The following is a 144,179-nucleotide window of genomic DNA, read 5'->3' as shown; positions in this document are numbered from 1 at the left end:
ATAGGCAATAAAAACATTTGTGACCACCCACTATGTGGTAGGCCCTGCACTAGATGCTGGAAACACAACAGAAGACAGTGGCATGGGCTTTACACCGGAGGAATATAAAGAAGGTGATTTTTAAACAGTGTTTTGAGGATGAGGAGGGACACAGTTTAGTAGAGGGTGTGAGAAGGATGACGGCGCTAGCTAGGTATCGCAGCATCCCCATGGCAGGATTTCAGTCCGGAGACGAAACTTACTCTGAGGGACGGGGAGAGAGTTGACAAGGAAAGGAAAGAAGGCAGGTGAGCTGAAATTTTACAAAAATGTGCTTCATAGACCCATGTTAGAAGAGAGTCAAGAGCCCTAGCTCATCTAGGACCTCTGCCTCTATGATTGCTGTCGAACACTAAACACCACTAAGGAGGACTCAGCGTTTTGGAGGGCAAACAACAGCTTGAGAATCTAATAAACGATACGTGCCTTCTAATAAAAGAAAATGCACGTGCAGACACATGTATGTTCACACAAAATGATGTGAGTCGCTACGGAGGCATACGAGTATCAGTCCTTAGTTACAAACGTCTTGGGAAAAGGCTAAGTTGGAAAGCTCTTTTATTACATTCTCCATGCATAATGTAGTAAGGAATGCTGGAAGACCTGAAGGAATTGGAGTCTCAGGTTCTGGGGGGTTGGCTCAGCAGTACACCCCCTAAAATGTAACCCCATCTATGACTCCCACTGGAGAGTGTTGGCCAGGAGTAAACAATAACAAACCAATTTAGTCCTTATGACAGCCAGAATGAGATTATTACCCCAATTTTAATGATGAAGAACTAACCTTCCCAAGGCTATAGAACTAGAAATTGACAAACTGAGTACACGAGGTCCCCACGTCTCCAGAAGCTGTCTTCACACTAACTAAACTCCATTGTCTCCCAGGCAAAGAGGATTCCAGGCAAGTGAAAATTTATACGGAGAAGACAGGACAGGAATCTTACTCAGAAAACATCTGCATTCCTCCATCTTTGCTTCTCCATGGAATAGACATGCTAAGGGCATTTTCATCTTCAGTTGCTCTCGTCTTCATTACCACAAAGCAGCCCTCTGGTAAGATAAATCATGCCAGAATGCTACCTTACCCTGGACTACTTTTATTGTCCTGCTGAATGTTCTTTCTTTTTCTTTACAAGAAATGCTTATCATTAATGCAAAAAATTCAATTACTGTTTGGATTTATTTATTCATTAGCTTGATGCACAGCAAACACAATTCAACATTACACTCATAATGAAATCACCATATCTGACAGAGGGAGACAGTTTACATGTTCAGGCTAGACATAAACCAAGCTGACTCTAGCCCCACACTCGTGAATTATGGCCTCCAGCACACCGTGCTAATCATATGACCTGTTTGTTCTCCATGCATATGTGGTGATCAATGGTGACAGTAAATACTATGGCTGCATGAGCGGAGGCTGGAGCAGGAAATGCCCTTCCTGAGGCTGCCTTTCACATTCAGCAAATGAAACAGCAATGCCCTTGCCGGGCCCCTGACCTGGAGAACGTTCAGGAGAAAGTGAGTCTCTGCCCAGTGAGGCTTGTGTGAAGTAGCTTGTCTTACTTCCAAATAATAGGCTGACACAGCCATAATATCACAAGTTAGGCCAAAAATAAGGGAATTCTGATTTTGTCCAAGTTGCCTTCATATTGATGCAGGGGCTTGTATATCTGACTCCCTCTGCGGTTCTTGTTGGAGCATATGGTGCATCCCTGCCTGAGTTCCTGCCACAAGCAGACTCCGGGATATACTCAGTCATCAACAAGAATGTGCAGCTAATTAGGTGTCAGACACAGCAGCCTGGAGCAGGCAGAGGTGGCACTGAGAGTCACTTATGTAGAAGTAGTACTGTGAGGAGGAAGAAAAAGATCCATAAATTTTACATGTACCCAGGTTCAAATATCTGCTCAGCCCCTTACTGTAAGACTTTGAGCAAGTCACTTAATTTTTTTTTCTTTTATAAACTGGTGATAAAACCTACTCTGGATGGAGTGTGTGAGGATTAGAGATGTGAGGGCAGGCCTTCAAGAGTTCATTGGGATGATGATGATTCCACAAGGAGCCATCAAGAGCCACTACGGAAAGGAGATATAAATCTGAAGTCTAAGAGATGAACCAGAAATGTGAGCCAAAGACCATAAATCAATGAGTAAAAAGTAATAACCAACAACAATACACAGAAAGAAAAGGAAGGGCAGTTCATTTTATTCACCATTCACTGGGTAGCTCATTGTAAAGGAACCCAGTTGCCTTCTGGAGCCGATGGTGTTCCATCTCTCGCCTAAGATGCTCTCAATGAATTCTGACCACTCTGGCCCCTGAAAGCTCACCATGACCCTGGTGGTAGCACATAGTTTTCTCCTTCTCTTGAAAGCAGAAGCCCTTTATTACACTGAAATAAAGAAAAACGAAGAGACACAATAAGGACATTTCTAGTCTCAAAGAGTTTTCCTGCTGTTTCTGAGGTTTTAGCCATGGTTTTAAATGATGCCTACTTTAATTAGATTTGATATTTTCCAAAATCCTTTCTGGGTCAAAATATATAATTTTATGCTCCTATAACATAACTTTTAGTTGTGTCTAAGTCAAACCTTGTTTTTCCTTCTTCCTATTTGTATCTGTACAAGACTTGATTGTAGTCTGTCTCCTGCTACATGACAATCTTTATTAGTACCTCTGTCCACAAGACTGTAAATTCCTTGAGGGCAGAGAAACGATTTTATTTCCCTAAGACCTAGCCCGCTTTTGAGGATAGAATATCTGTATAGTAATACGATTATTATTACCTAAGTGGGTGCTCTGAACCACCACACAGCAATGTTGTGAATAGAATAGCTTATTCCCTAGTTTACTTTTCAAGCCAAATAGCTAAAATTATCTGAGGAAAGAGGCACTTTCCAGATTAGATTAGTGTGAAAATGTTACCAACTTGGTCATTACTGTCAAGTTTACCAAGTTAAGCTCTGAGAGTTAAAACTGTGCTTTCAAGAAGATAAAAGCTACAGTTTTTACAAAGTAGAGCTTTAAAATATGTTTACAATGGAATAGCCCATATGAATTACTCAGAAATATCTGGACAAGCTAGCATTTCCTTCTAAAATGATTTTTTTGGGGGGTGCAATTTCTCTTACTAGTCCCACCAGTAAGGATCAACTCAATCTCCAGCTAAACTGTGTAATTCCAATCTGCTGTAAGGCTACACACTGCATCTCTAACTAAAGCCAATGACCTTTCAATTATGTATCAATCAACCATAAGTTGAATTGACAGTGAAACTGAGCAATGGGTTCACTTTTCTCCCCATAATCTGAGTCAATTAATTACAACAAGTTAGGAATGGAGAAAGGAAGTTTTAATTTTATGAGCCAGCATAATCAGGAAGATGGTAGACTAATGTCTCAAAAAAACCATCTTCAAGGATTACAGAATCTTGAAGCAATTATATAGGGAAAGTGGACAGTAAGGAGAGGGTTTAGAAATGTCAGCCTTCAGGCATGACGGATTCCAGGGTCTTTCATTGTTCTTTTCTTCTGTCAGTGATGATGAATATCTTGTAGGTGTGTCTCCCACCTGTGGTCAGTCTGTTCCTAGAGAGAAATTCATAGAAGAAAGTTTTAAATTATCAAGCTATAAGGGAGTACATATGTAAGCGGAGACCATAAATCAGGAGAGCATGTGAATTTTTTATATGTGCAGAGCAGCGAGTAGTCACACAGAGGAGGGGCTGGGGTCATTTAGTGTAACAAGATGGCCTCACTTATGTTCACTGACAATAGTAGTAATAATACCTATCATTTATCAGGGGAGTATTACCTGTATGTCATTACTTGACATAGATTATCTCATTTTCTCTTCAAAACTACCCTCTGAAAGAGCACTACTAATATCCTTATTTTGTAGATAAAGAAACTGAAACCCCGAAGAAGCTATGTCACTATTCAACAGGCACGTGGATGTGTTCAGCCCAAGTCATTCACCAAAACTGAGGTTGAGGAGCAGGACTTAGAGAACATGCCTGAATGACAATGGGCTAGTGAGAACCTTCATTTGTTTTATAGGAACTCTCTCAGCTGTGGCATTTGACAAAATTTTATTATGATTATCTGTCTTGGAATTAGCATATCCTACAAGAAACACCCCTCGGTTAAAAGCAAAGAAATGATGCATTTTAATATAAAGCAGTGACACATCCTTAGTTACCATTGCATTTGTCTATGAACATCATACGGAACCAAATTTCATTATTTCCCAAATTCCCAGAAGTCCTGCAAGAGAAATACACCAGAGAGAAACACAGTGTAAAAAATGAATAAATCCCCAGACCGTGCTGCAGAGGCACAACTCTTAGAAAATCAGGGAAGGAATGTTATAGTTGAAGTGGAAATAAAACTATGTTTTCTACCTAATCCATCTATTTTTACATGTATGAGCTTCATCGTTATTTCAGCACAGTAATGCACAGTTCCAAAACCTTGAAGTGATCATCTTTGATCCTGAGGGAAGTTTGTTGTTGCTCTGAGAATGATGATGGGTTGACCCGGTTATACGAATCGTATCTTTTTGTAGAAAGGTGACACTGTTGGCCCACAATGAATCTCACTGGTACCTTGCTTTCTTGGTTGTGAACAGGACTCTTTCTTCATCTATCAACAACTCCTCAGAGACTGCCTGGCACCTACAACTAAAAGAAGAAAATTGGAGTTAATGGGATTGAACCTGAAAACAAGCTCTGATAATCCAGTTTCAAAAGAGATAATGTGGCAGAGTGGAAGAGAAGGAGGGAAGGAAATCAAATCAACTGTATAGAAAAGCCTATTTCTTTGTATTATCATGGCCTGAGAAGCCCCGTATCCTAACTTGCCTTTTTTTTTTAATTATCATAATCAACTTGAAAAAAGCAGAGAAAATAATCTTTCAAATCCCTGAACACAAAGTAAACCAAACTTCTGTCCCTAATTTAAGAGCCCATGTCTGACTTAACCTAGTTCACAGTATAAAACACTTAGAGAAAATGTTTCTTAGTCCTTTTAGAAAAGCACTCATTCCACATTGCCAGTTAATATCTCACTCTCTGCCCCCCTGCCCTTGTTGACCCACTCCTTGTCTTCCTGACAGCATCTCTCAACCTTAGACGACCCCTTAGGACTCATTGATTTCTCTGACCTCTTGTCCACTCTCAGGGATAGGGCATAATGAAATGAAAACCTTGAACAAGCGAGTAAAAATGATGCAGATGCCCAATGTCAAAGTCAGCCCAGGAGGTGATCAATGAGTTGTGTGATGTCCCAGTCATTAGTTGGATATCAGAAGGGCAGATGTCAAAAGCTCTGTGGAGTGCATAAAAGAAGTGAAAGATCAAACCAGGGCATACGAGGCAAGAGAAAATGGTAACCCAAGAAGGAGATTCTGGCAATACAAAAATGTTGGCAGATGGTGTTTCATTAAAAACAATAATAACAGTAACACATAGCATTTTTTAAGTGCTTATCAGGTGCCAGACCCTGTTAAGCTCTTTCACATTTACGTGACTTAGTCCTTTCATTAGCTCTATCAGAGAGGAATTATTATCCTAATTTTATAAATGAAGAAACTGAAACTCAGAGGGATGGAGAAACTTGTCCAAGGTCACACAGCAGTGAAATGAGAAAGACAGAAATCAAACCCAGTTCTGTCAGACTTAAAAGCCTATTATTCTTAACACCAAAAATAACCCCTCCCTTATATTTCATACCACTAAGTATAAAGTGCCTCCTTTTAAAGCTACATCAGTGAATTTTTCCGACAATGTTATAGTCCATCATAAAGGTTCAAACCCTTCGGCTTAGCTGGATTCTGGGTCCAGCTCCCTCCAAACCAGCCTAGTCCCATTAGCAGTTGTATTTTTTGGCTTTTAGTTCTTTATTCAGAGGCTGAACTCAAGTTCATATCCATATTAGCTAGTGCCATTTGCTCAGTGCCATGGATTGTTCTCATTTCTCATTCTTGGCTCCCTTCGGAATCTTTATAGTCTGTTTTTTCTGGACCAGTTGTTCACTATGACAGCATGTAAAGACTCAGAGCGTCCACCAGCTTCCTGCCAGATGGCTGAACTCTAGTGAATGGCCACCAACCTATGGACGGCTGAGCAGTGACTGAATACTTCTCTGCTTAATGCAGAAACTCTTGCAGAATTTCACATGGGGCAAGCCTGGGATTTGACTGACCTCCAGAAAATTCTAAAATCTCAATAATAATAATAATAATAATGATGATAATGATAATGACAGTAATATATAATATTTACCAAGTACTTCTGAATGCTTACTGCGTATCAAGCATAGCTCCGAGCCCTTTAGATGTGTGTCATTTGATAATGTTAGTAACAACTGAGGGAGGCAAGTATTATTATTAGCCCCATTTTATAAGTGAAGAAACTGAGGCCTGGAAAAATTAAGTTATCCAAGTTCACAAAGCTGGAAAATAGTATATCAGGGATTTGAACTGACTATCCAATTTCAGAGTTCCTGACTTAACTGCACCATGTTCTGGTAAGGCAATATTTTTGGATTTATTTGTTGCACAAAAGGGAGCTCAGACCCAAAGCATCAGTCAGGAAGAGCAAAAGGCCTCTGACAGAAGCCTTGTTGACAGTGGTTCATTCACAGTGGGGAAGAAAATAATAGTAACAACTAGCTCATAATGAGCTCCTCCTCTGTGCACTTACATACATCCCGTCACGTCATCTCACAATAATCCTATGAGATATGTCTTAATATTAACTTCAATTAAAAGAGGAAGAAACCTAGATTTTGAGAGCAGTGTGTTGTGCAAGGACGCAGTTGGTAAGTGACAAAGACTGTATCAGATAGTTACTAACATAGTAACAATGCATAACAAACCACATCGAAACTTACTAGCTTAAAACAATCATCATTTACTTAGCTCCCATTCTTCAGATTGACTCTGGTTTGCTTTGACTGGGCAGTTCCTCTGTTCTTTTAGGGATTCCTCATGCATCTCAAGTCAGCTGTGGGTCAAGTAGGCAGCCTTGCTGATCTCGGCTGGTCTGTCTCATCTCTGGGACTCAGCTGGAACAACTGAGCTGACTCAGCTCCATTTACATGAGACAGAGTCTCTGTAGGCAGTCTGTAGAGAGCCCACAGATATGTGCAAGACCTCTTGAGGGCTCTGCTTGGAACTGACTCCATGCTTTCTACCACTCTCTGTTAGTAAAAGCAAGTCAGTAGGCCAGCTCAGCTTCAAGGGTTGGAAAATAGATAGGAAGGGCTGCAAAGGGCACAGGTCTACAAAAGCAAGAACAACTGTGGTCATTTTTGTAATCATCTACTGCAAAGGCGGAATTCAAACCCAGTTCTGACTAACTCCATGGTCCTTATTGCAAATTCAAGTTTGCATACTCCTAAATAGAACATTCAGGAAGTACAATTATAGCTCTTTTCTCTCAGCATTTTAAGTATTTCATTCCTACTTCTTCTTGCTTCCATGATTTCTAAAGAGAAGTCACATGAGTTTCTTATCTTTGCTTCTCTATAAGTAAGGCATGTTTTTTTCCCTCTCTGGATTCTTTCAAAATGTTTTCTCCATCTTTGATCTTCTGCAGCTTGAATACGATATGCCTGTGTGTCGTTTTCTTGGTATTCATCCTGCTTAGTGTTCTCTGAATTTCCTGGATCTGTGGCTTGATGTCTGAGATTAATTTTGGGAAATTCTCAGTCATTTTTGCTTCAACTATTTCTTCTCTTCCTTTCTGTCTCTCTTCTCCTTTTGGTATTCCCGTTACACATATGTTACACCTTTTGTAATTGCCCCGCACTTCTTGGATATTCTGTTCTATATTTTTTCCAATCATTTTTCTGTTTGTTTTTCAGTTTTAGAAGTTTCTATTGACATCTTGAACTTCAGAGATTCTTTCCTCAGCCATGTTTGGTCTATTACTGAGCCTGTAAAAGACATTTTCATTTCTATTATGGTGTTTTTTATCTCTAGCATTTCTTTTTGAGTCTTTCTTAAGATTTCCATCTCTTTTTTAAATTATCTATCTGTTCTTGTATTCTATCTACCTTTCACATTAAAGACCTTAGCATACTAACCAAAGTTGTTTTAAATTCTTGGTCTGATAATCCCAACATCCCTCTGATTTCTGAGTCTGGTTCGGATGCTCTCTCTGTCTCTACAAAGTGTGTTTGTTTTTTGCCGTTTATTATGCCTTCTAACTTCTTGTTGAAAGCAGGACGTGACAGAATGGATAAGAAGAACCCCAGTAAATAGGGCTTTAGTGACGTGGTGGCAAGGTACGAGGGGAAGGGAAGCGTTTCTTAGTCCTGTAAGCAGGTCTTAGTCTTTTAGTGAGCCTGTGCTGTTGGGCTGTGAACTTCACAAGTGCTTCTTAATTCTACCTCCCCCTTAGGGGGGACAAGATGGCAAAAGAGGGCTGGGAAATCCCTTCCCCAGGTAGTTAGACTCTGATAGAACCTCAATAGGTTAGGATTCTGGTAAAGTAGTTTCTCTTAAGCACAAGCTTTTTTAAGACGAACAAAATGCCCTAACATATTTCAAAATGGTTCCTTTTCCTGTCTCCTTACCAGAAACATGAGAGAATTTTCCTCCAATATTCACTGTGAAATCCTGCCAGAGCTCCTAGAGGTAAAACTCACATAAGCGTAGGGACCTTCCTTGTCCCTCATGGAGTTCTTAATTCTCAGACTTTTCCACACTGAGCTTCCAGCAATTTTTCAATTATAGTTTAGGTTTTCCTGCCCTGTACTTGTTCCCAAAGAGTTTTCTGCTCGAGAGTTTCTTCTCTGGTAAGTTAACAATTTTCTGAATTGCCTCTCTATCTCTCCAATTTTGGAGGGGGGCAATGCCTTGTCCTGTGACCTCACTTCTCTGGAAGAGCTAAGAAGAGTTGTTGATTTTCTTCAGTTTATTCATCTTCTTACTTGTTGTTAGACCAGAAAGAAAACTTCCAAGCTCTTTACATGTAGGGTCACAAATCAGAAGTTCCAGATCAGAAACCCAAAGGTATCTTTTCAATAAATATTTATCATGTTTCTATATGTACAAGTACCTAGTGAGCTGGATTTATCTTTCAATCGACTTGTTAGAGGACCCAAAGGAAAAGAGAAAGTAAGGGGTATGAAGATGATGGCAGCTTCAAAGAGGAAAGATTTCAAGTTTGCAGCAATGAATCTGAAATTCCTATAAACTTTGCATACTTTCTGGAGTCAACATCTGGCTCTAGAGAGAGAGTGAGTAATGAGACTAAGGGCAACTTTTACTAATGGGGACTTTACTTATGTGACAGGATGTATGTAAATGGCACCCAAGAAAGCCCAAATTCTTTGAGGCCAACACCAAGAAGCAGTAAAATTCCCATAGGGTTTCCAGTTCCCTGCCCCTCTCTCAGCCTTCATGTGTGCAAAGCATTGCACTAGGCGTTTCGCATCTGTACTCTTCGTTTTAAGCTATATTTCATTTCATAAAGAGCCACACTCAGACAGGAGACAACCCAAGAACCCAACTGACTGACTGATATTTGTGTTTCCATACGGTAGATCCTCTTATCTCCCTGTGGTTGAGAAGCCTCGCCTTGGACCATCCATTGCTTGAGTATCATCAAGAATTATTTCCTTGACCTTCTCATAAAAATGAAAAGTAAAGCAGCAAGCTAATTTTGTTTGGTTCATTTCCATTTTACTATTATTATTATTATTAGTTATGGTTTCACTGCAGAATTCTTCAAAAGAGAATTCAGGCTACGAGAAAACAATCTCTTAAAACTCAAAAATTAAAAAAGTGAAAGGAATGTAAAAATCACATAGCTGAGAAAATAGCTTATTTCACGTCTAAGTTTGCTTTTGTCCTAAGTTGATGCAAAATCTCCTTTAGCTGATAAATACTTTCATTCAAGGCAAGGAACATTTATTTCAGATAATGTCCTTATTCCTGGAGGAAAAGAAGAGGTAAATTCTGAAGTGAAGAATATCCTGGGGAAACAGTTTGGCAAATGAAATGACATTTTCCTGTTCTAATTTAATATCATAAAGGAATAAATATGGGTAACATGGAATCAAATAAAAGAAAAGACTTTTGGAATAATAGAATGTGAAATCAGAGAAGTTCCTGAGAGATCAGTGGCTCCAATATCTTTATTTTCCTGATAAGATCTGAGAAGAGAATTTCTTTGCCCAAAGTCTCCCTGATGGTTAATGGCAGAATTGAAACTAGAACCAAAACCTAAAACTCCCTATTCACTGTCCTTTCTAATCAGTTTTGCAGGACTCACAGTATCTTTTTCCAAAGTCTGCCCCTATTTATCAATGAACTTATATTCTCTTCTTCCAAGCTACCATATAGGGGACACAGTCCATCCTCTAGTAGAAGATGACATGTCAAGTTTTGGTACATAGATGTCACCTAAGGAAGTCCATGATAGAATTCAGGGTGTGTTGAACTTCAGTGGAAAAATATTTTCTTCTTATCTTCAGGTGTCTGTAAGTGAGACTGAGCATCTTCTTCAATCACAAATGTAGGCAACAAACCACAGTAAAAGTAGTAGTTTCTCTGACTTGATCACCATAGAAATCAGATGTTTTCATATCCTTCTGCGGTTTTTGTACATTTTGGAACATCATTTATGTTCGTAATGAGTTTGAAATTATGATACTTATCAGATTTGCTCCTAGATATTAATATTTAATGTTTTCATAAAAAGGCACATACATTGTCGTTTCATGAATGTGCTTTTTAATATTTGGTCATTGGTTTCCTTAGTAACTGGATATAACTTATTTTATGGCAGGCAATCATATGAAGTTGTACAATCCTCCCCCGAAAGTCTTGTGAATCCCAAGATACTTAAGAACACTTCTGGGTCTAGCTACATCTCTGATTTCAAATTGGCTCCATAGTCCCATGGCAGGGGAGAACACCTTAAAATGTGTCCACACTTGGGGAATAAACAAATGTGTGATCTCCCAAGATAAAATCAGTACAAGTAATTAAGCAATTGGCTTGAATTAACCAGATTCGGCAACAAGGCTTGAATGTTAGGGTGTGCTAACACATGGGGTCTGTGCTTCCAGGTTCAAATTAGGGTCGCGCTTGTCAACTCCTCCTGTGCAGCCTTTCCTACTACCCTGTCCCTTCTCCCCTACCCTGTGATGCAACGCATCGGCGAAATTACTGAATCTCTGGGACAAGGCTGGTCCAAGAGGAAAAAAGGGTTTACCTATGGTAAACAGCATGCCGGCAGCAGGGTGAGCTGCAGCCTTGAACAACTCAGAGATGGGCAAGCCAAACAGGGGTAAGGACAGTGTGGACCACAATTCAGTGGAACATCAAGTAACAATTCAGCAGAAGGAAAGCAGCAGCATCAAACCTCACAGCAGGCCCCACGTCACACATTGCAGAGTACCTAGTTAAGAAGTCAGGTCCAGGTCACAGAATGTCTAGATTTGAATTGATTCAGCCTCTTCCAAGATAAGTGATCCAGGCAAGTTACTTCAGCTTCCTGTACCTCAATTTCCCTGTCTGTAAAATATAATAATAGTTGGATCTACTTCATAGGGTTTTGTGGGAAGAAAATGAATAAATATTAGGCTAGTGTATCTAATAGGGCCTGGTACATTGTAAGCACTCAGTAAATGTTAGGTATTAGTGGTATCACTCTCTCTGAATACATGCATAGGACAGCTATGCTCTCTGGCCCATTGTGGAACTCTTCCTGAATGTAAAAACTGCCGTTGGCTTTAACAGCATATTCAAGTTACCCGTGCAAGACCCCTTGGAATCCTCAGAAAATTCTGAGGGATGTATTTCCTGGAAATCACTTGACTCTCTGTTAGTCAACTTGATGAGGCCTCAAGATATCAGATTTGAAGGTATGATTGGAAAGGTGAGGCATGAGACATGGCCATTAGTCCTTCAAAATGATCCTGTTATTTTTGTAACCCTTTAAGATCAAGAGCAATGGCAATTATGTGTGCAATAAGAATATTTAGTAAGTACCCGAATTACCTTCAATTTTAAGACTAAATTTTAGTATCCTAAGTCGTGTATTTTTTTTAACAACTTTTGCCAACTTTTTTTTTTTTCTGCTTTATTTCCCAAACCCACCCCCCGTACATAGCTGTATATCTTAGTTGCAGGTCTAAGTCGTATATTAATCCCAGTTCCTCACGCCTACAAGCAAGCGCCAAGTACCGTGTCTGCTCCATTGTAAGAATGCAATAAATGCCATTAGTTGCAGAATGAGTCCGTGAGAGGACTCTCTGCTTGAATGGTAAGTCTCACAGAATTCACAATGCCTGTGAAGTCTATATTATATTTCATTTTTAATGCAATTGATGACCTAGTATAATATACGTTCTAAAAATATGTTGAAAATATATGCATTTGCCTGAGGTGTAAATAAGTGTCAGTTATTAATTTGCTAATCTTTTTTCCCTGCTACAGATGTTATCTATGGTGTAGTGATCTGGGCCAGGTTATCATTTCTGGCTTTTTATTCTAACCTGGCACTGTCACATTACTTTGGTGACAATATTTTATGGTTCAGTTTCTCTGGAAATAATGGCCTACTTATTACATGTGACAGGGACACGTACTCACCCTCCTTCCTCCCACCAATTCGTATGGTAACTTCAGTTCCCTGTCCACGCAAAGTGACAGTAGCAAGTCTAAACCAATTGCTACTCACTTCTTGACTAGATATCCAGGGAGACCCTAGTGTTTATAAATGTCCAGGGTTGTAAATGGGATGCTTAATCTCCTTGGCCGCTGGGATGCCTGATTGACTGGAAGACTAGTGGCTTTTGTTTTGAAAACACCTACGCGGTCAAAGCAAAGTTGCAACATCCCTGGGAGTGTTATCTCCTGCACTGTGCAGTCTGGAATGATCCTCTAGTCTGCTCCGTGGCTCTAGGTTTGCCCATGTCTACCCTTTCCATTTTCTATTGGTTCCAGTATCCTACATGCTGCTAAAGATCCCCATATGTAGATTCTAACAGGCCCCAGTATCTAACCACTCACAAACTCAGAATCAGAACACCTTCCTTCCCCATTTCCTCTCAGGATTCTGCCATACCTTCTTTTAAGCTCTGAAATACACAATTCTGATTTCTAATAAATAACAGAATTTGAACACTATGTTTGATGTTCTCAATGCCAGCAGAGAACCAACATCTTTCTAGCTAAAGAAGACAGAAAAATGCAAGTTTGAATTTTGATAACATTTTGACTATAAATGGGATATTATGAAATATTCTAAAATTAATTCAAGAAAACATTTATTGAGAACCAGCTCCGTGCTGGATAAGATCGAGGCTATCATGAATGTACCTGACATCTTTGAGGGCCTTCCTTTGAGTGATAAAACTAACACTCTTGAAACACTCAGATCTTCTTAGTTAAGAGTAAGTTTGTTGGTACTGGCACAAAGCAAAGAAAGATACATGTGTTTGTCTGGATGTGGATGAGTGAGCATCATGGAGATGAACTTGGGTTGGATCTTTACATGAATCATCAAATTTGAATCTGCATAAAGTCTGGAGAAATCAAGAATTTGAAATCCTCAGTCACAAGATGCACGCACACACACACACACACACACACACAGGTATCTTAACAAACCTTCTGAAGACAACATGTTTCCTTAATTGCATTTCTGTGCTTTGATAATCTATTAAGCTGCCTCAGTGTTCCTGATAGATCGCGTGGTCTGGCGATATTTAAGTAAGCATATCTTTGTTCAGCTATCTTTCGGTATGGAGATGTATAGCTATACAAACCTCCCGTTTCCCCAGCACAGTCATCATCCCTGGAAGACAGCCTTAACTACATTGTGATCACATTCTTTCATATGGAAAATTAGCTATCAGGAATGCAAATAAATAATAACCACTTGGCTAGGTCTATGGTATTTTTCTTTTGGGATTCCTTTTAGGATGCCTAAAATTTTAAGCACAAAGATCCTACTAACTTCTTACAACTGCAAACAACGGAAGCACTCTTCTGTGTCCTCACTATGCATTCGAACCAAAAAGTTAGGCGCTAATGTCCCCATTTTATAGATGAGGAAACTAAGGCTCAAAGTGGTTAAGTCACTTGACCCAAGACGCATGCCCATTAAGTTGCCAAGTTGGGATTTGAAACAAATTCTCCCTGAACAGCTTCTCTTAATTCTTACTCAGTGGAAGAGGAGGATGCCTTTAACACAGTTCTCTGGTTTTCATGAGGAGGATTTATCCCCAAATACTACTGAACTCTCAGAACACCCTTATTTCTCTGTACAACTGTGGAGTGAATTATCTGATTGGTGGTGATAGTCATTGATCTAAGTTTCTCCAGTGAGTGAATCTGATCTATCAAATGGCTGGAGCATGGAGGATTTAGTATCTTTCTCCTCCTTTCTTTCCCTGAAACAGTGGGAGGCAGTAACCTGCATCCACAGAATTCAACTTTGCTTCAGGTGGGAAAATTCAGAAACTCAAGATTCTTCTCAGCAAACTAACTTTAGTGCTAAAACGAAGACAAATCTTCTAACCTAACCACTACCGAAAATCAGAAACTATTTTAGTTTTCCATTCTCTTGATTCTTTTGTCTTATTTTTCTATTGATTCAGAAATCAGTCCAGGAGATGCAGGCTGTTTTGTAATCTATTGCTCTATAACAAATCATTCCAGAATTTGATGGCTTAAAATAAAAACAGTCATGTTTTTGGCTCACAAATTTACAATTTGGGCAGAGTTTGGCAGGGCGGGCTCATCATGATCCCATGAAGCATCAGCAGCCCAACTGGTGTGAAGGATAGGTTTCCAAGATGGCTCACTTACGTGACTGTCGAGCTGGTGGGAGCTGTCAGCTGGGAGTTCATCTGGGGCTGTTGGCTAGCCCACTCCCTGGGGCTTGTTGGGCTTCCTCACAGCATCATGGCTCAGTTTCAAGGGCAAGTGTTCCAGGAGGCCCAGATGGAAGCTGCAAGTGTTCTTATGAACCAGTCTTAGAAGTCCCAGAATATTCCTCTGCAACATTCTGTGATCAAGCAAATCTCTAAGGCAAACTCAGATTCAAGAGGAGACTTGCCATCTTTCAATGGAAGGAGAAACACAAAATACTGTACCCATTGTTAATCTGTCATAGATGCTATTGATTGAATTTCCTCTAGAAACTCACTGTGCTGAAAGATAAAACTATATACAGAGTAAAATATGAAGCATATAATAAAACAAATCATATCCCAGCTTGCTAGTTTTTCTGGAAAGTTTAAGAACAGTACCAAAAATATAAAAAGTCTATTCACAAATCTTTATAGTCCTCAGCTTTTTGGATAATGACTAATTCACGGAAGAATTCAGCAACTAAGAATAATTAAATGTTCCAGATCTCATCAGACATCAATATAAAACAGATTTTCTATCATTAAAGCATTTATTTCCTGATTTCCAATTTCTAAATTGTTCCTGAGCGGAACTTTAACCAGAATGACTTTTTAAAAGTTGTTTTTCATCTACTAGGATTTTTCTATTCCCTTACCGTTCTTTCTAAAATCCATTAGGGAGAAGAAAAAAATGACACTGTAAGCCTGAAGATGCCATTACAATTACCTAAACCAAAGAGGCTGAACCAGGTAATCAAAAGATTCTCTGAACTCCTATTTTCTTACAATTTCAATTAACTCTAGCATGATTACCGAAAATTTTCACCAAGACCAGCCCCGCGGCTGAGTGGTTAAGTACGCTCACTCGGCTTCAGCGGCCCAGGGTTTTGCTGGTTCGGATCCTGGGCACGGACATGGCGCCGCTCATCAGGTCACACTGAGGGGGCGTGCGACATAGCACAACCAGAAGGGCCTACAACTAGAAGACACAACTATGTACCAGGGGGCTTTGGGGAGAAGAAGAAGAAAAAAAATTTCAGCAGACACAAACAGAATTAGAAGGAATATGTCATGCCCTTCCAATGTGAGATAGGTGGGTGCTACTAATATCTGTCTATTTTGTCATGAAAGACTTTCACTACCATTGGCCATAAAAGTTCAAGGTGCGTGTGTATGGTTTATAAAGATTATGAGCAGTTTAATATCTACAGGTTTTATATACCAGCTTAAAATCTATTAAGATTTTAATAGATTTCTGAGAGATTCAAAGTGAGATTATTATCTCAAAGGTCTCTTCTGAAGTGGGAAAGAAAAACTTATGGGTTCTTACTCTTTAATTTTATCAAGTCCAGGAACACAAAAATTTGCCATGTGGAGGTCACGTGGACACTAGAGGAAGATTCTGTTCAATGCCAGCTTTTTCATAGCAGAAGGGAAGGATTCTTCCAGGGAGGCCACAGATCTGTCTGGGAGATCCAAAGCCGTCTCCCTTTTCCTACATTTATTATGAATGCAAGTTTCTTTTTGTTTTTTTGTTTCTTTAAAGATTGGCCCTGAGCTAACATCTGTTGCCAATCTTCCTCTTATTTTTTCTTCTTCTTCCCAAAGCCTCCAAGGTGCCATGAAAGAAGTTCAGGCTTGTCTGCTGGAGACAGAGGCCACTTAGAGGAGCACTGAGGCTCCCCATACGTGAGTCAAGAAGCCTTCTTGGATGTCCAGGCCAGTCAAGCCTGCAGATGATTCCAGGCCTGGCTGTTCTCTGACTGTAATCCCATGAGGGATGATAAGCAAGAACCACCCAGCTTAGACTACTCAATCCATAGCACCCTGAGAGACAATAACAAATTATTGTTGAAGCATCTAAAATTTAGGGTACTTTGTTATACAGTAATAGATAAGCAGAACAAAGCATATGGTGGGGAAAGAAAGGACCTTGTGTTGAGAAGAAACAAAAAAGGAAGATGCAGGTTATGCTTGCCAAAATGTAGCATCAAGTTCATCTGGAGCCCTTAACTTTGGAGCTTTCTTCTAACTAGAGGATTCTAGTCTCAGATGCTTTGAGTAGATTTTCTTTATTGCGTAGTGCAGAGAGAGGACCCATCCACCGACAGCCCACAAGAGACCGTGACCACCAACAGTGAATCACAGTTTCCCACTCTCATTTTGTGAGACCACAATGATTGGGAGATTGCTTTTCTCCTTGATATTTCCCTATAAAAGTCTAGTGTGCTACTACAAATACATTTATTAAAGTCTCAGGATTCAATTTACATAATTGAGGCCGTCCAGCTAATTTTAGGAAAATCACAACTTTGTGAAAAACAACTGTTTTACAGTAATTATGGCAAAGATGCTCTGCTTTGTGTCAGGCACAGTAAAATCAATAGGTTTAAACATTAAGAACAAACACCTCTAAGCTCTCAATGTCATTTTAAAAGTGAAAGAGAGCTGTTAAGAAGCAGCTTTGCATGTTAATCACAGAGCTCGGGAACATTCTGTGTTAAGATATATGATTTTCAACCTTGTTAAAAGAAATATTGAAAGAGGGAAATTGATTTTTTTCCCCAGAAAATTTGCCTGTCACCCTCCAAGATAAGTTACTGTTATGTGTGTCCATTAAATAAGTTTATTATATGAAAAGTCACACTCTAAGAAAAAAAAGTTCAGTCAGCATCGACTTCCAGGATTCATGCAGTCGTTTAATTCAAAGAATCAAGGTTAACTGAGCCGATTCTCATTAATGTGCAATCGAACTAGCTATGGAATGGGTAGCATAGAGAATAGGAACAAGTTATACCCTCATTAGGGAAAGTGTGTTGGTCACCTCAGAGATGGATTCTTGGGAATACTGTAATCACAGAAAGAGTAAATAAAAGTAGTGTTATATAAATCTGGCAGTAGTAAGCATATGTGCTAAATGTCTGGTAAAAGAGCATGCAATATTTGGTAGAAGAGATCAGTGAGAGAACGAGGTCATATTTTAAAGTGGAAGAAAACATCTAATCCAAAGATTTTCAAACTGTTTCCACAAAGCCGTGTGTGCCACGGAGATATCTGGGGACGGAGGAAGAGGGGAAGGGAGGCTGAGTGGATGGCTTGTTCTCCCTACCCAGCTGCATCCTCTTTCAACCACAGGAGCTCTGCTTTCACGTGTGTTCTGTACTGAGATGATCACGAGTGCATTTGAAAAAACAAGGAACTCAGAGCCTAAATAATGTGTCTTAGGTGAGTTCTCTCAGAAGATGACCCAGAAAGTGATTCCTAAAAAGGACCAAGGTAAGAGGGTGAGGGAAAGAAAACCAGGGCAGGTGTGAAAAGGTACAAGTTAACACTGCACAATTGGGATTCAGTCTTACTGGGGATCCCCGGGAGATGATGGAGAATACATCTCTGAGAGATTTACTTCACAGGGGTGAAGAAATTGAGGTATTTATTTACCAACTTTCTCCCATTATTGATCGAGGGCTGCTCTCAGGGACATTCATTTCCCAAAAATTCTAGCTCGCAATGTTCACAGGCCGAGATTTTACTTTTCTGCTTTCTACTCCCTTTGTCACATCAAAAGGAGCATCCTCACACACAGGCTCATTTTTAAAAAAGCCATTATCTATAATACATGCTCAATACCCTCAAAGATCCAGCATTCCACAAGGAATGATTTTAGAGTTTAAAAGTTTCCAGCTATTTTTTGTGATTTCTGTTTAAAAATAAAAAATGAGGTGAAAAGACAAAGAATATATTTAGTGGTGACCTTTTCCATGATTTATAATCCCAATATATTTTCAGAAAACTAGAATATTTTAATTTATTGATGGACACAACCAATTAGCACTTACTAGGACCCATTCATTATTAATACTTGGATATTTGGGGATACATGGCTGAGTAAGTTATTTTATGTAACAATTGGGATAGCTGGTATAATATTACTCAGCCAAATGCTCAGTTTTTAAAGATTGATAAATTTCTAAGGGTTATTAATCATCCTCCTTTTGAGTCCCATTTGTTTGATTTTCATTAGCATGGATGGTTTATACCTATATTTAAATACAGTGTATTTTTCAGATAAATTCAACAATAAATTTGAGAAAGAAGGAGCTGATAAACTACCCAGATAATTGCTTTTTCTTTTCATCTCTCGGCGTCATAGACATAGACATATTTCTTGTTGATGATCACATGGGTAGAGATGAAGTGGTCAATTTCATCACCAGTGGAAACATTTATGAAATCCTAATTCACTGGTATAACCTGGCTGCCATCCAGCTAACGGGTTAAATTGGGTCCAAAGTTGATAACTTGCCAAAACGCAAGGAAATTTAACTTTTTTTCCAAGTTTATTCTCTCATAATGAAACAAATATAATGACATAATGAAAAAGCTCCCTTTTCTTCTTAGAAAATCAATCAGTTAATGTTGCCATACGATATAATATTCAATTGAATCACTTGCATTAGAATTGGAGGAAAAGTGTGTAGCCTCTTAGCATGGATATTACCATTAGAACTCAACTCAGTGTTACGTTTCAAATCTTCTAAAATAGAAGTTCTCAGAATTTTGAATGTGACAAAGAGAGAAGGGACCAAAAGAGTGTCACTCAGCCATTTTTTCCAGTGAGGACATATATGTATATCTAACAAAATAAGCTTACTCCCATTCATCATCATCATCATCATCATCTCACGAAAGAAAGACCATTCTAACACCAACAAAGTAGTAAAGATAATCTCAAAATGAAGAATTGCTATCTCACAAAAGGATGTTTGAAAGAATTTAGCCGCAACTGATAAGCTTCCAAATGCAAAATCTTGAGTGTAGAGGAAACACTTGATTCGAGGTTTCATACCATTTTCCCCTTCAAGACAGCAAATACATTGAGATATATATATATATATAAAATACCATTTTTGCTTGACAACAATGAATTTTAGTTCAATGATGTACTTATTTAGAATCTTAAGTAATTAGAGAAGCCAAACTGAGATCGAAACTGAGTATATATATTTTTAAAAAATACATCTACACATTTCCAACTTCTCTGGGCCTCTAATCTCATCTTTAAAATAGTGACAATAGTACCTCCTTTATAGGATATTTGCAAAGATTAGATAAGATAATGCATGCGAAGCATTTAGCACAGTACTTAGATGTAAGTGTTCAATATATGATAGATATACTATTATTATTATTAATCATCATTATTAAAAAAGAGTAGAATTGTAGAAAACTGAGCATTAAACGTTATTGAAATTTACTCACAAGCACCCCTCAATGGTAAAGAATTAATACTCTTCTTGATAAAAAATAGTTCATAAAATACTATGTTACAGAAATGTAGACATTTAGCTTCCATTTAATTACATTAGATTTACATTTTCCTTATTCTTTGACACTTTACCTAACCCACGACCACTACCACCTCTTATCTCTCCAAAAATCGAAGAAGGTGAAAAGTCTAAAGCAGCAGCCCTCGCCAATGAACAATGGAAAGACTATCCAATCCGGAGACGCTCAGCCTGACCCAAATTTCAGGAAGTCCATAAGAATGTGAAATTATGGGCAAAATTTTGTATGAAAGTTCACTTAGGTGGGGAAAAAGGGTCATTATTGGAAGGTCTATGCCTCTCAAAACAGTTAAGAACCACTGATCCTGTCCCACTCTGATTTTACAGTCGAAGGAATACTACAAAAGAATTGGAGTGACTTGCTCAAAGTCACACACTTCCTAGTGATAGAATTGTGAGTAGAACTAAAGATGTCCTGGTTCCTGGTCCTTGATGATCTGAGCAGAGATTCTGGTGACATTAGACAAAGGATGGTCGAGGGAAGCATGGCGGATCCCAAATGAGATGGACCTTATCAAAGTGGCAAGTTGCTAGACAGCGTGGAGCTTCGTTGTCCATGTCTGAGTGGTCAACCCCAGTCCAGATGTCAATTCCACCACTCATTTGTTGACTAAATTTGGACACGTTACTTAATTTATACGGGCCCTTGTTGCCTCATCTATAATATAAGAATTGCTTATAGCCAGGATTTGGAGAGGATTAAACTAGATCATATATACCAAGCAACTAGAACAATGCTTGGTAAATAAGAAGTAGAAGTTATTATTGGGAGTCTTCCCTTTTCTACAAAGTCTCCTTTGCCCTAGCCAGCTCAGTTCCTCCATAATCTTTCTGTTCTTTCCTCCTATTAACATCTAATTTTGGAATATAATTAAATAAATGTTTGCACAACAATGTTTAAAAGACTGATACCATCTCCTTGAATGTCACCTGTTAACTCTGAAGCAAAGCCCAAGACACGGTGTGTAGTCCGGTGATGGAACTTCAGCTTCAGCAATCAGATGGGCCAGAAATCCATTTCTTTATTTTGCAATGGATGAGGGGAATTCCTAAGCTTTCTTTCCAGGAATCACATTTGTAGGTGGATACCTTGTTCCACTACTTGCTGTGGGACAGACCACGTCCACCCAGTGACAAGTGAAAAGAAGCAGAGTATCCTCAGTCAAAAGCCTTTTCCTGAAAGCCCCCAGGAAAGCAGGAAGCATCTGAGCCAGGCTGATGAAGTCCACGAGGCAGCAAATGTGACTCAGGTGCCTGAATCCTTCGCCTAAATGATTCATTACCGCCATAAAAGAGCAATTCCCTCCGTCGACACTGAATACCATAGCTCTCTGCTCACTGGAAAATATTACCATCTCTAAGAAATAGCAGGTGATTTGTCCTCCATCTGCTTGACATCCCTGCCCAGTTTGTCTACACATTGAGATCTCTGCTGGTTTTATGATTCTAACCATATTTATTTTCATCCTTTTTTGCAAATTAATTTTACCTGCTTTTTATAAGTCAAATAAAACTTCTGGTATTGGCACAAAAGTGAAAAATTCATTTTTTACCCTCTCTTTGGTTTCAGTGTGTAGCTGATGTACAGGTATTCTTTACTTGGTAATTCAGTGAACAATATGCAAAAGCCGCATGAATGACACATGGTTCCTAAAAATGAATTAGTAGCGAATTATCAGCTCCTTTTTACAAAAATTATGATTATGTATGCAGTGTGTTCTTGCTGACATTAATCTTCAATTCATGGGGCACAAGTTGGTCCAGCCTTGTAATAAATGGTTTTAGGCCTTTATTCATAATTCACCTCTTGCTGATGTCTTTTAAATATAGCTAGAGCCGGGAGATAAGGGGCGGAAGGAGGAGATGGTGTTGCTAAGAACTCATTGTGGATAAAGTACGAACAGAACTAAAGTACTGTAGTGGGATCCCAATCCTCATGTTTACCCCTCAAGCACTAAATGGTTTGATTGCCTGTGTATTTAGGGCTGATTAGTGTTCGCAGACTTATTCAGGGATAATTCAATTGCCAGCTTCAAATGCCTGGGTTACCTCCACTTGGTTAGCCCTAGGACTGCTGTCCTCATGAAAAAAAATAATAGTAATAAATAAACCTTATCCTCCTCCTCAGGGTAGAAATGTTCAAAAAGCACTTGGAAGAGGAAAACACAGAATTGGCATTTTTCAAGGTGTTTTCTACCTCTAAAAGGGATTATGGATTGCACTTCTTAATGACCTTCAAAATGAATATCTGCTGCTTATCATTTTTTATGAATCTGATGTATTGGGTATTTTAAGTAACAGGCACATTCACATAATGATCCCTCAGGCAGATAATATACACGAGAGCTAATTTTCTCGCTCAGGTGCCATCACAAGAAAAGCAAAACATGGTCTATTGGAACAAACACAAAGGCCCTGATCTCTGGCGCTCTCTGGCACGTCCACATCTGTGGACGTGACAAGCAATACTCATAGCTCACAATCCTGAGTCACTGCAAGATTCCACTACATTTTAAAGTTTAGAAGGTGGTCAGTCAGCACTTTATAAGGTTTAAAAAGAAAATAAAGTATGTCTGATGGGCGTTTTCTCAGCCTGTCTATAGCTGACCTCAATCTAGTGCAAGTCTCTTGCAGCAGAAGAGGCGTCCTTAATGCCAAGGCATAGGTGCGTGTCTCCAAACGCTCCCATGTTATCCTGGGTCCCCATTGTTGCACCATCAACAGCTCCTTCTAGGCTCATTCCTACAACTCAACTCTATAAGCTATTTGCATTTCCCGTGCCCCTTAGCTAAAACCCTTTACCCTTCTCCTCCTCCCTCCCCTTCACTGCGACACTTCAGTGATTCACCTCTACATCCAAATGGTTGCGCCATTTTGTGCCTCAGTGCCCTTGCATGTGTTTCCTGCTCCTCGATTGACTTTCCCAGTAACATCCACACATTTTTAAAGCTGGAGTTGAAGTATCCCCTCCCCTGTGAGCTCTTCACTTCCTGCCCCACACTCACCTTCTGGATCAGCAGATCCAGGTCCAACCCCCAAGGGTGTCAACAAGGGTGCTTGGGGTAGTGTCTCTATTTTGGCATCACATGCCACATCATAAGCACTGTGACAGAAACTATTGTCTCCCAATATCCATTTCTTCTTTTTTCCTCCTTTTTTTCTGCAGAAGTATAACTTGTGGAACTCAGAAGAGAAGAAAGTAATATGTCATGAAGTGAATAAGTGAAGAGAAATAGACCTAAGAGTATCCTTTAGTAAGTCTGAGGCGAAAAGAACAAGTTCTCCATCTTTGGAATTAAGGAGCGAGGAGTTATTCCCAGAAGGCCAAGAGAATGAGAAGAAGGTGAAATGGAGAATGACTTAGAGATTCAGGAAATATTTTTCACACTTGCAGTGAAATTAGTTATAGTAATAAATTCCATGATATTTAATTTCCTCGTGTTCCCAGATGTGGCTTACTTCATTGTAATGGGTTGTTCTTTTAGTAAATGTATTCTTTTAAAATATAACTGGATGAATTTGTGCCAATTCTTTTCTTTGGAATTTTTGCTGCAGCATCCTCAGTGACATTATTCTTTGCTTTGCTATTTTGGGTAGGTTTTAGTTTAAGTGTCGGGCTTCTTTCATAAAATACAATCTTGAAGTCTTCCTCATTTGTCTATGCTCTGGAATGGTTTAAATATTTTTCCTTTAATAACAATTAATTTGTCTATGAAATTGTTTGAGATTGTCATCTTTTGGGAGTTTTAAAAATTTCCTCCTCTTTCTTTTAGCGTTATTGGTCTATTCAAGATTTTTCACCCTTCCTTGAGCCAAGTTTGAGAAATTTTACTGTCCTAGAAATTCATCAAATGTGTGGAGACTTTCGAACTTATTAAAAAATAGTGAGTATGTATATAAATAAAATCAGTCTTACAATTTTTTAATTTCCTGGCTGCTTACAGCTCTCGCCCAGGATGATGCTTCGTGGTGACCATTCTTATTTTTTCCTTCACCGTATCTCCTTTCCATTCTGGCCACAGTGATAAGATTTCAGCCCAGGGCTTTTGCACTTGCTGCTCCAGCTTTCTTCGTTAGCTAGTGAATTCTTTCACCTCCTTCAGAGTTTAGCTCAGTAATCCCTTCCTCACTAATTAGTTAAATTCCTGCTGTTTTGCATGCTAATATCACAAATCAGTTAAAATATCATTTTTAGTTGTAATTTTTTGATTAATTATGTCTTCGCTATGAGTTGGTACTGTATCTAGTTTCTCAACTCTATATCCCAGTGCCCAAACTGGTTTTTGTTCCTTTCTAGGTAACATTTTTTTTTCTAGATGGCTGCTTATATCAATATTCTTTATCATTATAAATTTAAATTTTTAGTAATATGCAATTAAAGGTTGATTTCTTTTCACAAATTTGAGTGGAAGATGGTGAGACATTTTACCTTCACATGTACAGATTTTTTTTCTTTCAAATTATAAATATTTTCTTTTGATATATTTTTAAATATTTTTCTATTCATTTGTTCTTTCCCCTATATATGAAACACCAGTTAGCTGTTTATAGCATTTCCGTTCTCTACCACAGCTATTCTAGTTTCCTTCATTGATTTCCACATAGTTGGAATGCTTCTTAATTTTATCGTCTGAATCACTAATCAGGTTTTCCGTCGCATCGCCTCTACTTTTTGCTACCTTCGGGTGGATTCTCTCTCTGCCATTTTATTAATATTTCTTTTACAATCCTTGCTTATATAATCCATATTCTTTTCTCAGCTCAACTTATTGCCTTTTATCTTATATCATTTACTTTTTCTAGATGATCATGTCATCTGGCCATGAAGCAGTTTTTAAGTATTCTTCTGGATCTTAGGTAATGTACAAAGGCAAGATTTTACTCTGAGTCTTCTGAAATATACACTTTTCCTTGATTCCCAAGGGCTATGCACCAAAACCTAACTCATTCTTTGTAAAAGCCTCGTAATATTCTATGGTATGGATGTGCCATATTTTCTCTCTCTTTTAAATTCCTTACTAGTACATTTCAGGTTATTTATAGGGTTGGTTGGTTTGGGTGGTTTGGTTTGGGCTTTGTGCCCTTCAAACAATGCTGCAGTAACAATCCTTGGGATATGTTCTTACCCTTACGATTTTTCCTGAGGCTCCATTCGCAAAGTGGGAAATACCACTAACATTGTATAACACCATCTGTGCCCTACACCATTGCCAGCATTCAATCCTATTGATCCTTTTCATTTGGTGATTTTGATAGTTTAAAAGTGGCTTCTCATGGTTTGGTTCTGGTTTGCAAAGGTCTAAGCATCTTTTCATATGCTTATTTGGCATTTTTCATTTTATTTTTTATGAATTGTATCTTTATTATTTTTTTCTTAGTTATGTGTAGAAATTATCTGGACATTAGAAATCTTAACTCCTGTCTGTTATAAATATTGCAAATAATTTCTCCAGCCTACAAATTGTCTCACTTCCTTGTTTATTACGTTATTTCCCATTAAGACAAATTTTATTAATATGTAATCAAATCTGCCAATCCTTTTCTGAGTAGTTTTGGGCTTCCCATCTCATTCAGAATCTCTCTCCCACCCCAAGGTTACATAATAGTTTCCTAAAGCGTTCGAATGTTTTTATTGTTTTACTTTTTACACTTTGTTCTTTAATCAATCTGGAACATAAGCTATGAGGTAGAAATCCAACATTGTTCTTCCAGATAGGTAGCTAATTATGCCAGTACCACTTATTATGTCAACTATTATTTTACCACTGAATTTAAAAGGCATCCTCATCACATATAAAGGCCTCATCGTGCTTAGATCTGTTCCCAGACCCCCTTTTCTGTGCCAATGATCCATTCTCCCATTCTTATCCCCCGTCACACTATTTAGGAAATTATGCAAAGAATTAACATATATTTTACACATTTATTCTTTCTTGTGAATTTAAAATGGTGTTTTCCAACTTGAAAAATATGAGATTCTGAATGAAATTGCATTAACTACGTGTAATTTGAGAATAGCTTACGGTTTTATGATATTTAGTTTTCCTATTTGAGAATGCGTCCCTGAGATTTCTTTTTAAAGTCAAATATTATTTTTTAAATATATGATTACACGAAACATATTGTTTTGCAACTTGCTTTTTTTATTAAGCAATATAATGTGACTACTTTCCACATCATTGAATATTTTTAAATAATTATTCCAGCTTCACGGTATTAAATTATCAGGATATGTTCTCACTGAACATATAAAATATAAAAGACTTTGTTGAGTTGCTAGGTTTTCATTTTTTTTATTATAACTAGCATTATGTTTTCTTCTTATTACAGCTAGCATTGTACATTGAACTACTCTACAGATAAATCTCTGATTTATTTTCATAACAAAAAGCAGCTCGCATTCAACAGAGAAGCCACGAAAAGCACAGAAAATCCCAATGGAAAAAAATCTCCAAAGTTCACTTGTGAATCTACTGTCTAAAGACAATTGCATAATGAGGATTTGTTGTGTGTCTTTTTAGTCTTCTTTCTCTCTCCATTTGTATACATGGAGAGTTATAAAAACAGTATCAGATTGTGTAAACATGTTAGCTGCTGGTTTTCTCACCATTATGTTGTGAATGTGTCAACTTTTTTTCCATTTGCTTTTTATTTTTGTTTGAATGTTCGTATCTTCTGTGCCTCTCCACATTCTGTCAACCCCACTGGCTCCTGACACTTCTTTCCCTGCTCAGCCTCAGCCGCTGCCTTGGTAAGTGACTCTGTGGGCACCAACTTGCCGCACACCCAGAGCCTCTGGCTCCTTTCACCATTTCCAGACTTGGACGAGGCATACCCAGTACATGGAATCTGGCTTCCTTCTTGGCTGAAGAAAAAGCGAGAGACACCACCCAGATGTTTGAAGGAAGTAAATCCCTGAAGGATGAATTTTGGTCACGGGTAAACAGGAGATTGAATGAGGGTCAAGATATAAATTCTTTTTCAAGTCTTTCCTCAGAGGATCTATTCCAAGGCACAGTTTTCCAGTACGGTCTGTCAGAAGGCAAGCCATGGCTAGTGCGTGACATCAATTTGCATTTACTTCTCACCCTTCTTTGCCTCATTTTTTTCCTCATGCTTGCTGCTCTGGAAGTACAACTTCCAATAAGGATTAACACTTAAACTTGTTCTCAGGATCTCTTTTCTATGGACCACAGGCTAAGCACCTGCATTGTATTGTATTGTAAGGATATTATAACTCACTAATTAATCTCCCATTGATAAACATTCAAATATTGCTTATTACAAATAATTCTGTTATAACTATACTTATCCAAATATATTTGCACATGTCTCTGATTATTTTCTTAGGATGAATTCATAGACACAGAACTTTTGGAAAGTGGTAGAAACAGTTTTAAGGGTATAGAAGCTTTGTAACAAATTACATTGAAGTTCTTTAACTCCACACTGCACGAGTCAACAAAGAAATTAGTTGGGAATTGCTGAATCCACACTTGAAGTGGGAATCTTTTTAGGCTTAATATATCAAACTTTAGAAACTATGTGGGATAAATAGTCAGTTCTGAGATCAGCCTCTAGCTCCTGCCTCATTAAGAAATGGGTAGTGAGTTGTAATGTCTGTAAGAGTCACCAATATGTTCAGTGGGGTTTCTTCATTTTCCAGATAGCCCATTTTCTATTTGTACAGGAACACTTTCTTCTTTCTTCAGGAATCCTGGGTTTTAAGCACATAGTTTTTGTTTAAGCACTTGTTTCATTTCTACCTCTGACTGCTTTTTGAATTGTTCAGAAAACAACAACAGCAAATAGGTTTTGTTTCTTTCCAATACACTCAGAAAAATTCTAGATGCTACCCTACCCAGTTAATAGGAATATCTGTGTGATATGGTAGTTCATTATTTCTCCGTAACTCCATTCTAAGAGGGCACTAAGTGATTAAAAAGTTCCAAGAATTTCCATGTGCTCCCGGCACTGTCCATGACAGATTGAATAACACATGCGGGCTATTTGGTGCTATTCTGCTATGTATTTTCTCATAGGATAGTTACCAAAGGATCACCATGCCAGGAGGGTGTGTGAAGTGTGGGAAGTTTGAGTGTCCTCATAGTTGAAAACAAGAAACCACTGCTCTAACTCCAGCCCTGTGTTCTGTGTTTGCAAGATTCCCAATTCTACCTGTGATCAGCATCCTGCATGTAGTGGCAATGGGGAAGAAAATTTTTTAAACCGTTTTGATGAGAATATTTGCTTTCTTTTTGATTCAAAACTGAAAAACACATGCTCTAAAGTATTGTACTACTGCGTATATGTCCTGTATACCCCAAGTGACATTTAGTGATTATAAGTTGGGCTCCAAAGTCAAAATCCTGTGTTCAAATACTGGCTCCACCGCTATGTGGCTTTGACAAATTGCCTAGCATTGCTATTTTTTCATCTTACCTCAACAGAATTGGGGTAATAGCCATATCTATTTCGTCGGATTGTTATGAGAATTGAGTGTGTTAATATATGTGACAGAGAAGAGCACCTGGCATGTGGCATGCATACAGTAAAATAAAATAATAGGAAAAATAAAAGCAAATTATTATTTAATCCCCTCTTTCCCCATATCACAGGTGGATAACACCTGATTAAATTATGTGACCTTGGACTTCCTCCAATATTTCCATAGATTTCCAGGGGAGGAAATGAAAGAGAAAAACAATTAATACTAATTCAGTACCTACTATGTTCCAAACCCCCTGCTGTTACACAGGGCTCTTCCTGAGCCTGTTAATTTTGGATGTTCCACATGGGTGTACACTAAAATATATCCATATTCTACATTATACCATTTTTGACATTGAAAAGATGGAGAGGATTTTTATAATTGTGGTATTAAAATCACTATCAACTTCAACTTTCTGGTTTTCAATTAATAACTTGAGGAGAAAAAATATTTTATGCCTCAAACATCTAAAAAGGCCCTTACAAATCTTATGGGTTGCAGGCATTATACCTACAGTAGCTAAGGGATAGTTTGGCCCTCTTTTACGCATCACATTTCTATCACCAAAATAAAATTTCTATTCTGTTGATGAGGAAACTGAGACTTAGAGAGCTTAGCATTCTTTACCAACGTCACCTTAGGAAAGCCTTAAATCCAGAGCTGGCCAAGATCAAAAGCACTTTGCTCCACATTACGTGGCCTCCAGAGTTCCCATCTCTTTCAGCTCCCAGTGGGACTGAGAAGCCTGTTTAGCCCCTTGAAGTAAACACATTCCCCAGGGTTCCTCCTCCCCAAGAAAGCAGCACTGAATCAGAGCTCTCCAGTTCTGAATCCATTTCAGCAGAAAGCCCAGATTTCTGGAACCTCATCTACTCTGGTCAGGTTTCCCATCAAGATTCAAAGCTCTGTGACTTCATGTCGCTGAAGCCCAGAACTCAACATTTCATTTTATCTTTAAACACCCTTTTGTTTCTGTTCTTATCCGTTAGATGTGTGTTTTATGTCCTGTCCGTTAAGCTTTAAATCCCTTTTCCTTCCTGGTATCTTGCCCAGCTATTGGTCAACGTGGCAGTGAGAAATAACCACTTCTCTGAATTGTTTGAAACGAATTGTGAAATTCAGGTCTATAGCCTGGAACTTGTAAAGATAAAAGTCTCGTGTTATCAGTATCAAAATACATCCTGGTGAAATGTGTGGCACCTACGTTTTGTTTCTCTGACAAATTTTTCTAATGTATTAAAAATATTTCTCTTAACTTCATAAATTTTTGCTTGGAAAGAATATTTATCTTATATGCATATAAAGGCTATAGGTGATCCATAAATTCATAGATGGGACCTGATCTTAGCCATCAGAGATGTCAGATAGGTCTAGGCATATAATGACAACTAATTTCTACCAAGAACTTTATAATACGAAACATAATTGAAAGTTCTTTGCATGTCTAACTCATTTGATCCTCTCAGCAAACCCAGGGATTCTAATCCCCATTTTAGAGAGGAAACTGAGGCATAGACGGATGAAGCAAGTTCCTAAAGTCACAAAGCTGGTAAGCGGTAAAGCAGAAATGTGAACCCAGAATCATGGCACCAGTAGCCACAGCCTTAACCACTAGCAATAGCACCTCTCTCATCCAGGGGAAAGCAATTTTAAGGGAGGAAGGACCATGTGAAAGAGATGCTGATGTGATCATGGAGGCAAAAATAAAGAAGAAAGCATTTCTTCTGTTGCCACCCAACTCGGCAGACTCATTTCTGAGCCTATAGCAAAAACTGCAGGAACCTTTTGCTGGGGGATTCAACGTGACTTCCGAGACAAATTATTATGTTTGAAGGTGGAAGAAGAGATAAAGGAGATATTCCTCCACTTAGAGCTAGGAAATAAATAATGACATTTGGTATCAGATGGAGCACTAAGACGCAGAATCCTTTGTAAAGATGTTGGTATTTTCATAAATATACCATGAGCAAAGGCAGCGTTAGGCATGATCAAATGACTTCCCAGAGAGAGTGGATCAAATTTGGGGATCACAGCAAGAGTAGAAGTAAGTATCCTATGCCAACTGGAGGCCAAAGCTGTCAGACTGATATGACAATGTAACCCATCTCCTGATCAGGAGATGCCACATAAGCAGTTGTGGGCTGAAGCCAGTGGATTTTAGATTATTATCCCTACATAATCCATATGTAAACAGAGGCTTGGGAAAATTACAAATATTAATGAATAGATTTAATTCTATCACACAACTAAGAACAATTTTACCAGGATGAAATCCAAAGTTATAACCATGAACACACAGTATAAAAAAATAGCCAAAATCAAGATTTAGAAATGACGATCATATGTTGATTTCACATTTCCATTTCTTTGCTGTTGTTTGATTCTTAATAAGCGTTTTGTCATTGACTAGGGCTTCTTAGAAGACACCAAAGACTTAAGAAATTTGTGAGTATAAAAACATTAAAGGAGAAAGGATGGACCAGTTCCTAGAATGACAAGATGACCCAGTCCGTCAATTGAAAACCGCTACTTTAGAACATCCAACATTAGGGAAGGCAAAGATTTTATTAGTTTTCTGGTTCAGGTCTTAGAACAGTTTTTATACCAACTTAGATTCCTGCAAGGAATACATGAAAGAAGAGTTAAGAAATGGTGTTGGAAAATGTGAATATGGCACACACGCTAAGCATTAACTTATACTCTGAGAGAAGAATTGGAAAGGAAGGAAAAGAACGAGAGCATCCACGCATCCCAATAACTGCGCACATTTGAAAGACATGAACAGAGAAGTGAGACCAGCGATTAGACCTCCATTTTTCCTGGACATGTAACACAGTTCACTGTCTTATAGACAGAACCCAAAACAAGGTGAATCATTAGAGTTACGGTTTCACCACAAGAAATTAGAGTAGGTTCATCTGCCAAATCAATACAGAAAGATCAAAACAAACGCACGATATAATATATCTTTTCTTTTGTAAAATCTTCAGTAATTGGAGTCCTGGTAAATGTCTCATTTTCACCTTGCAGGATATTTTATCTGGAGGTATCAATGATAAAGGCAAAAGCTCTTCTCTTCCTTCGCCCACTATGAGCATAATTCAACAAGAGCAACCTAATTTTGTCATATTATATACTAGTCTTTACTTGAAAGAATATTTTGATAAAAGAATTGAATATACTAAAAATTATAACTGTTTACATACATACAGCCACATAAAAGGGAGGAATTAGATCTAAGGATGAAAATAAGCGTATGTTTAACTAATGAAAGCAAAAGATGGTTTAAAGACTAAAAAAAATAGAATGCCTTTGAAAATTTGATCAAAAACAAAAAAGAAAAGAAATATTACTAACATTAAGAACAAAGGAGAGCACAGATACATACAGAAATATTTTAATTAGAAGTAAACGCTCTGTAAAACTTTATAGCAATAAATTTGAAAATCTAGCTAAAAAGGATACCTTCAAGAAAAATTTAACAACGTTTACTCAAAACGCAACAGAAAGTCATAAGGAAAAATAACCATTGTAGAAATTTAAAATACAATCAAAAGATATTTACTTTAATAAGACAGAAGATAATGATAATTTTATACCAATTTTGACTAAATCTTCAAGGAAGAAGTAAAACTTTTGTCATAAAAACTATGCTAAGAGCAAATACAGTGATGTGAAATTTCCATATTCCTTTTCTATTGATATGTCACAGATTGCCATAAACTCAGCAACTGAAAACAATACTAATATATTATCTCGAAGTTTTCCTGGGTCAAGAGTCTGGGCATGGATTAGCTAGGTCTTCCGCGCAAGGAATCACCAGGCTAAAATGAACATGTCAGTTGGGACACAAGAATCTTATCTGAACTTCAGTTGTTCTTCAAATCTCACTGTTGACAGAATTCAACTCTTTGCCACTGTAGGACTTACGTCCCCACTTCCCTGCTGGCTGTCAGCTTGGAACTTTTCTCAGTCCCAGTGGCCACTAGCCCATTGTCTGCAATGCTTGGCCCCTCCTTCCACAACACAGTACTTTGCTCCTTAAAGATAATAAAAGACTCTCTCTCACTTGATATCACCATTCAGGGAAGGTTTTGACTCTCTTTCAAAAGGTTCATTGGATTAAGTCAATGCCAACCAGAGTATTCTCTCTTTTGATAAACTCAAAGTCAAATGATTAGACTGTTCTTGCATCTGAAAAATCCCTTCCCCATGGCATATAACGTAAGTTAACGACAGAAATGGCATGCATTTCTTTAAGTCCTTCCCCTGATGCTGACGGATTCAGATGAGGATGATGTCCTAGAGCTGGAAAAATCACATGGTGGAAGAACTAGGGGTTTCTGAAGGACCACATGAAAGACTGGATCTCTCCAAGCTGAACACCCACCCAGCACCGGTATCTGGGAAAAGATAGAGTGACATGCTCCTGAAATTTGGGCAGTCATTCAGCAGCTCATCATATACAACAAAAAGTCTAAGTCACAGGACTAACTTCAATACATATCAACGTAGCACATTCCAAATGATGGGAGTCTATTTGGCTCTAATGACTCAGCAGGTAAGTGGGGGGATGGAACCTCAATCAACATCTGTACCGTGAAAAGACTCATTAGTGTCAGGGCTAAAAAGAAAACAAGGTCCTTTCTCTAGGGGCTCACAGTCTTCAGGGGAAGATGGACAAAACAAGGAGACTAAAACCATGTGAATGAAAGGTGCATACCCCACATGGAAGGCAAGCAGGTGCTGTGATAGAGCATGGGGTCCACTGGGAGAGGGGACTGGAAAGGCTGCCATGAGGTGACATTCATATTTGCAGCAGTATGACAAGAAGGAGCCAGCCCTGCATAAATAAAGGGCTCGGTAGCCTTTAGGAAAGCCCAGCAGTGCAGAATCTTGGAGGCACAAGTGAGGTTGGCCAGAGAGGAGGTTAGAGAGCAGGGCAGTGTGGTGAGAAGGAACTTGGCAGGAGAGTCAGGGAGGGAGGGAGGAGAGGGGAGGGCAAGACCAGGGCCAGGGGCAGGGCAACAGCGTTAGGCAGCTATCATTATTGCTGTGTGACAACCTTTCCCCATCTTTACTCTCTTAACCAACGAACCTTGATTATGTCATGGTTGCACTGGACCAGGAATCCAGCAGCGCTCAGCTGGGAGCTTCTGCCAGAGGCTCTCAGGGGGTCGGGCTGTGCTCGGAACTGAGGCAGGATCTGCATCCCTCCTGCTCTGAGCGCACTCTGGGGTCCTGGAGGGCGCCATGCGACTGAAGGCCTGCAGGCCCCTCTGTCGGTGAGTCTCCTTCAAGGCCAGGCCACGTCGGCCTCTCTAGGGTGCAACCTAGAACACACAGTCTTGTTCCCCAGAGTGAGGGATATGAGGGAGAGAGAGAACACAGGTCAGAGCCAGAAGGAGGGGAGCCCCGGACTGTTTGGGACCCAGTCTCAGAACTGCCTGCGCATCACTGTGCCCTCTTCCACAGAGTAACAGGCAATGACAAACTTCAGACCACAGTCAAGGGGAGTGGATTCCAGCAGGATGTGTAGACTGAGGGGAGGGGATCACAGGAGGCCATTGAGGGAGAAGGAGAAGACCTCAGAGGCTCAATGCTCTGCCCAGAATCACAGTCTAGTTCAAGGTGCAGCCAGGAGTGAACCCAGCTCCGCATCCTCAAGGATGGGGCCCTGGCTGCTCCCGGGCTTCCTCAGGGGGCTCTGAAAAGGCGGTGTTGCTGTAACTGCAGACACACATGGAGAGGGCAGGGGGCTGAGACTGAGAAGTCTGCAGCCTTGACGGGCATTTGGCAAGTTCTTGCCTGAGGAGGAGCCCAGGACAGGGGAACACTTGAGTCTCCCCCTGTCCAGGTCACGCCCAGGGTGGAGGGAGCAGGGGCCACCTTTGCTGAGCTCATGCTTATGCACTTCTGAACTCAATCCCTCACTGGAGAATTGGGAAACTGAGGCCTGTAGCGAGGTAGACACTGGCCCATGGCACACAGCAGGCAAGAGTCCAAGCGGAAGGAAGTATTCTGAACTTCTAGGGCAAGACTCGAACCCTTCCCAAAGGCTTTGCGGTGGACAACAGAAACCGTCAGTTCTTGGGAAGCTCTTGCCCATCCCTTCCTCTGTGGAAGCTGTTTCCTCCTGGGTATCCACAACGTCAGCAGTGACACACACATACACACAGAGACCTTAGACAGAAGGGCGGACCACGGGGTCGGTGCAGAAGAGAGGCAGACACAGGGGAGGTGAGGAGAGGAAGAAAAAAGCCATTAGAGGCATTCCCTACATGGGACACTGCTCCTCCAATTTCACAGCTATTTTCCCACTCGGGCCTGAGGGCATCTCCAAGAACTATGGGCTAGGATAATCGACCCCCCCACCCCCACCCCATGCAGACTGGAGGCAGAAAGGCCCCGCGAGGCACCATGCCTTCTCCAGGATGAGGAACAGGGAAGAAGGAGCACTTGTGTCTGCGTCTGTCTCAAAGCTGGGACCCTGGCTGCACCCAGACCTTCTCGGAGGCCTGTGGAGACAGGTGGTTTGGGGATCCTGGGGACACATATGATACTGCATGGAAAAGGGGGTGAGCAGTGCCCCGCCCAGAGGACTGCTTGCATGGTTGGTATCCAAGGAGGGGGCTCAGATCACCGTGGTTTCCAGGCAATGATGTAACCTCTTTCACAACAATGCCCACAGTGCAGGGGCCTCCTGTAAACAGGCACCCAGATCCTCACACTCAGCTCACTTGGCTGGAGACAGCTGCTTCGGAAAGATGTTTTCCTGCTGTATCCTGCCTCACAGCGTCTATGGTCCCCAGACGACCCGGAGCCAAAACCTTTTTACTCGTTTTAAAGGGTGGCTCACCTCTCATACGCCACTCCTATGGCCGTTTGCCAGGAGGTCATCAAAGGTAACACGAGGGGGCCTACATCGGGCTATCCAGCTCAGGCCACCTCTGTGAGCCCCCACTGAACGGCCCCCACCCTCTCCCTTCCGTGGGGGGGATCCTCACTTGGCGGGAACTGCTGGGTGTACAGCTGATCACCTGGTGCTGCTGCCATCTTCACATCCCAGGACAGGGCTGGCACCATGGAAAGGGGATTCCCAAGTTGCCTCTTAACTGGGCCAAGTTTCCTTCAATTCTTTTTCTGGTGGGAGTCACCGTCGTTTATAGCATTACGTAGTTTCAGGGGTTCATCATTATATTGCGATTTCTGTGTAGATGACGTCGTGTTCACCACATAACGACTAATGACAATCCATCACCACACACATGTGCCTAATCACCCCTTTTCACCCTCTTCCCTCCCCACTTCCCCTCTGGAACCCCCAATCCAATGCCTATCTCCTGTGATTGTTTGCTGCCGTCATCCCTGATTTATGAGAGTAGTCACAAGGCTATTGGACTTTCTCCCTCTGAATTATTTCACTTAGCATAATACCAAGGGAATCGCCTGTGTGGGCCACAAGGATCCCTCTGTTGAGGCATGGTTGCCGTTGCCACAGGTGACCAGGGAGGCAACGCTGTGCCCCGGGCCGACTGGTTGTTGGACTCAACTGCCTGTGGCTGTGATGGTCCTTTCAGTCACTTTATCGGCATGGGGCACCCCAGCACAGTTGCCTGCCAGGTCTACTGGCTCATTCCTGTTGCAGATTTTCTGCTGAGTGAGTTGGCGCCCATCGTGGCTGGCTCCTAGTCTCAGGTGCAGGGGCTAGCTGCAGGCTTCAGGCCTGCAAGGCTGTTGTCAGAATTCTCAGGGTTGCAGCTGTTTGGGGCTGGCCCCAGGCATGGAAGCACGCAATATTTTCAGGCTTTGGAAGGTGGGGCCTATGCCCTATGTGGCTGTTGTAGAAGCTGCTTATTGCAGTAATGCTCCCCCACCCAGCTCAGATCCCACAATCCATCAGGAAAGGCTGCACACCTTAAGGGAGCTCCCAACTGGCCCTGAAGCATCACGGCTCGAAGATGGCTTTGTTCCTCTCCAGAGAGGAACTCTGCCTCTTCCAGCTCAGTCAGCACCATCCCGTTTGGCGAGGGTGCTTTCATCCAGCTTTCAGTTCTTTATGAGCCGTAATTGTGCCAAGAGCAGCCGTAAATTCATTGCATCCATGGGTGGAGAGGAGTTCAGCGTCCACCAAGAACAACATCTTGACAGCTTCCTGGGCAAATGTTAAGCCAAGGCCCTCAGGCTGTCACCTGATTACCTCCTTGATGGAGATCTGTGCAGATGGTGGGGGCCGTGTGTCGGGAGTGGAGAGAGTCACCGAGTGTCAGAGCCCCCAAAGTGACTCAGCCAGTGCTCTGAGGCTTCCTGCCTGACTGCCGGGCACTGTCTTTACAGATCGCTCCTGAGGAGGTCGGAAAGGACAAGACAGATCCGCCCTTCCTTTCCGTGATTCTACAGGAAGGGATGATGCGGCACCCGGCCGACACAAGCCAGCGCTGGGCCTGGGTGAGTGCACGTGCTCAGCACACCCAGAACCCAGGGCCCCAGGACACCAAAGACAACCTCAGGTCCTACAAGGCCCTGGTACCACTCCTGCTCCAGAAGGAATCTGTCTCCCCATCTCTGCCCCCAACCTGCTCGCACTGCCCAGCTCCTGTCTTGGCCACATTCAAAGTCACTGTCACCGTAACTCTATGAATCCCAGCAAAGAGACTTTTCTCCCATTTCACCTCATGTTTGCTCAAGGGGATCGTTACATTTTTCTGTACATTTTCCTCTTTCACCCCATCCCCAAGTGTCCATGATGACCTCACAATCCTTCCACACTTTCTTCACGTCTCACACTGCCTCATAATGGATAAGGATGCTTTTCCCCAAAAGGATGTGGGGCTCATTGGGACATGTGTGTTGCTCTTTTGCCCTCCTGAGGAACATGTGCCCATGGCCCCTCCAGATCAGGGGCTGGGGCCTCACTGAGCTGCACAACATTTAGGATGGCAGACCGTGGACGAGACTGATTCAGCCCTTCACTGCTGTGGGACCTCCTGTTGTCTTTTCATCAGTGCTGCACTGAACGTCCTGCCTGTCCTCCTGTCCCAATGCATCCCCCCGCAGGGAAAGCCCCCGTCTTCTCCTCTCTACAATGGGCCCTTTAGTCAGAAACCTCAGGGCTGATGCTCTTAACACACACAGGTGCTGTCAATTCTCCGGTAACACCTTGATCTGCTACTGATACTGATACTAACACGTTCGTTCATTCCCCCATCTGATTCTACCTGTAAGACCAGAAGTTTTTCGTACTCTGGGAACTCCTGTCCCACCCCTTGCCAGAAGTCACTGGGGGCTTGAGGCATTGCTCTGACCGCCAGCCCCAACCCTCCTGGTGCCCACAGTGCTGCCTCCTAAGCTGCGCCTCTCCTCTGTACCACCCCAGGCTCTCGATGCATCCACAGTGGTCAAGAGTCCGTTTCCCAGGCTGTGGATGGTTCACGACACTGCGCTCAATAGTCTCGTGGATCACCTTGTGCCCGCTTTCCTGCTGGGCGACACCACTTTTATCCGCAGCTTCCTGTTGACGTACATAGCTGTGGCCTCCACACAACAAGTGCTGGATGAGTTCTTTAACAGGTGAGTGCCCTTCTCCTCCAGGACTCTGGGGCTCCAGCTATCTGCACACTGGGAGTCTTGGGGAGGTCCGCGTACCTCTCTGAGCCTCAGTTTGCTCCTTTGAATACTGGCGAGAAGACGGGAACAACCACCAAGGGCTATTGTAGCGACTCAATGAGCTCCTGCCTGAATGGCCCTTTCGAGAAGCTGAGCCCTATGAAAGGTCAGCTGGATCGGCCCTCCAGGGCTCCATTCTAGACAGGAGTCAGACAGTCACATAAGACTCCTCAGGCAGCTGCCGTCCAGTACAGTCAATGTGATGCCCTCCTGTCTCCTCTAGTTACAGATTCATCCTCTCTTGTAGAGTGGACGACGCGCCCACCCGCCTATGGAAAAAGTGAGTGGGCACTGGATCAAGTGGGAGGGCCTCTCCTCTCCACACTGTAAGGGGAGTGTAGGGCCTATGATCGAGCGGCTGGCAGGACCCGCCATCCCAACGTCTTCTGATTCCTCCGGGACGGCAGAGTTCTGAGGGCTTCTCAAATTAGAGAAGAAAACAGACCAGGAGAGCTCTGGAGGGGGCTGTGGGTGCTGTGGGAGTCCAAGGCAGAGTGGAGTAAGCCACTACAGCACCCAGATGCACCCCTCCCCATCCCAGTCCCACCTCCACTCCCCATCGTGGGACACAGAACAGGAGGTGTCTGAGCATCCTGCTCACTCATCTGGTAGAACCTCCACGGTGGGGGCTCCTCTGCTGCCCAGTGGCCCACTCAGTGCTCAGGGACCAAATGACACCCTCCGTGTCAGCCACTAGCAGGAGGGGAAGGTCACCCACGTGGGGCACCTGGTGAATCAGGCAGCACACAGGCACAGGACCTAAAGTCTGAGGTATGTGGAGGGCAGTGGAAAGCACAGGCAGGAGACAAAGACCGTTGTTCCTGGATCAGTCAGATATTCACTGCACCCTACTGTGTGCCAGTGCGTGCAAGAACAGGGCAGACTGCACCACGCCCTTCCGTCCTGGACTGGCATTCCATTGGGATGTGCCAGGAGACACTCGAGGACTGTGTCAGGCTTCCCTGAGGAAAAGGAGGGGCCATCACTCCAGGGACCGAGTGCTCTCACTTCCCAAGGTGTTTTCCCAGCCTCTCCTTGGAGACGTGGCCTGTTCTGCCAAGCTGGCCAGGTAGAAGGCGCACGGAAAGTGGGACTGGCCCCTGGACAGGCAGGAGCAGGAGGCACAGGAGCCCAGACCCCCACGACGTACCCTGGGAGGGCAGTATGGAAGGAGAGGCCGGTTCTCTGACTCCGCTGCCCACCTGTCTCTCCTCAGGGCCTTGGCCTTCATTCTTGGCACGTGGATGGAATCCTATCCCCAGGACTTTTTCCAGCCCCCAGACTTTCCCAGCTTGAGGAGAGTATTGGCCTTCCTTGCATTCAGCATGCCAGGCTCGCAGGTGGAGCATCAAGCTCGCCTTCTGCTTTCACAGTCGCTGCACTCTGAGCCCAGCGAGGCAGAGAGTCAGGGTGAGCAGGACTTGGGCTGTGTGACACGGGCGTGTGTGGAGGCAATGTGGCCGGGCCACTCAGCACAGAGCCTTCAGAGGCTGGGGTTAGGCTGAGAGCCATGAGCTGGAGCAGATCACAATTCCCACGGACTCCAGGCATGGCAGAGCTTCTGGAGGGCGGTTCATGTACTGAGTCTCCCTGATTGGTGAGACATTTCCCTTGCTTGGGAGGAACATGGAAAGACAGTCACGTTTGGTTTCTCTGTGTGTTTTTGTACGTGTGTGTGTGTGTGTGTGTGTGTGAGGCATCTTTACTTTGGGTTTTTCTTTATTTTTTTTCACCATTCTCTTTTTTTAATTCTTGGTTGCATTGACAGTACTTTATAAACTTCCTCAAATTTCAGGTGTACGGTGTTATATATTTCAATTTCTGTGTAGATTACAGCAGGTCCCCCACCCAAAGACTAATTGCAATCCATCACCACACACATGTGCCTAGTCATGGGGATGTGATTTTCTCTTCTTGGATCTGCAGCACCTGCTCCTGAGAAAGATCCCAAGCCAGCTGAATATCGACCCCCTGCTCCAACTCTAGTGCCCACCGCACCTCAGAGCCACAGACCGATCTCCAGCACTGGAGCCGCCTCGAGCCTCAGCCCGGATTGCACTTCAAGCGATGGAAAGACCGTTAACGTTCTCCCAGCGACGAGCCTCAGCCCCTGGAATGCCGCACCACGGCCGATTTCTGCCCCTCCCCATTTACCTCCTGTTCAATAAAGTTGTTTTTGTCTTGCACGTACTTAACGCTTTCCTTTAATATCTCTTGAGATGTTCACTTCAACAGGATGTCATTCCTTTATCCTTTCAAAATGTCCATTTCGAATGACGTCACCAAGATGGTGGAGTCAGTAGTCTTCTCTGTCTCTCTCCCTTCGAATCTACAACTAATTGGACATTCATCGGTTAACAAAGGACATCCATATAACATCTCAGGATGCCTGAGAGTCCCGTGCTGCTATGCATCGGAAGGCGGATGGACTTCCCCCCAGGAGGAGGTGGAGATAGGTGAAATCTCTCCGACCCCCAACCCCCGACCACCGGACAGCCTAGTACCTGCAAGTGGCTTTCTTCCAGCGGACGCACCCATAGCATCTCCATGCACCAAGGGCAGGAGTGTGTGCACACCAGCGTAGCGACGGTGGAAACAGGTGACTACAGCCCTACCTAAGCCCCTTGCGATTACACCTAAGCACAGGGGCAAACCCCAGGGTCTCGCACCAGCGGCAGGGAAAGCCTCTACTCACCATTAGCAGAGAGGCCCTGCCCATCATTCAAACCGCCCGGAAGGTCCTGAAGAGGAGGATGCCAGGCAGTGCAGCAGCCAGCCAGCTGCCACTGGACTCACGGACTCCGGCTGTCTCCCAGACAGGGCATAGGCTCCCAGAGATCCTGTGGGAAAAGATTGGGGTTGGGTGGAGTTCCAGCGGCCCGGCTCCGTGGCCCAGGGGGGATCTCCAGGCTCCTGCACTGGCGGCAGGGAAAGCCTCTACTCACCATTAGTGTAGAGGCACCACCCAGCATTCAGAACACTGGGAGGGTCCCAGAAAGGAGAATCCCGGGCAGGGAAGCAGACAGCCAGCCACCACTGGACTCACGGACTCCGGCTGTCCCCCAGACAGGGCATGGGCTCCCAAAGATCCTGTAGAAGAGGACTGGGGTTGGGTGGAGTTCCAGTGGCTCAGCTTCATGGCCCAGGGGGAGACTCTACAGTCCCACAGCAGCCTCAGGAAAAGCCTCTGCACAGCACTAGTAGAGAGGCCCCACCCAGCAATCACAAGGCTGGAAGGCCCTAGGGCAAAAGTAGCATAGCTAGGTGAGCTAACCACAGACTGCAGAAGATACCCATGGCTCTGCTGTGACCTATAGTGGACAAGTGAGATTTTGTGGGCTCCGACAGTGACAGAGCTGCGAAGATAGGTGATCCTGCTCCCCACCTCTTGGAAAGCCCTTAACACTGCTGCAGACCCTAAGGAGGGAGCACATCTAGGTGGTCTGCAACAGTAGGCACTAGCAGCCTGAAGCCCTCTTGTGATTGCCCCCACACCTGATGAGGGACCCCACAGGACCACTGTGACTACAAGGAGGGGCGCACGTCCAGTTAGCAACAGCTGACAGGGTTCCTGGTCGGTGCAGTCTAAACAGCTGCTCCCCTACACACACCAGTAGAAACAAGTGGAAGCAGTAACTAAACTCTCTCTCTATGTGGAGGCACAAATCTATGCCATCAAGCAGTAAGAAAAAATATATTAAATCTCCAGAACAGAAGGAAAATGACAGGAAACAATCACAAAGACAATGAAATCTATAACCTAAATCACGATGACTTCAAAACAGCCATTATTCAAAAACTCAACTAGTTAAAAGAGAATACAGATAGACAACTCAACGAGTTCAGGAGCTATGTCACAAAAGAGCTTGATGCTATAAAGAAGAACCAATCAGAAATACTGGAGATGAAGAACGCAATGGAGGAGATTAAGAAAAATGTGGACTTTCTGAACTGTAGGGTTGATACTATGGAGGACAGAATTAGCAATTTGGAGGAGAGGAATACAGAAATGCTGCAGGCAGAGGAGGAGAGAGAACTAGGACTAAAAAGAAATGAAGAAACCCTCCAAGAATTATCCAACTCTATCAGGAGATGCAACATAAGGATTATAGGTACACCAGAGGGAGAAGAAAAGGAGAAGCGGGCAGAAAGCCCACTCAAAGAAATAATGGCTGAGAACTTTCCAAACCTTGGGAGAGAGATGGAACTTCGTGTGACAGAAGCCAACAGATCTCCAAACTTTATCAATGTAAGAAGACCAACCCCAAGGCATATAGTAGTGAAGCTAGCAAAAGTCAACGACAAAGAGAAAATACTAAGGGCAGCCAGGTAGAAGAAAATAACCTACAAAAGAAACCCCATAAGGCTATCAGCAGATTTCTCAGCAGCTACCTTCCAGGTTAGAAGAGAGCGGACTGATATATTCAAAACTCTGAAGGATAAAAACCTGCAGCCAAGAATACTCTACCCAGTGAAAATAGCCTTCAAATACGATGGAGAAATAAAATCTTTCCCAGATAAACAAAAGTTAAGGGAATTCATTGTCCCAAGACCTCCTCTTCAAGAAATGCTCAGGAAGACCCTCATACCCGAAAAATAAAAAAAAGGAAAGGGGTTACAAAACCAAGAGCAAAGGAGATAAGTAGAAGGACAATAACAAAAAGTAGCAGCTCTCCATCAGAACAGGTTAGCAAATGTTAAATAAAACATTAAAGATAAAAGGAAGGGAAACACCAAGAATAAATATAATCCTGTCGTTTTAACCACAAACTCACAACACAAGAAGGAAGAGGAAAAAAAATCTGACGACAACAACCTAGAAGGGGAAGAGAAAAGGGATGGGATGTTTTAATTCAAGGAAATAAGAGGCTATCAGAAAATGGACTATCTCATCTATGAGATGTTTCAGACAAGCCACCTGGTAACCACTAAACAAATAACAAGAATAAAGACACAAATTACAAATAAGAAGAAAGCCAATACAGAAATTTACATACCTGAATGAGTAATCTAAAAATCATGGGACGAGAAACAAAGAAAATGCAAGAGAACAGGAAAACAAGTGATAAAATGGCAGCGATAGGCCCTCCCATTTCAATAATCACTCTAAATGTAAATGGATTGAACTCTCCAATCAAAAGACACAGAGTGGCAGGATGGATCAAAGAACAAGACCCAACAATATCCTGCCTCCAGGAAACACACCTCAGCCCCAAAGACAAACACAGACTCAGAGTGAAGGGATGGAAGACGATACTCCAAGCTAAGAATGAACAAAAGAAAGCAGGTGTCGCTATATCAAAGTAGAATTCAAAGCAAAACAGATAAAGAAAGACAAAGACGGGCAGTATATGATCATAAAAGGGACACTACACCAAGATGACATAACACATAAATATATATGCATCCGACACAGGAGCACGAGTTTGTAAAGCAACTCTTAACAAAACTAAAAGGAGACATCAACAACAATACAATAATAGTAGGGGACCTCAACACCCCATTAACATCAATGGATAGATCATCCAGACAGAAAATCAACAAGGACATTATAGAATTAAATGAAAAATTAGACCGGATGGACTTAATAGATATATATATATAGAACACTTCATCCAAAACTAGCAGGTTACACATTCTTCTCAAGTGCGCAGGGAACATTCTCAAGGATAGACCATATCTTGGGAAACAAAGCAACCATCAATACATTCAGAGGGTTGAAATAATATCGAGCATATTTTCTGATCATAATGCTATGAAACTAGAAATCAACTACAAGAATAAATCTGGGAAAGGGGCAAAAATGTGGAGACAAAACAACATGCTACTGAACGAAAAATGGATTATTGAAGAAACTGAAGAAATCAAATGTTATCTGGAGACAAATCAAAATGAAAACATGCCATACCAACTCATTTGGGACACAGCAAAAGCAGTCCTAAGAGGGAAATTCATCGCAATACAGGCTCACCTCAATAAACAAGAAAAATCTCACATAAGCAACCTCAAACGACACCTAACAGAATTAGAAAAAGAAGAACAAACAAAGCCCGAAGTCAGTAGAAGGAGGTAAATAATGAAAATTAGAGCAGAAATAAACAACATTGAAACAAAAAAGACAGGAGAAAGGATCAATGAAACAAAGAGTTGGTTCTTTGACAAAATTAACAAAATCGACAAACCCTTAGTCAGACTCACTAAGAAAAAAAGAGAGAAGTCTCAAATAAAGAAAATTAGAAAGGAGAGAGGAGAAATCACAACAGATACCAAAGAAATACAAGGGATGATAAGAGAATACTATGAAAAACTATATGCCAACAAATTGAACAGCCTAGAAGAAATGGATAAATTCCTAGAGTCTTACAACCTCTGCAAACTGAATCAGGAAGAAATAGAGAATCAGAATAGACCAATCACAAGTAAGTCAATAGAAACGGTAATCCAAAACCTCCCCAAAAATAAGAGTCCAGGACCAGACGGCTTCTCTGGAGAATTCTACCAAACATTCAAAGAAGATTTAATACCTATCCTTCTCAAACTATTCCAGAAAATAGAGGAAGATGGAGCACTCCCTAATACATTCTATGAAGTCAAAATCACCCTGAGCCCCAAACCTGACAAGGACAACACAAAGAAGGAAAACTGCAGGCCAATATCACTGATGAACAAAGACGCAAATATCCTCAACAAAATTTTGGCAAACCGAATACAGCAATATATCAAAAAGATTATACACCATGATCAAGTGGGATTTATACCAGGGACACAGGGATGGTTCAACGTCCTCAAGTCAATCAACGTGATACACTACGTTAACAAAATGAGAAAGAGAAACCACATGATCATCTCAATAGATGCAGAGAAAGCATTTGACTAGATCCAACATCCATTTATGATAAAAACCCTCAATAAAATGGGTATAGAAGGAAACTACCTCAACATAATAAAGGCCATATATGACAAACCCACAGCCAACATCATACTTAAGGGGCAAAAACTGAAAGCCATCCCTCTGAGAGCAGGAACGAGACAAGGGTGTCCACTTTCACCACTCTTTTTCAACATAGTACTGGCGGTGTTGGCCACAGCAATTTGGCAGAAAAAAGAAATAAAAGGAATCCAAATAGGCAATGAAGAAGTAAAACTCTTGCTGTTTGCAGACGATGTGATCATATACATAGAAAACCCCAAAGAATCCATAGGAAAACTATTAGAAACAATCAACAGCTGCAGCAAAGTTGCAGGGTATAAAATCAGCATACATAAATCAGTAGCATTTCTATATGCTAACAATGAACTAACAGAAAAAGAACTCAAGAACTCAATCCCATTCACAATCGCAACAAAAAGAATAAAATACCTTGGCATAAATTTAACCAAGGAAGTGAAAGATCTATACAACGAAAACTACAAGACTTTCTTGAACGAAATTGATGATGACATCAAGAGATGGAAAGACATTCCATCCACATGGATTGGAAGAATAAATAGTTAAAATGTCCATATTACCTAAAGCAATCTACAGAATCAATGCTATCCCAATCAGAATCCCAATGACATTCTTTACAGAAAATGAACAAAGAATCCTAAAATTCATATGGGGCAACAAAAGACCCCGATTTGCTAAAGCAATCCTGAGTAAGAAGAACAAAGCCGGAGGCATCACAATCCCTGACTTCAAAACATACTACAAAGCTACAGTAATCAAAACAGCATGGTACTGGTACAAAAACAGGTGCACAGAACAATGGAACAGAATTGAAAGCCCAGAAATGAAATCACACATCTATGGACAGCTAATCTTCGACAAAGGTGCTGAGAGCCTACAATGGAGAAAATAAAGTCTCTTCAACAAACGGTGCTCGGAAAACTGGACGGCCGCATGTAAAAGAAAGAAAATTGACCATTGTTTTTCACCATTCACCAAAATAAACTCAAAATGGATCAAAAACCTAAAGATTAGGCCTGAAACAATAAGTCTGCTAGAAGAGAATATAGGCAGTACACTCTTTGACATCAGTTTCAAAAGAATCTTTTCGGACACCATAACTCCTCAGACATGGGAAATAATAGAAAGAATAAACAATGGGACTTCATCAGACTAAAGAGCTTCTTCAAGGCAAGGGAAAACAGGATTGAAACAAAAAAACAGCCCACTAATTGGGAAAAAATATTTACAAGTTACTTATCCGACAAAGGGTTAATCTCCATAATATACAAAGAGCTCACACAGCTCAACAACAAAAAAATCAAACAACCCCATCAAAAAATGGGCAGGAGACTTGAACAGACATTTCTCCAAAGAAGATATTCGGATGGCCAATAGACACATGAAAAGATCCTCATCATCACTAATCATCAGGGAAATGCAAATCAAAACTACACTAAGATATCACCTTACACCAGTTAGAATGGCAAAAATATCCAAAACCAAGAGTGACAAATGGTGGAGAGGTTGTGGAGAAAAAGCAACCCTCATACATTGTTGGTGGGAATGCAAACTGGTGCAGCCACTATGGAAAACACTATGGAGATTTCTCAAAAACTTAAAAATAGAAATACCTTATGACCCAGCCATCCAACTACCGGGTATCTATCCAAAGAACGTGATATCAGCAATTCCAAAAGTCCCATGCACCCCTATGTTCAGCGCAGCATTATTTACAATAGCCAAGTCATGGAAGCAACCTAAGTGCCCAGCAACTGACGATTGGATAAAGACAATATGCTATGTATATGCAACGGAATACTACTCAGCCATAAAAAGTACAAAATCGTCCCTTTCACAACAACATGGATGAACCTTGAGGGTATTACGTTAAGTGAAATAAGCCAGACAGAGAAAGATGAACTCTGTATGACTCCACTCATAGGTGGAAGTTAACATATAGACAAGGAGAACTGATCGGTGGTTACCAGGGCAAAGGGGAGGTGGGGAGAGGGCACAAAGGGTGAAGTGGTGTACCTACAACGTGACTAAAAATAATGTACAACTGAAATTTCACAAGGTTGTGAACTATCCTAATCTTAATTAAAAAAAACAAACGTCCATTTCCCTGGCCAGGAGGACGCTCACAGTGTTGCCCAACCGTCATCCTGACCTCATTCAAGAACACTGTCGTGGAAGGGAAGCCCTCTCCCTGTTCGTCTCTCAGCCCTCCTCCCTCCCACCCCGTCCCTGGGGCCTGCTGAGCTTTCTGGCTCTATGGACTTACCTCTGCTGGGCTGTTCAGCTGAGCGGATGCATCCAAGACGTGGCCTTTTGTGTCCGGCTACATAATATCAGAGGAGTATGGTTAATCACATTTTAAATTAAAAATACAGTTTTTATTAGGGAGAAAAATCCCTGCTCCATCAAAGCTTATGTATGAAAAATGAAGCCCCCATGTTGACTATTGTCTTTTTCTGGGGATAGGCACCACATTTAAAGGGTGACATGAGAGCTGGAAACCAAGAGGAGAATGTGTGGGGCCGGGAGACACCTTTCACATCGTTTTCCTTCCTGGATGGGCCACGGTTGAGTTGATGCAACGTGCAAATTACAGAACATGTTTACCGCATATTACACGCTTTGATTGGTTACAACTATCTTAAGGAATAAAATACCTTACCTACGTTTCTCAGGATTTGGATTGATGATTTCTTTTTCATTTCGTAAAATAATGTTTTAATGTGAGTAAGGAAAGAGGGTCCACTCCTCCGACTGGGACATAAGTGCCCACAACAAGTGCCATCCATCTTTTCACTCTTCGCTCTACAGGGCAATGATCTTTGAGGACCCATGTGCCTGCACGTATATAGGTGTGTGTGTTAAGCAGTGTGAGTGGGTTTGGTGGGCAGGAGCCCAGGGCTTTCCTATCCTAGGACCTGATGTCCCACAGGGGAACAGGGACACTCAGTCCTGTCCCCCTGTGCGTTCTCAGTGGCCACACATCGCCTTCTACCAAGCAGCCCCGGCTTTGAAGGATTGGCCCATCTCCATATGTTCACTCCATAATCATACTGAAAGGTCCATGTGCGTCCATGCATCTCTGTTTTTGTAGAACAGAGACCTAAAAGCAGACATTCTGCCACCATGGATCTACTCATTTCAGGGTTTGGCTGCTATTTCTGAGATCTACGCTTGCTTCATCGAGTTTGAGTCTTTGTTAATTCTCCCCAAATCGCCCCAAGACATAGCTGTATAGTTTTTAATTGTGACTCCTTCTAGTTGGGGCATGTGGGACACAGAGTCAACATGGCCTAATGAGCGGTGCGACGTCCAAGCCCAGAATCCGAACCCTGGGCCACAAAGCGGACGGCAGGAACTTAACCCCACGGCCATGGGTCCAGCTCCCACGTTTGAGGCTTGTTTGGGAAAGCAGGGACTCCAGAGACATTGGAGGTGGCACCTGAAGGGGGAGGCTGACAAGACAGGAGTCAGGCCATCAGGGTCTCTGGGAGTGGCCCATGGAGCCGAGAAGGGCCGGCCGAACACCCTCCCTCAGGTATCCCCCCCTACAGCATCTTCTGCCCCAAGTCCCGGAACACTCTTCTGCCAAGCCCCTTCCCACGACACACCCCCGGCCCAGGGCCCCTCAGCCAGCCCGGCACACATCCTCCACGATTCAGCTTCTAGGTAGGGCAGCCAGGCCCTGCTTCCCAGCCAAAGGAGACTGTAGGCCAGGCCACTCCTTTCTGCACCAATCTCTCCCCTGTCTTAGTCCCCTTCTCAGGAAGAAACCTCTATGGGCAGGTCAGGGCCACATCGATGTGCCCTTGAAGGTGTCCATCCAGATAAAGCTTTGAGTTGCATCACCAACAACACTTGAGCTTGTGTGAGCAAAGGAGACCTTTAGGAAGCAGAGCAGGGGCTGCTGGAGCTGCGGGCTGGGGAGAGCCTCGGTCAGGGCCTTTTGCCCTGGGCAGAGCCCGAGAAACACCCCTCAGCCTCCTCCACCAGCAACGCCCTGTCCCCCTGCCGCGACAGCCCACCTTGGGGTCCCTCACATTCAGTATGTGCAAGGGAGGGGACTCTGCTTCCTGCTAAACAGTCTAAAGGAAGGGAAGTGGGGAGCCCTCCCCTCCTTCCAAGTCAGCTTATGCGGGGTCCACTTCCTCCGAGGCTGTGGGGCAGGCCATGGGCAGCAATCTCTCTCTTCTCTGACACAGGATGGAGCCCCCCAGTCAGAGACCATAGGTCGTCACAGAGAGGAAACAGCACCTTCCCTGGAGGGAGGGAGAGGAGCTCCTCTGGACAGGGAATAAGCAAGGCTGGAGAGCAGGGGGACCACGCAGAAGGGCTGCCATGGGCTGGGGCAGTGCCACAGCGGTTTCACTACACACACACACACACACACACACACACACAGTTTTTACCCTCTGAGGTAATGGAAGTGTTACCTATCTTTATTACAGAAATACAGTCCCAGTATTGATGTATCCTAAAGTATGACATTGTACTCCACAAGCTTAGACAATGTTATGTGTCCATTAAATCACAATTGAGCTGGAACAATTTCTTAGAAAGGAGGAAAAGGCCACTTACAGAATGACAGAAGATATTTGCAAGTCACATTTCTGCTAAGGGGTGAACATCTAGAATATGTGAGAAACTCATACAACCCAAAACCCAAAGAAATAAATTTACCTCACTGAAAAATGGGCAAAGCAACTTGAACAGAGGTTTCTCCAAAGAAGACAGGTCAGTGGCCAAAGTCTAGGAAAAGATGTTGAACATCCATCACCCACCATAAACAAGTGCAAATCAAAACGAGATGTCACGTCACACCTGTTACCATGGCTCTCATCACACACTCGTGCAAAAGATAGTGTTGGCAAGCATGTGAAGACATTGGAACCCTGGTGTATCCTGTCGTGCTAAAGGTAACATTGTGCAGCTGCTATAGGAAACTCTATGGAGATTCCCCAGAAGGATTCAACCTGGAAATCACATACACTCCACTAATTCCATTCTTAGGTATATATCCTCCAAATTCCAAACAGGAACCTGAAGGGACACAGGCACTCCCATGTTCTTGGCAGTGTCGTTCACAAGAGCCAAGCTGTAGAAACGACCTAAGTGTCTGTCCACGGATGAAGGGGTACAGAAACTGGGGCACAGACTTAGAAGGTGTAGCCGCCCCTGACGTAGGAAGCGTTAATAATCACTGGAAAAGGCTTGCCAACAAACTGTGACCCGGAGGTGAGAAGGCCAGTTAGACAATGATGGGTAAGACCTCCAGGGGGAGGCAACCCAAGCCAGGCACCAGTCGCCCGGGGGCACAGACAGAGACACAATATCAGGCGCAAGAGGGGCCGTTGCCTAGGAGGCCTTGCATGCTCCGAGATAAAATATAGGAGCACAGCAATAACATGATAATATCAAAACAGAGGCCGAGGGAGGGCTCCTTGAGAAATCACTAAGAATTCTTGGCATTCACAAATTACATTGTTCAGAACACCTGTGTATGTTTAACAGCTGTAAGCTATGTATACGTTGAAACACTGGTTATAATAAACTCAGAGTGGCCATCAGCCCTCTCTGCATCTATCCTGATGTGTACATTGGATTGCAACACCGGCACAAGGCAATATTATTTTGCCTTTGTAAAGAAGGAAATTCTGCCATAGGACACGACGTGGATGAATCCAGATGACATTATGTTAATGGAAGAAGACAGTGACAGAGGGATAAAGAATGCATGGTTCCACTCCTGAGGGCTATCTAAAACAATCAAACTCACAGAGGCAGAGACTACGACGGTGCTTGTCTGGGAGTGGCGGAGGAGAAAACGGTGAGCCGCGTTTCCACGGCTCATACAGTACACAAAGTGTATTGAGGGAATCCTTTCATGACACGAACAACAGAACATTTTATGAAGTAGAAAGCTGCCTAACACTGTTGCCCTGCCCTGGCCCTGGTCCTGCCCTCCACTCTCCTCATATTTGTATACTCAACATATTTATACTTGAATCCAAATTTGCGAGTTATTCTAAAGACAGGATCACCCTAACTGGGCAGTTACTTTGGACTGAACATGAATAATTCTCCCTGCCCTTTCCAATGTTTGAGGGGATGATTTCAATGGCTGCCTAGTGTTCCTTATCATGTCTCGTACATAACTAGCTGTTTCCATTGTCCCTGTCATCATCTTCCTCTATCAAACATCTCTGGATGGTGTCTGGAAGTGGAGTTTAATTGATCGCAGCTCTAGACAGCTTCCAAATCTAGAATGCTTCACGGAGCTTCCGGAGCACTTTCACTTTCTCCTTTGCACTTCGGGTGGCAGGCGTTGACACCAAAACTCATCTCCCCCTCTACATTGGGAGCTCCTTCCAGGGCAAGATGCCTCTCCGTCACTTCTGCCACCAACTCTGCACAGTGCCTGACATATGGGAAAACCTCAACAAAGATTCAAAACACACAACAAATCTAGACAAGAGACTCATTGTTGCAGAGAACTTCAACTGTCCATCAAAATCCATCCTCCACTTCTTGGGGCACGGGGCTGCATGCCGTGGTCCAGCCTCCGTGGTGGCCGATGACTACTTCTTTGCCGAGGGAAGAGAAAAGGAACTGACTGGTGCCGCTCTGGACCCGGCTGATAACATCCTCCTGCGTGAATTTCCTTCTGTTCTTTCCAATCATGCTGATGGATGCAGATGAGGATCATGTCCTAGGGAGGGAGAAGGCACACGATGGAAGAACGATGTGTTCCTGAAGGCCATGTGAAAGATTGTGGTCCCTCCATTCTGAACACCCACCATGCACTGGTATCTGGGAAAATAGATAGTGCTATGCTCCTGTAATTTGGGCTGAGTTTCGATAACTCATCACATGCCAGCAAAAGTCTCAGTCACAGGACTAACTTTAGTCGTGATCCACCTAGCACAATCCAAATGATGGAAGTCTATTTGGCTCTAAGGACAGAGCCAGTCAGTGGTGGGATGGATCTTCATTCCACACCTGTGCCACGAGCATGCAAGAGTGCTGCTGCTGAAAAGACCCGACAAGCTCGTGCCCCCAGATAAAGATCTGGAAGGGAAGCTGGCCAAAACCACGAAATGAAAACCACAGGAATGAAAGGAGCAGACGCCACCAGGAAAACAAGCCCATGCTGCTATGGAGCGCCAGGTCCAGAAGGAGAGGGGCCTGGAAGGGCTGCCACGAGGTGACATTCATATTTGCAGCAGCATGACAAGGAGCCAGCCCTGCCTCAATCCAGGGCTCCATAGCCTGTAGGAACGCCCAGCAGTGCAGACTCTTGGAGGCACAAGTGAGGTTGGTCAGAGAGGAGGTTAGAGAGCAGGGCAGCGTGGCTAGAAGGAGCTTGGCTGGAGAGTCAGGGAGGGAGGAGAGCGGAGGCCAAGGCCAGGGCCAGGGGCAGGGCAACAGCGTTAGGCAGCTATTGTTATTGCTGTGTGACAACCTTTCCCCATCTTTATGGGCTCAACCAACGAACGTTGATTATGTCACAGTGGCACTGGACCAGGACTCCAGCAGCACTCAGCTGGGAGCCTCTGCCAGATGCTCTCAGGGAGTCAGGCTGTGCTCTGAACTGAGGCAGGATCTGCTTCCCTCCCCCTCTGAGCGCACTCTGGGTCCTAGAGGGACCCCTTGCAACTGGAGGCCTGCGTGCCCCTCTGTCGGTGGGTCTCCTTCAGGGCCAGGCCTCAGCAGCCTCTCTAGAGCACAACCCAGAACACACAGGCCTGTTCCCCAGAGTGAGGGATCAGAGAGAGATAGAGAAACAGCTGAGAGTGAGCAGGAGGAGAGCCCTGGACTGTTTGGGACCCAGTCTCAGAACTGGCTTCGCATCACTCTGCCCTGTTCCACCGAGTAGAAGGGAATCACGAACTTCAGGCCACACTCAAGGGAAGTGGATTCCAGCAGCATGTGTAGACCGAGCAGAGGGGATCACAGGAGGCCATTGAGGGAGAAGGAGAAGACCTCACAGGCTCAATGCCCTGGGCAGAATCACAGTCTAGTTCAAGGTGGAGCCAGGTGTAAACCCAGCTCGGCATCCTCAAGGATGGGGCCCTGGCTGCTCCCAGGCTTCTTCAGGGCGCTGTGAAAATGCGGTGCTGCTCTAACTGCAGTCAGACATGGAGAGGGCAGGGGGCTGAGACTGAGAAGTCGGCAGCCTGGTCGTGCATTTGGCAAGTTTCTGCCTGAGGATGAGCCCAGGGCAGGCGAACACTTGAGTGTTCCCCATCCATGTCACGCCTAGGGTGGAGGGAGCAGGGGCCACCTTTGCTGAGCTCATGCTTATGCACTTCTGAACTCAATCCCACACTGGAGAATTGGGAAACTGAGGCCCATAAACAGGTAAACACTGGCCCACGGCACATGACAGACAAGAGTCCCAGCAGAAGGAAGTATTCTGATATTCTAGGGCAAGACTGGAACCCTTCCAATAGGCTTTGCGGTGGACAACAGAAACCGTCAGTTCTTGGGAAGCTCTTGCCCATCCCTTCCTCTGTGGAAGCTGTTTCCTCCTGGGCATCCAGGACTTGAGCCGTGACACACACGTACACACAGAGACTTTAGATGGAAGGACGGACTATGGGGTGGGCTCAGAAGAGAGGCAGACACAGGGGAGGAGAGGAGAGGAAGAAAAAAGCGGTTAGAGGTATTCCCTACATGGGACACCGCTCCTCCAATTTCACAGGTATTTTCCCACTCGGGCCTGAGGGCATCTCCAAGGAGTATGGGCTAGGATAATCCCCCCCATGCAGACTGGAGGCAGAATGGCCCCACGAGGCACGATGGCTTCTCCAGGATGAGGAACAGGGAAGAAGGAGCACTTGTGTCTGCGTCTGTCTCAAAGCTGGGACCCTGGCTGCACCCAGACCTTCTCGGAGGCCTGTGGAGACAGGTGGTTTGGGGATCCTGGGGACACATATGATACTGCATGGAAAAGTGGGCGAGCAGTGCCCTGCCCAGAGGACTGCTTGAATGGGTGGTATGAGGGGAAGTGGCTCAGATCACCGTGGTCTCCAGGCAATGATGTAACCTCTTTCACAACAATGCCCACAGTGCAGGGGCCTCCTGTAAACAGGCACCCAGATCCCCACACTCAGCTCACTTGGCTGGAGACAGCTGCTACGGAAAGATGTTTTCCTGCTGTATCCTGCCTTACCACGTCTATGGTCCCCAGAAGACCTGGAGCCATAACCTTTTTACTCGTTTTAAAGGGTGGCTCACCTCTCATACGCCACACCTATGGCCGTTTGCCAGGAGGTCATCAAAGGTAACACGAGGGGGCCTACATCGGGCTATCCAGCTCAGGCCACCTCTGTGAGCCCCCACTGAACGGCCCCCACCCTCTCCCTTCCGTGGGGGGGATCCTCACTTGGCGGGAACTGCTGGGTGTACAGCTGATCACCTGGTGCTGCTGCCATCTTCACATCCCAGGACAGGGCTGGCACCATGGAAAGGGGATTCCCAAGTTACCTCTTAACTGGGCCAAGTTTCCTTCAATTCTTTTTCTGATGGGAGTCACCTTCGTTTATAGCATTACGTAGTTTCAGGGGTTCATCATTATATTGCGATTTCTGTGTAGATGACATCGTGTTCACCACATAACGACTAATGACAATCCATCACCACACACATGTGCCTAATCACCCCTGTCACCCTCCTCCCTCCCCACTTCCTCTCTGGAACCCCCAATCCAAAGCCTATCTCCTGTGATTGTTTGCTGCCGTCATCCCTGATTTATGAGAGTAGTCACAAGGCTATTGGACTTTCTCCCCCTGAATTATTTCACTTAGCATAATACCCTCCACGCCCATCCATGCTGTCACAGAAGGCCAGATCTCCTCCTTTCGGATGACTGAGTAGTATTGCACGGTGTATATATGCCACATTTTCCTCATGGGTAACTAGGTTGCTTCCAAGTCTTGGCTATTGTCAAATATGCTGCAAGTTACACAGGCATGCTGACATCTTTATGCATTCGTGTTTTCACATTCTTGAACACATACCCTGTGGTGGAATAGCTGGGTCATACTGTAGTTCCATTCTTAATTTTCAGAGGAATCTCCATCCTGTTTTTCGTACTGGCTGCATGGGTATGCACTCCAACCAGCAGCGTAGGCAGGGTCCCTGGTCTCCACATCCTCTGCAACACATGTTTTGTCCTGTCTTGTTCATTAGAGCCATTCTGATGACTGTGACATGAGATCTTGTGGTAGTTTTGATTTCAACTTCCCTAAGAAGTGGTGAGATTGAACATCTTTTCATGCGCCTGTTGGCCATCTGTCTATGTGGGTCTGGAGTGGAGAGAGTCACCGAGGTGTGAGTGCCCCCGAAGTCAGCCAGCCAGTGCTCTGAGGCTTCCTGCCTGGCTGCCGGGCACTGTCTTTACAGGTTGTTCCTCAGGAGGTCGGAAAGGACAAGACACATCAGTCCTTCCTCTCCCTGACTATACAGGAAGGGATGATGCGGCACCCGGCCGACACAAGCCAGCGCTGGTCCTGGGTGAGTGCAGGTGCTCAGCACACCCAGAACCCAGGGCCCCAGGACACCAAAGTCAACCCTAGGTCCTACAAGGCCCTGGTACCAGTCCTGCTCCAGAAGGAATCTGTCTCCCCATCTCTGACCCCAACCTGCCCGCACTGCCCAGCTCCTGTCTTGGCCACGTTCAAAGTCACTGTCACCATAACTCTACGAATCCCAGAAAAGAGACTTTTCTCCCATTTCACCTCATGTTTGCTCAAGGGGATCGTTGCATTTTTCTACACATTTTCCTCTTTCACCCCATCCCCAAGTGTCCATGATGACCTCACAATCCTTCCACACTTTCTCCATGTCTCACACAGCCTCATGATGGACAAGGATGCCTTTCCCCAAAAGGATGTGTGGCTCTTGGGACATATGCATTGCTCTGTCTTTTGCCCTCCTGAGGAACACTTGCCCATGGCCCCTCCAGGTCAGGGGCTGGGGCCTCACTGAGCTGCACGACATTTTGGATGGCAGACCATGGACGAGACTGATTCAGCCCTTCACAGCTGTGGGACCTCCTGTTGTCTTTTCATCAGTGCTGCACTGAACGTCCTGCCTGTCCTCCTGTCCCAATGCATCCCCCCGCAGGGAAAGCCCCCGTCTTCTCCTCTCTGCAGTGGGCTCTTCTGTCAGAAACCCCAGGGCTGATGCTCTTAACACACACAGGTGCTGTCAATTCTCCGGTAACACCTTGATCTGCTACTGGTACTGATACTAACACATTCGTTCATTCCCCTGTCTGATTCTACCCACAAGACCAGAAGTGTTTCCTACTCTGGACACTCCTGTCCCACCTCTTGCTAGAAGTCACTGGGAGCTTGAGGCATTGCTCTGACGGCCAGCCCCAAACCTCCTGGTACCTAGGATGCTGTCTCTGACGCTGAGCCTCTCCTCTGTGCCACCCCAGGCTCTCGACACATCCACAATGGAGAAGAGATCGTTTCCCCGGCTGTGGACGGTTCACAACACTCCACTCGAGCGTCTGGTGGCTCACCTTGTGCCCGCCTTCCTGCTGTGCGACACCACTTTTATCCACAGCTTCCTGTTGACATACACAGATGTGGCCACCACACAAGAGGTGCTAGATGAGTTCTTTAATAGGTGAGTGCCCTGCCCTCCCCAGGACTCTGCGGCTCCAGCTACCTGCATGCTGGGAGTCTTGGGGAGGTCCGCGTACCTCTCTGAGCCTCAGTTTGCTCCTCTGAATAATGGGGAGAACAGAGGAACAACCACCAAGGGCTATTGTAGGGACTCAATGAGCTCCTGCCTGGACGGCCCTTTGGAGAAGCTGAGCCCTATGAAAGGTCAGCTGGATCGGCCCTCCAGGGCTCCGTGCTAGGTAGGAGTTAGACAGTCACAAAAGACTCCTCAGGCAGCTGCCATCCAGTACAGTCAATGTGATGCCCTCCTGTCTCCTCTAGTTACAGATTCATCCTCTTTTGTAGAGTGGAAGACGCGCCCACCCGCCTATGGAAAAAGTGAGTGGGCACTGGATCAAGTGGGAGGGCCTCCCCTCTCCACACTGTGAGGGGAGTGTGGGGCCTGTGATCGGGTTGCTGGCAGCACCCGCCATCCCAACATCTTGTGATTCCTTCGGGCCGGCAGAGTTCTGACGGCTTCTCAAAGAAGAGAAGACAGCAGTCCAGGAGAGCTCTGGAGGGGGCTGTGGGCGCTGTGGGAGCCCAGGGGGGAGTGGAGGATGCTCCTACAGCACCCAGATGCATCCAATGCCCATCCCAGTCCCGCCTCCACTCCCCATCGTGGGACACAGAACAGGAGGTGTCTGAGCATCCTGCTCACTCATATCATAGAACCTCCACGGTGGGGGCTCCGCTGCGTCCCAGCGAGCCCACTCCCTGCTCAGGGGCCAAATGATACCCTCCGTGTCAGCCCCTAGCAGGAGGGGAATGTCACCCACATGGGTCACCTAGTGAATCAGGCAGCACAGAGGCACAGGAGCTAAAGGCTGAGGTGTTTGGAGGGCAGTAGGAAGCATGGGCGGGAGACAAAGGCCATTGTTCCCTCATCGGCCAGATATTCACTGCACCCTACTGTGAACCAATGTGTGCAAGAACAGAGCAGATGGCCCCATGCCCTTCCCTCCTGGACTGGCATCCCAGTGGGATGTGCCAGGAGACACTCGAGGACTGTGTCAGGCTTCCCTGAGGAAAAGGATGGGTGATCACACCAGGGACCGAGTGCTCTCACTTTCCAAGGTGTTATCCCAGCCTCTCCTTGGAGACGCGACCTGTTCTGCCAAACTGGCCAGGTCGCACGCGCACGGAAAGTGGGACTGGCCCCTGGACAGGCAGGAGCAGGAGACACTGGAGCCCAGGCCCCCACGGAGGTACCCTGGGAGGGCAGTGTGGAAGGAGAGGCCGGTTCTCTGACTCCGCTGCCCACCTGTCTCTCCTCAGGGCCTTGGCCTTCATTCTCAGCATGTGGATGGAATCCTATCCCCAGTACTTTTTCCAGCCCCCAGACTTTCCGAGCTTGAGAAGGGTATTGGCCTTCCTTGCGTTCAGCATGCCAGGCTCGCAGGTGGAGCATCAAGCTCGCCTTCTGCTTTCACAGTTGCTGCACCCTGAGCCCAGCGAGGCAGAGAGTCAGGGTGAGCAGGACACGGGCTGTGTGACACAGGCGTGTGTGGAGGCAATGTGGCCGGGCCGTTCAGCACAGAGCCTTCAGAGGCTGGGGTTAGGCTGGGAGCAATGAGCTGGCTCCCATCACAATTCCCACGGACTCCAGATACGGGAGACCTTCTGGAGGGTGGTTCGTGTACTGAGTCTCCCTGATTGGTGAGCCGTTTCCCTTCCGTGGGAGGAACATGGAAAGACAGTCACGTTTGGTTTCCCTGTGTGTGTTTGTCCGTGTGTGTGTGTGTCTGTGTCTGTGTCTGTGTGTGTATGTGTGTGTGTGGCATGGTTACTTTGGGGTATCTTTTTTTTTCACCATTCACCCATGTTAATTCTTGATTGCAGTGACAGTACTTTATAACCTTACATAAATATCAAGTGTACAGCCTTATATATTTCGATTTCTGCGTAGATTACAGCAGGTCCCCCACCCAAAGACTAATTACAATCCGTCACCACACACATGTGCCTTGTCATGTGGATGTGGTTTTCTCTTCTTGGATCTGCAGCACCAGCTCCTGAGAAAGATCCCAACCCAGATGAACATCGCCGCCCTTCTCCAACTCTAGTGCCCACCACACCTCAGAGCCACAGATCGACGTCCAGCGCCGCAGCCGCCTCGAGTCTCAGCCTGGATTGCACTTCAAGCAATGGAAAGACCATTCACGTCCTCCCAGCAACGAGCCTCAGCCCCTGCACCGTGGTCCCACCACTGATTTCCGCCCCTTCCCCTTTACCACCAGTTCATTAAAGTTCTGTTTTGTCTTGCACATGCTTAATGCTTGCCTTTAATTTTTCTTGTGATGTTCACTTCAACAGGATGTCATTCCTGGATCCTTTCCAAATGTCCATTTCCCTGGCCAGGAGGACGCTCACAGTGTTGCCCGACCGTCATCCTGACCTCATTCAAGAACACTGTCGTGGAAGGGATGGCCTCTCCCTGTTCTTCTCTCAGTCCTCCTCCCTCCCACCCCGTCCCTGGGGCCCGCTGAGCTTTCTGACTCTATGGACTTACCTCTGCTGGGCTGTTTAGCTGAGCAGACGCATCCAAGACGTGGCCTTTTGTGTCCGGCTACGTAATATCAGAGGAGTATGATTAATCACTTTTTAAATTCAAGAAAACAGTTTTTATTAGGGAGAAAAATCCCTGCTCCATCAAAGCTTATGTATGAAAAATGAAGCCCCCATGTTGACTATTGTCTTTATCTGGGGATAGGCACCACATTTAAAGGGTGACACGAGAGGTGGAAACCAAGAGGGGAATGTGTGAGGCCGGGAGACACCTTTCGCATCGTTTCCCTTCCTGGATGGGCCACGGATCAGGTTATGCAATGAGCAAATTACAAAATATGATTATCGCATATTACACGCTTAGATTGATTACAAATATCTTAAGGAATAAAATACCTTATCTACGTTTTTCAGAATTTGGATTGACAATTGTTTTTCATTTACTAAAATAATGTTTTAATGTGAGTAAGGAAAGAGGGTCCACTCCTCCGACTGGGAAATAAGTGCCCACAACAAGTGCCATCCATCTTTTCACTCTTCGCTCTACAGGGCAATGATCTTTGAGGACCCATGTGCCTGCACGTATATAGGTGTGTGTGTTAAGCAGTGTGAGTGGGTTTGGTGGGCAGGAGCCCAGGGCTTTCCTATCCTTGGACCTGATGTCCCACAGAGGAACAGGGACACTCAGTCCTGTCCCCTTGTGCGTTCTCAGTGACCACACATCACCTTCTACCAAGCAGCCCTGGCTTTGAAGGACTGCACCATCTCCAATTGTTCACTCCATAATTGTACTGGAATGTACATCTGTTTTTGTAGAACAGAGCCCTAGAAGCAGACGTTCTGCCAACAACTGATACACCCATCTGGTGGGTTGGCTGCCATTTCCGACGTCTAGGCTTGCTTAACAAAATGAGAAACAAAAACCACATGATCATCTCAATAGATGCAGAGAAAGTATTCAACAAGATCCAACATCCATTTATGATAAAAACACTCAATAAAATAGATATAGAAGGAAAGTACCTCAACATAATAAAGGCCATATATGACAAACCAACAGCCAACATCATACTCAATGGACAAAAACTGAAACCCATCCCTCTCAGAACAGAAACAAGACAACGGTGCCCACTTTCACCACTCTTATTCAACATAGTAGTGGAGGTTTTGGCCAGAGCAATTCGGCAGGAAAAAGAAATAAAAGGAATCCAAATAGGCAACAAAAAAGTAAAACTCTCACTGTTTGCAGATGACATGATCTTATATATAGAAAACCCCAAAGAATCCATAGAAAAACTATTAGAAACAATCAACAACTACAGCAAAGTTGCAGGGTATAAAATCAACATACATAAATCAGTATCATTTCTGTATGCTAACAATGAACTAACAGAAAAAGATCTCAAGAACTCAATCCCATTCATGATCGCAACAAACAGAATAAAATACCTTGGGAGAAATTTAACCAAAGAAGTGAAAGATCTATACAATGAAAACTACAAGACCTTCTTGAAAGAAATCGACGACAACATAAAGAGATAGAAAGACATTCCATGCACATGGATTGGAAGAATAAACATAGTTAAAATGTCCGTACTACCTAAAGCAATCTACAGATTCAACGCTATCCCAATCAGAATTCCAATGTCATTCTTTACAGAAATTGAACAAAGAATGCTAAAATTCATATGGGGCAACAAAAGACCCAGAATTGCTAAAGCAATCCTGAGAAAGAAGAACAAAGCGGAGGCATCACAATCCCTGACTTCAAAACATACTACAAAGCTACAGTAATCAAAACAGCATGGTACTGGTACAAAAACAGATGCACAGATCAATGGAACAGAATTGAAAACCAAGAGATAAAACCACACATCTATGGACAGCTAATCTTTGACAAAGGAGCTGAGGGCCTACAATGGAGGAAAGAAAGTCTCTTCAGCAAATGGTGCTAGGTAAACTGGACAGCCACATGTAAAAGAATGAAAATCAACCATTCTTTTTCACCATTTACTAAAATAAACTCAAAATGGAGCAAAGACCTAAAGATTAGGCCTGAAACAATAAGTCTTCTAGAAGAGAATATCGGCAGTACACTCTTTGACATCAGCTTCAAAAGAATCTTTTCGGACACCATAACTCCTCACATGAGGGAAACAATAGAAAGAATAAACAAATGGGACTTCATCAGACTAAAGAGCTTATTCAAGGCAAGGGAAAACAGGATTGAAACAAAAAAACAGCTCACTAATTGGGAAAAAATATTCACAAGTTATTTATCCGACAAAGGGTTAATCTCCATAATATACAAAGAACTCACACAACTCAATAATAAAAAATCTAACAACTCAATTACAAAATGGGCAGGGGGCATGGACAGATATTTCTCCAAAGAAGATATACGGATGGCCAATAGACACATGAAAAGATGCTCATCATCACTAATCATCAGGGAAATGCAAATCAAAACTACACTAAGATATCACCTTACACCTGTTAGAATGGCAAAAATATCCAAAACCAAGAGTGACAAATGGTGGAGAGGCTGTGGAGAAAAGGGAACCCTCATACACTGTTCGTGGGAATGCAAACTGGTACAGCCACTATGGAAAACAGTATGGAGATTCCTCAAAAAGTTAAGAATATAAATACCTTATGACCCAGCCATCCCACTACTGGGTATCTACCCTAAGAACCTGAAATCAGCAATTCCAAAAGTTCCATGCACCCCTATGTTCATCACAGCATTATTCACAATAGGCAAGTCATGGAACCATCCTAAGTGCCCAGCAACTGATGATTGGATAAAGAAGATGTGGAAGATATATACAATGGAATACTACTCAGCCAAAAAAAGGACAAAATCGTCCCATTCACAACAAAATGGATAGACCTTGAGGGTATTATGTTGAGTGAAAGAAGCCAGACAGAGAAAGATGAACTCTGTATGACTCCCCTCATAGGTGGTAGCTAACATATAGACAAGGAGAATTGATCGGTGGTTGCCAGGGGAAAGGGGGGTGGGGGGAGGGCAATAGGGGTGAAGTGGTGTACCTACAACATGACTAATAATGATGTACAACTGTAATTTCACAAGGATGTTAACTTTCATAACCTTAATGAAAAAAAAAACAAAAAATGTGGCAACAATGAACAGAAACAACTGATTGAGCTAACAATCAGAGATAGAGAGGGAAATCAGGGAGGACAGCTCACAGAAGAAGTGATTGATTATATTGAAACCCTGAAAAGAATGTTTAATAGCAGAACATGTGAGTAGCAAAGAACGTGCTGCTCCCCATGCACATGCTACAACTAGTAGCATGGCACAGAGTTCCTGTGACACAGCAACTGTGTAGAGCAGAGGGTTGCAATGGGCCACAAAGCGGTCATTGGGCATCACAGCAAATAGAATTGATTTAGTCACTACAAATGTGCAAAAGAAAAAGGATTGCACCATACATCTTGAAAATGGAATACTTTTGTCTTCTGCAAGTAGCTTCAGAGCATTGTGGGAACAATGATAGAAGAATAGTAGAAATCCACATAGAGGTGGCTGAGAAAAAAGTACACGGGGGTGTGTAGTTAGTGTTAATTTTGATGATCACAATCATTCCAAGATTCCCTATCACACTGAAGCTGTAAATGGCCAGAAATACCAAGAAGAGGAGAATTTGCAGTGCCGGGTAGTCTGAGAAGCCAAAGAGAGTAAGTCTGACCCCATCAGTTATATTTATCTCTGCCAGAAACATGTTTCCTGATGGTAAGATCTGAAAGTCAGTCTTGGAAATAATACATTATGGAAAGCAATTGACACATGAAGCATACTTCACTCTCCCCTGTGTATAGCATAAGGTGAAACAAAATAGATCTGTGTTATAATCCTGTTAGGTGTTATGTATCCAAGATAGGAATATCTAATGTTTCAGAAAAGAATTACTAGTTAATTTTACTTCCTCAAAACTTATAAAACTTAATTCTGTTCATGTTCTGAAATATGACTTTAAAGACTTACAAATGGAATAATATGAACTCAGGAAAATTAGGTGGTAACATGTAATCAAATCCTCATGTAAGACATTCTTATCTCACTGATTTTGTGCATTGCACAAAGAAAGGCCTAGAAAAATGAAAAGAAAATGTTTTTTATGTCCTACAATTACTAATGACAGGCAAAGCATCTAAAATAACTTCTATAGTTGGAATGAATTTTTATAAAAAGATGTGCATATATTGTGATATAAAGAAAGAATTGTCTGTATACTTAATCATATCCATATTTTAAATATCAGTTTAGCACTTTAATGGCCATTCCTATTTTGACTACATAAGTCAAATATCAAAGTAAATAATTACTTATGTTTTTCAACGAAGAATTTCTATTGAACTGCCTTTTTCTACAGGTAAGCACACAGAAGCCTGAATAAGTCATGACTTCTTCAGTGACAGATAGATATCAGATGATCAACCTACAGGTAGAACTCAGATTCTTAAATTCACAGCCATGTACCCATCACTCTATTCCAGGCTCTGACGTACATGATAAATTGAGATATTCACATTTTTATTTTGTAAAGACCACATTTTCACAATTTTTTGCTAATTCTTTTGACCATTTTAAAGACAATCTTCATACTATAAAACTGTGAAAACCAGTCCAATGAATGTGTTGAGGGCCACAGAGCTGTTCTGAAGATCAACGTCAAGATGAAATGTAGAGAATGGGAGTTAGAGAAACATCCTTGTTCAGGAATAAGTATGATAAGTACCCTTAAACATTGAGAAAGACTCTTCCCTTTTCCAGACCCTTCTTTCCTCTCTCTGTAAGATTCTAAGAATACTCGTTCTGTCTCCCATTACCTGCCAAGAATGTAGATGAGTGTTAAGATATCTCCACACTCTAAAGACATTTATGATAAAGGAATTCTTAAGACAGAGAGAATGGTGGGGTTTATCAAATTGGTTACGAGGTAAAACCGCCAGTTAAATTTTAATCTCATATAGATAACGAATTTTTGCTATAAGTATGGACAGACTCATACTAAAAATTCATTCATTGTTTATCTGAAGTTCAAGCTAAATTTAGCATTCTGTATGTTTGTTGGCTAGATCTGGCAATCCTATATCCAGAACAACTCAGAATGTTATGGTCAGGAACACATCCCAGTTCTTCTGGAACTTTCCTCTTTTTGATACTGTAAATCAAGCATGCAAGGAATCCCTTCAACTATAATTCTTTATAATGAAGATTTTTCTCAGACTATCATTTCTGGTAAGGTCATCTCTGTTTCTGCAACTCTAGAACCAGACGGTTCCAGATATTCCATCACTAAAGGTGAGAGGCCCCAGATAACACAGAATTCTCAATGGCCCTGTTTGTTCAGATATCCAAGGATTTAAAAATCAATCAGAAGGCAACGTTTTCATGTCAATGATCAATATTATAAAATTATTTCTTAATTCCCTTTTTCAAGGTTTCTCAGCTAAGCACTATTGACATTTTTCCCTGGACTATTTTTTTGTGATGGGGAGCTACCCTCTGCATTGCACCATGTATAGCAGCATTTCTGGCTTCTATCCACTAGATGACAGTATCACCCTAATCCCCAGTCCCTCCGTTGTGACAATCCAAAATGTTTCCAGACATTCTCAAATGTCCCCTCGGGAACCGAGGAGGATACATAATTGCCTGTAGTTGAGAACTACTGCTTTATTTTCTTGACTCTGGTAAATTTTCACATTTCTTCTGTTTGAATTCAACTTAAAACTAATATGCAAATTAAATATCATGGTTCCTTATCGGCCAAATGATGTTATTTTATGGATTAAACAATTTGCTTTATTTTTGAATCTGTGAAGTGTGGTATTTAAAACCTTCTTCCTTATCCTTTCTTCCCTTTTTTTCTCTTTTTTCCCTTGTGAGCCAGTATTCTTTTTTCACCGTCTACAATCTTATTTAGAGTAAGTCCTGTTTATTATAGTTCTCCAGAAGGTTCATTTTATTTCTTTCAATTCTATTTTATTTAAATACCTCTTATTCTCCCATGCACAGCATTTCCAAAAAAATCACAAAAGCTCATGGACATATAACTGAAAACCTTCAGGGCCCTTCTATTCCCCCACTTTCAGGAAACAGTTATTCCAGACACTGCTATGGAGGAGCTCAGCTAAGCCAGGTTCTCCAGACAAAGCTCTGTAAACAGAGGTACTTCCTGTTCCAGATACTTAATGTTTACAGTTGGCTGAAAAGTTTCTCCAAATGATTTTTCCTATGAGGAACTGACTGAATCTAAGGCATCTTCTACATATCTCACATGAAAAAAGAATGTCCGTATTTTCTCTGAGCTACAAACCACCTGCTGGTGGAAAAGGCAGGCCCTCTCCTGCCTCTGGAGAGCTAGTCTATGGGAGTTGCCGACTCTTATATCTCCTTCCACTCCCTGTCCCACCAGGACTGTAGAGAAAATTACTTGCCTTATTCTCCAGAGGACTTAAGCAATTAAAATTAACGATTATTTTCTGATGTATTTCTGGTTTCCTGGAAAACCTGAAGAAAAACAACTTAAGCTTAAGAATCATTTTATATAAAAGTTCATTGAAAGTTTAAATGTCTTCTCTTCCTGTTGCATGATAATTCGCATAGTCTCCCCAAATTTTTGTATAACAAATCATAGTAGAAGTTATCTTTTTTATTTACTTGACAAATATTTTTCTCTTTTTTAGTACATTGTTTATTCTCTTCAATTTTTCTAGCTTTTTGAGGTATAATTGACAAATAAAAATTATATGTATTTAAGGAGTACAACCTGATGTTCTGATATACATATACATTGTGAAATAATCACCACATTCAAGCTAATTAACATATCCTTTACTTCAAATTACTATTTTCTTCCTTTTTTGGTGAGAATACCTGGATTCTATCCTCTTAGCAAGTTTCAAGTATACAGTAAAATATTGTTAACTTTAATCACCGTGCTATCCATTAGATCTTCAGAATTTTTTCAGCTTGCATAACTGAAACTTTGTACCCCTTGACCAATATGTCTCCATTTCTCCCTCCTTAGTTGCTGACAACCACCATTCTACTTTCTGCTTCTACAAGTTTGTTTTAGATTGCACATACAAGTGAGATCTTGCAGTATTTGTCTTTCGAGAAATATTTCTTAAGTATCTACCGTGTCCCTGGTCTATGTAAGGCTTAACTGCTCCCAGTTACACTAAGTACACTGAAGGAGTGGGACCTGCTCAGGTCCCTCAATTATAATAAGAATAATTGTTATGATCCTGCTAATGGTATTAGGAGCAGAGGATCACCTCATATATATTGCTGATAGGACTAGAAATGGAAATTTGGTTTCTCACTGTCCCAAGACGTAGCTACATCTGGCTAGAACCAGCAGATTAGGGTTTCTAAAGTTATTGCAAACATCCTGGATACTGGATAAACAAATGTATTGTGTACTGTTCACAGTATGATAACATCTTTTCTTCTAATTTGTCATAAAGCTTTTATCCAGAAATCTGCAGTCCTTTAAAATACCACATTGCTGCAAAATTCTTTATCTGCCTTCTCTATCATTGGCATTTCTCTAGATCCTAGTTTTATCATTTCACACTTGTACTGTTCAATAGTCTCCAAGTTGGTCTTTAAGCCTATAGATTCACTCTCTTATATCTGTCTGCCACACTGCCACTAAAACAACTCTTTTCAAAGGAAGTCAACTTACATTTAGATATTTGTTTGAATATGCATAAAATATCTGTGGAGTATGTATTAGGCATTTTTCACATGGTAGAGAGAAAAGAAGTGGACCATGGAAATATATCACTTATTCTAAAAATAGATACATTAAATAAGCGTAAACGAAATTAAAATAAGTAACTGAAAGTTATAATGGCAAATCGTTCCCTGGATTGTAAATTTGAGTGACTCATAGTCACTTATAGGTGCATATCCAAGTTCCTAAAATTTCTTCCCAGATTTTCTCTACTAGACTTATCCTTGTCCACTTTCTGTACAAATTTGTCTGCATATGTAATTATATCTATCTACCTCTATCTTTGTCTATCATCTATCTATCTATCTGTATACTGTTTTACATATCTGCACATTTGTACAATGTCTCATTCATCTAGATATCCTTAACTTACCACTTATCTCATTCATCAACAAAACACTGCTGAGTCATAAAACTTTCCAAAAACTGTTTCTAATTTCTCTAGACAAAAGTCATTATTCTTTGAAAGTCATAATTTCTGTGAATAATCCTTTAATTATTCGTTGTACTACCAATTGGATGTAGTTATGGGTTTATATATTTACACGGGTTTCTCTCCAGCTACAGTGTGGGTTCCTGGATGTCATGAACACTCTCTCTTTCATTTGTGTATCCTCCTCACATATTTCTATGTCTACTCATGAATAAAGGCATACATATATAAGTATTATTGAAGCAGATCACTTAGCTTTGCTTTCTTTACCTGAAATATTTGGATTAACTCTGATGCTCTTCACATCAGGAGTAAGAATGTGCTCACTGTTCAAGTCTATGTATTAATTGCTGCAGCCAAACCTAGATCTCAATTTTATCTTCTAGTCTTCCGATCCTTCTTCTATACCACACTGACCTTTGGCCTTGTAGTGTAAGGATCAAATGGTCATGCACGGGAAAGCCTTGCTTTAGTTATGAAAATTAAATTTAAAATGTGTGATGCCATATGTACTCAATTGTTCATTTTGTTTTGTTTTCCCTGACAGAATTCTAGAGAAGAGCTCTAGCATTTGAATCCCTACTACATTTCATCTGCTTCTTAAGACATATTTTCACCCACTATAACATCTCTGAGTTTGGATGTATCTTACAATTAATGGTAAGAAAACAGTGTCCTCATCTATCCACTTGGGATAATCCTGCCAAATTTGAAAACAAAATGAGACTTATTCCTGTCGAAGTCTTATCTTTCAAAATAAAGTCTGGGGATGAGACTGAGGAGACAGAGTCTAGTGGATTTGCCTAAAATGACAGATAGTGACATAAGTAAAACCAGCAGTAGAATAACTTGTAGTGTTTTTGTTGTTATTTGTCTGTTTGCTTGTTTGTTTTGCATATGCCTCAGCTAAATCTCATCCCTTGGTGACCTAAGAAAATCAAAACAAACAGACAAATAAATCCTGACATAGACGTTATTAGCTTTAAATGTGTAAAGCATGTTCTGCTGTAGAGCAACAATATCCTGAACAGGCTCTAATTCCTCTATTTTCAAAAATGGTTCTGCTTAGAATCCATATACCAGCAAAGAATTAAACAAGTTGGTAGAGGAGAATTAAATTTCAAAATATGGTTCATTTTAGCCTTTAAATTATTTTCTCAGATCTTAAAATGGTTATTTGTTGAAATGTTAAATTCAATTTTTTAAAATTTCTGAACAATACATTTTTCTGTTTATTGAGTATTCTTTTCAAAAGCCATTTTTCATCTGGTATGAGTAAATAGTCATATAATTGAGTTAATTTACTTCTTGGAGTGTGACTACTAAATAAATCAACTGTTACAGCAAAACATTTGCAAGGAACTCTGTATCTTGTTCCCATTAAATGTGATGTTTAATTTTTGTTGCTTTTTATGGACATCCTCCCGTCACCAAGGATTCTTGTATACAGCTAAGGGCACAATGTAGTTCTGTCAATGTATTAATATGGCAGTGGCTAATCGATGAGAGATAGTATATTTTAGTCTTGCATAATACCAGCAGTCTCATAGACAAATTTTGTATTTTGAATGTTAAAAAGCATTATAAAATAATGTATCCTTATTCTTTACTAAAGAAGATGGAGTAAGGACTGTAGGATATTTTCCAGGGTCTGGTAGAAGTATCAGTGCTAAGAACACAATTTATTAAAATATTTAATTTTTAATATTTAATAGACATATTACATTCATTACAAATTAGATATATTACATACAAGAGAGAAGAAAAGGATACTCAATAAATGGTGCTGTGACATTACTATATAGTTTGGGAAAGGGAGTTGGACAATTCCTTTGTAAGCTTTCATTCATTCAGCAAACATATGCAAAATAAATAAAAATCAATAAATTTAGTACTTATTAAAATTTAAGATAAAAATCATACAACGATGAGATAAAATATAGAATGGAGCAGGATTCATTTTCACTACATTCTTTTTTAATTTGCTAATAATTGAGTATAACTACATAAAAAATGTAAGCTAAATATCAAAAAGAATGCCAAATACATAAAATTAAAAGACATTAACAAATTGTGCAGATATTATCCTCTGAGGTTAATGTTTTTAAATGTAAAATGTCTTGTAAATTATTATGAAGAATATTAACACCCAATGGGAGTAGGAGCAAAGTGAACAGAAACCTCACGGAGAAGAGTTTAAAAATCATTGAACATTAAATACATCTACTTTTCGAATTCTTCTTTTTTTCTAGTCTGTCCCTAAATTTTAGTTTGACACAGAAATAAATTATCCTTTGAATAAATCATCATTATAATGTTTCCTGTCTAATATAAACATATTATTATAGAGAAGATGTTTCTTTTTACACTTTTTCTTGCTGTTTTATGTGCTTTGACTAAATCATTTTATTTGACCCAAGACAAAACATAGAAGTAAAGTTTAATGCTGGATCTACATTTCTATGATTCAGTAATTCATATAATGGACTTCAGTTATTTACGACCATTCCTCACCCCCTTCACAAATACTGAAGAGTGTGTGTGAATAAGGATTGAAAGAAGAAATGTGGTTTAGACACATAGAGAAAAGGAGAAAAAGATCATTTCATCAACAGTAAAGACACAACCAAAAACATAAACAGGGGTTAGAAGTGCACTTATCTGTCACAGTAGTCATTTGATCCACAATATTGTAAAATAAGCATGAAGATAAAAATTGAAAGATAAAGTGAAACAATAGGCCGAAGTCAGAAATGTTGCCAGTCATAACAATGGTTATTAAATGATTGCAAGTATATATAAATATACTACATATAGTAAAACATATGAGAGAGACAGAGTGATGCAGAGAGAGACAGAGACAGAGAGCTAGTTATATGCCAGGAATTACTCTAAGCTCATTGCACATGACAAGTAATATAATTTTTCTAAGATTTCTGTGAAATAATTATTACTAATGTCATCATTTTTCATCATAGTCTCTGAAATTCCAAAAACACTGGACATTGCAATGACAACAACAAAAAATAATAAAGAAAGCAAGAAATAGCAAACAGGATATGTACACATTCTGTGCATAATCTGACAAGGGTGTGTTCTTCATTGTAAAATAATAGGAATTCAACTTGGAATTGAATCATATTTTCCTTAATGAATACTGAAATAAAATGTGACTCTTGTGATTTCTTCATTAAGCTTATGAAGCTTTTACAGCAAACGATATGTGTATCTTGAGTCCATTAACCATACTCAATTAATTCATTTTGAATAAATAACAGCAAAGAAGTAATCTGTAAATTCCAAGATATGCCTTGTACATGGAAGAGGCACACAGATAAGTGAATCAAAAAGACTCACTCATAACTACCTGCTGCTTGACTGTTACCTCCACTTCAACACTTCAACACTGAAGTCCATCGCTGTACCCTTTCACCAGTCTCCACTTTGGGACACTGAGTCCTGTTAATAAAATATTCTCTAGGAAAATATTTTGGAGCCCACCACTTTTCTGAGAGCTTCTTGCACATCCTTGTTTCTCAAGCTATAGATCAGAGGATTCAGCATAGGGATCACTACAGTGTAGAACACCGTGGCTACTTTGTCAGTATCCATACTGTTGCCAGAACTGGGTCGGCAATAAATGAAAAGGATTGTTCCATGGAAGAGAAGGATGGCTGTGAGGTGGGAGGCACAGGTGGAAAAGGCTTTGCATCTTCCCTCTGCAGAGCGCATCCTCAGGATTGTGATAAGAATAAAGAAATAAGAGGTGAGAATGATCATGATGGTGATGATTTCATTGAAATTGGCCACAATGTATAGCAACAGTTCACTCATAGTGACATCAGAACAAGCAAGAAATAAGAGAGGGGGCAGATCGCAAAAGAAGTGGTTAATCACATTTGACCTATAGGATGGGATCTCAAGAGCTAAACACAAGTGAATCAGTGAACACACAGTCCCCCAGAGGTAGCAGCAGGACACCAGCTCCACACAAAGATTGTTGGACATGGTGACGATGTACAGCAGTGGGTTACAGATGGCCACAAAACGGTCATAGGCCATCACAGACAGCAGGATGACCTCAGTTACCACACATGTGCAAAACAAGTAGAATTGCACAGCACACGCCAGGAAGGAAATGGCTTTGTCTTCATTTAAGATATTAGCTAGCATCTTTGGCAGAATGATTGTGGAGTAACAGAAATCCACAAAGGACAAGTGACTGAGGAAAAAGTACATGGGGGTGTGAAGTCGAGAGCTGACCTGAATCAGTGCAATCATGCCCAAGTTGCCCAAAACTGTGACTCCATAGATGAGAAGAAACAGCAGGAAGAAGAAGACTCTCAATTCAGGGACCTCTGCTAATCCAAGGAGAATGAACTCTGCCACAGTGGTGCAGTTCTCCTTGGCCATGTCCCCACTTTATTGAGATGGGAGAACAATATTAGCAGTTATTCTCCATTGTATGATCCCAAATTCCATTTTGACTGTCTCCTAAAAAAGACATTAGAATAAGTAGGATAGTTAATTTTTTCAGCAAAGAAATAGTAAGTTGCTTTTGTGAAGTTTAGGAAAAGTTCAGGCATTGTAGCATACAAATGCATAGAGCTCACAGTTAAAATCACAGATCACACAAAAGCATTCACATCCATAAAAGCCTATACAATTCCTTAAACTAGTCCTATACAATTAAGTACCCTTCTCTTTTTTCCACTGAAATGATGAGAAATATCTAGTCCTATACAATTAAGAGCGTGAAACTGAGTCATTAATTATCTAATTAGCCATATTATTTTTTGAAACTAAAATCTCTATTTCCCTTTAATCAGTACTGGAAATAATGGGATCCCAGGAAAGAATTTTTGTAATACATAGTACCCTTCTCTTTTTTCCACTGAAATGATGAGAAATATGCTTATTTAAGATATGCTTATTTAAGTGTTAAGCCACCAGTGCTGATTATTTTTTCAATATGTTTTAGATGAAAACAGCAGCTTTTATACTCTAAATTAGCATTTTTTCTATAAAATTAGCATAGTGATTTTGTTAATTATACAAGTCAATGTCAACCATTGTTCCTGGAATTGGTACCCTGGTTCAAACCTCCAGTAACTATGACTCCGAAGCCTTATAAAGACCTATTTGACAAATGAATCCCCTGCTTTAAATCTATTTGTAGAACTACTCGAAGATGTGAATATAAAATTATTAACACAAATGCTTGCTGCTGCATTGCAGCATTGTTTATGAAAATAAAACTTAGAAATAAAGTGTCAAACAAGAGGAAAGTAACTCACGTTATGGTACTTATACATTATGGAAAAGTATGCAACTATTAAAATGATATTTTGAGGAACTTTTAATGAGCTGAAAAATGGCTATGATAAAATGGCAAGTTAAAAAACAGTAAGCCAGATTGTACAGGCAGAATATTGTATCTGTTTATATAAATTGTGTTGTTTACTTAATCCTCACAACATCCATGACACAGAAGTATTTTGTTCCAATCAATTTTTTTTAAAAAAGCAATGTAGAAACTTGCCCGAGTTCTCACAAAATTTAAGATTTATGGAGTAGAATGGGGAAGGAGGGTGTGATTGTTTTTTTAATAAAGGAAGGATACATTCAAGGCCTTTGACAAACAGAAAATGACAATAGATGATGAGAACACTCTCATTTGTTCTCTCCTTCCTGACCGTTGGTAGACACGTACCTGACTGTGAGGCACTAGTTGGTAATCCCCGGAGGAAAGAGAATCTGTATGAAAACTCACTCCAGCCAAGTATTTTCCTGATTCTTCAAATGATTTCAAAGAGTTGAAGGATGTATATATTAAGAAATCCCATTTTGAAAACAAATAATTATTCTGATGATATGGTTTCTCTCTTCAACAGTCAATAAAAGTAAGTTATTTATCTTTTTCTGAGTATAAACTTCTTCCTTTTTTCAAGCCTAAAGATGAAAACTCAGGTTGTTGATTACTTATGAAGCAGTGGTTCTTAACCAGGAGTTGTTTTGATTCCCGTGGGAAATTTGTCATTGCCTAGACACATTTTTGCTTGTCAAGATAAGGAGGGGCCCTGCTGACATCTAGTGGGTAGAGACTAAGGAGGCTGCTAAACACTATGATGTATGTGACAGTCCTTGCCCCAGCCCCCACACACATCAATAGCACATGCAAACACCAAAATATTATCTGGCCCACACATCAATAGGACCAAGGTTGAGAAACCTACTATGAAGAGACATTTCAAAGTGCTTTGCACAAGGCCAAAATAGTTCCTCTCTTTTCTGCTTCCGAGGTGGTTCCATGTCTGTGTTCCCACACGAGCAGTCCTGAGGACAACTTACTACCACTCTCAGCATCAGAGTGACTATCAGGAAAATCTCCATGCTCTCTTTACCACATTCCATAGAAGGAGTTAATGTGAGAAAGGAAAAAGAGGGAAGGAGAGAGAAATCAAGCATTCTTTCCAATTTCTTGACATTCTTTTCCCTCTTACACTAATACTATTACAAGATACTTGATTCTGCAGATTAAACTGTTCTCATTTTCCATTAAGCTTATTTTTCAATATAGAAATGGAAAATATTTTCATAAATGAGTGCTCAAAACATGGCACTTCTTAAAACACTCTCTACTTAAGAGAAAGCTAAATACAGATTTTTAAAAATGTGTCTAATACCACTGCCTTCACTTACAATTTCTCCTTCTCTTACACAAGGCTATAACAAATTATCCCATAAGAAAAAAATAGCAAGCATCCAGATCCCAGAAAATGTCATTCATGTCCATTCCCAAAAACCAGAGTGTAGTCCAACTAACCAAACTGTGGGATAGATATTGCTTCCCCTATTTCTGAAGATGCTATGATGGAAAATGTTTTAGGCTTTATGTTTTTGTGTGGGTATCTCTGGGGCCCATATTTCTTAAGCTTCTCCAAATCATCATTGATCTCTGTGGGACATCAACATGATATCGAGAAAACTACAACTTGAGACTCAAACAATTAATAACTCCTAGGAGATATAAACAGGGGAAAATACTATCACAACTTGGTACATATTATTATAATTTAACGTGATTACTTCCAGAGTTCATGATGAATTTCAGAGCCTTATATGATACATCCAAGCATTGCTCTGTGAGCCAGGGATCGCATTGCCTTAGTGAAATTATGGATAGGTCTTATAAACTTTGCCTGTCTTATACTCAAAAACTCCTTCCTGGAGGGCATAAGGGCTGAAGCCACACCAGAGTTCTGACAAATACCAGAAAGGGGTGGGGATAATGAACTCTTTTACTGAAAATAATAATAATTTCTCACATTTCTTGACCACTTCCTATATTCTGGTACTATCCTGAATACAACTATTAACAAATTTCATCTTTATAAAAATAAGTGAGCCTGGTATAGTTGTGTAACTTTATGAGTGAGGTGACTGAGGCATAGTCAGATCCAACTTGCCCAAAGTCACACACAGAATCACTGACAGAATGAGACTAAATGCTGCATTTTATATTGTGCCACACATATGACCCTGTGAGGAAAAGCAAAGCTACTGAAGGGTGCTGAGATATCATACTCCTTATTCAATGACAGACACCATTAAATGGGATTGCCTCGAGGACCTCTCCCAGGTCTGCTCCTTTTCTGACCGTATAATGTCTTCCTAAACCAACAGTGTTCAAACTACTGTCTGGTGTTTGTGCTCTTGGATATACCCAACATTTCAAGAACTCCATCGATGTAATTAGTTACAGGTAATCACTTTTGAAATTCTCAACGACCTATACATATTTTCCTAAAATTGATCCATCTGATCATTTTCTGAGTTTGAAGAGTGTTTCCAGGTCTGTGTTCCACCTAGCACTCTCACAATCCCATTTCTCACATTTTTCAAAACTAAGGATTCCTCTTACTATTTGCATATTACTATGTGAATTGCCCCAATTAGAAAAATGAAAGCAAACTTCCAAAACATAAGGACAATTTGAAATACTGTTTTTCATGAATCCTGTAGTTTTCTTTAATGAAGACACTTCAAACCCATGGCTTGACTTCTTGTCATACTCTGAGATATAGTACATATTTCTTTTCACGGAAAATGATGGCATTAGACATGGATTTTAGCCAATACAGTGATGTTTTGAAATCAGATATATAGTAGATTGATGACACGAATTTTTAACATCTATTCTTTTTGTTCTTAGTGCACCATGAAAGTATTGTCACAAAATGCATCCTCCTGAAGGAGAGAGTCCCATGACAGAAAAACTAAAAGACTATCTATAAAGAGTATCATTGGCAGTGATGTTTTATATCATCTCAGCAACCCACATACAGGAAAATTACTTTGTTTATCTATTTGTCTTAGACTTAAAGACATGGCAGGAGTTTTTAAAAACTGATTTAAATATACAAATTTTATTGAAATTGATTTCATGGTCATTATCCCTAAATCGAATAATATCAATACGAAGCTCTCAGTTTTTGATGAATTGTATTTAAAACACATATAATAATACCATTGTAGTAAAATATTGTATTGTAAGGCTCAATGAAATCAACAGTATGTTAAATTTTCTAAACTTCTCAATTCCGTTGTTTTAATAAAGGTAACTGTAACTGGAAGAATAGCAGATATGCTTAACTGTTATATAAGACTTGGAAAGTCTTTGTGGTAACATTTTCAGAAATTAAGAAAATGCGTGGTTCTTTATTTTTTTTTCTTTCTTTTTTATTTTTGAGGAAGGCTAGCCCTGAGCTAACATCTGCTGCCAATCCTTCTCTTTCTGCTGAGGAAGACTGGCCCTGAGCTAACATCCATGCCCATCTTCCTCTACTTTATATGTGGGACGCCTGTCACAGCATGGCTTGGCAAGTGGTACATAGGTTAGCACCCAGGATCCAAACCAGCAAACCCCAGGCCACTGAAGCAGAACATGAGAACTTAACCATTGAGCCAGCTGGTGGCCGTGAACATGGGTGGTTCTAATGATCGCATAACAAACCACTCCAAAACATATTAGTTAAAACCAATAGCTATTTATTGCACTGGTCAGTATTGCATGAGTCAGTAAGTTATTTTCTGTTGATCTGATCCTGACATGGCTGATCTTGGCGTGGTTAGCTATGTGTATGATATTAGCTTGGTGGGTTAGATGATTGGAGGCTTCAGACTCAAGTCTGGTGTCTATGTTTCTCATTATCCAATATGCTAGCCTGTGCTTGTTCACAGAACAGCTTTCTAAGGGACTATGAAAATTCCAGATTGTGAAAGATTCACAAGCCCTCTCAGAGGCTTGAAACTAATGCGGTGTCACTTCAGCTAGACAAAGCTAGGCACAAAAACAGCTTACATCCCAGGAATGGAGAAAATGATTCTGCCATTTGATCAGAAGAGTTGAAAGGAGGCTTGGATATGGAAAGGACTAAAGAATTTGAACCAAGTTTTCTATGTCCCTGGGTAACAACTCCTTTTGAAAGATATAATTTCCAAAATTTTGACCCTTAGCAAAATTGGAAGACAATCTAATTTTGTTTAATGCATTATCGAAAAATATTTTCATGAAAGATCATTGTGACAAATTGTCACATAACTTGGATGGAGTTGAAAGAGTTGAGTGATATTCCTATTAAAGCACTATTTCTGGCAGAATTTCTAGTCTCATTTACATTTAATATGACCGAATAGTCTCAGTATTTTCATTTTTACAAAATGGAAATAGAAATGATTCTGAACCCTCTTGCTTTCTAAAATTAAGTGATGTCTTTCCAAGGATACATTAATTAATCAAAATAAATAATGCAGACATATACTCATAATATTAATCATATGAAGAAATATGTCCTAAAATATTTTTTAATTTTGATTAATTATATTTATCCAAATTTTCAATGCAATTATATTTTTAATTAGTGGTGCAATTATTATTGAATCATTACAAGGTTAACTCAATACAGAAAGAAAAACTTCTGATTTTCCCAAAAGCATCATGAAATAAAAAGTATGAATCTGATTAATAAAATTGTAATGTTCAGTGGGGAGAGTAGGATTGAATATAAGTTCAAGAGAAGGAAAGGCACAAAGCTTTTTCAGATATTATTTATGTCTTTTAAACAGATTATGCTATGCACTGCAAATTACACATTTTGCTGCTAAATTCATGATGAAATATTTTATATGTAAAATTAAATTCTTGAGAAGTACATGACCAAAAAATGTGAAGGCTACTAACGTAACTCATGTTCTACATAGAAGCTACAGAATCTACCATAAAGAATCTGAAATGTCACAAATTGAAAATGAAAACAATATGACTGTATGCTGGTATTTAGTGGAAATTGTACATCTGATGTGTCTGGAGTCTTGAATGATTGCATTAATTCCATCAACAATGGGCCAGGTCATTTAAATATCATATGCCGTGATTTCCTCAAAGTAAAAGCAAAATGGGTTGCGTTAGTTCTACCACAAAATGTGGTCATCCTTGTTCCAAGCAGGACAGAAGTAAAATAAAATTCTCTATAAAGAGGCATTAATCATCATGAATTCAATTTAAGATTAATATAAATAATTTTTTAATTTCAAAGAAAATTAGAAATTGTGTAATTGCTAAATATGTATGAAACAAGAAATTTGTGAATACCTAGAGAAACAGAAGTCAATAGAAGAGAAAAGCATTCCTTCACCCGACATCCAATATCCAAAACACTGTTTCTTACATATTTTATCTTTCCGTACAATGGGGTTGTTTCATTGATTTCTTATCATATAATATACATGAATGCAACATTTTGATAATGATCATAAGTTTAAAATAATATGAACATTCCAAATAAGTGTTTTGAATCCATATAAAATTATCCCCCACCTTAGTTGTTCTGCCTTACCAAAACACACTTGGAAATTTATTTCTTCCATTATACTGATGACTAGCTTGGAATTTTATGTAGACACATTGAGTAAAGAGAAGCAAAAGGGTTTACAAGACATTCAAGCAAAAGTGAGTTATTGATGTTAGAGAAATCTAGTATTTTTTATTTACCAGGTGAAATAGGTCTTAACGCTAATGACTGCCTGGTTTTCACTTTATTTTGAATGAAGTTACATAGCTGATTAATTTTCAACACTTGAGGCAACTCCAAACAGGATTTTTTTTTTTGAGGAAGATTGGCCCTGAGCTAACATCCGTGCCCATCTTCCTCTATGTTATATGTGGGACACCTGCTACAGCATGGCTTGATAAGCAGTGCATAGGTCTGTACCAGGGATCCGAACCGGTGGACCCAGGCTGCTGAAGTGGAGAGCGCTAACTTAACTGCTATGCCTCTAGGCATACCCCACACTTTTTTTTAAGGTGGATGTTCAGTTGAGGATTCAGAGATTACACTGATGTTCAGAAAAAAGAATCATAAAGAACTGATCATGTTTTTGACGGGTTATAGGCAAAATGATAGCATAAAATACAGATTGGGTAGACACTCATCCTGCTTACTTTTTGCCTATAATATTTTTTGAGATCCACTCTACTATTTCTCAGGCTCTGGTGGAGCCTATCACAGCTTATCATCCTGCCATACAGGAGCTCCTTTGAAACCCATTCAGAATACAGATCACATATTACCAACTTTCCATTCATTCCAAGTAACCTGTATACACAAAAATACACACACACACGAATACACATACATGCATGCTATAAAGTATTTGCTCAATAAAAAAACTGCTGCATCATTGACTCAGTACTACATTTTGGTTTCCTTGATCTTACCATGCTTCTCTCTTCTCAACAAAGCTTGTTGAAATGTGTCTCCTAAAATTCTGTCTGTTCTGTTATCCAAGGACAAATTCAAACAATATCTATTTTATGAAGGAATTTCTCTAAAGTCTTTAAATGGATTTGAAACTTTTCTTTCTCTCAAATTCTCTATGATATTTATTATTTTCTACCTTAGACAAAGGTCACTTTCTTCACTGCCCTGCTGTCCACACTGGATTTTACATTCGTTGAAGGATGAAAACTAGTTGTATTTTAACTGCTATTGGTACTTTTGTGAGAGATATTCACATATTTATTGAAAGCGTAGTGTATTACATGCATAATAAAGAGGACAAAATTGTTTATTGAGATTATACAAGGTTTTACACATGATATTCATATAGTCTTTTAATCTTCACAGTCAGGTTAAGAGCTATTTTATGTTATCTCAATTTTGTAGATGAAAAATTCAAGATGAGAGAGATGGCTGTCTTATTTTCCAGTAAGAGACAGAGCCAAGTTTACTCTGTTTGAACCAAAATCCATGATCTTTCCATTATACAAGATTAACTCTTCATAATTGTAAAGGTTTCTTTAAAATCAACTTTTATGTGCAGTATTTATTTACATGTCAGGGACAAACTCTACTAAAATAATATTCCTTTTCTCTTTCTTTCTTGTTTTTTTGAGGAAGATTAGCCCTGAGCTAACTACTTCCAGTCCTCCTCTTTTGGCTGAGGAAGACTGGCCCAGAGCTAACATCCGTGCCGATCTTCCTCTGCTTTATATGTGGGATGCCAACACAGCATGGCCTGCCAAGCAGTGCCATATCCGCAGCCGGGATCTGAACCTTCGAACCCCATGCCACCAAGAAGTGGAACATGCGCACTCACCCGCTGCGCCACCAGGCCGACCCTAAAATAATATTCTTAATAAGGAAATAGTTTACTGTCCACTATTTTGCTTACTGTAGCCTTGACATCCTTATTTCTCAGACTGTAGGTCAGAGGATTCAACATGGGGATCACCACGGTGTAAAACACAGATGCCACTTTGTGCGCCTGGAGTTTTTGGAGTTGGGCACACAGTAGAGGAAGAGGATGGTGCAGTAGAAGATAGTAATGGTGGTCAGGTGTGAGGCACAGGTGGAGAAGGCTTTGCAGCGCCCACCGGCTGAATGCATTTTGAGGATGTTGACAATGATAAACACATAAGACATGAGAATGATGAGTAGTGTGCTGACCCCATTCAAGGTGGCAAAAATGAAAAGCAGCAATTGGTTGACACAAGTATCAGAGCAAGAGACGGACAGCAATGAGGAGAATTCACAGAAGAAATGATTAATTGTGTTGAAACCTTGAAATGATAACTTGATTGCGGAACATGTGAATATCAAGGAACAAGCTACTCCCCATGCATATGATCTGACCACTAGCACGGCACAGAGTTTCTGGGACATGGCAAATGTGTAGAGCAGAGGGTTACAAATGGCCACAAAGCAATCATAGGCTATCACAGCTAATAAAAAGAATTCAGTTACTGCAAAGGTAGTACAGAAAAACAATTGTACTACACATCCTATAAATGAAATTGTTCTGTCTTCTACAACTAGGTTCACCAGGGTCTTGGGAGTAATGATGGAGGAATAGCAGAAATCCACAAATGAAAGGTGGCTGAGGAAAAAGCACATAGGGGTGTGTAGTTTGGGGTTAATTTTGATTATTACAATCATCCCAATATTCCCTACAACAGTGACACTGTAGATGGCCAGAAAAATCAAGAAGAGAGGGATTTGCAGTTCTGGGAAATCTGAGAAGCCCAAGAGAGTGAACGTGGCCCCAGTTTTATTTCTCTCTGACAGCAACATGGTTTCTGTTTGTTAGAGTCTGAATCAGTCCTGAAAACAAAAAGATTAAGGAGAGTGAGGATATAAGAAGCTTGGTTAACTAACCTTACCAAGACTGGAAAACAAAGCAAAATATCTTTCAGGATTTCTCTGTGTAATTTTTATTTACGACATGCTCAATGTCTAAACTTTTCAAACATGATAACCATTTAAAATTTTAAATTTTTCTTTAGGTAAAAACAATACAATTATTGAATTACTTTTTTAAGTTCTCAATTGTAATTTTTTAATATTTAAAAATAATACGAAATCGAGAGATTTATAGTTATGTTGTCAAATATTTTCATGACTTTTTCAGCTCTCCTTGAACATTGTAAGTTCATAAAAGATAAGCCTAGCATAATGCAATGACTGATTAAGTCAGTCCTATAGTCAGTAACAAAAATGAGAAATTTCTGAAAATATTAATTTTTGCATTGTACACGCACACTGTGACATTAAGAATGAACACCCCTAATACTTTACATCTGTGCCTTTATTGTTAATTCCATATAGCACTTTAATCTTTGCTTTTGGATCTGACTCAGTAAATCTGTTATCAAAATTAACCTTAATTAATTATTTTCAGAGTATGCCCTTCAGTTCAGGGAGTCAATCCTTCCTGAATACTTATGCAATAATAAAAATGGAGCTGATGATAAAGATAATGTAGTCTACTTCTTTATTGTGGAGGTGACAAAACACAAAGCTGGAGAGTCTTGGCTTTCCCAATGAAATGCAAATAAGGACCAATCTACATACTATGACTAGATCCCAGATCCCCAGACTCCCAGCCCTGTATCCATTTTATTACACCAGACTCTGATCCATATTCTAGTCTAGATGCTAACATATTTCCTTTATTAAATCATCATACTTTTAATTGACAAACTAGAGACTCTAAACCTATGGGAAATAGTCCAAAGACAGCATACATGCCACAGAGTTATACTAGAAAGCAACATCAAGATGAAATAGGAATGACATTTAGGGAAATTTTCTCTCTCAGGAATAAGGAACTATAGTAAAGACTCTGACTTAGAAACTGCCCCTTCCTAAGTCTCTGTCTTACTCTCTTTCTGTTCTCCCTTCAAGACATATAGGATATTCATTCTGTCCTATATTATGTATGAAGGGGAGAGATTATAAATTGAGGTAGTATTGCACTCTGAAGACATTTCATGAGGAAATAGTGATACAAGAGAATTATATTTCTCTAAACTGTTGCCAATACTTCTAAGATCTTACCATTCTGGAAAACTCTTTCTTTATCATTTGTGGTAAGATTATCTCTGGTCTCAGGACCCAAGAAATAGATTTCAGATGGCTCATCAATAAAATGTCAGATCATATGCAAAACTGAGACCCTCAATGGTCCTGTTTCTATACCCATAAATTTGAATATTAAAGACAACCTCAAAAGACAATCCATTGCAAAGCCAGACATTCTAATTATCAAGCTTTTTTTCTTAATACAATATTTAATTTAGCTAGGGCATTTAAGAATTCATTTTCGGCCAGCCAGCCATGTAGCCAAGTGGTTAAGTTCATGTGCTCTGCTTTGGTGGCCCAAGGTTTCACCTGTTCTGATCTTGGGTGCTGACATGACACCACTCATCAGGTCATGCTGAGGCAGCATCCCACAGAGTACAACCAGAAGGACCTACAACTACAATATACAAGTATGTACTGGGGGCTTTGGGGAGGGAAAAAAAAAAAAGATTGGCAACAGATGTTAGCGCTGGTGCCAATCTTTTTTGAAAAAAAAGGAATTCACTTTAAACTAATATTATATATTTAATATAATGCCTCTTGTGTCCCAAATGCTATATAGAAAATATAACAGTTAAAATCTTCTTTCTTATAATTCTTTCCCCATTTTGTTGTAATGTTTGCTCTCACAGGACAACTGTTTCCTGCTTTATAATCTTAATTAAAGCTGGTCCCTTTTAATTTTCACTAGACAGTCTATTCAATCTCTACTTGTTTCATTTTATTTAAACATTTTTGTATTCTAACTTGACTCCCCTTCAAAAATTTTACAGAATCAAGACAATGCACAGTCCCTCAAATTCTCAGAGCTCTTCTCTCCCCATCCACACCAGTAGCTGTTGTTCATGGGCTGTTAGTGAGGAGCTCAGCTGAGCCAGGCCCTCTAACGCAAAGCTCTGTAAAGTAAATGGTCAACCTCTTCCTTGCATGTTCAGATATGTTACTTTTGACTAAATATTTTCAAGAACTGTCTAGATATAAAAGGCAAGTTCCAGCCCTCATGTTGTTTTCTACATACCACACATTGAAATTAACATCAATCTTTCCGCAGAATCTTAAAACAAATCTGCTGATGGCAAAGGAAGGACCACTGCAGGTTGAGAGTGATGTATGCATTCCTATAGCTATAGTCACTACCTTTGGGACAGGAACCCTAGAGACCACCTATTGCCCCATTGTCTTGAGGTCATTAAGTAAACAGTTAAAATCAATGACTTTTCTCTGATGTAATTCTTGTGTACTAGAAAACCTGGAGCAACATGAGGGGCATTTTATTTATATGAAATGAAGTTTCATTTAGTCTCTTCCTCCAGCCCCCAATCACTTCCACACCTTCCTACAATTATCAAAACTATGTAATTATAGAAGTCATCATTATCTGGTATTAACTGATTGACTACTATATGCTGGGCACAACCCTCTTCCTCTATACCATCCATTCTTACCATATCGGACAAGTGTGAAGATTCATCTTTTAGGTCATCGTGATCCATAGAGAGCTAAAGCAATGATATTTACAAAGTTAAATATTAATTTGGGAAAACCGTCTGTCCTACTTTAAAATCTCTGTCCTATTTTATTACTCTTTCTCCCCTCTACTTTCTCCAGCTAATCTGGCTGCCTGGCTTTTGTTCCTCACTTTTTGTTTCTCAAAAAATATCACACACTCCTTCCTTATGGTCCTTTCTACCACTTTTTTTGTCTACCGTGGAATGCTTTCCCTTAAGTTTTTGTTCAAATGCACCTTTTCAGTGAAAACTTCCATGAACATACTATTATACTCCAGGGGTTACTGCATTACCCAATTTAGTGTTTCAAGTATGTAACATGGTTCAAATATATGTTTAATCATTATTTATTACATTCTTTCATATTGTTTGTTTCCCCCTCCTAGAATAAAATGTCCAGGAAAGCAGAGAATATATTCACTGATATAGTCTAAGTGTCTAGAACAGTGACTAGCATAAAGTAAGTATACCATGAATCTTTATGGAATGATAAACATGACCTTTCAAGGAACTGGGAATAGAGCCAAACCTACCTGAACCATGAAGGGTTTAAGTTTGAGAAAAGAGATACTTCACAAAGAACAATAAGGATGCTTTAGATGTGATTATTGAATCTGGGCAGTCAAAATAAAAGAAAAACATGCCAAAACAAATGTGCACTCTGCTGAATTTTCTCTCTAGTCAGAAACCAGGGAAAGAAGGTTGAGTACGTAATAGGGATACATAATTGCTAATTTTTCTTTCCTTCATTCATTGATTCAATAAATATTTATTACAGGTTTACCCTGAGCTGGGTACTCTCTTAGGTATTGGGGAAAAAGACAAAGAACTCCCCTTTGTCAACAAATTTATATGTAATTGGGGGTACAAAAAAACAAAAAAATACATAATTTCCTGTAATTATAAATGGAAGAAACATAAAATTGAAGGTGTCATTTTAAACAGGGAGCTCAGCAAAGACCATAGTGAGGTGTTATTTGAGTATCGACCATTATGAAGTGAGAGAGTAAATTATGCAAATACCTGGGGGAAGAGTGTTGAGTTTTTGCCAAAGGCAGCAGCAAATACTACTGATTTTCAAATCGACAATCAGGTTTGTTTTTTTTTAATGCATCTCAATAATTTGCAGTTTGTGGTGATATTTCATGCCTTCTAAATCCCTTTTGTAAAAATACAATGGGTTTTTCAGAATGACATTATTTATGGCAGAAAGAAAAACAAGGACATCTATCTGGGACATTTATGGATGTCCTTTAAAGCTGTATTTATGCCACAGTGTTGTTATTTATTAGAACGATAACAAAATATGAGATGACATTAGTTGAGCACTTTTGAAGTACATTTTCATTAATAAACTACCATGAAATAAATTCAGGTCTGCAATATGAACTGAGATTGTAAATGTAAAAGAGGTTTATCAATGTAATTTTCAAACTTTAAGTCTTTTGAAGGCATTCATGAAAACAAAAAGTACTTCAGCCAATGCTGCAAGTCTCAAAACAAGGAACTACAAGAACTGCTTTCTACACCGATATTTTTCCTGTCCCAAATGTATTTTTGGCCAAAAGTGCTGTGTGAAGCCCAGAAAACAGGACTACGTGTGGTGTTCTTTGTCCTGAAGGGTTGAGACATTTTAGGGACAGCGAGTCCATGACTTCCAGTCTTACAAATTTGAGTCAGTTAAAATATAATTATATGTTTAGGGTATTATATTTCTCTATCAATCCACTTGCTAACAGAACTAAGTCATTAAAAGGAATTTATAAAAAATGTAAACTGATAAAATAAACATTCAAATAAACACTCATGTCAAAATTACACCTAATAAAAATAATAATGTATTCTTAAATAATTTAATACCAAACTCATGTTTAAATTTCCCCAATTGCTTCAAAGATATATTTTTACAGTTAGTTTGATTCAAAAATCAAAAAAATATCCTTGCTATAACTAAGCTTTCTCTATTATGTAACATTATGTTCTATTATGTACCGTTCCTCGTGTGTTTGCACGCGTGTATGAGTTTGTACACATATGTGTGTTCGGGTAACTTTTTGGAAAACATGGACCGTTTGTAGAATGCTGCAAGTTCTGTATTTAGCTTATTGCTTTGTCATTTGTCTTGTTCCTGCACCAATGTTTGTAAATTGATACTCACATCAAGATTTATTACTTCAGTTTCACTCTGCTTCTTTTAGGCAAGAATTCTTCATAGGTGGTTCTGACTACTTCTGGTTGCACCAAATTGTAAGGTACATGTTAATTAGTTCTCCAAATTTTAGTGCCACTTAGTCTGATCTGTGGATTCAGGTAGCGTCAGCTTGATTACTTCCTTTTAACAGTTCTTATCAACTTTTCACTTAATGATTTTACTATCTATTGAAAGCATTTCCTTGATCCATTTTTTATTGGGAGCTCCAAAGTTGTGATTTATCAACTCAATCCTTTTATCTGCTCTTATTTCTTCTGAATTTCCCCTCATAAACTATTAGGTAATCCTGATATAAAGTTCATAAAGGAAAGCCAGTATAAATATTTATCTTCTTTATTTACCAGTTTTCAAAGTAATGATTTGATCCCCCAGCAAAGTTCATTTAATAGTAACCAGTGACATTATTTTTTGTGTTGTTGGCATCTGGATTTAAATGTTTACATTTAAACATATTTCATGCCTTTAAATTAATTGCAATCAACATTCATTTTTATGTTAATTGTAAGCCAGTGGGAACCATTTCAAACTGCCTTCTATATCTCTTTGAAATGATTCAACTAGCTGTTAGAAACATTCTTGCTTTCTGGAAAATTAAGTTGCTTAAGGGTCATAACATTTTATACCTCAGCCTTCAAATCATTTGTTTTTCCAAAAGTTCTGGTTCTGTTTAGAGATCAAAGATTTCCCTTTAGAGAAAATTTTGGGAATAGGGATGTTCATTGCTACCAGGTTGTCACTATGAGTGACACTATTTTTAAGAGAAAAAGTGTTTCAAACTAAATTTCTATTTCAAATTAAGATGAAAAGTTTTTTGCATATCTTCTCTTCCTTTAGAGCTGTAACTCTTTTATGTTTGCAACTTTAGTTTCAACGATATTTCAATAGTTACTTATTTAATTTATAGTAAATAAACATTACACAATGAGGATATACTCTCAAAACGCTGTGTTTAAAGTCTTTTATAGAAACACTGTGTGACCATGTGTCCAACATTATAGATTCGTTTGTTGTTGTTTTAAATTTTAGAGATTTTTTGTTTACTTTTTGAGATAAATATGTCTTTTAAAGTATGTAAAATATTACATCCCCCCAAATCAAAGCTAAATTATAACTTACATTCCTAAAAGTTTTCTTTCATCTCTTCCTATCTTTATTAGTTTTTGTTTTATCTTTCCCTCTTCTCTCACACAATTTATCACACTACAAAAATTTTCTGTCTTGTCTTTATTCACATAAGAAAATCTCCTGTAGGGCACTCCATTGCAATATATAGAAAGATTCCTTTTTCCATTTTCATAGCTGTATACTTCTTTATTCTGACCCATAGTTTAATCAACAACCCTCATATTGGATTTTATCCAGTCTATGGATATTATAAATAATGCTTGGGAATATGTGATTTATACATAGTTTTGTTACTCTATCTTTGGAATAGATTCTTAGAACTATGAATGCATTGAAAGAAGATAAATGCATTGAATCTAGATTGCTTCAGGTAGCATGGACATTTTAGCTATCTTTATTCTTCTGATCCATATGCATGGAATGTCTTTCCATTTCTTTGTGTCATCATTAATTTCTTTCAGCAAAGTCTTGTAGTTTTCATTGTATAGGTCTCTCACTTCCTTGGTTAAATTTATTCCAGGATATTTTATTATTTTTGTTGTGATTGTAAATGGGATTGTGTTCTTGACTTTTTCTGTTAGCTCATTATTAGAATATAGAAATACAGCTGATTTTTGTAAGTTGATTTTGTACCCTGAAACTTTGCTGTAATTGTTGATTACATCGAATAGCTTTCTGATAGATATTTTAGGGTTTTCTATATATAAAATTATGTCATCTGCAAACAGCAAGAGTTTCAATTCTTCATTGCCTAATTGGATTCCTTTTATTTCTTTTTCTTTCCTAATTCCTCTGGCCAAAACCTCAAGTACTATGTTGAATAAGAGTGGTAAGAGTGGGCACCCTTGTCTTGTTCCTTTGCTCAGAGGGACGACTTTCAGTTTTCCCCCATTGAGTATGATTTGGCTGTGGGTTTCTCGTACATGGTCTTTATTATGTTGATGTACTTTCCTTCTATAAACAATTTGTTGAGAATTTTTATCAGAAATGGATGTCGGATCTTGTCAAATGCTTTCTCTGCATCTATTGAGATGATCGTGTGGTTTTTGTTCTTCATTTTGTTAATATGGTGTATCACATTGATTCATTAGCAGATGTTCCTGCAAATCAGAACAATCCCTGTGTCCCTGGTATAAATAGAACTTGATCACGGTGTATGATCTGTTTTAATATATTGCTGTCTTCCATTTGCCAGTGTTTTGTTGAGGATTTTTGCATCTATGTTCATCAGTGATATTGGCCTGTAATTTTCCTTCTTTGTGTTGTCCTTGTCTGTCTTTGATATCAGGGTAATGTTGGCCTCATAGAATGTCTTAGGAAGTGTTCCATCTTTTTCAATTTTCTGTAATAGTTTGAGAAAGATAAGTAGGAAATCTCCTTTGAATGTTTGATAGAATTATCCAGAGAAGACATCTGGGTCTTGGAGTTTTATTTTGGGAGGTATTTGATTACTGTTTCGATCTCTTTAGTTGTGATGGATCTATTCAGATTCTCTATTTCTTCTTGATTCACTTTGGGGTGCTGATAAGAATCTAAAAATTTATCCATTTCTTCTACGTTGTCCAATTTGTTGGCATATAATTTTTCATAGTATTCTCTTATAATATTTTATATTCCTGTGGTACTCATTGTAATTTTGTTTATGATCTTGAAGATCGAGCTCTTTGTTTCTGTGTTTTGCTCTGACCCCTACATTGGCCAGAAGATTATTTTAGTGACTGCTGCACTCAATGAAATAAATAGCCTAGTGATTATTCTTACTTCCAAGTGCAATTCTGGGTGAACAAACCCCCAGCTTCCTTAAACTCCCGCAGCTCTACTGTACTCCCATAAGGGGAAGTGAGTCCCAGTGGGACCACGGGAGCAGGTGGTAACAACCCTGAGCCCTAGCTTGATCACTCCTTTGTCCAGTGGGAAAATCCACAGTCCCACCACAGCTCCAGGGAGAGACTCAGCTCAGTGTTAGTGGAGAAGCCCTGCCCACCAAGCACAAAGGCTGGTGTGCCCTAGGAACAGATGTGGCATATCTGCAGCACATAGGAAAGTGCCCTCAGCTGCCACAAATGTCCACAGTATTACAGCATCCCCAAAGGGGCAGTACAACTGGCAAGACTGTGGGAGCAGGTGGAGACAATGCTGAGCCCCTGTGTGGTTATTCTCTTGACCAGTGGGAGAGTCCAGGATCCCACCATGGTCACAGGGAGTGGCACAGGCACAGACTCAGTGGGGAAGCCCCACCTATCAAGCACAACAGCTGTTTTAAAAGATACTACACTTTTGGGGCTGGCCCCGTGCAGGCGGCCCAGTGTTTCGTTGGTTTGAATCCTGGGCACGGACATCGCACTGCTCATTAAACCACATTGAGGCAGCGCCCCACATGCCACAACTAGAAGGACCCACAACAAAGAATATACAACTATGTACTGGGGTGCTTTGGGGAGAAAAAGGAAAAAATAAAATCTTTAAAAAAAAAAGATACTACACTTTTTACATGATCACTATGCACAAAGTTTTCATTGTTTTATCATTCTTTTTTTTTACTTTAAACTGTTGTCAAGCACATTAGGAATACTCTTCATAAGTTCTGATAATTGAATAACATCCAAGATTTTTTTCTTATTGGCAAAATCACAATAGGATTTTGAACTTCCAGCTGAACTATAATGTTAAGATAGGATTGCAGGGACAAGAAAGCAAAACAAAATAATTTTTAAGCAGAAGATAGTCTGAGCCAATGTAGTAATAGGGATGCTCATGTTCCTATCAACTAGAAGTAGAGTTTATGCAGGTAGCAGTAAAAGATAAGGTTGGAGGATCAGAAGAGCCAAATTGTGAAGAGAATGCAGTTGGGGTCAGCGTGGTTGAACTCTTTAATAGGATCCCATGCCAACAGAACAAGTAAGGAATGATGAAGAAGTTGTGGTTGTCAAAAGGTACAGATATTGTGAATGAAATTGATCCCATTCTAATATTATGATATATTGACTCCATAAATAGATTATGTAGACAGAAAGAGGCAACTCCCATTTTCATTTTAATTTGGAAGGAAGCATTGTGTCCTGGATAGCATCTCATTGTGTGAGCCAGTGGTTCCCAATAACTATGAATAACTGTGTAGGTACCCTGCAGTGTCAAGTAAATAGCAGTGAGAAATATATATTGCAATAAAGCATCTAATAAACCAATTAATGTCCTCGAGATTTCTGGAACACAGAAGAAAAGTAAAAGGAGACTCTGACCAATGTCTTCAAATATTTCAAGGCTAAAATGTGAAAGACTGGCTGGTCTTGTTTACTGTGTATTCAAGAAAGAGAATTAATTCCATTAAATTAAAAACCACAGGAAAACCAATTTCAGAATTAAGAAAAAGAACTTTCTCTCCAGAGTGTCCAAAAATAGAATAGTATGAATGATTCTTAGCATCCCTTTGTTGCTCAATTTTATTAATAGGATATAAGAAGAGGTTATAAAGATAAAAACTTTAATGTAAGTAAAAGGAACGGGGAGGTTCTTGAGGAAGAATGTAGACAAACAATAAAACTCCTTAGGCTGACCTCATAGCGCAGCGGTTAAGTGCGCATGTTCTGCTTTGGTGGCCAGGGGTTCGCCGGTTCGGATCCCAGGTGTGGATATGGCACTGCTTGGCAAGCCATGCTGTGGTAGGGATCCCACACATAAAACAGAGGAAGATGGGCAAGGATGTTAGCTCAGGGCCAGTCTTCCTTAGCAAAAAGAGGAGGATTGGCAGCAGTTAGCTCAGGGCTAGTCTTCCTCAATAAAACAACAAAACTCTACGATGTTTCTCTGCATTTCCCATATTCTGTGACTAATCCTCATATTCATAGGAGCTCTAGCTAAGATCACTTCATTTTGGGCGTTCCCAAATACTCTATTGTTTTTAAATTATTTTTATGTTTCTCAGATCTCAGAAATTAGAAGTATCTCATGGATTGGTTTAACCACCCTTTCAAAAAAAGTGACTCTTACACTAATTAAGTAGCATGCTCTAACCTTCCTAACCAAAAGGGATTTGGTTCAATGTAAGACTTATTAATTCTTTCCTTCAAATGAGGATACCATTCATGCAAGCATATATAAGTATGTAAGTATAGCATACAATAAGAAGAAATTCAATTCAAAATAGCCTCCCAAATCCAGTATGATATATACATATATAGCTAGAGATAGAGATATATAGATATTAGTATAGATGTAGATAGGTAGAGATATAGATAGCTTTGATAATGGAAAGTATAAACTGTATGCCCATGACTAGCGCTCTGTGTGTAGTATAACTCTCAATTAATGTGATTACAGGCAATTTTCTTCATCTTTCTCTGATCTAAGTTGAGTCTACAATCTGGCACATATTTCAGAAAAGATTAAAGAGTTAAGGTACACTTGATATTGAATCTCTTAAATCTCAGTTTAGTATTATTTGTTATTAGAAAAGAGGTAATTTTTTTTCTTAAGGTTATTCTAATTTGACATAAAGAGAAAGAAATATTGGTTTCACTTACTTCCAACATTGCCAGTTCAGCTTTCATCTATTTGTAATCTCATTATCAACCAAATTATATAGGAATTGGCAGAATTCTTTCATAAGGTCCAGTACTACAAAAATCCCTCTGCAAATAGTAGCAAAGTATGAATTTCTTTCCTTTACAAGTGGTACAAATACAATAACGACTAGATGGCAAAGTGATACCATAATTTAAATCAAGACACTAAAATCACAGTGTATTAATTTCTCTAAAGAGTAACAGAGAAAAGGAATAGAAAACAAGATGTTCACAGTATGAATATACCTTGAAGATCGTTTATTCCATCCTCTTTCTTTCAGGGATAAGGGACTATATGTGCAAAGATGATAAATTACGTAACAATTCAAGCATCAACTCACCTTTTATTTTTATCCTGTTTTTCTGTTTATTAATTTTAAACTAGGAGTAATGTGTTGTCGCTTGGTTGCTTACACATCACACAGTTTGAGTAATAAAGAGCATTAACAGTTCATTTCAATTCATTTATAATAAGTAAATACACAAATAAAAGGGATCAACAATATATACAGATATTAGTATAAAGACAAAAATACAAACCTTCCTTAAAAGATGAGCAAAAAACCCAAAATGGTGAAAAGTCATTTCTCTAGATATATACACACCTATGAGTATTACATATCCGTATAAATATACATGCATGTGTATGATGTAAAATATACATGACAAAATATTACAGAACTGAAACAGAACATACTGATTAATAAATTTAAGGACATGCTTAAATTCAACACTGTGCTATATACATGAGAAATTCATAAACAAGGAGATTCAGTAAAGTTAAAATTGAAGAATAAGTTAGTGATCCCTAAATTAATTTCATTGTCACAGAAAATATTCTGAATGATTTCAGTCCTTCAATCTTTGTTGTGGTTTGCTTTATGATCCAGCAAATAGTCAATTGTAGTAAATTTTCTATGTGCACTGAAAAACATACGTATGCTGTTTTTGTTGGTAGTCATATTCTTTGAAAGTTAACTAGTCAAATATTTCAATTATGTAATTCACAACTTCTATATTCTTAGATATTGTATTGCTTGTTTATTCATCAATGGGAGAAGTACGTTAAATTCTGCCATGGCAATGAAGGACTTATCTATTTCTTCTTATAGCTCTGGATCTTTTCTTTACCTGTTTTGAAGATCTATTATCAAGTGTATGGATATTTGAATTGTAATTTCTTCTTAGTTGGTAGAGCTCTATAACATTTAGAAATAATCCTCTTTATATTTAGCAATTTTATTTTACTTAAAATATAGTATGTCTTATATTATTATAGCTGCATGAGTTTCTCTAGAGAGACTTAGCTCTGTGTCTCGTTTCATAATGTTTAAAGTAGATAAACACATGCATAAGATACTACTCAGAAATTTACCCAGGTCTATACCCCATGGAAATATTTATGTTCATCAAACAATATAGCAAGATTCTTCGTACTGCCACTATCTGTAATACCTGCAAAGTAAAAAACAAAAACAAAAAAACTTAAAAAGCCATCAACATTTTTACCTTTATAATTTGGGATATATTCAAAGAAATTTGCAAACAAGATGAATAGATGTTATAAATATAATGCTGAGCATAAGAAACTACATACAAAAATATTCTGTATAGTTTTATAGTTAAAAACATAAAATATTGATGTTATAATTTATATAGTAATTTTATTTGAATTAGAGAAGGTTGGTAAATGAAAATGATCAAGCGTGCCTTGAGTTTTGTTAAAGTCCTTCTTCTTGGTCTCTATGCTAGTTACAGAGCTGTGCTGATTTTGTAAAAACACATGCTGGCTTTCATGCACTTTTTTGTATGCATGTTAAAACTAAAAAAATAATTACAATTTGATAAAGGTATTAGAAAAAAGGAAATAAAATGATGTCAAAATCATGACATGTGACAAAGGAAAATGCAGACCACAAAGTTTTAAATGTAGTAAAAGAAACAAACACTATATTACAAAAGCTAGAATCCACAATGAAGATATAGCAGTTATTAATATTCATATATCTAATGACAAAGCAATGATTTCCATAAACCAAAAACTATAAGAGATGAGAGGAGAAGTAACAGAGACTCTCAATTCAAGACAAAAGGAAAATAACAAACAGTGGCCTACTGGTTCAGTTTGCATGCTCCAATTCCTTGGCCCACTGCTCACCTGTTTGAAATGTGGGTGTAGACCTACACACCACTCATCCAAGCCATGCCAGTGGTGGCATCCCACACAGAAGAACTAGAAGGACCTACAACTATAATATACCACTGTGTACTGGGGCTTTGAGGAGAAAATAAATAGAGGAAGACTGGCAACAGATATTAGCTTAGGACCCATCTTCTTCACACGCACAAAAAAAGAGAGAAATAAAGAAAAGAAAAAGAAATGACATTTAGTAACTAAGGTTATAATCCCAAATAACACAATCGCATATATATCATGGAACTCCAGTAATAAGACATACAATTTTTTTCAACTGCACATGAACATTCATGAAAACTGACTATATTTTAAACCAAGAGTAACCACAATAAATCCAACAAAAAAAATGTAAATAACATTACCTGAATACTAATAGATACAACGTAAATAGATAAAAATGTAAATAGCATTCCCTGAATACTAATAAATCCAAACATAAACTAATAACAATGTTTATCAAACAATAGGCATTCCATTTGAAAATGTAAAAGCACGCCATTAGAAAATAACAAAGGAAAAATATAGACCACGACTGCAAAATTACTATATGAGATATATACTAGGCAAGTTTTAGAAGAAATTTTATGGAAATGCATATTGATATTATTAAACTCATTAAATGAAAATAAATAAACACTCCATTCCGAAGGTCGAAAAGAAGGTCTTAAGATAATAACACCTAAAATTCCATCTTCCCACTCATCCGCCCAAAACCCATTCAGACCAGATAAAGCAAATGAACTTCCCACACTTTCTGCATCACTGTAAGGAAGATAATCTTATGAAGTTGAAGATGCCTATAAGTAGAGAAATATTTATCAAAAGTAAAAAAAAACTATCTCTGGCCCTCCAATTACCATAATTCTATGAGTGACCAGTGAAGAAGTCTGAAGAAATGGTTTAGAAAAGAGAAAAGGGAAGTGGAGATACTGTTAGTAATATAAAACAGATAAAATCAATAAGAAAATTCCTCTTACATAACCAATAATTAAAAACACCTCCAAAGTCTGATAGAGGACAGCATTGGATACAGGAAAAAGTATAGCAATTATATAGGATTTGAGGTGAAAAACTCAATGAAAAATATTTCTAAAGGAAAGTAGGGAAGGAAAACAAGGACAGCATCCTTTAGAGTTGTAATGGTTAAGAGAAAAGGAAGTATGTAAGTGTTGTTTTTAAACTACACACACACTTCACTTCACTAGACTGTCAGAAGAAAGCAATAAAGCCTCTTAAACCAGAAATCTTGTAAACCGAAAAGACCCCTCAACTTAGTGCACAAAGTTAATAAAAATGTCTATATCCACACACTGTTTCTATAAGGGGGGTGAGGGACACAAAATAAGAGTCAAAATGATTTTTAAAAATCCCCAAAATAGTATACACAAAATAAGCAGAAGGAAACTATAACATAACATTTTTAATTGAACTAAATATCCTTAAATAGTACCTTAGAAATATTAAAAATATGCCTTGAATAAAAACTTCAAAAAAATACAACCTAAATAGAAAAAAGAGATTATACCTAAAGAGAGTTGACTGATCTCAATAAAGAAATTGAAGAAAAAAATAATAGGAAAAAAATCAATGAAATCATATTTGGGTCTTTGGATAGATCAATACAATTAGTAAATGCACAGCTTTTGTATCAAAAGAAAAAGAAAACATTACCAATATCAATATTTAAACAGGATATCCTGGGGCTGGCCCCGTGGCCAAGTGGTTAAGTTCGCGTGCTCTGCTTCCTTGCCCTGGGGTTTCACTGGTTCAGATCCTGGACATGGATGTGGCAATGCTCATCAGGCCATTTTGAGGCGGCATCCCACATGCCACAACTAGAAGGACCCACAACTAAAATATACAACTACGTACTGGGGGCAGTTAGGGAGAAAAAGCAAAAAGAAAAGAAAAAAAGAAATTTTTAAAAAAAATAAAAAAGATATCCTATAGATATTAGAAAGATAATAAGCAAATACTATAAATAATTTTGCCATTTTTTATCATATACCTCATATTTATCTTTCTCTTTAGATTTGCCAGGACTTTTCTTATTATGCTAAACCAATGTAACACATACGTGAAATAAAATGGAAAGCTTTCTGATGCTGTCTCATACATTTATTTTTAAATATACTATTATAAAAGGCTTAGTGAATTCAATAGCAAAAATTTTATTTCAGATTTTTGCATATCTGTTCAAAAGAGAAATTAATCACATTTTTAAAATATTATCTTTAAAATTTGATACTTAGAATGAGATATGCAGATTTCATTCTTTTCCTATATTCTGGGAAATCTAAAGACTTTTATAGAATTCATTTAGAGCTGTCAGTCCCCAGCATTTAACAAAATACCACTCTCCATTCCTCTTGTAAAGTAAAGGAGAGAGAAGCCAATTATCATTCTTATTCATGAAAATGAAATGAACAAATATCTCAAATCAAGTTTTCTATTTCTTCTTGTGCATACCTTGATGTATTAAAATGGCTGAGTAGGCACTCCCAGCTTTCCTGCTCTTCCAGAATCACAAAAAAAGAAAAAAGCAAATACTGCCAGAACAAACTATCAGAAAACTGGAAAACCACCAAAGATGTACAGCAACCAAGGTGATGATAAAACAAAACAAAAAATAAAAAGTAACTTAAAAGAGGTAGCAAATTTTTGCGGCATTTTTACTTGCCCTTGGCCACCCTCTCCCTGGTGTGGTTGCAGTATTGAAATGGTAGCCTGCATTCCCAGTGTGGGATTCAGAACTCTCGTTCTGGAGGGAGCAGAAACAATCATATTTGCAAATTATTGTGTATGTCTATTCTTATCTGTCTGGAGGCTAGGAGGCTACGTGAAAGACTGATACAAAGTATCTTTTCTTCCATCTAACACAAATCTCAGGTGGGAATAACAATGGGTATTGCGTGAAAACACTGCAAGATGAATAAGAATCTACTGATGCCTAAATTCCAGCAGAAAATACAGAGCAGAGTTTATTCGGGAAATTAGGACATTCAAAAGCACGTCTGAATATGGGGGAATTAGGAAGATATGTTCATGTTCAGGGAAAGATATATGCTCAGAAAGAACTTGAGAAGACCCTAGGCTTTCATCTTTGGCAGATCCCTAGGCTCAGTATAAGCCTGGCTGATTGTTGAAAGAGTGTCCCAGCCCTTAGCCAATCTGCAAAGCCTGGAGGACAACTTCATGCTGTCTACAAGAGACTCACTTTAGACCCACAGAAACAAATAGATTGAAAGTGAAATGATGGAGAAAGATATACCTTGCAGAGGATAAGCAAAAGAGAGCAGGTTTGGAAGTACTAATATGAGACAAAATAGACTTCAAGTCAAAAATGGCTACAAGAGAAAAAGAAGGACATTATATATTGATAAAAGGTTCAGTTTGTCAAGAAGCTATAACAATTATAAATATATATGTATATATATATATGAGCCCTGTTAAATTTTAAAGATCTTATTGACTTTATTCCATGATTCCTGTATCAGGCAACATCCAGTCTAGCAGATAGAAATGAGCTCTGAAGAACTATACAAAATGAAAGACTTTTATTGTAAGAAGGGAGCAGGAACAAGGAAGTTATACTAGGCATAAAAACAGATTGGTTGCTGCAAGGTTACTTTCCTTTAGGGGATGGCAGGAATCTATCATGCAGATTACCTGACTAGTGAGGATCAGACAATTCCTGATTGACCGACTTCAGATTCCACTTTTGGAAGAGCCAAAACTATAATTAAGTCAAGTTTTGGTTTGGTAATGTTGGAATTAGCATAACTGACTCCATTTTGGACCTGCTGTCTTGTTTTTAACAGTCTCAAAGTATATGAAGGAAAAATTGAGAAAATTGAAGACAGACATAGAGAGTTCTACAATAATATCTAGAGAATTCAATATACCGCTCTCAATAACGTATAAAACATCTAGACAGAAGATCAATAGTGTAATACAGACCTTAAACAACACTTAAAATAACTAGGCCTGATAGACATATATAAAACATTCCACCCAACCAAAGCAGAATGCACATTCTTAACTAGTGCACAAGGAACATTATCCAGGATAGACCAAATGTTAGGCCACAGAACAAGCCTCAGTATACTTAAAAAGATTAAAACCATACAAAGCATCTTTTTTTTCTTTTTTTTTAATTGAGTTAATGATAGGTTACAATCGTGAAATTTCAATTGTACATTAATGTTTGTCAGTCATGTTGTAGGAGCACCACTTCACCCTTTGTGCCCACCCCCCACCCCACCTTTCCCCTGATATCCACTAAACTGTTCATAGTCCATAATTTTAAATTCCTCATATGAGTGGAGTCATACACAGATTATCCTTCTCTCGCTGGCTTATTTCACTTAACATAATTCCCTCAAGGTCCATCCATGTTATTGCAGATGGAATGATTTTGTTCTGTTTTACAGCTGAGTAGTATTCCATTGTATATATGTACCACATCTTCTTTATCCATTCGTCTGTTGCTGGGCACTTAGGTTGCTTCCATGTCTTGGCTATTGTAAATAATGCTGCAATAAACACTGGGGTGCATAGGACTTTTGGGATTGCTGACTTCAGGCTCTTTGGATAAATACCCAGTAGTGGGATGGCTGGATCGTATGGTAGTTCTATTTTTAATTTTTTCAGGAATCTCCATACTGATTTGAATAGTGGCTGCACCAGTTTGCATTCCCACCAGCAGTGTATGAGGGTTCCTTTTTCTCCGCAACCTCTCCAACATTTGTTGCTATTAGTTTTAGATATTTTTGTCATTCTAACGGGTGTAAGGTGATATCTTAGTGTAGTTTTGATTTGCATTTCCCTGATGATCAGCGATGATGAGCATCTTTTCATGTGCCTATTGGCCATCAGTATATCTTCTTTGGAGAAATGTCTGTTCATGTCTCCAGCCCATTTTTTGATTGGGTTGTTTGATGTTTTGTGGTTGAGTTGCAATAGTTCTTTATATATTAAGGATATTAAGCTTCTGTCAGATACATGACTTGCAAATATTTTTTCCCAGTTAGTGGGTTGTTTTTTTGTTTCAATCCTGTTTTCATTTGCCTTGAAGAAGCTCTTTAATCTGATGAAGTCCCATTTGTTTATTCTTTCTATTGTTCCCTTCTCTGAGAAGGCATGGTGTCCAAAAAGATCCTTTTAATACTGATGTCAAAGAGTGTACTGCCTACGTTTTCTTCCAGAAGCCTTATGGTTTCAGGTCTCACCTTTAGGTCTTTGATCCATTTTGAGTTTATTTTGGTGAATGGTGAAAAAGAATGGTCAATTTTCATTCTTTTACATGTGGCTTTCCAGTTTTCCCAGTACCATTTGTTGAAAAGACTTTCTTTTCTCCATTGTATGCCCTCAGCTCCTTTGTTAAAGATAAGCTGCCCAGGGGCTGGCCCCGTGGCCGAGTGGTTAAGTTCGCGCGCTCCTCTGCAGGCGGTCCAGTGTTTCGTCGGTTCGAATCCTGGGCGCGGACATGGCACTGCTCGTCAGACCACGCTGAGGCAGCGTCCCACATGCCACAACTAGAGGAACCCACAACGAAGAATACACAACTATGCACCGGGGGGCTTTGGGGAGAAAAAGGAAAAAATAAAATCTTTAAAAAAAAAAAAAAAAGATAAGCTGTCCATAGATGTGTGGTTTTATTTCTGGGCTTTCAATGCTGTTCCATTGATCTATGCACCTGTTTTTGTACCAGTACCATGCTGTTTTGATTACTGTAGCTTTGTAGTATGTTTTGAAGTAAGGGATTGTGACGCCTCGCCCGTTTTGTTCTTTTTTCTCAGGACTGCTTTAGAAATTTGGGGTCTTTTGTTGCCCCATATGAATTTTAGGATTCTTTGTTCTAATTCTGTAAAGAATGTCATTGGGATTCTGATTGGGATGGCGTTGAATCTGTAGATTGCTTTAGGTAGAATGGACATTTTAACTATGTTTATTCTTCCAATCCACGTACATGGAATGTCTTTCCATCTCCTTATGTCGTCATCCAATTCTCTCAGAAAGGCCTTGTAATTTTCATTATATAGGTCCTTCACTTCCTTAGTTAAATTCACCCCAAGGTATTTTATTCTTTTTGTTGCGATTGTGAATGGTATTGTATTCTTGAGTTCTTTTTCTGTTGGTTCATTACTGGAGTGTACAAATGTTACTCATTTATGCAAATTGATTTTATACCCTGCAACTTTGCTGTAGTTGTTGATTACTTCTAACAGTTTTCCAATGGATTCTTTGGGGTTTTCTATATATAAGATCATGTCATCTGCAAACAGCAAGAGTTTCACTTCTTCCCTCCCTATTTGGATTCCTTTTATTCCTTTTTCTTGCCTGATTGCTCTGGCCAGGACCTCCAGTACTATGTTAAATAAGAGTGGTGATAGAGGGCATCCTTGTCTCGTTCCTGTTTTCAGGGGGATGGCGTTCAGTTTTTGCCCATTGAGTATGATGTTGGCTATGGGTTTGTCGTATATGGCCTTTATTATGTTGAGGTAGTTCCCTTCTATGCCCATTTTGTTCAGAGTTTTTATCATAAATGGCTGTTGGATTTGTCAAATGCTTTCTCTGCATCTATTGAGATGATCATGTGGTTTTTATTCCTCAGTTTGTTGATGTGGTGTATCACGTTGATTGATTTGCAGATGTTGAACCATCCCTGTGTCCCTGGTATGAATCCCACCTGATCCTGATGTATGATTCTTTTGATGAATTGCTGAATTCTGGTTGCCAAAATTTTGTTTAGAATTTTTGCATCTATGTTCATCAGTGATATTGGCCTGTAGTTCTCTTTTTTCGTGGTGTCCTTGTCAGGTTTTGGGATCAGCGTGATGTTGGCCTCATAGAATGTGTTAGGAAGTGTTCCATCTTCCCTAATTTTTTGGAATAGCTTGAAAAGGATGGGTATTAAATCCTCTCTGAAAGTTTGATAGAATTCCCCAGGAAAGCCATCTGGTCCTGGGGTTTTATTCTTTGGGATGTTTTTGATTGCTGTTTCAATCTCTTTCCTTGTGATTGGTCTGTTCAAATTGTCTGCCTCTTCTTGAGTGAGCTTTGGGAGACTGTAGGAGTCCAAGAATTTATCCATTTCCTCTAGGTTATCCATTCTGTTGGCATATAGTTTTTTGTAGTATTCTCTTATAATCTGTTGTATTTCTGCAGAGTCTGTTGTTATTTCTCCTCGCTCATTTCTGATTTTGTTTATTTGAGCTTTCTCCCTTTTTTTCTTTGTAAGTCTGGCTAGTGGTTTGTCAATTTTATTTATCTTCTCAAAAAACCAGCTTTGTCTCATTGATCCTTTCTGCTGCCTTTTTCAATTCAATAGTATTTATTTCTGCTCTGATTTTTATTATTTCTCTCCTTCTGCTGACTTTGGGCTTCATTTGTTCTTTTTTCTCTAGTTCAGTTAGGTGTGCTTTAAGGTTGCTTATTTGGGATTTTTCTTGTTTGTTAAGATGTGCCTGTATTGCCATGAATTTTCCTCTTAATACAGCTTTTGCTGTATCCCATATGAGTTGGTATGGCATGCTATCATTTTCATTTGTTTCCAGGTATTTTTTTAATTCTTCTTTAATTTCTTCAATGATCCATTGCTTGTTCAGTAGTGTGTTTAGTCTCCACATCTTTGTGCCTTTCTCAGCTTTTTTCTTGTAATTAATTTCTAGCCTTATAGCACTATGATCTGAGAAGATGCTTGTTATTATTTCAATTTTTTTAAATTTGTAGAGGCTTGTCTTGTTTCCCAACATATGGTCTATCCTAGAGAATGTTCCTTGTGCACTTGAGAAGAATGTGTATTCAGCTCCTTCAGGGTGGAGTGATCTATATGTGTCTATTAAGTCCAATTGTTTTAGTTTTTCATTCAGCTCCACTAGTTCCTTGTAGATTTTCTGTCTGGATGATCTGTCCATTGATGTGAGTGGGGTGCTGAGGTCCCCTACTATTATTGTGTTGTTTTTAACATCTTTCTTTAGGTCTGTTAATAGTTGCTTTATGAATCTTGGTGCTTCTGTGTTGGGTGCATAGATATTTATAAGCGTTATTTCTTCTTGATGAAGTGTCCCTTTGATCATTATATATTGCCCCTCTGTGTCTCTCTTTACCTGTCTTATTTTGAAATCCACTTGGTCTGATATGAGAATTGCAACACTGGCCTTTTTTTCTTTGCTATTTGCTTGAAGTATTGTCCTCCACCCCTTCACCCTGAGTCTGTGTTTGTCCTTGGGGCTGAGGTGTGTTTCCTGGAGGCAACAAATTGTTGGATCTTGTTCTTTAATCCATTTTGCCACTCTGTGTCTTTTTATTGGAGAGTTCAATCCATTCACATTGAGAGTGATTATTGATGCATGTGGACTTAATGCTATCAATCTGTCGCTCATTATCTTGTTTTCCTGTGTTTCTTTTCCTGTGTGCTTTAGAGTATCCATTTAATACTGCAATTTGTTATGCTGGGTTTCTTAGATTTTTCCTTATCTATGATTTGTGACTCTGTTCTGTACTTTATTTTAGTGTCTACCTTGAAGTTTGTACTTAGAATCTCGTGTATAATATAGTCTATTCTCTGCTGGTCTCTTACTTACTCGACCAATACTCATTTAGACCCTTTGCTCTTCCCCTCCTAAATAATTATTTTCATTTTTTATTCCAACTCGTCTTATTAATTGGTAGTTAGACTGCTAAGATCGTCCTTGTTTTGGTAGTTTTCTTATTTTTACCCTAATGCTATAGTTGAATATTTGCTATCCTGTTCTGGTTCTATCCATCAGTCTCCCTAGTCTGTGGCTTGTGTCCCCTTTCTCCCTTTTTTCTTTTTTCAAGTATGAGACCCTTCTTGAGGATTTCTTGCAATGGAGGGCTTTTAGTTACAAATTCGCTTAACTTTTGTTTGTCTGGAAAAGATTTAATTTCTCCCTCATATCTGAAGGAAATTCTTGCTGGATAGAGTATTCTTGGCTGAAGGTTTTTATCCTTTAAAGCTTTGAATATATCACTCCATTCTCTCCTAGCTTGTAGGGTTTCTGTAGAGAAATCGGCTGACAGTCTGATAGGGGCTCCTTTATAGGTTATTCTCTTTTTTTTCCTTACTTCCCTGAGTATTCTTTCCGTATCATTCCTATGTGCCAACTTTACTATTATGTGCCTTGCCGTGGGTCTTTTTACATGGACAAATCTAGGAGATCTAAAACCCTCCTCTACACACATTTCTCCGTTGATCCCTAGATTTGGGAAGTTCTCTTCTATAATTTAGTTAAGCACACTTTCTGCTCCATTTTCCTTTTCCATATTCTCGGGAATTCCTATGATCCTTATGTTCTTACTCCTCATTGAATCCATTATCTCTCGGAGATTTTCCTCATCTTTTTTAATTCTTAGTTCTCTTTCTTCCTCTGTCTGGCGCCATTCAGCCTGTCTGTCCTCGATTATGCTGATTTGCTCCTCTAGGTTGCCTACACGGGCATTCAGGAAATCCGTATTCTGTTTTATCTGGTCCATTGTGTTTTTCATTTCAACTAATTCTGTTTGATTCTTCTTTATGATTTCAATCTCTTTTGTGAAGTAACTCCAGAACTCGGGCTTGAGTCTATCTTTCTCGCTACCTCATTGAGTTTTTTGATTATAGCTGCTCTGAATTCATTATCACTTAGTTTACCTAATTCCAAGTCCTCAGGACTTAATTCTGTGTTTTTATTGTTTTCCTTCTGGTCTGGGGCTTTTATAAATTGCTGGATGGTAGAGGAGCGGTTTTTTCTCATGGTGGTAGAATTCAGTTGCAGTTACAGCCTGTCGCCACTAGATGGGGGTCGAGAGTGGCGTTGGCTCTCTGCCTTGGGGCAAGATGGCTGCGCCCACTGGCTTTGCTGGGGGGGAGTGGCTGTTACTCACACGCGCTGGTCTGGGTTCACATCAGTTCTGTTCTCTGGTCTCCCAAGGCCCTTGATTTATAGGGTCCCCAAGGACGGAAGCTTCCCCCCCATCAGCGGGTCTCCACTGAATCAGCGGCAGGAGTCCTGGATGATCCCCTGGTCATGCGGCCCCTCCCCCGCTCCTTCCCTACCGGCGCCGCAGCGATCGCAGACTCTAGGGGAGGGAGCGATGTTTTCTGCCGCTGTTCCAGCGCCTCCGAGGGTGTAAGCAAGGTTATGATCTCTGCCTTCTTGGTAGTGCAGGTCTCTAATGAGCTGGCATTATGTTTATTCTCTGAAATTCAGTTCTTCCAATCTTTTGTTGTATTTTGGAGGGGAGAGAATCCCAGGTCAGCTCACCCCGCCATTTTGCTCCGCCCACTCTCTATCTGATACATGTTTTGAGAATATTTTCTCCCAGTCTGTGGCTTGTCTTTTCATTTTGTATGAATTTTTCAAAGATTCAAAGTTTTTAATTTTGATGAAGTCCGTTTTATCACTTTTTTCTTTTATGATTTGTGCCTTCTTATTGTCCTACTTAAGAAATCTTTTCTTAACCCAGGACACTAAAATTTTCTCCTGTGTTTTCTTCAAGAATTCCTATGGTTTTCTTCCTTTTGGGTTTATACCCTATTATGAATTTCTTTCCCCATATATAGTGTCCTGTAAGAGTTGAGAATTATTTTTCTGCCTATGACACCATTAGTTTAAAAGATTTTCCCTTTGCCCATTGAATTGTTTTGGCAACTTTGACTCAAATCAATTCACCCTGTACATGTAGGTCTATTTCAGGACTCTCTATTCTGTTCTATTGAGCTATATGACTATCTTTTCACCAATAACAGAGTGCCTTGATCACTGTAGCCTGAGAATTAATTCTTCCAACATTGTCTTTCTTTTTTAAATTGCTATGGCTATTCTATATCCTTTGATTTTCGATATAAATTTTAGAATCAGTTTGTCAATTCCGATAAAAAAGCCTGCTGTGATTATGACTGGGATTGCACTGAATCTATAGATTGAATTGAGGACAATTCATATCTTAACAATATTGAATCCCCTGATCCATGAACATAATATATCACTTTATTTCTTTAACCTCTCTCAACAATATCTTGCTGTTTTCATATATATCTTTTGTCCACTTTAGCCCTAATATTCCATATTATATGCTATTGTATATAAGTATTTTTTTAATTTAAATTTCCAATTGTGTGCGGCTGGTATTTAGAAATACAACTGATCTTTGTGTGTTTGCCTTGTATCATATAACATTGCTGAATTCATTTCTTGGTTCTAGCATCTTTTTGTAGGTGGAGAGTACTTAGGATGTTGTAGATAGACAGTCAAGTCATATACATAAGAAGACAGCTTTCTGTCTTCCTTTCCAACATGCATGTTATTTCTTTTTCTTGCTGTATAAAACTGGTTGAGAACTCCAGTCTAATGCTTAATAGAAGTAGTGAGGGCCGACATCCTTGCTTGCTCCTGACCTTTGGAGAAAAGCATTCAGCCTTTCCAACATTAAATATTATATAAGTTGTAGATTTGTCATAAATGAGCTTTTATCAGGATAAGAAAGTTTCTTGCTATTCCTAGCTTCTGAGAGATTTTGTCATGAATAGATGCTAGCTTTTGTCAAATCCTTTTTTCTTCATCTACTGAGATAATCATATGGTTTTTTTTCTTCAGTCTGTTAAAACGGTGAATTACACTGAACTCTAAACACTAAACCAATCTTGCAGTCCTACAAAAATCCCACTTGAAAGTGAGATATTATCCTTTATATATACTGAGGATTCAGTTTGCCAAAAATCTGCTACAACTGAGAAATTAAAACTCTGTAAAGCCCTAAGATCCCGGAACATAAAAAAAAGGTCAATATACATATGAATACCTAACCAGAAGTAATAATTCTAAATAATGTCACATAAATTATAAATATAATTCAACTGAGACATCAGAAGAAAGAACCACCGATAATAACAAACTGCAATAACAGGAAGCAATAGGTTCAAAAAGTTTCATGTACAAACTGTAATGATTGAAGGAGTTTTTCTTAATTTCTCTGGAGGTATGAGGGGTTGTCAGGTGATCTGAGTTCCCTTTTAAAAACGGCTTGTTTAGGGGCTGGCCCCGTGGCCGAGTGGTTAAGTTCGCGCGCTCCGCTGCAGGCGGCCCAGTGTTTCGTTGGTTCGAATCCTGGGCGCGGACATGGCACTGCTCATCAAACCACGCTGAGGCAGCGTCCCACATGCCACAACTAGAAGGACTCACAACAAAGAATATACAACTATGTACCGGGGGGCTTTGGGGAGAAAAAGGAAAAAAAATAAAATCTTAAAAAAATAAAAAAAAAAAAAAAAAAAAAAAAAACGGCTTGTTTATCAGCCTGACATTTTATAGCCCAACGATTATAGCATAAAAAGCTAGTTATAAATCAAATTATATTCCCACTGGCTTGTATTATAAATGTTTCCTATGTTTACAGTAAAAGTTTTCAAAATTATACACTAAAAGAAAACTATAGTTTAATAATGTATCATTACTACTAACAATAGGTCACACAAAGTTCAAGACTTTACTGAAACCTAAAATTTTAACTTCTATATCTTTGAGACTAGTTCCCTACAGGGCTACAAATTCTTTAATGACAAGACCAGAAAAGCCCTATACTCAAGCATACTATCTCCATAAGCAATTTTTTTCCACTAAGTATGAATTTCTGCATGTAAATCAAGTCTTATCTTTTTAAAAGCTAATATAAACAATATAGTAACAGACAAGAGTTGACATCTGGTACTTACTATGTACCAGGCCCTTCTATGCCCTTTATGTGTTTTATCTCATCTGATTCTCACAGTAACTCTATAAAATAACTGCTGTTGTTACTTACACTTTTCAGATAAGCAAAGTGAACAAAGACAGATCACGTAACTTGCTCTAGCTTCACAGCCAGAACCTAGACAATCTGGCCCTGTGTCTGAGCTCTCACATTATATTGCCTAACAACATTAACTTACAAAATATAAGTTATACATTTGTACTGCAAAGACAGCCAGTGCAAAACTAATCTTCTCAAGGGCTTATCTACAGAAACAATAGAAAAACTTTTTGATTTCTACACAAGTTTTCAGCAGACAATTGAGGAAAGACCTTGAACTGTAAATTGTAAGCTATAAAGTTTACCGAAATTTGACAACTCAAAAGGAAGGAAAAAAGCAATTACTAAAGTGAGATTAATGGGTTGACCTTCAAGTTTGACACTGTTTCACACTTGACGGGGCAAGTGCTCCTAAAACAAGCACAGATAATACAGGAAGACCATATCATACATGCTCTGCTTAAAAATCTTTTTGTATTTTACCTTTTGGTTTCGGGGTAAATCTTGAGCATGTGATGGAGGCTTATAATTCAGGACTAATCTTCTAAAGTCCAAAAGATTGAATAATGACTGAAAAAGAACAACAATTTAAGATAGCTAAGGGAAAATTCTATTAACAAAACCGTAAAAATATGACGGGTCTTAGAGATTTGTTTTTGACAATTATACTGCTTATACACAGAACAGATGCAATTAGCATAAGACTATTTTCTCCCCAAGAAAAAGTCAAATTTCTTATACCTTAACATACTATTCTTGATCATTAACAATATTGATTGTGTTGCAAAGCAGAAAAGTATACATAGACAATGCAAAAATAAAACCCCACACCATATTATATTACTAAAGCTTTCCTTATATTACTACGTGCTTAACAGTTTCCTCAAAATAAAGATAAACAAATGTAAAGTCTACAACTTTTCAGACACGTTATGTTCACTATGAGTTATCTAGACGTATCAATTCTACAAGGATATAGCACAAATAAACTTATAATAATTTAAATTTATTTAATAATAATATTATTGTATATTATAATATATTATATTATTTATTATAATATATTATATTATTTATTATATTATCTGTTATAATGATAAATAATTTATTTTATAAATAATTCTAATTCATTTAAAATAAACAAATTTATTTATAAATAAATAAATCAGATGCTCAGTGATAGCAGAGCAAAGAAATTACATATTATCTCTGTGCTCAAGGAGAAACACAACCTAGAAGGAGACACACATATAATTATAGCAATAGAAATATGATTCCAAGATACTCTAATTCAGATCATACAGAGCATAACGAGAGCATATGAAAGACGTCCGTGGGAAGGTTTCCTGGAGCTGTTTCTTAAACTATAACTTATAATCCATTAATGTTATCACGATGAACATGTTTAAAACATGAAATAAAATGCAATGGAAAACATCAGAACATATCATACACTGTAAATTCACCACAGGATACTGTTTGTAAAATTTTTCTTGTATAGATTTTATATACATGTGTACATGTAAAGTGTTTTACAACGTAGACTGTCTTCCTTTCTGAGAATCACAGTTGATAAAGTTTGAAAATCACTGGACAGGAGGCAATGATGTATTAAATCTTAGTAAAGATGGGTTAGCCAACTTGACTAACACATAGATAAAGGTGGCACTACAAATAAAAACAAAGTTTTGTTTAGTAGGTGGGTGTTTGGAAAATTGGCCTAGTATATATAAGAAATAGAGTCAGATATAGATATATAGATATAGATGTGGATTAAAGGCCTAAATATGAAAGGTAAAACCATAAAGCTGATAACAGGAACTGTAGGAAAATATTTTGGTTATCTTGCGATCTGGAAGTATTTCTTAATGCAACAATATGAACATGAGATAATTCATTTATTTATTCATTTAGCAAATATTTATGGAGCACTCACTACATGGCCAGACACAAGGAAGACAGGCAAAAGAGAATAAAATATATTAAGTCTCTGCCCTGATCACAATCTTGTGATTACAAGTTTAAACAATGAGTATAGACGTTATAAATCAGAAAAAATGTGAATACAATAATAGTAGACCAAGCTCAGAATCCTAGGGAAAAAGAATCATTTAAAAGCCAGAGGAACGATGAGAAAGACAAAATAAGAATAGTAAGGGAAATGGAGAGTATGAGATCACAGAAGAAAAAGGAGTAGAGAAACCAAGGGCTTTCACATATAGCTGTGTATCAGAATAACAGTGGAGCTTTAAAAGGAACCTGTGTCAACAAAGACACAAAGTACCACAGACGATTCTGAAGCACATCAAAGAATACCGGCAAATTTTAAGAAGGACAAGATGAGCATTACTCTCAAAGGTTGCCACATTCCAGTAAAGTAAGGGCAGGAAAAACAACCCTTGGATTTGTCAATTAGAAAACCATCTTTTCAGTAGAATGGGAGAAGAACAGCAGTAATAAGTACTGAAGAAATGAGATATAAGTAAGGGGGGCAAAGTATGGGCTGTTCTTATGAGGAATTTAAATTGGAAAGAGAATATGGACAAATGAGGAGAATCCCAGTCCTATTTCTGTGCTCTGAGTTCCCGCTGGAGAACATTTTCCTGCTTCCTGAACACCCAGTAGAATTTCATCTGGTGTAGGTCTGCTGGTGGTGAATTATTTCACCATCTGCTAAAATGAAAATTGTTTTTACTTCATTTTTGTAATATTTTTGCTAGTTCTAGAATTCTATATGGCCAGTTAGTATTTCCAGCACTTTAAAGATCGCATTTCTGTTGAGAAGTCAGCTGTTAGATTTATTTTTGCTCCTTCATAGAGGTGATATATACCTTTTCCAACTGGCTACTTTTAGGATTTTCTCTTTGTCTATAGTTTTTTCCGTTTTATTATGATATGCCTTGTCACAGTATTCTTTATGTCCATACTACTTGATTCCTATTCCTTCCTGAATCTGTAGCTCAATCTCTTTCATTAGGTTTTGAACACTCTCAGTCATTTCTTCAAATATTACTTTTGCCCTATTCTCTTTTTACTCTCCCTTGAACCACACATACACTATGTTAGTACTATTCACCATGTTCAAAATCTCTTATATGCTCTTATCTGCATTTCATGGCTTTAATCTGAAAATGTTCTTCAGACCAACTGTCTAGCTGACTCTCTCTTCAGCTGTTTCTAATATGCTGCTATAATTCATCCATTGATTTTGTGACTTTGTTATATTTTTCAGTTCTAAAATTTCTATTTTTTTTAATAGTTTTTAGTTTTCTATCAAAATTCTCAATCTGAAACAAACACACACATAGATAAGGAGAACAGATTAGCGGTTACCAGAGGAAAAGCGGATGGGGGCAGGCAAAATGGGTAAAGGGGCACATGTGAATGGTGATGGATAAAAACTAGACTATTGGTGGTGAGCACAATGCAATCTATACAAAAACTGAAATATAATAATGTACACCTGAAATTTACACAATGTTAAAAGCCAGTTAGACCTCAATAAAAAAAAAAATCCTCATTCTGGTTTTTAATTTGTTGAGCATATTAATAGTTATATCAATTCAATTTTCAGGTTTTCCTGTAGGCATATTTCTATTGCCCATTATTTTCTATTAATTTTTAGACACATCTTATTTGCTGATATGACTGATTACAGCTGATGTGAGTGCTAGACATTATACATGACAAACTGGAGAAAATTCAATGATGATATTATCTTCCAAAAGAATTTACATTTGCTTCTGGCAGGAAGCAAGAGTGAGGCTATTTGCAATCCAAGATCAATTTCATCCAATCAATTCTGAGATGAAGGTGGAATTCAGAAACTATAAAGCACGCTTTATTTTCGGGTCTCAGTTAATCCTAGGTTCCAGCCCTTTATAATTCTAACTGAAAGTCTGAGGTGTTTACTAGGGCTCTAAATCTGTGCAAAACTTTGCTTAGCTTCCCAGCCATTCAGAACTATTTCTGGAATTGCCTCGAGAATAAAATCAGCCCAAAATGTGAAGCTTACTCTCTGAACATCTTGTTTTCTCAAAGCTTAGCCTCAAAATTATTCACTGCTTTAGGGTTATGTGATGTCTTCAAAAAGCTGTTTTTGTTTTCGTTTTGTTTTGTTTTGCAGTCCAGGAAAATATGATCAATAAGATGGTCTAGAACAACCTAACAAGTTATCACCCGAAGTAGAACTTGTGACCATCACACAAATCATAGAGATTAACTTTTTTAAGTCCAAAACACTCTGTACTCTAAATCACAGTCATAATAGTAGTGGTCAACATATTCCTCCAAAAGGGGTGGGAAAGGGTAAATATCACTACTGCCTAAATTGTGCTTATGATTGATGCACACTGAAAACAAGTATCCTTTCATTCAGTCTAAAGCTAAAATGTGAATGCTGAAGAGCACTTGCCGAAATGGACTTTGGCTAAACTCCTGCTAACAGCAGAGAGCTATGAGAGATGAGAATTCAAACAATTTGTGGAAAACAAAAAGAATAATGACAAGAGAGCAAAGGAAGGTATCAACTGTCTGTAATGGAGGATACCAAGGAGAAGCAAGATAAATTCTCCTTGGTAGATTTAAAAAAAAATGAAATGGTACCACGTAAGTTTCAAGGTAAGGTAGGGACTAAACGTAGATGGCCTGATTACAAGATGAAAGTCTGGATACAGAGCAATTAAGTCCCTCTGTCCTTCCCAGACCCAGAAGATCAGACAACTACTCCCTCCGTGCGTGGGATACAGAAAGTTTAGTCTTTGGATATAACTGAACTTAAGTGACTGAGGTTCAGGAAAATCAGTCGCAGTGTGTGCCATGGTAGGAGAGGCCATGAGATTCTGGGCTACACACAGGAGGATTAAGTAAAAACTCGCCAACTGAGCCCCAATCGACCCTTCCCGGATCCCCTTTCTCTAGACCTGCTTCTGGAAAGCCAGCAACAGTGCTTAAAACAAAAAGAATCACAATCCAGTCTGGATTTGAGGCAGGGCAATCTTCTGTACTCCCCCAACCCCCCTAAAAATGGATCTAATATGTTCGAGCAAATAAAACATATTATTGATAAGACCATAACAGAGATGTTGGAGCATATAGAAAGTTTTAAGAACAAGTATATAGAAAACAGAAAGGAAAAATAATGGCAATTGACAATTCCAGGAAAACAAAAGATTTCAAAGGGGTAGTCGTAGTAAATCAGTGTAATATGTAAAGTCACAGAAAACATCAACACTACTGACTATTTTTAACTTGTAATATAAGTTATGTTGGGAGATGAAAGGAAAGGCAATTCTAGGTAGCTGAAATGAAAGAGCTAAATCCTCATTCTTCTCAGCAGGAAGGCATGTCATTTAGAAAAATGAGATAGGAGAAACAGCTAGAAGTGGCTGTAGGTGCCTTTAAGGAGTATGAGATAGGGAGGATTGAGGCTGATTACTGTTGTTTTTCACTGTAAGCCTTTTATTGCTATGGGGTTTTGGTTTTCTGTTTGAACTATGTACTTACGTTCTTTGATGAAGATTAAAGAGATAAGAGCAAGTCATGTGAATAAACATGTTAAATGATATCTTGAGATTTTTTGAAAACTTGCCACATCTTTTCAATCCCATACAGCATTAGGGTGATAGAAGCAATTAAAGTCTTCAATTCCACCATAAATAATATATGGTCCTTTTTGGTTCATTCACTCACTCATTCAATAATTACTTAAAAGGCTCCTCCAATGTGTCAGACACTGTACTGTATACTGGTATAGAACAATAACCTAGAAGATATGTTCTCTGCCCTCAGGATGCTTGTATTTTAGTCAACCTGTAGTTACATGATTTATGAGTAGGGTGACCATATCCTTCATTATCCAAGGATGAAAGAGGGCTTTATGACTAATTAATAGGCACTAGTGGATCTACAAGAGGAATAAACTGGACTGTACCAGGCAAACTGAGAAGCATGAGCACCTTACTTCTGAGCATCTCAGAAGCATCCAAATAGGAAAGGTGCTAAGGATCATCCTGAGAATCTACGGATTACACTCCAAACTAGAGAGAGAGGAGAATACATACCTCTAAATAACTACCTCACTCACGGATACCCTAGTGGAGAAAGTAGCCCCACTTAGTACTTTTTACATAAAAATTCATTTGAACAGGATTAAAACAGTCCTGACTAGGTAAGGGGTCGATGCTCAATCTAAAGACAGTCAGGCTAATATTGCTAGCATCCAAAAGACTATTTAAGCTATTCTCTGTAAAATCTTCTCTTTGCCTCTTATAATCCCTTTCTGATACTCTACCACTTTTCTCCCAAATTATTGGTCCCAATAGCTAAAAGAACAAGTACAATAAAGCTCTACCTTTTGTAGCCTACTCCCACTACCTACTCCAAAGTTAGCAGTTTATAATCTCAGTAACCTTCTATAATTGGTAGATATACTTAGAAGGAAAAGAATCCCAGTTGCTTCCTGCAAGTCCTGCCAACTAAGTAAATTCCATCCCTGAGAAATTTTGTAATTGAAACTTTACAGTACATTTACGTCACAGTTTGAACAAGCTCCAACTCACTTTGGAAAATATAATAAAACACTTCCAACACTAATACAGACTTCCTGCCCAACTTTTCTTTCATAAGTGAGAAGTTCCAATTATGATGATAAACTGTTATATCTCAGATTATGTCTATGGAATTAAGGAATAATGTCAGAAAATGAAAAAACAAAAAGTTTTTATTACTAGAGATGAAAATAAAAAACTACTTAAAATAGAATAATTATAGTAAGGAAAAAAAAAAACCATGAAGTGATCTTCAGACAAATTTTTTCCCGTCCACAATTTTCCAAGATTTGACGCTTAACATTTTTTTCCAAATCCCCAAGTCAATATCTTAATAATTCACTATAACTCAAATTTTTTAAGGTTAGAGGTTACTTCTCCTAGGTGTCTAAATCTCTCCAAAAGAAAAAATAAGTAATTCCGAAAACCTTATACTTGCCTATGTTAGGAGTGTGGTAAAGCCATGCTACCAGTTAAGTAGCCACTCATCTAAGATAAAACTTAAAAATTAGTAAAATTACTTCAAATTTTGAAAACAAGCGATTTTTCTAGTTCATTCTGCTCTCTACCAAAAAAACACCAAAAATTTGAAATGTAAAGCAAAATCTAAGGTCAGCAAATAACACTTAAGATAGAAATAGATAAACAACTGATTCAAATTTGAATTAAGATATGAGAGGAGTTTAACCTATGAAAATGATAAGTTATGATCCCCATACCTATTAATAGTAATTTAGTTATTTCAAACAGGAAAAATAAAGAACTCCGCTTCTAACAAACAAATATTGATTATTTCCAAGTACTTTCTTTCTTCTTAAAGTTTTCTAAGAGAAGCGTCTAATCAATGAGCCTCACTTATTGGCCATAATAGTGCAGAGATAGCATCCACTTGTCCAAATAGAGGCAGCGAAGCTTATTCATGAACACTCAGATCACAGCCTTCATAGTGAGCTTCATATTTTAAAATGATGTCTAAATTATAAAATTTAGATTGGACAGTGAAATGTAAAACCCCTTACTAATAGTGCAAGTAAAGTAAAGCAAGATAGCCTATCAGGAAGATCGAAGAGACTCTAAGATAGCAAAGAAAATGTTAGATATTGTTGGGATGTAAGTGAATAATTCATGTGTAATCAAGCCTAGGAACAAAGCTATTATTACAGATTTAGGTTAATCCAGGTATTCCTTAATATTTCAATAGCTTGGAAAAGAAATATACATACATACTACATGCTAACTAGTGTTTACCATAGTATATTGAAGAGTGAGGCATAAATCCAGAAAGCTAAAGGAATTCAAATTGCATGGTATCATGTGCCAGAAGCAAAAAAAGTGGGGGAAAAGGTTGAAATTTATTACACTGAAGTGGAAAAAATGGTAAAATTACAAATTAATATCCTACAGAACACAATTAACCTTATAGAAAATGAACTGCATAACCAAGTTAGCTGCTTTAATATCACATGAAAATTTACACTGTCATACATACAGGTTTGGAAAGCTACAAATGAAGAGATATTTTTAATATAAAAAGAAGTGGCATAGACATCCAATGATTTTATTATTTATTGATTGATTGATTGATTGATTTTGAGGAAGGTTAGCCCTGAGCTAACTACTGCCAATCCTTCTCTTTTTGCTGAGGAAGGCTGACATCCATGCCCATCTTCTTCTACTTTACATGTGGGACGCCTACCACAGCATGGCTTTTGCCAAGTGGTGCCATGTCTGCACCCGGGATCCAAACCGGCGAAGCCTGGGCCGCCGAGAAGCAGAACATGCGCACTTAACCATTGTGCCACTGGGCCGGCCCCTACATCTAATGATTTAAAAAGTACTCATCAGGAACACTAATTAATAAGCTACAATTCTACTGTAGTAGCAAAATAAACATAAATATTAATTTTCCTAAAGGGTTATTATTCATAGATTAAGGAGATTGTTAAGGTTTTGCAATCTAATAACCTTATTAATGTCTAACTGAGAATGGTAAAGAATTATGACAATAGTCATCACATAAAAGAGTAAGAAAAAAAAGAAAAGAAAATTAGTTAAAATTGAGAAGAGGACAGATATCTATGCATACAAAGATTTTTCATTTTAGAATAAGGGGCTCAAAAAACATTCCATTAAGGGCTTCCCAAGTTAGAAGGAACATGTGTTATTCTTGATTCATCAATATTTATTCTTTACATCATTTTCACCTATACATTGAGAATTATCTGCCAATCTATACCCTCCTCAAATGAAATGCTTCCTTGTATTAAAAATAGTATTTAAATGACTATAATTCTATGAATAACACTTTCCATTATATACAAATCAATCTAATCACAAAAAAAGCAGTTCTAATTTCACATCTTGGTTACATCCTTCCCTTAATTTGCAAGACATACAAAAATATTTTCTTTACATTCTGACAACAATTCTTAGCCGGGAAGGAGGAGAAATTAATTCAAAATAATTTCAAATAAAGCACAGATAGTACTCTAGTGTTAAAACTCCATACCGGGAGAAGGAACAGAGTGGGGTGGGGAATACTGCAATCCCCAAACTAGTTTATTAGATAGAAAGGCATATTAAAACTTAGCCTGCAGTTATGTTTCAAGTATACAACTTAAAAGAAACACAACCCCAAGCCAGTTTCTATTGCTATCGTGCCCACCAAATCAGATCTGCAAAAAGACCCTTACCTGAATAACAGCACTAAACCAGCAAGTATTACCCACATTCTTTAGTCCAACAGGAGCTTTGTCCTGCCTTTTTCTATCGTAAGGGTTTCGAGAATCCCTCCAAACCTCCGTAGGTGTCCTCTTCAAACAGGCTTTATTTTCCGCTATGCTGGCTTCAAGAACTCTTAAGCCATGGGGAGAAAATGATGAAAAAAAAAATAAAGTATTAATCTAGTGCTGTACCGTAGGAAATAGCATATCACAAACTAACTATTTTAATTACTTAAGCTCTGGATAACGTATTTGAGGAAGTAATATTTAATGCCAACTTTACTCAAGTAGAGGTTAGCTTTCTTTAAGAATATAGCAGCGGCAATGCCAACAGATCAAGAGACATGCAGTTTTCCTCAGAAAAATGAAATTTCAAACACAAAAAGACAATGTTACATAATATAGAAAGTATGTTAAATTATGTCAACCAATTACAAGTTTAGTACCAGGAATATAGCACCTAGACAAGTTTTCTGAGTAATCACTTTATTAAAGTATATATTTAAAATATAACATAATGACTCGTTTTTATAACAATTACTTTGAGTCATCAAGAAAACATCAAAAACTGGACAAACTACACTTTTACTCCTCTGACCATTAATTTCCTTGCCTATAAAAAATGTTAAATAACGTAAACTCTGGGATTCTTTTCAGTTCTAGATATCTATGACTCTATGACAGTTAAATAAAGGCAGAGAATACTTAGTGTTCACTTCTTCACCCAAAAGTTTGCCTAGCGAAAAATCTAGTGAAACAAATATCTACACGTCAGAATAATAAAAGGCTAACCTCCTGAAAATAAACTCAGCCTACAGAATATCTTAAATATATCTAAACGCAGCAAGAGTAATGCTACTTTGCTCAATGACGTTTTTCTTGCTCTTAAGCAAGAAATTACATGCTGGAAAACTGCCTGCTCAAGACATGTGTTACTTAGTGTTCTAAATAAGCCTTAAGTAATATTCAGGTGTCTTAACCCATTTTATGTTAATTACAAAAACCTCAGCAAGAATGAGTTTTTCCAATTTTTTGGCTTCCTGAGATAATCTCATTCATGCTACATCATCTTTATGCTCAAGATTTTGCCCGACTAGATCAATGTCAAAATAATATAGCTATGTTTCTTAATGATGGGGAAAAAGTGAACTGTTGTATTAGCTCTCACTGCAGTATTTGCAACATGACATTAGACACAATGTAATAGGACTCCAAATCATCATTACTTAAAATAACTTACGTGAAAATAGAATAAAGTCTTTCTTTGGGACACAACGAAACCACATACTAAAAGAAAGTAAGTAACAACAACAGTTGTTAAAATGTAAAGGTCAAAGTAACCTTATATACTTAAAAATAAACAGGTTACACCTCTGTCACTTTTAAGTGTGATCCATCATTAGCAGCAGTATTCTCTGCCCCAAAACTAACTCTCACATGCGCCCTCCACCCCTGGGCTTTTTCTCTTAAACTATTTACTACTAAAGTATACCAGAATTTCTTGGAAGGTATTTAGGTAGATAAATTGGGTCAGAAGAAAATCAGAATTTATCTAGAACATCCCACTGTGCCCAGAAAGCAAGTTTTCAAGAACCTAAGGGAAGATAAAAAGTCAGAGCCAACTTGAGAGGCTTCCTACTGTTCAACTGCACAGTTCAGGATAATACAAAACAATAGCAATAACACAGTGGATTATGTACAAAGCAACTAGGTTATGCTCAAAAGAGAAAAGTTAACAGTATGCAAAAGGTCTATGTAACACAAAGACTGCTGTATATAGAAAGGTATATTTAATTTCTTATTGACTTTCACAAACGGGAGTGTTTTCATTTGAAAGTTTTGTTCCTTTTGTAATGCACATGTGCATTTAGAAGTTTAAATAAAGGAATCTTATTTGTATCTTGGCAATTCAAGATGAATGAACAAAAACAAGCAATGAGTTCTGGGGGAAGAAGCAACAATACCACAAACAGGAAAGAAGAATTAGTGCCAGAGGTCATACACAAGAGAGAGAAGAGGCATCCGGCAATTGACCAGCACCTGCGGGCATGTACAATCACCATTTAAAAGGAGGATTCTACAACATACTGTAAAAGTATAAACTGGTCAAAAGTCTAGGAAAACTACACTCAATCCTGAATCTCCTGGTGGATAAACCTCTACCATTACATATTTTTAACCTACTATTATAATAAAATACCACTAAGAAATGAACCCTTAATAATGTCAACAGACCAGATCACATCCATCATAACGACCAGGCAATGGGTCACATAGACATTTGTTATAAAAAACATGAGAATACCTAATTTCTACAAAATACACCCAATCTGCAAAAATTAAAATGCATATATGAGTCACACGAAGTAATAACAAAAGGGAATTCAGCCTCAAGACCAGATTGACTTAAACTAGGTCTCATATTGCCCACAAATATCAACGACCCAACCCAAATCTACAATCCAGACTGCCCTGAGATAATGATATTCTTCTTATTCTAGATCTGGTTAAGATTACTAAAATCCAGGAAGGTTTTTTTTAATGTTTTGATGCAATCAATTCCCTCACCCTCCTTTTCTGCCCCCTCCTACACAGAAAATACACCTCTTGATTTGTATGTTTACACACAAATTTGTACGTTAAACATTACATTAATGGAATGAGCTAACTTACGTCAACTTTTTGGTTCCCTTGCCTAATCTCTCCCCGTAGGACTGGGAGAATGTATGGCCTCAAATGTCCTTCCTAGGACCAAGTAGCTTGCCTGTACTGTTTGTTATACTATTCCTCAAAGCAAGTGGGAAGGGAAAGAAGGTCAAGGATATAAATTGAAGATACCATCTCCCCAGCATTCCTATGTACCCTTTTTTACAGAGGTAAAATTAGGTACAAACTGTAATAACTGTTTGATTAGGACTCAAGAGATACATGCTCATTGCTGCTCAAAGTTACCTAAGATACAAAAATAAAAGAATATCCATTTCCTAAATTATATTTTGTGTGTATTATGTGTACATATATATAATTATTCATATAACTCAATTCTGTCATATGGTAAATATCATTCATTATCACAAAAGTATAGGTGTTCAAGAAATAGGTTTATTATAAATTCCTTAGCCACACCATATGGTGAAATTATGGTACTAAAAGACAGTGGATGAAAGAATGCCATGACTTTGTGATCTCCTTGATTTAGAGCTTACAACTCATTCAGTTTTGTATCACCAGGGACTTACAACATGCTTCAGTGGGTTTCCTCCTACCGCCTCCTCCAGGATCATGAAGGACTTTACAAACACATCTATTACACTGCACCAAAAATATTTATTAATTACTCAGTCTCTCCCATTAGCATGTGGAGGGTAGAAACACACATCTGTTTCTTCGCTAGAGCTTACATGATAAATATAGGGGCTAAACGAGTGTTTAAAGTAAATGGATGATTAAGATGTTAGATGATGCTATACCTCTCTTATTTTTTAGCTAAAGCCCATCTCCAGCTAAATATTACTCTATTCCCAAGCCCTTGACCCCTTCTATAGTCCAGTACTGGTTTAATGAACATAAACTTTCTATAACGCCAATTTCTACATAAGGGTCCCTTCCCTGGACTCACCAGACTAAAGCCAGTGATACCAGCCAGGCTTTAAACTAGTAAAGAGTATGCAATAACTATATTCTAGGCATTAAAGCTGCCAGGAGAGAGAGAGAAAAAAAGGAAAAACAAAAAACAATGCAAATCTCAGAGAGCTCAGAAACAGCTTATAACAAAATGCCCAGAGAGGCAACCCCAAAAGCCACAATCAAAAACCAAACCCCCTACACATCACCTGCTTTCTTATCTTCCCAACACTGGTCATGACCATGGCATTCAGCAATAGAAAAAGACGACAAAATGTTTTGTGTCTCTTTTTCTCCCATACTGAATGTTCAGAGAACTTAGGGTAAATGTTCACCTTCCCAGTGAAATTTTATTGCAGTGATGGGGGGGGGGGGAGGGTTTGCTTGTTTTACTTTGTTTTGTACTGTTATTTAAACCGAATTATAGCAGTAATCTTGAAAACATTCCACTTTAGATTATCTAAGTCCATTTTGGGGAAGCAGCATACTCACTGGAAAACAAGCATTATCATTTAAGCTGTATAGATCATCCAAAAAGAAAAGAAAAAAGCAGGAAGTGAGGGAGAGAAGGAGAGAAAGAGAGTGGAGGGAATCATCTTGTTGACTACCTTCAAAAAAACCTATTGCGGGACCTGGCCTGGGGCTGAGCGGTTAAGTTCCCGCGCTCCACTTTAGCAGCCCAGGGTTTCGCCAGTTCGGATCCTGGGCAAGGACACGGCACCACTCATCAGGCCATGCTGAGACGGTGTCCCACATGCCACAACTAGAATATACAACCATGCACTAGAGGTTTTGGGGGAAGGAAAAAAAGATTGGCAACAGATGTTGGCACAGGTGCCAGTCTTAAAAGAAAAAAAAAACCTATTGGTATTTTGATTAGATCACACTAAACTCTAAGTCAATTTAAGGAGAACTGATCAGTTTTACAACGTTCGGTCCTCCAATTTGTGAAATAGACTATATTTCCAATCATTACATATTCATTAATGTGTCTCAATGATATTTAACAATTTTCTTGGAGTATTTGCACATTTCTTATTAGATTTATTCCTGGTCTTTAATAGTTTTATGTGTTTTAAATGGTAGCTTTTAAAATTTCACTTTCTCATTCTTTCTTATGCATAGAAATATAATTTTTTTATATTGATTATTAATCAACATAGCTAAATATTCTTTTTTTCTTGGTAGGAGTACTTTAGGGATAATTTACATATAATAAGATATAGAAATCTTAAATGGACAGTTCAGTGAAATTTTTCTAGATATGTATACACCCATGTGACCACCACAGACGAAAATATAGAAAATTTCCATTATTCCAGCAAAGCCTCTCATGCCCTTTTTCAGCCAACAGTGCCGGCTTCTCCATCCCTCAATAATCACCATCCTGACTTCTATCACCATAAATTAGTTCTGCCCGTCCTTAAACATCACGTAAACGGAATCACACAGCAGTTACTCTTTTATGTCAAGTTTCTTTCACTCAGCATTTTGCTTTGAGGATTCCTCCACATTTTTGCCAGTACCAGGAAAATGTTTTCCATTATATTGCTTACTATTCCATTGTGTGAATATACCACCCATTGTTTACTATTCTGTTCTTATATTTGGTCGCTCAGTTTTTAGTTATTATGAATAAAGCTACTCTACACTCAAGGGTCCACACCTAGGAGTGGAAATGCTAAGTCCTAGCACAGTATGTGTTGAAATTCATTAGAAATTCCCAGTTTCCCAAAGTGGTTATGCCATTATTCATTCCTACCAACAGTCTATGACAGTTCCAGTTGCTCTACATGCTCAACACTTGGTATTGTCAGTCTTTTTAATTTTAGCCATTGTGATGGATATACAGCGGTGCCTGTTCTCTAATGAGATGACTTTCGAGCTTGCACTACCCAGATCGCCACCATTGCTTCAATCTATCATCACATCCACCACAGCAACATGTCCACAATCATATACTAAGTACCATTTAAGGGACTCTCTGTTTCTAACATAGAAGCTACCACTGCATGTCAGATATGTGACTCCTGCCAAAAGTTGACCTCTTTCTCTCATGGTGAAGGAGGCCACATTGCATGGGGTGTGGCTGCCCACTCCTGGCAGACTGACTATATCAAACCTTTGAACAGCCCCCTCCTGCCCCAATCCTTCTTAGGACTATCAGTGGTACTTCAGTGTTGTTGACACTTTTTCAAGTGACACTCGTGCTGTTCCAGTCTGATCAGGCAACTCTGGCCCTTAGAACTAATATGCTTCATATTTTCAACCATTCCAGACCACTTGTAATCTGACACTGGTGTACCTCTTACCATAAAAAACACTCAAAAAGGAATGATAGTCAAAGCAGTCAATGGACCTCCTATGCTCCCTATCATCCAGACAACTGGTATTGTTGAGCATTAGAATTCTCCTCATAAATCAACTTTAAAAAGGCTGTAATTGCCTCCCTCACTTACTCCTGTTCCACACATATTCTTAGGGAAGCTCCCCCTCACAGCTGCTTCCCAGGTAATGATCAGAATGAAAATGAGAGGAGTTATGGAGACCAACTTAAAAATTCAGAATTCTACCCTAACCATTCCTGGATATGATGCTCTTTTCTTTCTCCAAAGGGCAACTCTAGGCCGTCCTGGTTGGTAAACCCTCCAGGAGGCTCCCAGACTTAACTCCAGTTCAGATACCTGGATTTCTGTGTTGAACTGAATGGTCTTAGAATGCGAAGATAACCACTATTTGGTTGAGTACACTGCTCACCTAGTTCCCCTACAGTGGCAAAGTGGGAGGCACAACGAGTCCGTGTTAATTTTATAAAAATGTCTTTGTTCCTCTTGTACCTGCCCTTCTGGAGGAAAAGTCAGGTACAAGTAGGAAATTACTGGGAAAAAAGGTAAAATTACTGGGACACACAGATTTTGTGGCAGGGGGGGCAATAGAAGCACCCCACGTCTAGGGGTGTAGGAAACATGGAAACAGGAGGGATAGTAATAATCTTTGTCTTTCAGAACTGCCCTTGAAACCTTAGTCACAAAGAAAAGTGCCTTGGTGAGACTACCCCACACAGTTTCAGAGTATAAAATTCTGGCAGTTATTTTCTTTCCATTCATTTTTGAAAACCATTTTATTATTTTCATGCGTCTTATTGCTGCATCAATTTGTTTCATTTGTCACTAACTTTAGGATAATTCCACCTTTCTTCTCTGAAAACTTTTAAGATTTTCTTAGTCTTTTCCTTTTTTCCTTCTTTTCTGCTGTGGAAGATTCACCCTGGGCTAAAGTCTGTCACCAATCTTCTTCTTTTTGTATGTAAGCCTCCACCACAGCATGGCCACTGACAGAGGAGTGATGTAGGTTCACAGCTGGGAACTGAACTCAGGCCGCCACAGAGGAGCACACCAAAATTAGCCCCTAGGCCACCAGGGCTGGCCCAAGATTTTCTCAGTCTTAAGTGCTCTGGACTAACACTATAATGAATCTGCGTAACGGTTTCTTTTAATTTTCCTGACTGCGATTTGTTGGGCCTCATGAAATTACAGGTTATCTTTTCACTTCTGAAAAATTCTCAGTGATTCTCTCTTTAAATTTTGCCTAACCCACTCTCTCCTCTCCGCGTGTGTAACACCAATTAATGTGTGTTAGACCTACTCACTTTCTTCTCCATATTTTCCATCCTTTTAGCTGTCTTAGAAGTTGGATAATTTCTCCTCACATATCTTCCAGTCTACTAATATGTCCTTTAACTGCATCCAATCTGCTATTAAACCTAGGTCCTGTACATTTGTTTTACTACAGTAATTCTGGTTTTCATTTTCAGAATATATTTTCAGTTCTTTTTCAAATTCGTCAGGGCATATTTTCAAGCATTTCTTGTCTCCTTTAAAAGCTAAAGTATAGTTCTATCGATCACCATATCTAAACACATGAGTGCATTTTTGCTGCCTATTATTTTTGCTGATTCTCACAGTGACTTTTTTCCAATTATGCTTGGTAATTTTGACTAGTGGAACTTGCAGAACTTCTAAAGTTACTGAAGGGGATTCTTTGAGGCCAAGGATAAAGACAACTTCCTAGAGAGAGAACGCATTTTTGATTCTGCCAGGACCTATGGACAACACAAATCCAACACCATTTAAAACTAAATTCCCAAGTCGGTATTTATTGGACCATTGAAGTGACACAAAGTAGCTGCAAAACATGGTACAACTTCTCAGGGGCAAGTCTCATCACCTCCAACAGCACCCTTCAGAGCCAAGGTAACCATCTTTGTAGTGCTCTAGGAGTTCTGAAAGACGGGGATACTTCTGATTTAGCCTTATTGTGAATATGTCACCCTTTGACAAACAACTTAATAAGGGGCAAGATCTCCTATTAAAGATCCTTACCATACACAATGTTCTTTGACTTATTTCTTCCACGTTCAACAAGGATATCATAACTGAAGTTTATACACATAAGCCAATTTATATACAAGCAAATATTATCATGTCAAAAACTGACTTTCACAGTGTGCTGAACTTACTTCTTTGGGTTCCTGCTTTCACCCTGATTTCAGTAAAATTTTACAATATTTTATATCCAACAGAAACAACACAAAATTCTGGTTGTTTCCACTAGAAAATGTGTCTTAGTCTACTATATTTCTTGAAATAGTTGGAGATGTGTTTTTTGTAACGGTTTTAACTAGAACCTAGCCCTACCTTCTATCCAGCTAGTTCAAAATCATTTCACGAGGCAAGCCATTTTCACAAGAAATATGCCAGAGACACAAACCAGTCCCAATGTAGCTCATTAGTAAATTTCAACTAACCATACTCTACTTGTTCTCTATCTAAGCAATGACAACCAAGAGATAACTATAATATAATACATCCAATGCAGACATTAAGGAGTAATTATATTAAGAATTACACTTCCAAGATGTTCAACATAAAAAATTTTACCATGAAATTTATGAATGCCTAAACACAGGATTGTAAGATATAAAAAGACAGGCTTTATCTCATCTAATTATACATAATAATGTAGTATTCCAATTGTGTGAATTCATATTAAAGTATATCTATTGAAATATAACCACAGTCAGATGATTCTAGGATTTTATTTTGGCAAGATTTTGTCATATGAACTTGGGTAACAAACAAGTAGTTAAATTTACTTTTAAGCATGACATATAATTTGCATCATTTTCCCTTTCGAATTTAGACTTCCAAGCCTTAATAAAACCCATAGAAACAAACACATCTTTGCTAAATGTTTAGCTAGAATCCTGACATTTCCTTTTTACTGATACAATCTGATTTACATATGTGCTTATTAACTGCCTATTTTGCATTTGACACTGTTAACTGTAAATTATAAAACTTACACATAACAAAAAAATAACATTTAGCAACAGTAAATTAATATGACTTTTTACTTCTACAGAGTATAATTTTATGTAAAATTTTACAGCATATTACACTATGCCAAATCTCTGTAATGTTATCTACAATAAAAGTATTTATAAAATATATACTATTTTAAAAGTACATTAAAATGTAAAAGACCAAGAATAAAAAAGAGCAGTATCTTATTTTCTTTTCCATTTGGACAAAAATAAGTATCTAAAACAATATATAACATATACATTGAACTTAGTAACAGATTAGGAATAGTTTTAATCCCTTAACTTTTAAGTTATTTCTACTGTTTATTATCTAATTAATTAGTACATGTTCTTTTAATGAGAAAACACATAATATAAAACTACTGATACCATTTGGTATATAAGCTTCCAGAGTTTTTAAAATTTATATACTACTATAAATTCATAAAAAGTACACTCTTTAAAATAATATTTGTAACACAGTATATATTCTGTTTTATAACCTCTTTTTTACATAATAGATCATTCCCCTTAAATATGAAATCCAACTCATGGATTTCATGATTCAAATATTTCTCAACAAAGCTGAAGTACTGTCAAGTTTTATAATATTCAAGATAATTATTTCATTCCAATCTATTTCTTTAAGACAAAACCTAATTTTATAATTTCTCCAAATCCTTTACAAAATAAGCCTAACTAAAATGTCTAAAGATAGTTTATGTATTTTTGGCTTTCATTTAAAATTACTGGTGTTAAATACTATTAACTGCAATGAAAGAGAATAATGAATTTTAATTGTCTTTCCATCTTAAAATAACGTCTTAAAAAGTACTTTCCGAAGTATCATTTAAAAACATTAAAAAGTATTACTAATAAAAATTATGTGCCTTTGCTAAACATAGCATTTTGAGACAACTCCTACAATACAGTAATCTCAGATTACTTAGAAAGACATATACTATTGATACTGTGCCAAGGGAAATTATGTGAGGAAGCTGGCACATTCTGCTACCAAACAACTCTGCTACAGAGAAAAGAACACTGGAGTCATAAGACCCATCTTGGCTGTGTACCTTTGGAAAATCATTTAACCTCTTAAAAGATATAGTTCTTCTTCAGTAAGACAAAGTTATCACTGCTTGCAAAGAGTTGTTTAGAAGATTACACAGTCATGCGTCACTTAACGACAGGGATACATTCTGAAAAATGCATCATTAGGTGATTTCGCCATCGTGTGAGCATCCTAGACAGTACTTACACAAACCTAGATGGTATAGCCTCCTACACACCTAGGGTATATGGTACTAATCTGATGGGACCACCATCATATATGCGGTCCATCACTGACCACAATTTCATTATGCAGCACATGACTGCAGCTAGTTATAATTTAAAGTTTTTTTTAGTCAACATTCTTTTGTGATAAAATCAAATTTATTTATTTGATCCTTCAGTAGATCAAATTGCTTTAAACTAAAAAGTTTTCCTTATTAAATCAAAAGATGCATTTTATCACATCTCTTAGAATCTTGCCTAATTCCTTAAAAAAAAAAAAAAAAACCCCTATAAACATACTACCATATTATAGATCAGAGGTTGGTAAACTGCAGCCCATGGACCAAATCCAGCTGGCAGCCTATTTTTGTAAATCAGGATTTACTGGACCACAGCCACACTCATTAAATAATGTATTATCTATAACTGCTTTTATACTACAACACCAGACTGAGTAACTGCAACAGAAACCATATGGTCAACAAAGCCTAAAATATTTACCATTGGCCTTTTACAGGAAAATGTTTGCAGACGCCTTCTATAAACGACTATAAATTGAATTGGACGATGTATCCAAAACGGATTAGGAGGAAAAAAAAAAATCAGAGAAACATTGAAACATACACCTAAATTTAGTGCCCATAATGCCACTCCAAAGTCCTAAAAATCTAAGCTTCAAACGCAATTGGAACTAGAAAATGAAAATTTTGGTTACATAAAATATAAAAAAAATACTGAAATATATTCATAATTTATTTAGAATAACAAAGTATATTTTGTGCCTCTTGAAATTAATTAAAGCCAATTATTATTTCTATTATAAACAGAACTTATATCCACTTTATATAAATTAGGTTTTTACCTGCTAATGGCTTGCTCCTCATCAGTCATTCCAGTCTCCCTGAACGCCCTGTTTGATTCCGCCAAACTCAAGGCAATTGCTCTCTGAAGATCATCTTTATCATCTCCAGTGAGATCAATCACATCTGAAAAGCAAAACTAACTTTCTCAAAATGAAAAGTCAAACAGAATGAAAGGTAATTCTTATCATGGAGATTTTACACCCACTATACCCTTTCAAACCAAAGTCAGCACCAACATAATTCTCTATAAGATCCTTTCTGAAGAGAATACAAACATTTTAAATGGAACATACTTCGAAACAATGTTCCTCTCTGTAAAATATAGCTAAAAGCAATAAGGGCATAAATATTTTTCATTACAGAGGAAACAATATTTACTATGAAGTCCCTGATTAAAAGTATATAATAAGCAGGAAGACTGCTAAAAAATTTCTTTACCAAACAAATTTGAAATTAACATAATTAAACATTTACATTTACGCTTTTGGAAGTTAATCCAAATATATACACGTTACAGTTCATCCACAATACCACCTAGACGTTGTCTATCAAAGTATAATAATTAACAACTGAGCTCTCAAAAATTATGTTTCAGAAACTAACTGACCGTAGATATATATACGTTTATATACACATTGTTTTAAAGTCTGGAAGAATGTGCCAAATTGTCAACAGTGGTTAAGTTTGATGAAGAGGGTTATGGAGGAGGAAGTGTAAGGATCTCTCACTTTCTATTTCAAACACTTCTCTACCATCTGAATTATTTAATAATCATTCAGTTTACTAAATAATTTTAATTTAAAAATGTTTGCATTTCACAAAAAGAAATACACTAAGCAAAGAAAATAGTTTTGATGCTATAAGTATTCTTTTTCCAAAGAATAAAGGCTACAACTATTACCACCTACAGAAAAAACACTTTTTAACCAATTTCCCAGTAGATATTCATCAATTTCCTTAACCCAAAAGATGCCAATAATACTCACATTATTGTTTAAACAATGGTAAGAACCATAATATGTTGCCAAGTAGGGGATTATAAAACAATATGATGAGAAAGAAAAAACCATATCTGTTATTACCTTATCTTTGTGTGGCTGGGATTTTGCTTCTGGGTATTTTGGACAAGTTTTGTATTCCTTTCATTTATTTGTATTTGAGACATGTTAAAAACTAATTTTTTTTCATTGTAATCCTAGAATTTTATAAAAGGGAGACAAACAAAAAGGAGTAGGTGATGGGAGATAAGATGCTTGCATTTTACCATCTAGCTATAGGGTTACATACAGAGGCTAGAAAAGAATATTCCACACTTAATAAGAAATAAATAATATATATTGGCCTATTTCTATTGTTATCCACACTTTTTCTCCAAAGGGTAGCTTACAAGGATATTAAAAATATTAGAAATAATAACTGGCCATGGAAGATTTTTTTTTAATGTTCTTAGAAAGTATAATAAAACCTCACAAAAATGTAGTAAGTAGGGTCCAAAAAAATTCAGTCAAGTAAAATGTAGAACACATAGCAAGGTAACTGAAACGATGGAGCATGCCTAGATCTATCAGCAGGCCAAAGGCTTTCTGAGTCCGGCTTACAAGACCTAAGTACAGGTCGACCACGGCTGAACATGGGTGTCACCGGGGTATAACAACTTAAATATTGATGAAGCAGAAGTCAGGACTAGAGAGGGATGAAATGGCCTTATGAAAATGAGAACTACCTTGGTCATTAAATAATGACTAGAATAGAGGTGAGTAAAGAGAGAATAATGGAAGTAAGGGAAACAATTTGAAAATCACCAAGCAGCAGAAAAACAGGTTTTGGGGATATGATCAATTAGCCCTCAGACTCCATTCTCTCATCCTCCAAGTATGCTTTATTCAACTATAGAAGCTGGAAAGATTAAAAGATACAAACAAATCTATTTTCCCAATTCATGGGCAGTTAAGGTTCTGGATAAAATTTAGGTTCCACCAACTGGATGCACTAACATGAGCTTTGGAAGGCAGAGTGAGGGGGAAGCCCTACTCCTGCTGCTTTTGGCTGTTCTCTCCAGCATGACTGAAGAGATGTGGGTTGTTCCACAGTGGCATTCCAGTGTCCAATTTCCAGCTTCAGGGATGTCAAGAGATAAGAGTAGAAGCGGCAACTAGACTCTGCATTCCAATGTCCGGGCAGAGCTCAGCGGCAGTTACCTAATCTTGGATGCTTATTCTTCTCTGGGCTGCAGCTACAGAAGCATGTTCTTGAACCCAGGAGTCCCAGAGGCAGCCTCCTGATTCACTCACTCACTACCCTCCTGATTGTGGCAGAGGGAGAGCTTCCCTGGCTGGCGAGTCCCACAAGAATCCAGGAGTCATTTCTGAAAGCTGAGCTAGAGATCCTCTCTCCAGTGCTTCCAGTGATTTCTTTAAGAACCTAATCCTCTGGATTAAATTTCTTCTATGAAACTATCTAGAGTGTTTACTGTTTCGTGACTGACAAGTAAACCAAACCAGCTAAGGCAGAAACTCACTCAGAAATAGCAACAACTTAAACTTAGAGCTTTTTCATAATTTATCAATTGTAACTCAAGCAACACAAAAGCAAAACACAAGGCAAGATATTTTTAACTCTATCTGATACAAGAGACACATAACTGACATTGTGAGAAATGAAGTATATCATCATAAGAATAAAAAATGGCGGCGAGACTTCAAATTTAAGTCTTCTATTAAATCCAGTGGGCTTTCCTCCACAGTAGCAGTTCTCCAAGTGGAGTCCATGGATCCTCAGGGATCCCCTATGGCCCTATGAAGGAAAGGAGGTCTTTAAGTAAAATATATTCTCATAATAATATTAAGGTGTTATCTGCCTTTTCTACCGTGGTCATATTGGCACTGATGATACGAAACAACAATGCATTAAACTGCTGCATCTTAGCACACAAATCAAGGCAGTGGCACCAAGTTGTGTGAGCAATTCATTGTTATTACTCACAAATAGGCACACTCGTTACTCAAAAAAGAAAAAGCCAGTTTCTCTTAAGTCCTTGATAAAAAGGGAAAAATCAATTTTATTAAATCTCAAATACTGATTTAAATTTTCTTTTAATTCTACATGACAAATAAGAAGTATGCACAGTACTTCTGCTGTATATCCAAAGCACACTGTTGCTAAAGAAAAAACACAAGTGCAACGCTTGAGTTGCAAACTGAACTGATTTTTTTTCATGGAACACTATTTTTACTTGAAAGAACAACTGACAAACCACAAACTATGATTATGCAGACTTGAGTATTTGACAGATGTTTTCTCGAAAATAAAGTGAACCTGTCACATGAGGGAGAATGAATGACAGCATTTGTTGACAATGATTAACACAGAATTTTCAAGCAAAAATCAGAATTTTGGAAAACTTGTTTCTACCATTATGAGCTTGATATTTCCCCAATACTTAAAGGATTTCTGGTGAAATCAGGTGATATTGACAATTTTAATTTGTTTTATGATGCAGACGTTCTTCCAAGATTTGGAAGGAAATCTTTTCCAAATTACCAATGCACAGTATTACAAAATCATGCATAGGTAAACAATCCATTCAAAGAGCAAGGTAAGCCATAAAGACGCTTCTAGCATCTTCGGTCTTTGACCCTGGATCCTGACACAGAGCTTCTAAATCACTTGGAACTTCCTGGGTGATAGGAGCATCTTTTGTTCTCATGAGACGACTCTTGGTGGCCTCCTGTATAGCTTCAGGGTGGGCACTGATCACCAGAAAAACCAAACCATGATTAGAAGCTTGGAACTTTGAGCCTCATCTCCCATCCTCTGGGAAGGAGAGAGAGGCTGGAAATTAAATTAATAATCAATCAAGCACACCTGATGAAGTCTCCATAGAAATCCCTGAAGTACAGGGCTCTGAGAGCTCCTGGGTTAGTGACATATCCACATGGTGGGAGGGTGGCATACCCCAAATCCATGAGACGGAGGCTCCTGCACTCAGGACCCTTCCAGACCTTGCCCTATGCATCTCTTCATCTGGCTATCCATCTGTATCCGTTATCATATTCTTTACTATATAATAAACAGGTAAATGTATTTCCCTGAGTTCTGTGAGCGACTGTAACAAATTATCAAACTTGAGGAGGGGGTCATGGGAACCCTCAATTTGTAGCCCAGTCAGAGAGAAGTGTGAGTAACCTGGGAACCCATTACTTGTAACTGGCATCTTAGGTGGAGGCAGTTGTGTGCAACTGAGCCCTTAACCTGTGGGATCCGATACCAACTCCAGGTAGTGTCAGAATTGAACTGAATTGCAGGACACTCCGCTGGTATCAGAAAATTGGTCGGGTGTGGGGTAAAAACTCACATATCTGGTGTCAAAAGTATTGAGTGAGGGCAGAGGAAGAAACAAGCAATAGTAGCCTTTGATGCTAGAAAGGCTGGTTGGCGAGAAGTTATTGGTCCTTAACTGAAAAGCTGAGACTTTTTCCTTTAAGCAGTGGAGAAAGTTTATTTATTATTTGTAGCTTCACTATAATTATCATAATTTTTTCCAGGATGTTCCCATTACTCCATAAATCCTCTTCTTTCCAGAAGATATTTTAGAACAATACAGCAATCGTGAAAGACTATTATAACTTACTCGCATACTAAATACAGATAAGATTTTAAAACCACATATTAAGAAAATAAAATGCTATTTCACTAGAATGGTAAAACCTGAATTTCTTCTTTTTCTGGAGTTAGGGGAATGACTTCCAAAAACACGTAATGAACTATCAATTTCACAATGAAAACTAGCCCTCTGTGATTTTCTTATACGCTCACACTCAAAAAGGAACATAGAATAAACTTGGCGGAAACAATTTCTAATTGGCCAAACTAAATAAAAGTTGAGCCTATGCAAAAATCCCATCCAAATACCAAAGTGTTATAAATATTTTTATATCTGTACCAAGCGAGGACCTTGGCAAAACACTCAAACTTTGTTTTCACCAACCCTCCCTCTAGTATTAGTGTGAACACAACTCAAGGGCACAAGCATGTTAGTGTTAGTTGGATACCAGTGTAGAAAATCACACATTACAAAAGCCTATGAACAGGAATCTTCAACATGTTCAAGACTGCTCAAATTAAAACATTTTTTCTGTAAGGTCACAAGTATATATACCAAAACATAACACTCAACCTAAAAAAATCTTGTACATTCCAAAGAGTTAGCATTTGAGTAAAACTTAAATACCAACTACCAAACATTTTTCTGCTAAATCTGAAATACAGGCAATCATCAACTGGTCAATGAAGCAGACTTTAACTGTATGCATTGTTTACAACTCATAACTCATTTTCCCATGAAGACAGTGTATGAAATGACAAAAGCCTTCCAAGTTAGTTCAAAAGAAATCCACTTAGCCCATAATCTAATTGAACTACAATATATGCAGAGATTTTGACTTTAGAAGAAAGTGATTTTCCTTGCTTTCCTTATTTACATAAGCCCAGGCATAGGTGAAACACTTTTTTATATAACCACATTTATATTTACCACCAGCGAAGATCTCTAGGCAGGGGAATGATATGAGCAGAAAGAACTCTGTTTTGGGAGTGAGGAGGTTAAGTGTTGAACAACAGTTGGAGAAGAGTCGTAGTAAGAATATGTATCAGGGCAGGAGAAACTAAAGGAAAAGTACGCAGACAAAAACTCATAGAACTGCAGACTAAATGGCTGACTTGGGAGATTACGAAGAGCAGTAAAAAAAACTAAACCTTTAATACAAAATAAAATCACTGGGTCCCCAGAAGGATGGGGATGCCCTTAAGAGAGAAAGGCAAATACGAACACCGGGATGGTCAGCAGGAGCTGAGAAGGGAGAATACTACCATTCTCGCCCTCACTCATTCTGCTTCAGCCACAGTGACGTCCTCCCTATTCATCTCCTGAGCCAAATATACTCCTGCCTGGAGGCCCCAGCCTGGGATGCATTTCCCTCAGACATCCACGAGCTTCCCTCCCTCACTTCACTCAGGTATCTGTATAAATGTGACCTCATCCAAGAAACATTCCCTGACGGATCCTCTATCTAAAATAGCATATCCCATGCCTGACCTACAACCGCACCCCTGTCACCATCTGTCCCTTGACCTTGCTCTCTTGTTCTTCATGAACTTACCACTGCCTGACATTATTTATTTATTGCTTACTGTCTGTCTTCCCCCTATGTAAACTGACACTTTGTGTTTTTTCTAATGGCCTAAAAACCTATCTAATACATATTAGGCAATCAATAAATATTTGTTAAGCAAATAAAGGTTGATATCTAGACTATGGAATAGAGATAAAAATTAGTGAGTCATCTTCATAGTGGCACTAACTAGAAGACTTAAGAACATAGGCTTTATCCATATAAAATTTTTTCTAGTAAGTCAAAGGACAAATAGAATAAGGTATCACGTTAAAAGAATACTTAAAATCAAGAAGACATAAATAACGTAAATTGTGTTTCCTACCTGACTCTCCCATTCTCCTCTGCCCTCAGTCAGCTCTCTTAAGATGTTCCTACTTTTCTAATCTTCTTACTGCGGAACTCAGATTCTCTAAAACAGTGCTCTCCACTAGAACTTTCTATGATGATGGAAATGTACTATTGTCTGCGCTGTCCAGTAGGGTGACCACTAGCCACATCTGCCTACTACTGAGCATTTAAAATGTGTCTAGTGCAACATAGGAACTGAATTTTAATATTATTTAATTTTAATTTATATTTAAATCTAAGTTGTCACATGTGCCCGTTGGCAACTATGTTGAACAGCTCAGCTCCAAATGGTCTTGTTCTGTTTTTAATAATTCCTGCTAAAATTATAATGGCAGCATTGGTAAGAAGGCAAAGTGAATAGCAAAGGAGCCATTTGGGAATTCTGTCATCAACTTTACTATGTTTTCAAACTAAAATTGTGAAAAAAAATTAAAGTTAACATTCTATATGAGTCAACAAAAAGTACAAAGGTCCATGGCTACCATTCTTCCCTAAAATTAAAGAAAACTCTCAAAGTTATACAAGTCATTCTACAGAACATTGTAATAGAACGTAAGCCTAATTGCATGCAATCATTTACAAGTAACTTTCAGAGCATTGTAGAATCTCATTTTTAAGCTTAACCTTAACTTTCAGTGAATCATCAAAACAGTTTTCTACATTAGAAATCTCTACGGAAAAAGAGATTTAACTTTCATGGCATTAATTTTTTTCTATCTGAAGTTACTTGTTTAACAAATGTGGGGGGTGGGAAAAATACCAGGGTTCAGTTAATAAACTCCTAAACTGCTGAACATACGTGATCTGCCCTCAGCAGAGATGAGAGCACTAGACCTGGATCTGTCACTTGTCCTTTAGATCACTTTGAGGCTGGCCAAGCAACATAACTACGAGCAGAGTTCTAGGACAGAACTTCAACATTTTTCTCACTTTCTATGCAATCCTTACCAAATAAACCGATTCTAAATTGGTAACACTTAACACTTACTCCAATGTGTTATATCAACTTCTCTAAAACTTAAGCCAATATGTGGCATTATTTTCTGTGCTAAAATTACCTACCCAAATCCCTCTTATCTTTTGATCCATTCTTTGATTGCTCAATTGTAGCACATCTCGTTCTGGTGGGCATATACTGTTTTTTTCCTGTTTTAAAAAAGTTCAAAAGAATTTAATGATCATGAAAGAAAGAATATTACTATTTAATTTCAAGTGGGCAAAAGCCTGGTATGGTCATGTCTATGACAGAGTTTGCCATCACACAAAAACTTCGAAGAATCTCTCCTCTGACTATTAAGTTCACCTACGATATCTTAGTATCCTGCATTGCTGCCTCCTTGCATTTGCATTTTTTACTGCCAAACTCCAACACAATTTTATTTCCAATTTAAGCTGGAGGTGGGAGGCACTCATCTGACAATTCACAATATCCAATCTGGACAGGAAATCCAAGTAATGAAAAAAAGTACCTAAAAGTGTTGTTAATACTCTAAATGATTTGGGCTTTTTCCCAGAATTCAACAGAGTATTAAATTACAGTATAGAATGTTACCAAAACAATATCAAACACCACGTACACCACTTCTTAATTCTCTATGATACAGAATACAAGCTTTCCTTGAAATGTTTCTTTTTCTTCTCTCAAAAATGGAAGGTGAAAATGCACTAAAGGCCAATCATTGTCCTACTAACTAGTGAAAATGTAACAACTTCTTGAATATTAAGTGAAGGTTCAAAAATATATGTTCTTCAAATCAAGTGACATAATTTACTTTATCTTCTGATGTACCCAGGTATGAATAAATGAAAATTTCCCCACAAGCCCCAAATGTAACTTCTATGGGATATTTTAGTTTAAAAGCTAAATTTTTCTAGTCATTAAAAACACATGTATTTTATTCCTTCTAAAAGAGACGCCCAGTCATAAACAGTTATATTCTAGCTTATACAAGTAATCATATGTATTTACCATTAAAGACTTTCACGTCAAAATACAGATGTTTTGTCACTACTACAACCAATAGATGACACACTTAAAATTAGCCAGGCTCTGTCTATGCTATAGTCCTGTCTGTAATAGACTTTTTACTTAAAAAAGAAAACAAGCAATTAAAAAAAATAAAAACTCCTGCCATATTTGAAGAATTAGTTAAGCCATGGTCAACTTTCAAATAAAAATATATTTCACATAAAGTTAAGAAAATGTTCAAAAAGAGTTTTTGTATCTAGAACATTGCCTTGAAAACTTCCTCAGACTCTGATCACTCCAATACTCCACATTCCTTCAGCGCGCAGGTAGTGTTTTCAAAGGAGGCCTGTGTCTGAATATACATCTTTCCTTCCCACGTTTTACCACTCCTTTCAAGAATTAAAAATACATGAAAGATTTCATTTCTTATCAGCAATATAGCATAATAATTTAAAGAATCTGCTAAATGCATGACATCTCCTTACTTTCTCAGTTTTAAACTATGAAACACTATTATGACACTGCCAAATTTAAATGCTGGATCAAGACTATCTCCAAAAGGCAGCTGTACTTCTTAGAACTTGATAAAATATGATACAAATTTGTTAACTGGAAAAGAATTATTGTTATTCATCGGCTACTTTTTCCCAGTTTGATACTAACATTATTATAATGAAATCACCACATTATATTTCTACAACAGTTTTCCTCAATAATCTCAAAGCAACTTTATGGACACACTATCCAAATTAGTGAATTCTTTTTTTTCTTTAATTTTTATTTTTTTCGGATGTACATCATATTTCAAATTCTGGATACATTACATCATGTTCACCACCCGAACACTAATTATAGTGCATCTCCTCACATGTGAGCCTAATCACCCCTTTTGCCCTCCCCCTTCCCCGCTTCCCCAATGGTAACCACCAGTCCAATCTCCAATGCTATGTGGTTTTTCTTTTTGTCATTTTTATCTTCTACTTATGAGTGAGATCATATGGTATTTGACTTTCTCCCTCTGACTTATTTCACTCAGCATAATACCCTCAAGGTCCACCCATGTTGTCACAAATGGCTGGATTTCGTCATTTCTTATGGCTGAGTAGTATTCCATCGTGTATAAATACCACGTCTTCTTTATCCATTCGTCCCTTGATGGGCACCTAGGTTGCTTCCAAGTCTTGGCTATTGTGTATAATGCCGCAATGAACACAGGGGTGCAAGTATCTTTATGCCTTTGTGTTTTCAAGTTCTGTGGATAAATACCCAGCAGTGGAATAGCTGGATCATATGGTAGATCTATCCTTAATTTTCTGAGGATACTCCATACTGCTTTCCATAGTGGCTGCACCAGTTTGCACTCCCATCAGCAATGTAGGAGGGTTCCCATCTCTCCACATCCTCTCCAACATTTGTTGTTTCCTGTCTTGTTAATTATAGCCATTCTGACGGGAGTGAGGTGCTACCTCATTGTAGTTTTGATTTGCATTTCCCTGATAGCTAATGATGTTGAGCATCTTTTCACCGTGGGTGTGTATGTGTGTGTAGCTCTTGAAAAATATCCACTAAGTAATTTTATATTCCACTTGAAAGAAATGGTAGAGAAATGGAGTTTCTGGTTTATCTCAATTAATTGTCATACTGAGCAGATTGCTTGCTGTTGTGGTTTCTTTATCAATAAAATGTGCTGTGCTTCTAACCAGGATACTAATTCATATTTAATATATTTAAAATACAGATGTCTGGGCCCCACCCAAGAGCCACTGAATCAGAGCCTGGCAGGGAGGAGCCCCAGCACCAGGAGATCACTACTGTGCTGTCTTTCTCTTTGTGTTGTCTTTCTAGGAGCCCTTTTCTGGGTATAGCAACTTCATGTCTTTACCTTCTACCTTGTGACTCAATCTCTTACTTCCCCACAAAACGTGCTTGTAACTGAGTCGAACAAACATAGGCGTTATTTATCTATAATTCACAAGATGATTTCAATCTTTGAAATCTACATTACTTGGACTCTTGCAAAAAGATTTTCAAGAGCAGTCCCTTCTGGTTCCTCAATAAGTTGGAAAGGCCTTGACTTGAATCCAACATATTTGGTGTTATGTTATGCCTGATATCATTCAGTTCTTACTGTGAGCTTCTCAAAACAAAGATGGCTTCTATTTGGCCTGGAAGAAGGAATGTGAAATCATCTGAACCAAAAACGTGATGTCCTCACTCTGGCTAAATTGACAAAATAGTGATGATTCTTCAACTGTCCGAGGCTGCATTTAGATTTGGATTGAAATCATGTTGTCTATTTTTCTCATGAGCTTATATATTTTTTAAAATGTTGCACTACTATTTGGAAAAGTTTGAACTCGTGCAAGGTATTAGTTTTGTGACTATCTAATTTCTTGTCGTAACTGGAGCCATTTTATGAGTGTAAAGGGGAGCTATCCATAACATGCCAGGGACAAAACAAGCACCAACAGAGCTGTCCAGACAGCAGTGGGATGTGAGCCCACCCTTGCCATCTGTGACCCAGAGGCAGGAGACATGGGGGTGAGAGCAGGAGTCAGCCCCACCTTGGTCAGACACGTCCAAGCCTGGCTTTGTTCTGGCCCTGCCCAGGTCATGGGTTAAAGAGTCTGCTGTGTCTGCCGAGAGGAGGTCGATGGGAGGAAGCACGGTGACCTGGGCCCAGTAGGAAGGACGGTCAGCAGAGTGACAGTGACCCAGGGAAGAGAGAGAGTGGTGGTTTATACTGGAGGGTGGTGGCAGAGATGGAGAGAAGAGAACAGAGGGAGTTTGAGGGAAATATCTATGGACTGCCTGATGCATTGGATGTAGACGGTGAGGAAAAAGGACACGTCAAGAGGGGTTTCCAGGTCTGGGCTGAAAGCGAGGGGACGTGGGGGGCTGTGGACTGACTAGAGCATTCTGAAGCTAAAGCAAGTCTTCCGTGGCTGGCTTCCCCAAGAGCGACCCCAAGTCTGTGGTTCCTCATGCTCCTCTGAAACAGGTCGTGTACTTGGGACGGGATCCGTCCATGTAGTTAGCAGCGTTTGAGAGGATAATTGGGAGCAGATTTCCTGCAGAAGTTGTACATCTGCTCTGCCAGGCTGTTTGTACCTTCCTGTCTGTGTCTGCGCAGAACCCTGACCAGAAATGGCACTGTCCTCTTTATCTTCCCTACACTTTTCCTCTCATTCATCTCAAGATCCTTGTTATTCTATGTGGATTCCCAGCATGGACATCACTTGGGAGCAGTGCAGGGACTCGGGCCCACCCAGGACCTTATGAATTACGATCTGCTTTGTAACGAGATCTTCAAGTGATTCATATGCCCCTGAAAGTGTGTAAAGCACCGTGGATAACTCCTCCTTCTCCTTCAGCATTCAGCTCAGGACCACGTCCTCCAGAGACCCTCCCTGACCTCCCACCCAACACCCAACCTGCTGCAGGGACAGTTCGAGAGCCGGGCACAGCGCCAGCAGCGGGTGCACACGCCACCTCCATGAGCATTTATAGTCCGTGAGTCTTTCTCTTCCACTGGCTCTGCGCTCTGCTGCAGTCCATCGAGTGTTCATCTTGGCATCTCCACGAGTAGCATCATATCGGCTCCACTAAGGCAGTGGACGCATCAACCTTGGGAACTCTCACCCTGCCCTCGAGCCCCTCCTGGAGCTGCCCTGGGAGCCCCTGTTGTAGGAGCGCCTAAGAGGTGAGACCCTCTGATCCCCAGGGCCTTCATGGATGGTCGAAACCTCATGGACGTCCAAATGGACATGACTACTCCCCTCTCTATTCCTTCGAAAAAAGCTTTTCACTCAGTGTACTACATCCACACACAGCTGATTTTTTTTCCGGATTTCCCTGCAAAGATTTTACTATGATTTTCTTAAAGTACCGCAGATAATATACGTGTGATCATAAAAGTTCTGAGTCCTCCTTCATTCCTCTTCTCAGACCCCACAACAGTCAAACACAGCCCCATCAGTCCTGCTCCTCCACCTCTGTGATGACCACCCCAGTGCCAGCCCCAGGGCTCCCTGCAGACCCCTGTGAGGCCCCTCACCAAAACGCTGCCCCCTCTTCCCCCACCCCACATTCCACTGTCTCGAAGCCACAGAGATCTATGTAGATAGCACATCACAGGATACCCCCATCCACCCTCTGTCTCCCCTCCAGGTCTACACCCTTCCCTGGTGTCACTCCCCTGCACTACAGAGACATCTATGCAGTGGGCCCTGCTCCCTGCCCACCTTCCCTCCCCCTCATCTCAGTCCTATTTCCGCTGCCCCAGAAGCCACCTCTCAGGTCTCTATACTTCCTGTTCTGTCTGCCTGGAACATTCTGCCCATGACCTCCCAGGCTAATTCCTATTACCTTTCATCTCAGCATAAATGTCACTCACTGAGTATTAGCCTGTCACTGCCCTTACCATCCCCCTATAGGAATCGTCTGTAGAGCACGTATTTCCCTCCTTCGTCTCTTGCTCTTTATGATCTAACCTTGCCCCTCAGTAGAATGTAAGCTCTGGGGCCCCCAGTCCTCATCGGGCTGTTTTCTTTCATGCATCGCTGCATCCCCAACACCTGGAACAGTGCAGAAGACATCACAGAAGCTCCAAGTGTAACAATGAATGGATGGGAAGGAAGGCAATAACACCCTCGCACTTCGGATTCAGCAGAGTCCAGTGTGCTGGTCACTCTCCAGATTCCTTCGGGGCCCCTCTCTGGCCGGCTCTGTGCCCGGGCTGACTCCTCTGCCTGCACTGCCCAGGTCTCTGGGAGGCTCCTAGGCTTCAGCAGGAGGTGGGACGACAGGAGGACAGAGGGCAGGGGCAGTTTTCCCTGTTCCCCTGACAGCCCCTCATGGGCCCAGAGGACACCACTTCCCCTCCTCCCTCCAGCCCAGGGCTGGGAACAGCTTCCCTCTTGCTGGCCCCTGGGAGCCCCACATCCCTGGCCCTTCCCTCCCCCCTGTCTCAGCTCCGGAAATGGCTGCATCTCAGTCTCTTCATCTGCACCATTGGGGTGAAGTGTTTGTAGTGGGAATTTTGTCGGCTACATCAGGCACCTCTCCTTTTCTGTGTGCAGGACTTAGGATTCTTTTGTGTACATCACGGTGGATTGCATGATCTTTTTCTTTTACTTATTTTAAATAATTTTTCAAAATTGAATCTCTTAATTTTACATTTTCCTTAGGTACTGAAATAGCAAAGTATTCTACATCTGTACTGTAGTTTGTGCATGTCTGTGTGTGTGGGTGTGGGTGCATATGTGATTGCCACCAAGGGAAAACTGCATAAAATGGACTACAAAACATTGAAAAATGTTTTGGCAAGAAACACTATCTTAAACAATACAACAAAGATTTAAAAAATTACAGAACAAAAAACAGAGTGCAAATTATCTAAAATTACCCTCTAAATTAATCTATAAATTTAGGAATAAAGCAAAACATTATGAAATGTGAACGGGAGTATGTTGAAGTCTTTTTTTTTTCCCACTTTTCCATTGGTTTTTACTAACAATCTAATTCATTCAGGCAAATATTGTCACTTCGCAGATTCCTAATAAGGGCTCAGGGCACACAGAAACAGTCTTTATTGTTTTCTACATCTCTATGTCCTACTCTAATGATGGCTTAATGAATAGTGACCTTTCATTTAAATCTAAACTCAATCCTTATACTGTCTTATTCTAGAGGGTCCAAGGACAGAGAATGCAATTGATAAGCAATGTATTAAATGAAACTTTATTTAAAAAAATATCTTACACATTAGAATGCTTTATCTACTTGAATAAGAATAATTAAGTAAGTAATAGGAGCTAAATTAAAAACAGAAAAAAATCAAAATTCCTTTGAAAAGAGAACACCCGTGCAGATGTCCTGCTGTGGCTGGGGTGCTGAAGGCCCAGCTGCTGTGGATGCTGAGTCAAATCTGCAGGTGACCCCAGGCCCCTGAGGCCTCATGGCAGGGCCATCCTCCTTCCTGGGGGGGTCCTACTGGCCCAGGGGATCCCCCACACTTCTGGGCCTCTGGGGACCATGGGAGGAGCAGCTGGAGGAAAACTGCCTCTTGGCAAAGGCTGGAACGAGGCCTCCAACATGGCCAGCCTTTGCCTGTTGTGCTCGTTTTCTCTTCTTAGCTCCTCGAGCTTTCTCTCCGCCAACACGGCTGCCCTCCCGCTTTCTTTGGCTCTTTGCATCTGGAAGAGGTTCTCCTCGTGATAGTAGGAAGTGCACGTCTTCACTTCTTGGGCCAGGTCTTCAGCCATCTTCTTGTAGAGGTTGCGAAGCTGGTACGTGGAGTTCATCTCCCAGCACACGTTGAGGAGCTTCTTGTTCAACTCGGAGCAGACCCTTTCCTCCTCAAAGAATTTTCTGTAAAGCGGCCCAACTTCTTCATCATGTAGCTCATGCAGAATTTGAAGTTTGAGCTTCAGCTGCTGAATCTCACCTTCAAGCTTGGTGTTTTCGTGCTGCAAAGTTGCTTCCTCGGTTTGGAGGGAGAGGATTTCTCCTGGAAGCTCTTCCTCAATTTGCTTTTGTTGCTGCAACCATCTGGCTCTTTCCTGATGTTCCTCTTCATCAGTTGCTTTGGAGACTTTAACAGGCAGGCTCTTCAAAGCCTTTTCCAGAAGGTCGACAGTGTCCTGAAGTGCTGATGTGCTCAGGATTGTATTCATCGCTGCCAAGCACAAGGTTCGTAACGGGAGAGGACTGGCCTCCACCTGAGGGCACTGAAGGGCTTCCACGGCTCGGTTCTCAGGTCCGGTATTCTCCCCACATTCTCCACTGACTTCAGCGCGGGCAGAACACCTTTCGCCTGGAGACTTCCCTCTCGTGAAAGTGTGTCCTGTCTTGACTATCAAAGCCACCACCACAGTACATACCAGGATCTCCCAGGGGAATGCAGGGAGACCTGGACCCTGGCTCAAGCTGTCCGAAATCACCAGCAGAGCACCCCACAGGTGCCCCAAGATCAGCTGGAAAGCGGACGCGATGGCAGGCAGCAGGCCCTCCATGGCTGGGGAGAGCTCCGCAGCTGTGCCTCTGAGTGCCAGTGCCCTGTGGGCCACAACTGACCGCTCGGAACCCTGAGGAGTGTTCCATCTCCAAAGTAAACAGGTGGCTGGAACCAGGGTGTGTCAGTTGGTTGGGGGAGGGGAGGCCAGCCAGGGTCTAGGAAACAGACTCCTAAGTGAGCTCTGAAAGTGGAAGGGGTCTCACTTCTCCAGGCACTGGGGGAGGTGGACAGGGCTGATGGCAGCCTGGCTCTGCCAGTCTAGGCCCACCTGGCCCTACAGCACACCTAGGGGACAAAGCAGGGCCAGGCCACGTCCCTTTCTGTGCACAAGAGCAAGTGATGGGGGCCATCCCTGGGTGAGGCCCACTCTCCTCCTGTTTTCAAGTTTCCTTCTGTGCAGGGACGCCTGGGACTGCCCACACAGCTCCCCAATCTTCCTAGTCTGAGGCTCCCTCTGTCTTTCTGGTTGGTCACTGGGGACAAGCAAGGGCAAAGACTGAAGGGTGTCCCTAAAGGTATGAACTAAGAGACCAGGATTCCAATCCAAACAACTCAAGAGTCATCAATATGAACTGGCAATCTTAACATTTTATGGATTTTGGTTGAGACAATATGTCCTCATTCAATCCAAGTGTTCCTGGGTGGAAGTGACTCTCCTGGGGTGACACAGTGACCAGGGCTCCTTTCCTCATGTGGCCCTGCCAACTTCAGTATAAGCTTCCCAAGGTGGCCCTGAGGAGGGTCCAGTCCACCAAATTGTCTTCAGAGGTGGGCCTCTGGGGATGGCGTTTTTACACATATTATCAAAAAGAACTCAACAAACACTTTTTGAGAAACTATGACATTCTAATATGATGATGGGAACATCAATAGTCTCTTGCCCTGTTAGGCTTCATGTTTGGTAAGCAAGAAAGGCACAAGCAAATAATTTTAAAATAACACAGTACTCATTAAGACACAGGTATGCTCTGGGGGCTGGAAAAGCACTTGGTCCATACTAGAGGCCAGGGGAAACATCCTAGAGCCATTAGCTCCTGAGCTAAATCCTACAACGCCAGAAGAAATTAGGCTGGGGATAAAGGCTAGAAGGGATTCCTTCGAAGGAAAAGCAAGCATAAAGACAAAAGAAATTAAATAGCACTGGGTGGATGAGAACTTCAAGCCATTCT

The 144,179-nt window shown here is 39.4% G+C and overlaps 2 protein-coding genes, 1 long non-coding RNA gene and 1 pseudogene across 7 annotated transcripts; 1 reads left to right on the top strand and 3 right to left on the bottom strand.

The window, feature by feature from the left end:
* Positions 1–4,062: 4,062 nt before the first annotated feature.
* Positions 4,063–15,359, bottom strand: LOC123277852 (uncharacterized). The gene is made up of 3 exons (XR_006515086.2): positions 14,881–15,359; positions 11,462–11,577; positions 4,063–4,726 (listed from the first exon to the last, which is right to left on the bottom strand). It is a non-coding gene; the product is annotated as an uncharacterized lncRNA (long non-coding RNA).
* Positions 15,360–57,685: 42,326 nt separating this feature from the next.
* On the top strand, positions 57,686–59,498 carry LOC139040441 (ral guanine nucleotide dissociation stimulator-like). Its single transcript, XM_070487212.1, has 2 exons — positions 57,686–58,528; positions 59,063–59,498. Exons 1-2 carry the CDS (start codon positions 58,357–58,359, stop codon positions 59,302–59,304), a joined length of 414 nt encoding a protein of 137 aa, XP_070343313.1. The 5' UTR covers positions 57,686–58,356; the 3' UTR covers positions 59,305–59,498.
* A 9,961-nt stretch (positions 59,499–69,459) lies between these two features.
* Positions 69,460–116,391, bottom strand: LOC139039717 (olfactory receptor 5L1-like). 5 transcript variants are annotated; one of them, XM_070487743.1, is made up of 5 exons: positions 107,585–107,669; positions 94,268–94,444; positions 92,068–93,564; positions 74,015–74,176; positions 69,460–72,272 (listed from the first exon to the last, which is right to left on the bottom strand). In XM_070487743.1, the coding sequence occupies exon 5, from the start codon at positions 72,189–72,191 to the stop codon at positions 71,256–71,258; it is 936 nt and encodes a 311-aa protein (XP_070343844.1). In that variant the 5' UTR covers positions 72,192–72,272; positions 74,015–74,176; positions 92,068–93,564; positions 94,268–94,444; positions 107,585–107,669; the 3' UTR covers positions 69,460–71,255. The 5 variants fall into 5 exon arrangements, with proteins under 5 accessions (XP_070343844.1, XP_044605668.2, XP_044605667.2 ...); XM_044749733.2 differs by lacking the exon at positions 74,015–74,176 and adding an exon at positions 73,492–73,730; XM_044749732.2 differs by lacking the exons at positions 74,015–74,176; positions 94,268–94,444 and adding an exon at positions 116,343–116,375 and having other exon boundaries at positions 92,068–92,175; positions 107,585–107,671.
* Positions 74,969–116,392, bottom strand: LOC139040764 (olfactory receptor 5D18-like; annotated as a pseudogene).
* Positions 116,393–144,179: the final 27,787 nt, after the last annotated feature.

This window comes from Equus asinus, chromosome 17 (genome assembly GCF_041296235.1).
Source record: "Equus asinus isolate D_3611 breed Donkey chromosome 17, EquAss-T2T_v2, whole genome shotgun sequence".
In the NCBI taxonomy this organism is placed as follows: Eukaryota; Metazoa; Chordata; class Mammalia; order Perissodactyla; family Equidae; genus Equus; species Equus asinus.
The sequence above is the reverse complement of the archived record's forward strand: the minus strand, read 5'-3'. Positions and strand labels throughout refer to the sequence as shown.

Coding starts and splice junctions, on each gene's coding strand:
- LOC139040441 (XM_070487212.1), top strand. CDS start 58,357: ATGTGGATGGAATCCTATCCCCAGTACTTTTTCCAGCCCCCAGACTTT. Junction 58,529..59,062: donor CAGCGAGGCAGAGAGTCAGG/GTGAGCAGGACA, acceptor TTGGATCTGCAG/CACCAGCTCCTGAGAAAGAT.
- LOC139039717 (XM_070487744.1), bottom strand. CDS start 72,191: ATGGCCAAGGAGAACTGCACCACTGTGGCAGAGTTCATTCTCCTTGGA.